Raw genomic sequence first — 123881 nt, 5'->3', positions numbered from 1 at the left:
AATTCATAGGTCATATTAGTATCTAAACATAGACTATCACAGATTTGACCGAATCAAATGATTTCATGGATCATCGACTACTGGTTTTTAGGGCCGGAGTCAGATATTGATCCATTGTTCTTATGGCCTTGTGTTTAGAAGAATAATCGTTCAAAGATTAAGAGTCAAATGTATGGCTTAATTCTATGTTGAATATTGTGATTTAAGCAGCAACAATTTTATCGTTAACTGGAAGATGAGTTGTTTGGTAAAGTAAGATCGGGGTTAATACGATAAGGGGTCAGTTATCTTATATACTGCTTGTCAACATCCAAATGTTGTGTTTTTTTAAGCATTCTTTAGAGCAAAGAAAACAGTGTAAGAACTCATAAAAAGTGGCATATCTTTTTCAGTCTTAAAGAGTCATTTTTCCAGGAAAAACTTCTCGTGTAAATCAAATTCGTTCCAGCCTCCTTTAATGGCTGCCATAACGTGATAGTACAAAGCCGAAGTAATTTAGGATTTAACGACAAAATGGAGGAATTCAAGGCCGTTCAAGTACTCTAACAAATCGATTTGTATTCGTGTTTAATTCGGAGAATAATCGTTGTTCTAGCAGGTGTTCGTATTTAGATCTTCAGGTGGTCTAGTGTGATTTGCTTTGGTTTGTTTATCAATTCAATAAAGAGAAAATGTCTGGCAGAGTCTTATTCTTCTTCACATGAAATCTTTTATTGTATGGATCAAGAATATAACTTTATGAAACTCTTCGACTCTATCGTTGTCGGTCCATGTATACTTAGTGTTCATTCGATACGGCCATCTATTAACCTTCAAACACACTCAGCTGAGGCTAGTTTTAAAAAGAAACAAAGTTCGTTGTTCTTTGTAGAACGGCGCTATATATTATTGTTTGATTAAATTTCTCTCTATACAAGTCAAGGTTACGTATTGTTTCTAAGGAAGATCTCTTTGACCTTGTTATTTCAGTATGAAAATAGTGTCATTACAGACCCAACTCACATTTTCACATCAAGTACTGACTGCTATTTTGGTCTATTGGTTGATTTTTTTGGTGGTTCGTTAAACTTTTGGTAGAAATATCATCGAAAGGAGTGCACATGTGTTTGCTTTCAATCGCGCCGTGTTGCTAGTCGGTTAAGCCCAATGTTCTTGAATATTCTTCTTTTTTTATTTAGTGAAAATTTTCCATTCATAAAAAAATAGGTTCACGTACAGAAAACGAGGAACATCATTTCATTTTCTGTGTCAGCTTTCTCGTTTCTCGTTCTTTGTCGTTTTGTAAGCCTAGATTTCCGGACAAGCGTTCAGACAGAGCGATTGTAAAGGTAAAGATCATTTAGCTGACACTTACCAACACAAAGACATAATTGGAATAAAATAGAATAAAATAGATGAGAATTAATCTGCCGTAAAGACAATACGTCGTTACTTGATGCAACGTGTTGCTGTTCAGAGACACGCAAATCCAAAGCTGTCTCACTGCTTAACTCCACAATCCACTTCTCTGTTTAGCCTTCAAAACATGTTTATTAAACTTTTAAGACACTGGAAATAAAAGAACTGGTGTCAAAGATTCGAAACTGAGTGTGCATAACTGTTTTTCAAGCTGTATCGAAACATCTAGAAGAAAGAACACAAACGACTTGACTCGCAACAAGACGCATGGAAATTCTCATAACGTTCTTTTTGTCGTTTCTAATAAATGAATGTGAGAATTTAGAAATCGATCGGTCGATAATTGTTTCCGTTGCATTGTCATTTGTTCATATTGCATTGTTTTCGAATGGATGTTTAATAACCTTATATCCCAGCAGACTCTCTTTCAATTAGTTTATTAACTTGTGTCCATCAAGTCATTACATTTTAACCGCAAAGGTTCAGAACGATTTTAGTGATTGAGCCCTTTGTCTCGTGTGCTGAGCGGGATTTCTGACTCAGTTGCTAATGCGTTGAGACTGCATTAATAAAAAAAAAAAACGAAAGAGCTGAAAGTACAAAAGAAAATGAAATCAGAGTACTGTTAGAATGGGATGGTATTATGTGGAGTGCTGTTTGAACCCTTGCCTGAGAGAGAGAGTGACTTTTATGATTAGTAGATCAATAAAAGAGATTAGCAGCTGATGTAGCACTTAACTGACTATATTACCTCTTCACAGATCCTTCATTTATCCTCGAACTGAACTTTCTTTCTTAGTTCTCTTCTATTTTTTTATCCTTCATTTCTTTGATTTTTCGCTTCATTCTTTCTTTCCTGTCATTTTACGTTTCTTTCTTTCTCGTTCATTCTCCTTGTGTCGCAGTTTACGATAAGTTTGTTTTAGTTTGTGTAAAGCACGGGCGGCGTAGCGTTAAGAGCGCTCGTCTCTCACCAATGCTCGGTGTCGTATGCGAGTAGAGTTGTTTGTTGGTTCTCTCCTGTGCTTCGAGGGTTTTTCTCCGGGTTCACCGGTTTTCCTCCCTCCACAAAAACTTCTAAAAATCTCAATTGGAATTCAGTAAATGCCACTGTTAAATCCTATTATTATAGTATTCAGAAGTCATTACAACCAGACTAGTACTCTTGACAATACATTTCTTGATGCTACAATATATCTCCCTTCACCTTGCATTTATTTTTTTAGCTATAACCTCATTGATTTGGATTCTCCATTTATATCCAAGTCTACCTTTGTTAACATACCTATTAATTCTTTGTATTTTTCCTTTTTAGCCAAAACCTGTCAATACCGGTCCTCCTCGGCCAAGAGGACGTCCAAGAAAATGGGTAAGTTACCATGGTTACAGATATTGATCGACAGCTGGAACGTTTGAGTGTTTTTAACTCAGTTGTCTTCTCTACACAACCTTCTTGTTGGTATATGTTGCCATCCCGTTCTTCCTCAGTTCTCATCTAAGTAAGTCCCTTACGTGTTTTATTTCAGCCCGTTCCTGATGCCACGACACCAAAGAGAGGCAGAGGCAGACCCAAGAAAGGGGTAAGACTACACATGTTCTCGTACTTTACACTTGCCACACAGTCACAGTCCGTTCGCTGCGCGCACTCGTGAGAGATCTTTTCAACACTCGAAGATAAATTTCGTATCCCCGCGCGCCCATGTAATAACCTCTATATATTTGCGACAGTTTTTTGATTGGTTACCCACAATGATGCAAAGCATTATGGGCCATGGGAAAGAAGAGAATGTGTAGATATATGTACTAAATTGTGATTGGTTAATCCCTACTTGCAATCTTACGCGCCCTTTCATTGGCTGCTTCGCGATACTCCAACCGGGCTGACTGTAGAACCCAGACGAACCTAACCAATAGTTGTTCTCGGATGCACGCAGACTACAAAAATGCGGCAAATTTTGACTAAGAAAATCATCAGTAAATTTGGCGCGAAGCAGAAATGACAAGTCCTCCGTCGTGGGATGAAGAACTGTTAAGGCTGAATTAGACGGTACGATTTTCGCCTACAACCATCGCATGCAACCTGTTCACGTCATACTTACGACATGAGTTGTGTCGTGTCATTCTGTCCTACAACTCACTCAAGTCTGTTGTGTGCGACTACAAAAAAGTTGTAGAGTTTTAAAACGTGTTTTAAAATCCTGCGATAGTCGTAGCGAAATTTGCTCAAAATACCCTACCGTGTGGGAGTCTGTGGGGAAATTTGTGAAAGAGTGTTTTATTCAACTGTAAACACGCCGATTACTTCAAAAAAGATACAAGACACGTAGCGAGTTGTAGGTAAAATGTGGTAGGCGTGTGGATCTGACCTAAGTCATGTCGTAAGTATGACGTGAACAGGTTGCATGCAATGGTTGTAGGCGAAAACCGTACCGTCTAATTCGGGAATTAACATATTTGCGAATTTTGCAATATTCTTTAACAGTACTAATAAAAAAAAGTTCGCAATTTTCTTGATACCGTATTAAATTAATTTAAAATTATATCATATACTAGTAAAAAAAAGTTCGCAATTTTATCAACTTTCATAGTTTGCGAATTCTGATGCTGTATCATATTATATACTAGTAAAAAAAAGTTCGCAATTTTATCAACTTTCATAATTTGCGAATTCTGATGCTGTATCATATCATTTCCCTGCTTTTTGGTGGCGTCTATCCTGTGCTGCACTATGAGATGTATGAGTGTCAAATCTTCAAACAAAGGAAATGTATATCAGTTTGTCATGTCTTAGTTTTAACACCTATATGCAAATTATGATTTTCTGCGGAAATTACTCATTGGTCGCCCGGTGTGGTGGGGGGGTGTACTCCCCTATAACTTGCTATACGGGTATGTACCGCCCCATAGGGTATGGTTTTTCGGCTTTTGTGTCTGGGGTAGGGTATCATTTTTTAACATTTTGTCTGGTTACGATTTGTTCGTTCTTGTCTGGCGAATAGGCTACGCTTTCTGACGACACAAAAACAATAAGCACGTTAGTGAATATTGATTGCAATCCATTGTAAAACCGTATTTTCCGTCTTTTAGTCTGGGATAGGGTGTATAATTCTTAGTTTTAGTCTGGGGTAGGGTATGTAAAATCAAATTTTTAGGTCTGGGATAGGGTCAGGGTTTTGAGGTCCAGGCGGCACACCCCTTCTCAAGTTGGGGTGGTAGTACCCCCCTCCCCCCGGGATTGGTCGTAGCCAATCATAAATATATCTCAAGCATCGGGGTTTTTTTGGACAAATGCTATGCTGTCATATATTAGTATATAATATGATACGGTATCAGAGTTCGCAAATTATGAAAGTTGATAAATTTGCGAAATTTTTTTAGTACTATATGATATAATTTTTGCTAGTCGTAATACGGTATTTTATTTAAAGAAAGTGCAGAACATAACTATGTTTCTAAACTGCAGTGATGCATAATACATGGGAGACGATAATAAATTATTACCAAGATGTATCGCGGCCGATAATAGTTCAGCGATGGGGGAGAGTATTTAAAAATGCAATGTTTATGGTGGTCTGATCGGGGGAGTGATGGGGAAGGGGGTGACAAGAACAAAAACGTTACATGAAAAAGAAGTAATAAACATTAATAAAGATCGCTTAGTTCATTCTAAGTGCATGTGTTTTTTTAAGATTTTCTGATATTCTTTGCATCCATTGACCTACATGTCCCGGTGTCCCGATCGTTTGTTGACCGCGTCATCGACACCTTTATTAGTTGTCTAAATTTAATTAACCGGCGAGACTTCTGACTACCATATATTGTCCGAGACTAAGTCTTTTAAAATACTACCCCGCGAGCAGAAGATGGTTTTCTTCCCCTCAGCAGGACGAGCGGCAGCCTGTCGATTACGAACTTTTTTTACTAGTATATAGTATGATACAGTTCGAAAATTCGCAAATTATGAAAGTTGATAAAATTGCGAACTTTTTTTTTTACTAGTATATAATATGATACAGTTCGAAAATTCGCAAATTATGAAAGTTGATAAAATTGCGAACTTTTTTTTACTAGTATATAATGTAATTTTAAAATAATTTAATACGGTATCAAGAAAATTGCGAACTTTTTTTTATTAGTACTGTTAAAGAATATTGCAAAATTCGCAAATATGTAAGTTCCGGTCTAATTCGGCCTTTAGAAAACCTTTTTGTGCTTGGAAGCGTACGAAAAATCAATCGGTTACTAGAGCACAATAGAGTGGCTCCCTGATTGGTCGAACTACTGTAAAATATGTCTGTTAATTACAAGCCAGCGTGTGATCTAGTAAAAAAGACTGCGCACAGAATTTATCGCTGGCTTCCCCGTGTACTTACATCGTCTTGATGGAGTTTGGTTCTCTTTAGACTCGTACGAACTTGTTAACTTCATATATATAAATAAGCAATAGCTTGGGGCGATCATCCTAGCCCCGCAGGACAGGCAAGAGTCCGGTATCAATCCGATCGAAATGTGAACACGTTAACTGTAATCCACATTCGCCTCGAGCTGTTACTCGTAGAAGTATAACCCTAGAAGCCCAACATCTCTCAACATAAGAACCAGGGGCGGGGTAGCGATAGTCTACTATGTCAGCAGAGTTTGTTAATCCTCTCCCTTGATTCAGGTTTTTCCCCCGGGTTTTCCAGTATTCTTTCCTCCACAAAACTCATGGAACGCGCTAAATCTCATTGTTTCGAGTTTGCCTGACTTGTAGATCATCCCCGAGGTTGTTCCAGGGTGCGATCTGTGATTTAGCTGTGCCCTGACTTGTAGATCAGTACAGAGGTTGTTCCAGGGTGCGATCTGTGATTTAGCTGTGCCCTGACTTGTAGATCAGTACAGAGGTTGTTCCAGGGTGCGATCTGTGATTTAGCTCTGCCCTGACTTGTAGATCAATCCAGAGGTTGTTCCAGGGTGCGATCTGTGATTTAGCTGTGCCCTGACTTGTAGATCAATACAGAGGTGACCCGTGACGCTGACCCGCTAAACCCAAACTTGTATTTTTTCCTCTAGGAGTCGCAAGGCGGAGTAGGATTGCCTACCATGGTAGCTCAATCCGAATCTGAATCGATGATCACCCATGATCCAGTACCACCTGATGAGATGTTCTCCGACTCTGTTGATAGCTTTGACTAAACTGGTCCGACTCTATAGCTTGATCTGTGACGACTTGACGATTGTGAGTACAGCTATTTGATTAAAGTAGAAAGAAATCAGTGACAGAGGAATGGAAATGGATTTCTAGGACATGCAGAAAGATATACAATACGGTCATCTATGAGATGGTGCTAGATAGGAATCAATGCTACATGGTTCAAGACACAAGGACAGAAGTAAAGATAACGAACATATTGTATAATATAACATTTTAACGTTGGTTTTAATGGATTAATACACCGTATAATCGTTTTTATCTATCATTGTGAGTCAACAGTTAATACTGAAGAATAGAGTATAACATGCTAATAAGTATGTATGTATGTATGTGGTGCGTGTTTTTGTGTATATATATGTATATAAGTTACAAATAACTTTTCAGATTATTTTTTAGCTAAGTACAGATGCAACTGTACAAAGTACTTTGTGTTCTACCATTTTCATTGTTGTGTTTATAATGAAGAACTGAAAAACGTATTCAATAGAACTAGAAAAAACGAGACATTTAAAAAAAAAACTTTATTACCTTACTACTGTTTTCATTGCTATTCGCTGATGGAGACAACAGTATCTAAAGTATGTAAAGGTACATGAGAACAATTTGTTTGATTGACATTTACAATTGTAAAAGTCTCTATCATCAACTCTTTTGCATCTCATCTTTAACGATTTTTTTCTGGTTTACTACCGTTCTTAAAAGTCAGTTAACTTTAGGCAACAAGGCGCAGGAATATTACTCACGGCCAAGTGAAACTTGATTTTAATGTTGCTACTTGAAGCGGGAGTCTAATAAGCCAGTTTGAGTTCCAACGACCCGTATCATGACGTCAGAATTCTTTCAAAACAATGGATATGACAGCATTTTAACCCTGTCACGTTCCTTTGCAGTGTGTCCTGACTTTAAAATTTTATGGTTGGCGGTGCAGCAGTGCACTGATCTTTGAAACGATCGCGTATTTCTTTTACTTTTATCAAAATAACAAAACTTCTCTAAGCCTTTTCTACTACAAGTTGTAGCAAGTATATTAACGAGTTTAAAGCTTGAAGAAAACTGCACAATTCGTCTAACATCATCAACTTTTATTCATACTTTTGGTTCTGTAATGGTTTTTCCGTTCATCAATGAAACACTAGTCTCCTTAGCAGCTGATTTTAGTCTTCTTCATTTCGGATAGAATGGACCATGAGGGAATGGATGAGACTAAAAACGTCTGCTATGATCAAAGATACATATATATATCCTTATGCAGATATACTTTAGACCTATAGTCAGGTTTACATGAGGTTTAACCATCTTTTTAATGTTCTGTTAGACATAATGCAACATTATGGGATAGGATTCATCTCAATGGGACATTATGAGAGAGTCTTTATCTCTATGGAACATTATAGGATAGGGTTATATGAGTGGAACATTATGGGATATGGGCTGATGTCATATTGATGTTGCTCCATATGGATTAGGGTTCAGTATTATATGCCATAATGTACCTTCAATCCAGAATAAAGATAGTATATCTAGTTTTGAAAGTCTTCTTACTAAGTGAGATGTTTTCTAGTTTTTTAATAATATTTACTGTAATTTCAGTCAGACTTTGTGGGGGCTTTTCTGTGCCCTAATAACTAAACTAACAGTAAGTTGTATCAGCATGATATATGTTTAATTGCAACAGTTGTAATCAATTACCAAGTTACTGATCGCCTAGATTGTATTTTGTTCCCTAGGGAACATGTGTTGACATTGTAGCCACAATATATTCTTATTCCTATCGGAATAAACTTTATCAGGAAGATTTTATATTTCTTGACTTTTTGTTGAGAAGACTGTCTCTGTGTCCCTTTGCCCAAACACTCAAAGATTTTTCGTTACTTACATCATTACAATCAACAAATCAATGCCCTTGAAAATGGGGGTGCTACGACAAGGGAAATGTTTGACCACTTGATATCCCATTAACCTTACAGTGCTCTTTACGGAGGGAGGGAGGGAGGGGGAAGGTTTACCCCTTCATACATCATTGTTCAAAACTTTAAAACATGCCCAAAGTTTTCAAGGTACTGAAAGGGTGCCCTAATCCCATTTACAAGCCCACATTTTGACCAAATCCCATAGTCACAGCCTATGTTTTGCTCTAATCTCAATCCCATTCCCTTTTTCTGTGAATCCCATTCCCATTGTGTACCAGTGCGTAAAATCCCATTTCCCAGCCCAAACAAGGCAAATTTCCAGCTATTTATTTATCCCTTTGGGACCCTCTTTGAAGACCCTCTTTGTTTGGCATTAAATGAAAGCAAGACTTGCTCCCCAAATACCTTCAAATTTAATGCATAGAATCTCAGAATTTAATCTGAGAATACTTGAAGGGAATTATTGTTGGACATCTTGAAATCAAAGTAAAGGGTAATGCTTGATAGTTTTGCTGCCTACATAAAACGTTGTTCACCATGGCATCCTAAGAAATTGTCCGTTCTGATTGGCTATTGGAGTGGGTAGTTTTTTCAGCCTAAAAAGCTGGGGGGGGGTAAGTTTGAGACTACACTTGTTTACTGTCTTACAGCTATTTTCATAAACATGCAACCTCGGTGCTCTGAGTTGTACACTGAAATTTGTTTTTTCCTGCCGCCAGTCAAAAATATGAAAGGTACCGACTGATTAGGTTTGATTGAAGGCAGTGAAAAACCAAATTTCAGCGTGCAACTCGGAGCACCGAGGTCGCATGTTTATGACAATAGCTGTAATGATCCCAGTTCACATATTCAAGACCTTGGACATGGTTTTTCCCTGTCTGGAACCTCCTGGCTGTATAATATCCCATTCCCCACACCCCTTTTTTTCTTATTTCCATGGTATTTATTTTGCTAAATGATTGTACAATTTATTTGCAAATGACGAAAAAAATTTTATTGTGACATTTAAATAAGGCTTGCACTGTTTTTATCATTTCCACTGGTCCCTCCCACACTCCCTGTTTGTTTTTACATGGGAAACTCCCTGAATTAGAACAAATTAATTATTGTACTACTGCACTCTGTATTGTAGCCATTGTATGATGTCATGTTCTTTGGATACAAATATAGGTTTCTTTACAATTCACTTTTCTTGCCTTTTTCTGAAAAAAGAAAAATATTTATGATAAGAACTTTTGAGTGCTATTTTTTCCTGAAGTTCCACGTCCCATATTATGTCCACATTCAACACATTCAGAGGCATCTTAATCTTTATTTTATTAATGTTTTCACAATTTTCCAGAAGATCAAAAATGGAAATGGCACATGCATCCCCCCCTCCCCCCCCCAATAATTTTTGCTGCCATTTTAAATTTTGCACAATGTTTCCATAAATTTAGTGCAAAAAATGTCCCTCAAAGTGCTGGAAATCACATTTCCAAGAGTTGTGATTTCAAAATTTCGAGGGGGGGCCAATACAAAATATGCTTTACGGTCCCTGCAATATCCAGAATCATGCAAGAGTTTTTCTAGTTAATTCCAGGATACAGCACTATATTTAATCTGTTTCCCAGCTCCTGCAAATACCCTTCCAGACACTGTATACAGAGAAATAGAATACAAACAAAACCTTACCTCCAGCTTTGAAATCTACTGAAGCAGAGTTGATACAATAACGTAAACCAGTAGGTTTAGGGCCATCATCAAATACATGTCCCAGATGAGCACCACACTGAAAATGAATCAATGTATAACTGTTCAATAAACAGGTTTGACAACTTGATGTAACGAGAGCTAATCAAGCCAAATGGGAAGCACATAAAAAGCAGAATTGGAAGGATTGAACAGTTTCCTTTTCCTTGGCTTGTGCTTATGCCTATGACGAGTGACTTTCACTTGCAATTGCACGCATTGCTGCTGCTGATTCTAACTCTGATTCTGTTGAAATTGTGAATAAACATTTTACTGGACAGAAACTATTGAAAATTATTGACTTTGAAGCAATAAATATTTCAAACTTGAAGCCTAACTATGAGAGAGAGAAAATAATGCCCAGGGTATGATGCAACTTGTTGACATGCAATATTGTTGCATTGTAAGAGTGCAGAACAAATGATGCTCATGCATATTACTCCTCTGCACACAACATTTTTGGTGAATAAAATGAAGCAACTCTTTTCACATGAAGAGCTAATATGGGCAACATTCACTTTGCAATTTGCAGAACAGCAATGGACAACCTCTCACCAATGTGACCCCGGTTCAATTCCAGATTACATATCGAATACACAACAGACAGCTTTGTAGGAAAAAAACTTCCTTTTTACGAGGGTAGCAGTTAACAGCCAGCAGCTAACAAACCCATGGCCCTCGTTTGAATTCCATGATCAAATTAGAATTTAGGAATTGATTTTCGTGAAGGTAGGAAAATCAGCAAACCTGGAGAAAAACCCTTGTAAGCTCAGGAGAGAACCAGCAAGGAACTCTACTCACATACGACAACGAGCCTGGCAGGATTTGAACCCGATCGCATTGATGAGAGGCGAGCGCTCACACATTGCTATGCCACCCGTACTTCCCTAAAATACAGCCAATGAGTGATAAACAACTGTCTCTTGTGTGTTTCGTCTTCTGTGTATATTGATATTACTATCAATATTATGTGATCAAAAATTATGAAATATCATCCACAATATTTTTTTTGAGTTGTCTATCACTAGGGCTTTCTGAAAAAAATATCAAAAAAGATATCCACCGTGTTATACTTTTGTTATACTTGTATGTATATTTGAAACGGCCATAATTTTTGCAAATGGCTGTATATATGTATATAATACACACTTCTCAAGTTCCCATTATATTGAGCCAGTACGAGCTCCTGTGAGTGGACAAAAAACATACTTACATGAGCACAAACAACTTCAACTCTATGCATCCCATGTGATGTGTCTACAATCTTTTTAACATTTGCTTCATCTATGACATCATAGAATGATGGCCAACCACTACCAGAATTATATTTGGTTGAGGCATTAAATAGTTCCTTGCTACATACTACACATCGATATATACCAGGTTCTTTCTTGTCATGATATGTACCAGTAAATGCTCTACAAAACAAAGGGAGAACTCCAATATACCCTTCACCTTCGTTATTTTATATTTCTTACGAACAGTTACAAAAGTTTCTTTTCATTTTACCTATTTATCATATATCTGTCTACAACAGTTAAGATTTGATGACTTCATTAACCCACCATCTTTATTGAAGCATATAATCAGGGATGATGCTATCTAGTATGACTTAGTTTAAATACAAATATGATACCTTTCGGTGCCTCTTTCTTGAGTTACATGGTACTGCTCTGGCGTAAGTCGTGATCTTAACTCCTCTTTACTACATTTAGCTGGAAATTCTTCTTTGACTACTAAAAATATTGAAATAAAAAAATCATTTTAACATCTTCATTCACACTGCTGTGGTTTCTAGCCCAAGAAATATTGCTTTGTTGTATCAGTGAAAGTCATGAAATATAGATTTCTTTCTCAACATTAAAACTTTTATTTAGGAATATGTATTGGAACCATTTTACTGTACCAGTTCAGCTAAAGGGAAAAAGTTAGTTGTCAGTCTGTTAAGTTAGCTACAGTTATTAAATAACTTTATGAAAAATAAATATTTATAAAAGAATATAGCTTGGTATATGGGTAGGTTGGTATGAATGGTAGCATGTTATGGCTGTTGAATACAAGACTATCGGGATATAATAACGTTGAATATTAAGCTTCTGTCAGTAAATAACAAATATCCCTCTTGAAAATCCATTCCCTCAGAACGTGGGACTTTTTACCTCGACTTTTTTTGAAGTATGACGGTTTGACATTAGGAGGAAGATCTGGTGGAAAGACTCTCCACATTTTGATGTTTTATCAATGAATAGAGGACTATTACCAAGACCGGTTGTCCTGAATCTTGTACATAAATTCTTAACGACAGATTTACAGTCAGTCACGATATTAAGGTCACGGTCAAATCTTCATTTACTTTTTGTCACTTTTTGTCGTAATAAAGCAAACATCTAATGCCATATATAGGCTGTAAAATAAACATATAATCCCTTGGGCTACCAAACTCGATATTTTAGTGGCTAATTTAGCAAAACTAATTCATGAGATTGTTTGGTGTTCACTTGAGCAGCGCCGACTAAAGATATTTAAATCACACTGTTGGTGGAAATGCCAGTCATCAGTACAAATATGTACGTTAATGAAGCTTATAGTTTGAGGTCATAAGGTACATCAACAATAGAGGTTTATAGTCTTATAGCTTGAGGTCATAAGGCAAATTAACAATAGAGGTTTAGAGTGCACGTAGAGTTGTCTGTAACTACGTATTTCCTGATGAATATTGTTGATTATGCCCTCATCATCACAAGTAGTTCAATATTCAACAAGGAACGGATCTGTTGGTGATTCAGATGGTTAGATTAGAAGAGAGAAGGTCAATCAGTGAGCATAAGTATAGCTAAGGCTTACCTTCACTACCCATGATGTGTTTTATGCCAGTGAAAGGTCCTACAACGCAGCAAATCAAAAACAGCAGTACAATTTTCTGCCTCATAATCATTTAACAACATTACGTAATGCTCCTTCTAGAACCCCCTGACTGTGGGCTCATCTGGTTACCAGGCTTAATCAGGTTAAGGTAGCCCAATATACCATAAAATTTATCTTTACCTTGGATTTTTTTATTTTTTCATTTTTTTAAATCAACGTATGGCATTCATGAGTTATCATGGGACCAACAAAGTCCACTGAGTCGCCGAGTTTTTTGGCTTCCGTCTATCAAAATATACATTCATAGCTAACTAGTTGTGTGGGTCGCGTAATACTTTACTTTGTATAATCATCCAGTGACGTAGGTTTGCGAAGAGGATTGCAAAGTCAGTTTTGGGCTACCTATGGATGGGCTGGTAGTTTGCATAGAACGTGGGTCACGTGTCCTCGAACTTGAGCCCACAGAATAATTTCAAAATCTCCTTCTTGGAGATTTGGTATACTAATAAAGTGATTATTGATTACCAGAGGACCCCACACTTCACTAACCAGTACAGTATAAGATATAGGTAATTAAAAGGCCCTTAGAGGCTTCGAACAACTATTCGTCAACCTTATGTTTAACTATAAAATATTGATGATTCTTGGTCTGTTACAATGGTCAGATACACAGGTCACACAGGGACGATGCGGTCTTATTGGTCAATTCTTTGTCACAAATTTCTTTTTGTTTCACATGGTTCTGAATAGAAGCACGTACTCATGTTATCCTTTTTCATTTTATTTACGCTTTCCCGGCCGTCAAAATAACATCAAAATTATCAATTCTACAAAACGTTAGTGACTCTGTACGGAATCCCGGGAAAATGTGCTGATTAAACTGCCAAGTACAACGTAATGTTTCAAACGAAACACTTTGAGAAACGTTTAGCTTCTCTACGTCTAAACACGACCATGGACTAGAAATAGGCCGAAATTTTGTAGAAGAATGTTATGTAGTTTAATAGTGAGTTGTTGATGTGGACTTCTATCTCACTTCCTCTCCGTGCGTTTTTCGGTGTAGCAGAATAATAGCAATGTCGAACGCTAGACGAAGCATTACGCCTTCACCATCTGTCAACTTCGATCACTTAGCCGCTGTACCTGTTCCTGTCCTTGGAGGAAGTATGTCGTTCATCTGTGTTGAACCAAGAGAAGACGAACAAGAAATACGTAGAAGTAAAGACAAAGGATGGGCCTGGGTTGTTTGTGCGGGGTCGTTCTTGATGATGTTTTTCACATTTGGAACGCATACTTGTTTTGGCTTTTTTCTAAGTGCTTTGCTCGATCATTTTAAGGACAGTAAAGGTGAAACAGGTATATCACGGTACCCTATTTTAACTTATTGTTTACTGTAAAGTAAGAATACTTGCGTATTATTTATTGAGCATAGATCGATCTAGCTTGTCTACAACTAGATTTGTGTTCTTAAAAAACAGTTATTAGTAAATAAACTGAATGGTATATTGCAAATGAATCAGTTCCAAATATGTAATTCTGCTCTGCAAAATTGTTTTGATTTAAATATTTAGCTATAGTGGTTCAGATTTACCTCTAAAACTTAAATAATCTATAAGATGTTCAATAGTTTCAATATAAAATGCAGTGTTTTATTTATTTTCATAGCCGATCTCAATCACGTTATATGCAGGATTCTCACTTGATAAACTACCTATGTCTAGTACAACAAGAGAAGAAAGTATTCTTTTTGTCATGAATATTTGATGACGGACTGTTTGCTTATACTCTCTGTCATCGACCGTTACAGCCAGTCATTTTACGAAAATAACACTAAGAAACGACAAGTTAATTGATGAAGTAGGCTGTCTTGTTTGCTTTCTTGTTATTACGGTACTTTGAAGCGCAAAACTGATGAAACCTCTGCCTTGCGAGGGAGAGCTGAATCTAGTCCTTATTTCTATTGTGGTCTTACGTATGACGTTCCAACAATGCACGATGATTATGTATGAATAACGGTTATTCTTGACCCTGGCATTGAAATACATTCTTTTTTATCCCATTCCAGCGTGGGTTGGCTCCATTAGTATCAATCTTCTATTTCTGTTCAGTCCAATCACCAGTCATATAGCGGGGCGGTATGGTGTACGTGTAGTTACCGTAGCAGGCGGGATTGTCATCAGCTGTGGTCTCTTCATCTCAGCTTTTTCTCCTAATATACTCGTATTGTATCTAACATACGGCCTTCTATTTGGGATTGGTACAAGTCTGTGTGGTACGATGGCTCTCATTGTGACCATGGAATATTTTGACAAACATTTATCTCTCGCTACAGGGATTGTAGCATCAGGTGGCAGTGTGGGGACCTTGTCTCTGGCTCCTTTTATTCAGTATCTATTAGAAAGGTTTGGATGGCAATCAACCTTCAAAATTCTTGGTTCCGTAGGAGTATTATTAGCGGTAGTTGGTCTTGTGTTTAAACCAATAAAAAAGAGAAGCGATGAAGGCGAACCTCTTCGACGTCAAAGTCAAGGCTCGTGTATCTCGAACCGTAAATGTTGCAATTTTAACGTTTTTGACTTTTCTGTGCTCAGAAACAAAGCATTTATTCTTTGGATTATCGCGACGTCTTCCTCCGGGTTGGGGTATTTTATTCCATACTTTTTTGTGGTAAGTTGTTGTTACATTATTTTTTCTTCTTTCTTGTTCTAAGGCTGACATACATCAATACTATAGGCGTAGGCGATGAGCGCACAGAGCACGCTGTCAATGCGTTATCTCCATCAGACCAGTCGTATCGCGTTCAGTTCCATCCTTTTCATTAGTGTCTCAGTTGTGGTGAGATAAGAATTGTTTTCTCCCATTGGTTTCAATATTTACGCCCGTTCAACCTCCATTTTTTCAACCTAAACACGACGGCAGGGCGGCAGGCGACGACGAGGCCACCAAGAATTACAATCACGATTTCAACACTTCTGTTCAGGCCTACAGGCTAGCAGAAGCCGGTTGCGAATGTTCAATTTAAAAATAACTAAGATGCCTTAAATCGTGCCGTCGTAGTACCTCAAGGTCTCTACTTTTTACTTATAACGCTCAACACCTTGAAAAATCAACACCGCAACACTTTTTTTTAACATTTTTATTAATCATTAAACAAATAAATCAATTACAAGTACATAAATTTGCTGGTTTTTTCCCCTTAATTTTAAAATCTGTACTTACAACACTTTTACTTTTTGAGATATTAAACATTATTCACAAGATTCAGAAACAAAATTGACAGCAATAGAAAAAGAAGAAAAAAAATAAAACAGAAAGAGAAAAGAAAAAAATCTTGTCTTTTACCTTATTTCAAGGCCACAATGATCTTTTCCCATTTTCTTAGATGTATTTGTGTCTTATTTTTTGACTTCGCTATCTTGCTCTCTATATTTTCATAATGTTTTAAAATATTTTAAAATAATGACAGTGATGGAATACTACCTTTTTCTCTCGCTTTATACAGTGACATCAAGAGAATATGTTTCATTTTCTCTTGGTGACATCTTTTATATCAAAATTATAAACTTAATTGTGACATCGTCTACTCCTATAATATTATATTGAATTTACTAGAGACAGGTGACTGCACATTGAAATGTTTTAACCAATCTCTGATGGTAAAATAAAAGTTTTTAGATTCAATACACTCCACAAAGAGATGGTCAATTGTTTCCGGTACAAGAGAGCAGAAAGAACAAGAGGAGTAATCAATCAATTTGAAACGGTGCAAATCGCGATTCAAAAATAGGATATTATTTAATATTTTGTACTGAAACATACGTAGATACGTATCCATTGAAGTATTATATATTCTATTATACATATCATTCCAATTTAAGGGTTGATCTTGTACCATTCTTGCGCTTAAATATTTTTGTGTGGAACGAATTTCATTTTAACAATTTCTGTGTAAATTTGATGTGTTTTAAGTTTTGCTTGGTGTACAAATTTGTTGTTGATTTTCAAACAGTCGTTTCGATTTTCATATTTTTCCGAGTCATCTGTACTTTTTATATACATTATATACATTATATACATTATATATATATACATTATATACATTATATATATATACATTATATACATTATATACATTATATACATTATATACATTATATACATTATATACATTATATACATTATATACATTATATACATTATATACATTATATACATTATATACATTATATACATTATATACATTATATACATTATATACATTATATACATTATATACATTATATACATTATATACATTATATACATTATATACACACCAACACTTGATGACTAACGCCAGACATGCATAAAAACCATTCACTGGGCACGACACAATTGCCCTACTGTATTCTTGTATCTTGCAACTCTGAGTCTGTGTTTAAATTTTCATAACCTTTTTTCTTCGAATTCTTCAGATCAAATACTCCGAGGATATAGGTATTCCAAGATCCAAAGGTAGCTGGCTAATCTCGTATCTCGGCATCTCATCGACAATTGGTCGTATACTCTTCGGAAAACTATCTGATATTTGCCGTGTTCGAAACCTGAATATTTATCGTTGTTGTATGCTGCTTATTGGAGTAGCATCAGCACTATGTACCTTAGCCGAGACATACGAAGCATTGATTGCTTATGTAGTGGTTTTAGGACTGCTTGATGGCTCTTACATTGGATTAATGTCTATTGTCACGTTAGACATAGTCAGGTTGAACAACATTATCCCTGCCTGGGGTATATTGTATTTTTGTCAGTCATTTACGTATCTGCTTGGCCCACCGGCCGCTGGTAAGTTTTCTTCTGACAACATGGCCGCCATTTTGTTTGACTGGACAAAAGATTTGGTAGTGGTGTCCTTAATTTATCATGTCAATCAACATGGCGGCCTTGTCTTTTGTCCTTGTGCACGTGACGTCATATCCGTCATGTTGGCTGACTTGTGATCAACGATTTGGCCTTGGTGTTTTTTGGAAAGTCAACCAACATGGCGGCCACTTCTTTGGTCGTTTCATTCCCATGGAAAGCATGCACGCTACCAATTACGCTCTCCTTGTGTTTTGGTTTGCGCAGCCACCAATGCCTTGCCTTATCCTCATCGCCTCTTCATGTGCTCGTTCAGATTCCCCCCCCCCCCCCCCCCCCCACGTTAGTTTGTTTGATCATTATCATCATGTTTTTTTGCCGGAATCTTTTAGTATTCTTACTCGACAAGACATCTTTCGCCTTCTCTCACATTATTCCTCGTTTTATTTCTCAGGAATGATTTGTGATTACATCTCATCCTATAAACCAGTGTTCTACATGGCTTCCTTTTCCATGATCTTTGGAGCCATCGTTTTATTATTTGTTCCATGTTACATACCCGTTAGCACTACCAACTTACAACAGGAGCTAGTGACAAACATTACTATCACCTCCCCTAACGGGACGTGCACGAGAGGTCTGCCTGATATAATCGTTACAGTTTCCCCAAACAGAGAATATCTTGTTGAGGAAAACTTAACATCTCTATGAATAACGAAATATAAGATAATATTTAACAATTATTCGCCGAAGGCGAAGTGAATATCGGGGATTATTTACCTAGACGTGAGTCTTCGAGCGGCGAGGTAAATATTCCCCAATAATCCCTGAGCCTGAGGCAAATAGCTGTTTTAGTATACACAGGTGATTCTTTTAAAAAAAGAAGAAGAAAAAAAGAAGATAAAAGGCATTTTTTCCAGGTAACAGCGACAAAGCGGCTGGCCGCCTATTGGATTTTCGCTCGAGGTGATTATCGTGGGATAGTGTGAGTTTCTTGACCAATCAGCGCGCGAGATTTTCTATAATCACCTGCGTATTTTTACTAAAAGACTATAATCGCTGTATAATAATGAGTAACGCATATGCAAGGACTGTGTCAAGCCGGAATCTATTGCTTGAACTGACCACGAGCATCGTTTAAAATTATATGGAATAAGGGAATCGTGCAAGCATTGGCATTAGTAAGCCAGTACATGTAAAGTAGTAATAAATTATGCGTTCGGTGTGTATATAATGAAGTAGAGAGAATAAGAGAAAAATATCAAATGCCCTTGGCAGGATTCGAACCCACGTCTTCGGTATTCTAGTCCGATGTGTTAACCACTACATTACAAGGACCAACCACGCTGGTAACGCAGCCAGAATAGTACATGTAAACATTTCTTTCAGTGAAAGAAAGCAGCTTTTAATCGGGTAAGGTCCAGTTAATGTATCTCGGTACATGATTGTCCTATTAAAGCTGTTTGTTCTGCCTGGAAAGCCAAGTAAGGTTAGCACGTGCCACCTACCTGCTGGCCCGCATCTCCTGGCCCCAAAAGCATCTGGTGGCCCCTTGACCATAACTCGGGAACGAAGCATGCTATGGTAACGAAACTTGGTAGCATTGATGAGACTTGTGTTGTCAATCTTTAGACCACGTGACATGGCGAGACGTTACGTATCACGTGACTTACGAATCAAACATTTTTGCCGATATTTTCATACTCATTACAATGAATACTATGCTAACAAAACTTGATACGATGGGTGAGACTTGTGTTGTCAGTTATCTGATCACGTGACATGAAGTGACGTCATATTCCACGTGACGTACGAACAAAACATCTGCGATTTCCGCCAATAGTCATTACAATAAGTGCTGTCAGTAACGAGGCTTCTTACTTTCGGTGAGCCTTGTGATGTGAGTGATCTGACCACGTGATATGGCGTGACGTCACAAATCACGTGGGTTAACAACCAAACATTATCGCCGATTTTTGCCAGTAGTTTGGTGACTATGCGGGCCAGTAAATGTAGGTGGCAGGTGCTAACCCCTTCTCCCAAAAGCTGCGAAATTTGTTCGACATTTCTTTTTTTTTTTTAATCTGCGATTCTCTACTTTGACATAACCAATGATGCAACTCTGTTTTTTGGGGGTAACTGGTCAAAAATTGTCAGCATATCAAACGTTATTTTCATTTAGATGCTCCTTATATATGGTTTTACTGTTAAAATACATTTAGATATTAAAAAGGTCTTTTTTTCCAACAATGTTCGATCAGTCATTAGCATAACAAGGGCGGTTTTTTCCGCTGGTTACCCCCAAAGCCGCAAACTATTATGGGTAGTTAACTGAGAAGATCTCATTGGGGTTTTCTAGTCCTGTTATGGAATGACGTATACAAGTTGAGATAGAAATCGTTGGTCCTGCAGTGCTACACGACGACATGGTTTTCTTTGACTGATTTTTGCCTGATAATCTCATAATTTTACGATATCCAAGCTCAATAGCTAGAATCATTCATGATTGGGCAACGCTATGAAGACAACGCTACTCTCGCAGAGCCACTTAATATGGGCTGTCACGCAATACTCTTCTTATATCATTGATGCTTTTTGGAGAGAAAAAGCAGATTGCATGACACTCAACACGCGTAGCAAGCTACTTGGTTAGTGTTGAATAGAATAAAAAGATCATTAATTGATCATTGTGTTTTATGTTGGTAACTGGGCATGGCCCAAGTTAAGTACCACGCAGGGATATGATCACTAGGGTTATATGAGCTGGTCCATCAGCTGCGCTGTCTGTACACAAAAATGAGAGCCTATTTGGGGAAAAGAAAAAGTGAATGAGTAAAGACCGGGCACGAAGGACATGAAGCGCTTAGAAAAGTCCGCCGTGGAAAACAGGGGCGCTTAATATTTAAACCAATCCATCCGGTTGGAAATTCGTTTGCCGATGGTAAGAAAAGAGCGGAAAACTTTGAATTCTGATGGTACACTTTTCTACCGGAAGAATCGGAAAGAGCGGGAAAAGTGGATTACCTCAACCAGAAGACGACCGGAAGACCGAGTTTCCCGGAACTTTCCGATTGGAATGAAATACCATTTGCTTTCAAACCGGAATTTCCAGTTTTTCTGGGTAAATGGGAAATGGTAAGCATTCCGCCAGTGCCCAGTCTCTCGCGTCCTCCCCCACCTCTCTCCAGGATACCTCAAAGCCACACACACACACACACACCAAGAAAATAATTGCCAAAAAAAGAAGAAAAAAACATTTTATTCCTCATTGTTCGTTTCTTCTTACTACAATTTAATTTTATATTAAACAAGCGGTTTTGAAATTCCTTGCGTTACCGAGTGTACACTGGTCATTATTAACAGCAATGCTGAAGGTCAGCGTTACACCTCGACACATTAAAAAGAACAGGCAGAAGTAATTAGAAAAACAACCAGGAAAAACACCAAAAAACTAGACAAAATGCTTCATTCTGACACTGATGATGATACAGACGACGATCTAGATAATGAAGAGGATAGCGAGTTGATCAGATTCAACAGTAAAGAAGACCAAAGATCAATAAGCTCGACTCCTCGAGGATCCTTGATATCAGGACTCAATACTAATATCTCCACAAGCCCTTCTCCGTCTCTAACGTCAATACCTTCTGAAATATTAGAAACCCCAGAGGTAGAGGAAAGAAAAGAAATACTACAGCTCTATGTGTTTGTTTTACGTTGTATTTCTTTTCCATTTAATGCCAAACAGCCAACAGACATGGCGAGAAGACAAGCTAAAGTTAGTAAAATACAACTACAGACCATCAAGGAACGTTTCAGTGCTTTCTTAGCGGGAAATACTAAAATAGCTTCAGACGAGGCCTTTCTTAACGCTGTTCGTGCTTATTTTGATATCTTCATTTGCAGTGAAAGAGTTCTTAAGCTAGTTTTAAGTGGTGGCTGTTCATCTAATGATTTTCGCGAAGTGTTTAAGAGTATAATCGAGAAAAGAGTTCGATCATTGCCTGAGATGCATGGAATTAGTAAAGAGACTGTATTGAGTGCTTGGATGGCTAAGTTTGATGCTATTTATCGTGGAGAAGATGATCCTAAGAAGGGGACTTCAAGGATTGCTGCATCTGCTGCCTCAGAGCTTATTTTATCCAAAGAACAACTTTACGAGATGTTTCAAACTATTTTAGAAGTCAAAAAATACCAACATCAAATCTTATACAACGCTTGTCAGGTACGTAAAAAATAGAAAAAAATATTTGTCTTCAAAAAGTATCGCTTTGATACGCTTTATTCATTCAGTTTTGTTTTTATGGGTATTTAAATCCGTGATCCTGTAGATATTTCGTTTCATGCATGATTTAATCGATAAACTAGTTATGTTTTGATCATGATCAATAAGTTCCTAAACGCGCGCTTCACAAAAAAACTATATTTACTGCCATCTATCTAAAAATATTATAGATATTTTATTGACTTAATCTAATCAATAAAGAGTAATCTTGTGGTTTTTCGACAGTCCCTAACTAATGTGTATGCAAATTTTAGTGCTCCATCTGGGAGCACTCCATTTAAGTTCCGCCTTCGTAATTTTTCATTTTTATTTTGCATGGGTGCATCGATTTTATGACCCATGTTTCTTTCTATTTGTATTGAAAACTAACTAACTGGTAAATATAAAATTTTGACTTATTATTCATTTACACTAGAGTATAAAAATATTAAAAAATAAATAAAAAGAATGAGAGAAAAAAGTTGAAAAAAAGAAAAGTCTGTTCTCTCTGCATTCTGCTCTTGGCCATCCAAATGATAAAAAAAACATTCATTTTGCTATTGTTATTGAATAGATGCATTAAATCATTTCACACTGCAAAAATTACTTGGAAAAAACATTAAATATGAATATGCAAATGTATAATTTTGATTGATTTTCCCTACTAGCTTGATAATGCTGACGAGCAAGCAGCTTGTATTAGAAGAGAATTGCAAGACAAAATGAAAAACATTGGAGAATCAAGAAAGGTTTGTAAATAATTGTAATATTTGTGGTTGAGATGTTTGAGGAGTATAATGACAAATTTAGGTCCAAATTTATTGTTCTACTGTTTTTCTAAGTAAGGTGATGATGGCATTGACATAAAAGTATATATAGGTAACTTACTGACAAGGAGGTCCGGAAAGTAAAAAACTGTGTCAGAGGCCTTGAATATATGAACCAAGGTTGTAGGCCTAAGTCCATTCTCAATGCTGCAGGCACAGCTGATTTATTTTCCCCAATTCTAGAATCACAGGATATACCAGATCACAATCAGATATAGAAAATAACACCCACTCCAACAGCCAATCAGGATTCATGATTTTCAGATATCTTATGGGGAAAAAAACATTTTATTTCATTTTATATATATGTACTGGTTATAAGATTTAAAATATCATGTTTTGTATCCCTTTAGCGCCTGCCACCATTTCTTCACAAGGACATGGAGAGGCTGTTTGTTGAGGAACAACAATCTGATATCAGCAAGCTTATGTTGTCATTAGAAAGTTTACCAGTTGCCAAGGGTACCTCTGATGCTAAATACTCCTTGTACAAGCTGAAGAAGTAAGTATGACAGACAAAGAATGATCAGGTTGTCAAATATTTAAATCTGTCTTCCAGTTGCTTGGAAAAAGGACTGTTGTCCATTAGGTTGTGGGTTCAAGCCCAGCCCAACCAACATTTAGGGGCTTATAATATCTGAGTAAAGGTGCTGCCTTTGACATGGCTTGGATGAACATGTCAAATAGTGGTTCTCTCTTTTTCAGAGAGGTTTAACATATAGGGAGCCAAAAGTTTATCAATGCTAAGTTGCAGCTGTCACAAGTCACCATCTCTAAATAGAATTAAATATTATTAATATTGTTATAATTGTTGTTATTATCATTGTCTCCTGCTATGGCAGATTTTGTGCATAACTGAGCTTTGAATTAACTATACACCCCTTGCATTGATTTCCTAGATGAAACGTTCTGGGGGACAAAACAATAGGCCATCTTTTCTTATGCAAAAAAATCCATTGTTTTATCCCCCAGCAGAATGATTCCTCTCGGGACTCAGTGCAAGGGGTCCATTGACTTGCAAATTGTTGACTAATTAAGTTAGGGGTACTGTGTATAGATCATTTTTACAACGTGTTTCGATTGGTATCATGAGATGAATATTAGTTCAATGTGTTTTGTTACAGTAGACTTCCAAACGCCATCTCTCTTCTTGATGTTCCTGAAGACACAGATCCGTCACCATCCAAAGTTGATGTGGTCTTGTCATTTACAATTGAGGTAAGTATTGATTGACACATTTCATTCATTGTACGCAGCATTCCACATGCATGTGAAAAATGCAAAATGCTAACAACATTAACCTTGTACTTTAAGGTCATTATTGCTGAGGCAAGAGGACTTAAGCCATTACCAGCGAAAAGAATAGTATATTGTACAATGGAGGTATATTGATTATTATACACTACACAATTAGTACAGTATTAGAGAAATATATAAAAAGTCCTTTTGCAAGTCTAGCACTTAATATATAGCCAGTGACTATCAAACCTGAGGCCCTTGTTCCATGATGAATTGGAATTTAGAAGATGATTTTTGTAAAGAGAGGAAAACTGGAGAACCTGTAGAAAACCCTCAAAGCACAGGAGAAAGATGAGCTCTCTCACCACTATACCACTTGTGCTTCCCATTAAGACATCATCTGAGAAAGACATGAGTAACTAAGTGAGTCTAATTTATTGATAGTACTGTTGTTTGTTTTTGAGGTTGAAGGAGGAGAAAAGCTACAGACAGGAGAAGCAGAGGCTGGCAAACCTGTGTATGTTCAGCTAAAGACCTTTTTTCATTGTTTACACTCAAAATAATTGATAAGTTGGTCTTAGTAAGAATATTACCATCAGACACTTTTAGTCCTACGGGTTGATTTGCTAGTTAATTAGCTGCTTGTTGACTACACATTTGCAGACATAATCAACAGACCTCTGTGATAATTCCTATTTTGGGTTAAAGCAAAAGAATTTCCTTTCTTGAGGATTGAAATATTTTTGATGTTAATATTTTTGATTGTCGTGACCACAAGGTAAGGATATAGTGCAATATATTAAGATGTTTTGTTCTCTCCCTTACCATGGTTTTTCCCCTTCAAATGTTTTGCTTTTCCTTCACAAAAGTCAACGTGTGAGTTGAGAGATGTATTGAAATATCAAATGTTGTGGTAATGAATCATTGCATATAGTTTTCCCCAATTTGACATAATGCTTTAAAAACCCTTTGATACTTAGAACTGTTTTTTTTATGGAAGTCTAGTCAGTAAAGGCACTATGCTTCAACAGCAATGCTTTCCTGTGTATTTCAGGTGGGATACTCAAGGAGACTTTACAACATGTCATCCAAGGCCTGTCATCAAAATCAAGCTATATGCAAAAAGCTCTGGGGTACTTGCACTGGATGATAAAGAACTTGGAAGGGTTGGTATCTCTTTAACACTTCACTATACTACACTCCTCAAAAATGTCCCCTTAAAAATATACTTCTAACAGATTTGGTATGAGTGGCATCAACACAGTAAACAGTTAATGAACATGCTTGTACTATTGCCATCATGGTACTCACACCAGCTCATCACTAGTGATAGTTGATGACAATATTGTTGCAGTCAATCAATCAATTACAATATTTGCATGCTAGGATGGCTTATTGTGTTCGTTATTTTTTACTTGATAGCTTACAATCAAACCAATTCCTGGTGGATCAGACGCATTTGAGTGGCATAACCTGGTCACACACAAGGGCTGGAATGGACCTAAACTGGAACTCAAAATTGCTGTGAAGATGGACAAACCATTGAATCTGAAGAAGGCAGGGTTGGTATCAAACTCTCTTCTTCTATTTTCTTATTCATTTTATTTCATCAAGCATCAAACAGGTGTTTGTGTCATTGATAAACTTTAGTATATCGTTTAAAGGGCATGAAAATAACTTTTAAACCTGCTAGCAAAACTCTGCTAGTAACTTTTGTTCACAATAGCAAAAATTTCAAAGTCACTAGTGATCGATCATCGCAAATAAGAAATGTTACTTGATGTAGGTCCTAAACTTTTCAGTCCTTCAGTTTCTGGACTGTGATCAGTCTAGTTAAGAATTTTCTTTCTCACTAAATACAAAATTTCACTCATATTTAAGGAGTTTGAGAGTATTAATTTTCATGCCTAATTGGTTTAATTTGTCATATTCTTTTCATGATTTTTCTAGTTATTTGTTTGTCCATGGAAAATCAGTTTGGAAGAAATGGAAAAGAAGATTTGTCATCTTGGTTCAGGTTTGTATCAATAGACAAATATATTCTGCTTTTCAATTGTTTGGTACTAGTACTGTAGTTATTATTTAAACTGTTAACTACCCATGTCTCCCTTACTTTAAACTCAGTTGAGTTGGATATGGAGGTAACAGGGACAATAATGTCACTTCAAACTCACTCTTCAATCCCACCGCATCCAAGACAAGGGGAAAAACAACTTGGCTGAGTCTGGAGGGAAAAGAGGGAGTCTCTTAACAGTCTTTGTGGTCTTATGTGAACAGACTTAATCACATTGAGTGATTTTCCATTTCTGACCACTTGTCATTCCCTCGAATATATAATTTATCCCAGAAGATTTCCCATTTTGATGTATATCTTCTTGAGTATTAAGGGCCAACAAGAGAAAGGGAACGACACTTGGTCTGAATTGGGAAAACAGACTTAATTTAGTCCATATTCTTTCTGCCATTTTCATAAACTTGTGAACTCAGTAGCAGCGAGCTGCACACTGAAATTCGTTTTTTTTTTTTTTTGCTGCCATCAATCAAAGCTAATCAGTTGGTACATTTCATATTTTTGAAAAGAATTTCATAGTACAGCTAGCAGCTACTGAGTTCACATGTTTATGAATATGGCAGTAATGTATTAACAGGTGTTTGTGTTCTAACTTCAGGTGAGTCAGTACACATTTGCATTGTGTAGTTATGTGGAGAAGAAATCAGAACCAACTGACATGATGCAGCTTGACAGCTACACTGTGGATTACTCTGACAAACCATTAGGTATGTAAGGGTTTCGTTTTTGTGTTCTGCAGTATTTGACATCTACATTCTACTCTATCTTGAAAATCTGATTGTCAGCAAAATGATATGATGGTAAGGTGCCGTTAAGTGGTTGGCAAACCATTTACTGACAACTTACCATGCCATAGATAGAGTAGAATGTAGATGACAAAACAGCCCTTTCTCTAACATAAACCCAATCTGTGAGCTAGCCATGTATTGCATGAAAAAATAATATGCATTCCAAAGTACAAAGGCAGATCAAGAGGGTGGACAGGATAAGGTAAAATCTAAAAGGGTGCTATAAGATGCCTTTGTAGGTAACAGTCACCCCACTTGAAATCATTCTAGATCCACCATTGAAGTATTATGTTTTTGTGGTTTAGAAGTGCGATTGAACTACTAGTCAATGTCTTCTAGAGATTGTTTTATTGATTTGAATTCAGATGATGAGTACAAGGGAGCAAGGTTTTATTTTGAGGCAGTCAAGGAAGGTGATCAAATAGTGTTTGGAACAGAAGAAGAACTAGAAAGAACAATGTGGGTTAACAAGCTTTACATGGCAACAGGACAGTCACACAAACCTGTAGCTCCAAATCTATCTATGGTAGCAACCGCAAAGGAAAATAAAACTAACACACTGTCCAAGTTACAAGGAGGTATGACATGTGTACATAACAAGTTCATTGGCAATAGTGTGCTTATTGACAATTAAAAAGTATACATGGATTGGAACATGAGAGATGTATTATGAGAAGTATAAAGCCTGGCAGAGTGCTTCTCAGCACTTCTAAATTGATCCAAGATATATTTCTTTAGGTGTATACTTAATTTGGGCTCAATCATGCCTAGACTGTCTACAGTGACAAACAGTGCAGTCATTTACTAATTCTCTTGGTAACCTGTCTGCTTGTGTTGAATGTGGCTTTGTTTTTTGGGAAGCACAAGTGGCGTAGCGGTGAGAGTGCTTGCCTCACCCAAGGCGACCCATGTTTCATTCCTGGATGGGAGAAGAGTTGCTTGTTGGTTCTCTCCTGTGCATTTAGGGTTGTTCTCCGGGTCTTCGGTTTTCCTCCCTCCTCACCCTTTAAATTCCAATTGGAATCTAATGGAAAAAGAACCATTGTTTGGAACCACTGTCAATTGCCATTTTATGTTTTCAGCTACTGATCATGCTAAGAAGCATGGTCTGGAAGATTTGATCCAAGCCACACCCAGTTGTTTTGATCATCACTACTTGTTTGAAATACTACAGAGAAAAACACTGGAGCATCGTTTGAATGATTCTTACTCTTGTCTGGTAGGTTCTTGTATAAATATTATATGTGTTATGCAATATCTGTTCTAGAAAATCATGCACCTTTTGGTATCTTACTCTCCCTTCTACCTCTCCCCCTCCCCCTCCCTCTACCTCCCCCTCCATGGATGGTTTTCACCAGGTCAAGTGTTTGTTCTTTGTGAATACCATGCTCATTATGCTGTTATTGACATTATCTTGTTACTCTCCCTGTCTCCCACAGGGATGGTTTTCACCAGGACAGGTCTTTGTCCTTGATGAGTACTGTGCTCGTTATGGTGTGCGTGGGTGTCATCGTCATCTCTGTTACCTGAGTGACCTACTGGACAGGGCAGAGTCTGGTATCATGATTGATCCTACACTACTTCATTACAGCTTTGCCTTCTGTGCTTCTCATGTCCATGGAAACAGGTATATACTATCTGTTTTGTGAATCATACAACATCTCTTACACCATATTGTATCATAATTCTAGAATGGCTTCTACAAATTTTACTTACATAAAATAAAGATAAAGATATCTACTTTGTTTATAAAGTTTGACACTTGAATGTAATTCAACTGATATGTGACTCGAATCAGGACAGACTAATGCTCTAACCATGGCCAACTGAGCTAACCGGAGGGGGTGGGGAGGTGGACAGTGACCATTACTTGCGTTTTGATTGCTTCAAAATAAATGTCATTTAAGTTTCATCAAGTATAGTGCATTTACCAATCACATTCTAGTCCAGAATAATGGGGACTTCGATAAGAAAAGGTTTCTCTTCTTGGAACAGTCTGATATATTCGTTTTAATTCAAGTATTTTTTACTCATTGCAGACCAGATGGTGTTGGTACAATCACAATTGAAGAAAAGAACAAGTTTGAAGAAGTAAAGGACAGATTATGGAACCTTTTGGCCAATCAGATAGTACACTTCCGGTACGGTCAGATGCAGATAACAACACATATGATCCAACAACTTGTAGAATTTAGGTTTTGATTGACTGTGTGTTTTACTATTTGTACTGTTAGATATTGTTTTCCATTTGGTCGTCCAGAAGGAGCACTCAAAGCTACTCTATCCTTGTTTGAACGGGTAGGTATTTTTATCTAAGTATTAAACATTCAAACAACCAACAAATACAAAAGGTTTTGTTTGGATTGCAAATGAGGCGTGCGTGTGGACTCTGGACTTATCAACAGACTCGTTTGTATAGTTTTATCTATGGGATGTACCAATAAACTAATATAATCATAATAACATAATCTGCCATAAATCTGTTTTGATCTCAGGTGATGATGAAAGATATTTCTACTCCAGTCCCTGCTGATGAGTTCAGAAATGAAATTCGAAAATGCCTGCAGCAGGCTGCACTGGTCAACTACACTCGCGTGTCTGCTTATGCTAACATTGAAGGTAAAAAGACACCTATTTGCCTTGCTTAGATACTACCAGGTAAGTCACGTGATCTTTTGGACAGCTCTAAATGGTCACATGACATCATTTGCTTGCCCTGATCATGAAGACCTTCCAGAGCGGGAATCTAATGTCATGTGACTATTTAGAGCTCTTCAAAAGGTCACGTGACTTAAGTGACATACAAAACGTGCACGTTCATTGTTTAGGCAATACTAAAATAGTCAGTGTTTTCGGGAGTAACTTGATGTAATCGCAACCATTTAACGAGATATATGTCTTGAAAGTATTGCTCACGTGTATAGAGCTTGTCTACAGGGACAGATACGATGGTCTAGTTTAAGCACATGCATTTACGTCTCTGTTAGTTCGTTTGATTTATACAGTGTTGTTAGTACCCAAGCTAGACCAGAATGCACCTTATGGGTTAAACTGAAAGTTTTTACCCAGGCGAACCAGTAGAATCAAAGGGAACTGTGAATCTTAGTGAATATATTTATGTATTATGTAGAGGGAAGTACCGAGGAAAACACTCCAGAGAAGAGACTGGATGACATTGTTCGTCTGGCTGAACTTTGTATTGATTTACTTCAACAAAACGAAGAGCATCATGCTGAGGTGAATTATATGGGGAAGGTTTTGCTGCATGTTGTTTACGAAGCTTGACATGAATGTACTATATTTATATGTAGATAACGTCAGCACATGAGAAATTATACCAAAAACTTGTGCAGAAAATTCCATATTGTTGTTATTTTCTGCTGATAGTATTTACATCGTCCATAATGCATCTTGGTTTGCAACATGTATGACACGCAACAGAACCTCACCACCTTTTTTTTGGAATAGATCTATTCAGTAGTAAAGTAGGGTATTCACAGGAAAAATGGTCAGTTTGGATATCATCATAGTCAATGATAATCATCATCAGTAACATCATTCAACATCATACATCTTCATCATCAGTATTTCGTGTACATTACTCATTATTATTATACAACAGCTTCATCATCATCATTATCATCATCATCAAGCATCACTGGTAATCGATATCCATTACTATCACTATCATCGAATGCTATATGACAGTCAAATGGCGCAGCCCACAGTATCGTCAGTCACTGTGCGAAGTCGTTAAACACAGTTATAGGGCACGAAATAGCTACCTATCCAATCAAAATGCTTAAACACAGTTATAGGGCACGAACTAGCTACCTATCCAATCAAAATGCCTAAACACAGTTATTGGGCACGAAATAGCTACCTAACCAATGAAAATGCTTAAACACAATTCCGTCACGTTCACGGAATTTTTTCTCATAAGAAATCTGTAATAACAGGTTGATGTAGGTTGTTAAGAGCACTCTGTTACAGCACTGTAAAGATGAGGATAAGGACCTTAATGAGTTCAGTCTTATTTTTGTGATTAGGCGTTTGCATTGGTCAATGATCTGATGATAGAACATCAAGAAATCTTCTGGTCTCTGTTTTCTGTTGATATGGATGATGCTTTAGCAGTTCAAGCCCCTGATACCTGGGATAGCTTTCAGTTATTCCAGCTTCTCAACCAGTATCTCAGCAGTGATCGTAAGTTCTTATATCATTTTCCCTTTCTTGTTTTCATCCTTCCATTTTTCATATTGTTTCATCATTTGTTTGACTAAGTATTGTTTGACTAAGTTTTGTTTTTCAGACTTTTTTCCCATCCTTTTTGACTTTCCTTTTAACTATTTGTTTCTCTATATATTTTATTGCTGTAGCTTCATTATGTCGTAACAAGTTCCACACTCATCTTCGTGACACATTCGCACCCCTCGTCATTCGATACATTGATCTTATGGAATCATCCATAGCACAATCTCTGCACAAGGACTTTGAAAAGGAGAACTGGATGGCCGTAGGGTGAGTAGTCTGTTACCACAGCACGTGTCAAACTACAAGAGGGCTTTAGTTGTATCGACCTCTTGGTTGGGTTTTGTGTAGGGAGAAGAAAATAGAGTGAAAAAACTGGAATCGAGAGAGAGAGAGAGAGAGAGATCTAACAAACTCTACTCACATGTGATACCGAGTCCAGGAACCGAACCTGAGACCTTTGCTTCACCCTAGAGAATGCCAAACTAAGCGTTAAGTACTAGTATTTGTCTTTCTAAGTAAATCGTTTTCCGGCTCTGACAAACTCACTCAGTTGGTATTATCATTTTAGTAAAGGCTGTAATTCATCAGAAGAACTGTTCTGGAAGCTAGGTGCACTACAACAGTTTGTTACCGACCTGAACTGGCCTGATGAGGTGATGGAAGCACATCTTGTCAAACGACTGAAACTCATGTCAGCTGATATGGTGGTGTCTTGTGTTAAAAGGTAAGGTAAGGATGTGGTTGAAGATTTACCGAGCAATAGGATAAAATGTTTGATGATATGAAAGATAAAGGCTTTTTGACTTATTAATTATTATATTTGAACAGAACGAAAAAACAGCTAGAAAAATGGATGAACAACGCGCGATTTAACATGAACTACGTCATTCCAGACTTCGTTTGCGTCATGTTAAACGTCATCAGTCAATCCAAGGAAGAGGTATGACGTCATTGATATAGATTACGTAGCAGTATTGTGCATCAGGTTACTTGCCACTCATCCCGTGAGTGAGAATTTTCAAGGGAATGACATGTGATCTGGGAAGACATTACACTCAATGTAAATTAGTTTGTCGGGCTTGGATGCAAGGAAGGCTACACGATCATCTCACCATTACCCGCTTAAATCCGCCTGATAGATTCTCACTTCCCTGCTAGCAGAGCATATTTTCCTTTTGTTTTGGTTGAGAGAGAAAAATAGACTGCCGATGTAGGACGTTATTTCTGTCGCGCATGCGTGGCGTAACTTAGCAACGCTGCCATGATTTTGACAGCCGCCCTCGTCAAACGATGTTTGGCGCCACGGTGTGTTACATTTGATCATGCGCACTACATGTAATCGGCTAAAAACCGGTTTTAAAACTGGTTTTGTTCGTCCACGATTGTGGACGGCGGTGTATCAAAGGAAACGCTCTCCATCGGCGGAGTCTCCTTCCTCCCCGCCTGAAAGAAGGGAGAGAAAGAGAAGAGAGACTCTGCTAGCAGGGAAGATTCTAACATGCATAATGAAAAATATGTATACTTGAATCAAGATCAAAATGCACCATTTTCTTGACTTACAAAGAGTCCAAGTTGTTACCTCTGCTTAGTATTAACACTAATCTCATCTCTTGTGTGGTTCGTTCTTTTCTCCAGTCGCACACTTTGTGTATTCAAGAAGAAACAGAGAGTGAACAAGTACGTATCATAGTAGTTCTCAGCCTAAACACCTTAAATTGTCATATCCGGGTCGATAAGGCTTTTAGTTATTCCAGGTAACCAATACTCTTATTTACCTCAACAAATCATTACTCTCTCCTCTCCCCTTGCAAAAAGACTGCCCATGACACACTCATGACACACCCACGACACGCCCTTTCCACACCAATGACACACCCACGACACGCCCTTGACAACCCCATGACACACCCTTGACACACTCTTGACACACCCTTGACACACCCATGACACACCCTTGACAGAAATTGATAGAAATTAACAACTGAAGGTCTTTATGATCAATGGAATTTTTACTTGTTTTATAGCGTCGTTATCATTCAGATGTGTCATCGTTCCTAAAGGAAACACAACGGGAAATAGCAGAAGAGATTGCTAACAAGGTACGACTAGAATAACACAGGGATCCCACCTGCACATGTGTACTGACTTTGATTTGTCTGTATTAGCTCAACTCTGTGTTGGAATCATTGTTAACCAAGTTGGCAAGATATGATCAGGATTCCATACTGTCTTCTGTCTTTGCACTTAAGGTATATATATTAGTTAATCAGTGTTTACTACCGCTTATCGACACGGCAGAAAAACGGTTTTTGGCCTTTCGTCATAAGGACAGCTTTATTTAAGCTCAATATTTTGTAAACACGTTGAGCCAAAAGAACAAAATATCAGCGACCAAAATTTATTGAATGCGTATTTGAGATATAAAGCCGTGTACTTTGGGAGAGGTGATATTTTGATCAGCAGAAAAACTGACAATTTCGTGAATACTAATAAGTAGCCTTTGACAAAATTCCGTCACAAGTTTCGAGCAGCAGTGACACAAATGAAACGCTTAAAAATTTGGAGTATTAAACTCAGTTAAATAAAAAAATCGTGAAAGTAGCGGGCTTGTCGTTTTTCCTGCCCTGTCCCGCCTATCTATCTTCATTACATTTGCAATTCTGAGGGTGTTTAGCAACCCAATCGATAAGTATGAATTAGAATTTAGAAGCCAGAGGACTCATTGGAGAAAAACTCAAAACATAAGAGAGACCACAGCGGTTAGAGGCAGTACATTGGCAGCGGTATGACACACCCATATAGTGGCTGTGGGAGAGACTACCTTGCCTGAACTCGATAAAGATCAACAGGATGAATACTGATTGGAACTGACTTGTTTTGTTTGTAGAACCCTGGTTCTGAGCTACACGAAGCCTTTATCAAGTTTTTAAAGTCAAACCTGAAACAGTTAATGGAACAATTACACGAAGTTCAACTGAGAAAGTACATTGTCAAGGTATGTTTTTAGAGCAGCGTATGACTGTGTAAAGCTCGATGGTGTCGTATGTTGGTTTTGCGCGACCGTGATGTTTTCTAGAATTTTGATTGGTGGCATTTTTCTTGAGCAATATGATTGGTCTAGCAGTGCTGTGATCTTGGCGTGACTGTGTTCGCTCCGTTCCGTGTATTTGATTGGATAGAGAGTAAATTTTCACGCAATGTGATTGGTCTGGCATGTCTTGTGAGCAGCAGGTAGGGGGACTCGCGATCGATGCCAAAGATATACGGGTTTAACTCGCGGATTTACGAAGACGGGTACAGCAGATTTACCGCAAACGGAGGTTAAAATATCTTATAAATATACGATGCACGAATGTAAGAAGTTCGTTAACGACTTTTGCATAATTTGTCTAAGACCTAAAGTTATCGTACCTAAGCCAGAACCCTTTTGGTGTTGTGGTAAAAAAATGCAAATAGAAGATGACACGTCAGCACAGTGTTACGAGTGTGGTAAGAATATTCGTAATGCCGTACCAAATGCTACCAAAGAGCAATATTACGCCAATGGAGGTCGTAAGAAAACGCCATATAAGAGATTAAAATACTTCAGGGACTGGATGAGTCATATCCAAGGTTTACATCCGATATATTTAAGCGACGAAGTAAAGAAGAAAATCATAGACCATTTAGAAGAGCCAACCCCGCAAAGTCTACGGAAAACGCTGAAAAAATTAAAACTAGGGAAATATTACAAAGCTATTCCCTATCTTTTGTCTGAAATTACCGGTAAGTCTATTCCCGAGGTTTCTGATATGACAAAAGCCGAGTGGATGTTTTGTCGGCTGGATAAGGATATTCCTTATTACCCTGACGTAATCTACGAAATATTTTACGAAATTGACCCCAACCACCCCCTGTTAGGATGGATTCCGAGAAGATAGTGAATCTTATGCCATAAGATGAGCGAATAGCATAAATCTTATGCCATAAGATTACGCGTAATTTCCAGACTGACGTTCAATATGTAAATAGAATCCTGTCACGCTTTTTTCAAAGCAGATGTTTACTGAGCAAGCTTTCTTTGAAGCTCTTCTTTCGCTTCTTGGTAAATCTTTTTGCGAGATTCCTCGGAAAGATCTTTTACGACTGTTTTTTTATTCCTTATGTCCGTCTTTAATTTCTCGTATTTGTCTTCTTCGGCCAGAATAAGCGAGAATTCTACGTCGTCTATCTTTCTGTCACGCAAAGCCTTTGAGACAAGATCGGTAATAGTATTTACTTTAGCCCTAGATAGAGCTATTGTCGTGTCATGCTTGGATATTTTCGTGGATAGCTTTTTCATAATGCCCGTAGCAACAGCCAAAATGATACCACAAGCTGCCCCAACGCCGGCCAAAGGAACTCCAACGATTATTCCCGGCCCAGTAAGCGAAGTAGCAACGCCAGAGCCCGTTAACACAACAGATATGGATCCTGAAGTTATCGCAATCTTATGTAGCGTACTCCGGGCTCTAACGTACTTTTTTCTAACTTTTTCATAGTGTTTTGCCTGCCCTTCCAAGTAAGCCAGGATTAAGTTCGCTTTATTCAGACGAAAGTTTTCGGCGTTTAGTTCATTAGGTGTAGTATAGGGAACATCTGGGTACAACTGAGGTGCTGATGGTATAACATCCATTATATATACTAATGTACGACGCTTTTGGGAATGATATTGAGGAGCAGCCACATCACGACAACCGGGATTACTGGAATTGGAGAGCATTTAGGAAGATGTTTCCGCATGCAGACCCTAGTAAGTTCGAAAGGAGACCCGATGGGATTTACTATAACGGCTCTAGGATGTACAGCAACGAGGATTTGAAACCTACGCTGGTCGATCAGATAGACAATCAACTGAAGAATTCTGGTTATATCGAACATAAGCCCGTGCAAGGTTGGTCAAAGGAATTATTGCTTGGTACCGGTACTTATCCGATACCCGCGGTTTCATTTGATAAACATCCAAGTTTGGATTTGACATTGAACATGCGGATCTCTAACAACCATTCCTTTTCGTTAAAGGTGCGAGATATCTTCAAAGACGTACCCATTAATCATACCACCGCTAAGGAATCTCATGAATGGTTAAGTGGTCCTAACATGCGTTATTGGCCGCAGCAACTAAACTTTGCGGTTTGGTGTGCCACCAGCGGCTGCGGTGTAAGTGCGAAGTTGATGAAGAATTCGATATTTATGTTTCACTTCCACTTTACCGTCCGAAGAATACTGCATGAGATGGGTGTTATTGCGCTGCCGGGAGATGCCGCGTTTTATCCAAGAGACAATAAATACAACGTTCCTGCTTACGACCGACTTTGTAAGGAGTTTGGTGTTGTAGGGAAGGATTTTAGATGCACTGTCGGTGCTAACAATGGCTTGGGGCATATTTGGGCTTATTGGGGGATTGGTGGGCACGAGCTAAGCAACAGGGAAGTTCATGCATTGAATCTACGATGGAACACTGGGTATCATAAGGAAACTCACGACAGTAGCACCTTCTTTGAACCAAATGCCAAAACCACTAAGGAAGTCAGAGACGGACCTCTGTTCAAAGACGAGGGCGGTAAGTATGCAGGGGCTAACCCGCTGATTATCAAGATTACCAACGACGAGCAAACGAAGCAATACTTTAATTTCATACCCCCAGAAGGTAAAGGACTAACCAAAGCCGGCCTTGCCCGTTTGAACCGCAGCATAGAAGCTTACGTGTATTCCATCCTTGGAGCTCAGGTAAACACCCGATCGAGTATAGTGGGGAATACCGGCGCCGCAGAAGAGACGCGAGCCGAAGCCTTGATCTTATTCGAATGTTCGATCTTGGAGGGCGACATTAGCAAGGGCGTACAGCGTTACCAACTAGCTATACAAAATTCTAAGGCAAGGTTGGACTATGCAGTAGCCCCGGGTTGTTGGTTAATGCCTAGTAATTTATCTATAAATACTGGTTCTGTAGTAGGATACAACAACAAACTTCAACGAGCTACTAAGGATATGAAGTTTGGGGTGAATGACGTGAACTCTGATACTACCAAGGGTATTCCTCACTTCGTAGAGGAGCCAAAAAAGTCACACGAAGCGAAGCTACCCGTAGTTAAGAAACCATCAAAGAAGGCCCTGCCTGCGATACCTGAGGAATATGACCATAACTTACTAAAAGCCGGCTTAGTAGCTGCAAGCATTGCTCTGAGTTATTATATATGGCGATGAACAACCCCTACGTAGCTGGAGTAGATTGTGTTTATACGACTTACACAGGCGAGAAAAAATACACCCAGAGCTCTTGGGTTGATGTCACGGGCATGTCCGTGAATTTGAATTACTCAGGAAAGAAATTGATCCTTTGTAGTATTTGCATTGGTACGAGCAGCCATGCCAACGTGGGCTTTAGGTTCCTGGATGAGAATGGCGTACTGCAGCCTATGAGAAATAAGACAAACAACAGGGAGCCTGCGCATTTCTCCGTAGAGCCCAACCCAGCCAGCGCCGAAAATCTATCGGTTTGGACTTTCCACATGGTCGCCGATTGCCATGGGAAGGTAAAGCTGCAAATGCGCGTAGATGACACCGGGAGCGTTTGCATAAATAGTATAGAAAATCAGAGAGATACGGTTTATAATCACAAGACCATTAGCACTCTTACGGTAATGAGTCTATAAATATATGAATCCACACGCAAAGGAAGATTGGTTTCTTCATTATTTGGAGGAGAAGGACTACTTAGAACAGCATTGGCTTGACACCGGGCTGTGGGTAAAGGTTGGGGGCCTGGGATTAATAATATGTACCATTAGCATTTCGACGGGGTATTCGTGTAATGTCGGGTTTAGGATCGTTGATGAGAATGACCATCCATTACTACCCTACAGAAAAAAAGATAATAATAGGAACCCAGCCCATTTCTCGTCGGAGCCCCCTCCAAGAAGCGGAGAAGACTTAACGCCGGTAACTTTTCACATGATAGCCAATTGCCAATATGCGAAGTTACAAGTTCTCCCGAACGACGTTGCCTACCTTCGGATAAATGCCGCCCCGTCAAGAGATTCCCCAACGGATGCCACTTGGAATCACAAGCCCATTAGCACCATGACTGCCCTACCGCTAGTTCCGCATTATCAAGGCGGTGCGAATACTATCTTTACTTATCCCCAGTCGAGGACGCCTCGGGCGCCCGACGACGATAAGCCGCCAGTAATACACAAGGATAAGATCAACCCTGAATCTTCTTCAGGAGTACCACCCCAATAGCTACGACTAATATCCAAATGTTATTCCCCACGAACTTTAACAGTTCGCCGCCGGCCCTAAGTGCCAAGGAAACGACCGAACCCAGCAGCCCAGGAAGACCGGCTGCCATCTTTTTTCCCAAGTCCGTCAGCCCATTACCTAATTTCTTCACGCCCGCGCCCGTAGCCTTAAGCGCGTTAAGGATTACCCCTACTACGCTCGAAATAGCGACCGCGAATGCCAGCGGAACGCCATACTTCAAAAGGGCTCTTTTTACCTTTTCCTTGGTGGTAAGCCCCAACTCCCTTTCCAGGTTTTCCTTTTGTGCCTGTAATTCCGCAACTCTCTCCTGAAGGGTTTCTACTTCCCTTTGGGCTGCCTCCCTTTCTTCTTCGGGGCGCGCCTGGTCGTTAATTACTTCCTGCTTTTCGGATATGTTTTTTTCCAGGTCTTCGATGGCCTGAGTTCTTTGCTGGATTTGCTCTTCTTTAATGTTGATTTCAGCAACTAACTGCCGCCGCTCCACCAAAGAACCCTCTATGGCGGTTTGTAAGTCCTTAACTTCCCCCTTGCTCACATCCAGGTCTTGCAGGGCGAGCTCGAAGGCCTTTTGGGCTTGGTTCCTATCGCGCAGGGCTTTGTCTGTTTGTTCTCTAAGTTCTATCATTCTTTGGTTTTTGTCGTCAAGTTCTCTTTTTTGAGCATCAAGGAGTAGTCGGTTTTGTCTCATGTAATCTGCCTCCCTTTCCTCCATTGTCTCCTTTAGTTCTTCAACTTCCCTTATCGCCTCGGGGCCTTTTTGTTGCCGCTGCATTAGGGTCTTGAACTTTTCAAAGGCTTCGCTGGTGTTTTCATCGTTTTCTCTTAGTCTTTCCACCAAATTAGGTCTTCCTAATGCGTCTTTGATTTCTTTTGGGAGATTACTGGTGAGCCTGCCGGAGTCTCTCCTTTGGTAGAGATTAGACCACTTATCCCTTCCTTGATACTGGATTTGAATTTGCCCCTTATCTCCGGTTTGGAAATTAAGGCGGGCCAAGTCCACATTTGGAAATTTCTCCCTTACGTCGTCTAAAAGCCCCCTTAGCATTTCAGTTCTTAGGTCCGTGGAATCCAAGTTTTGCAATTCCAAGTACTCCGGAATAGATCTCCCTGGGTTCCTCGATTGCCACTTGTCCTTTAAGGAACGCCAGGCCTCGCGGGCCCTACTTCCGAACCTATTTCGAAGCCTATCCCAAATATACTCGCGGGACACGTCGTCATTTGGGATTAACGTATCGTATTCTTCATCGTTAATGTCGACTTGGCCTTCTTCGGTAAGGGGGTCAAAATCCGTTCCTTCTACTTCCATTATATATGATAAGCTCAAAGTTAAACCCAAACGTATTACCTAAGCAGGTTGGCGGACTGAAAGCAGAACGCACCTTTCACCGGGTTACATTCACACCTTCTAGCGCAAAGCCAGGAGAAACCTTGTACGTAGGCGTGCCCCGCCTAACGGATAACCTAGTCTTAGTTCCTGGTACCTTGGCTTTAAGGTTCGACCTAGCGGTACAGTCAAGCCCCACAGATGAAAGGATTATCGTTAACAACGTGGGTCGCAACATCGTTTCTAAGATGCGCGTAAAGTTCGCCGGGGAATCCTTGCTGGACTTAAATAGGTACGATCTGTATACCACCTATAAGGATCTATGGTTGACAGCCTTTGACCGCGCGCAAAGGATAGAACAAGGAATTGGTAGTGTTATCCTGCGTAAGGTCCGCACACCTACGAAAACGCAACCTACTGACGGCAGCGGAGAAACCGCAGTGGCAGACGCAAAGCGAATAAAGACCGCCTATGGTAGCAAGTATGTCATACCATTAGACTTTGAAGTAATCACGAATCACGGTGTCTATTACCCAAGACAGCTTGCCGAACTGCAGTTTGAAGTAACTTTAGCAGATGCTAATAACATCATTGGTGGGCTAAGCACTGCACTTACCACAACAACCCCATACTCTATTACCAACTTAGAGCTACAGTACGAAACGGTGTACAGCGAAGAGCTGGCCCGTAGCGCTGGCATGGAGTACAGCTCTGGCAAGGCATTCCTTTACGACCACGTAGTGATGTATAAGACGTTTAGCTTCTTGGATAAGACGGATGAGGTTATCAACCAAAGCATTAACCTCCCCCGAAGAAGTCTCACGGGGTTAATGCTGGTGTTTGCCAAACCCTATGAGGCTGGTAAGCGCAACTCCGAAGACTTTCACAACCCCAACATTACTAACGTCGGCGTGAATATCAACGGAGTCCCAAACAAGGTTTACTCCCAGGGAATAAAGCCTGCAGACGTTTACAGGGAGGCAATGCGCAAGTTTGGCGACCAAATTAGCCCTGAGGAATTCTTTAAGGATAAGTATGCGTTATGGATTGACATGCGCACCATTAACGACGAAGACCTACATGGTCAAGGCCTCCGTCTAGTAAATACGCAGGATGGCATAACATTGGAGATCAAACGCACCAAAAACGCCAGTGCGGCCGACGGCGATAGGATAAACTGCTACGTTTTCGTGGTGTCGGACGCGCAACTGAGCGTAGAAATGAATCAGCTAAAGAGCGTTGCCTATTAATGACTTCGTTGCCTCAGCCATTCTAAAAATAAAATATTCCTTACGTATAATATGCTTCGCGTATTCGAAAACAACGAAACCAAACTGCAAGTCGTGCAAGGCGATAAACTTTATTTCAAAGCAAAGGAAGTGGCGCTGGCATTGGGTTACGCAGACCCAAAAGATGCGATTAAGGTGCATGTTCGTGATAAATACAAGGTAAGGCTTAGCGAACTCAAGGTGGAGGTGAATCGCCTCCCCTTTACTACGCAACCAAATGCCGTGTTTATCTCCGAATCTGGGTTGTATCAATTGATATTCAGTTCAAAGTTACCCAAAGCGCTGAAATTCCAGGATTGGGTCTTGGAGGACGTACTTCCTACGCTTAGAAAAACCGGTAAGTACGAAATAGAGCGACGGTTTGACACACCCAACAAATTAATCTTTAAGATAGAAAATGAGTTCGACCTGCATAAGAAGGTTGTCGATTACATACGCCGCTTTTACCCTCAAATGCTCATAACGCCAGGCTTAGGCGAACTACAGGATTCTGACAGCAAACGCATAAAATGCTGGCAGAAAGGCTACCAACGCGGTCAACCTGACCTAATGATCCTGAATGCCCACAAAAAGTACCGCGGCTTCTGCATTGAGTTGAAAACCCCTAAAGGTAATGGTATACTTTCCGACAGTCAACGTGAACTTTTAGAAAGGTACGAAGAAAATGGTTATAAGACGTTAATCAGCAACGACTATGACGAGTTATGCCGCGCCGTTAGCGACTATGCGCGCGGCATCCGCATTCCTTGTCCGTGGTGTCGCAAGCGCTTCAAGACCACGGAAACGAGGGCAACACATTTAAGAATATTTCATAGATATAATGAGGCTGAATCTGATACATTGGCGTGACCTGATAGAAGGCGCAGCATACGAAATAAAAAATTACGTCGTCTTCGAAGACATCGACCGTTTACGGTTAGTCCTCAAAGACTTAGAAGGCAAGGAATATTCCCTTTGGGCGCCGGATTGCGTGCGGTACGTAATTCAGGGCGAGGAATTCACCCACTTACGCAGCTATGGTAAGGTAAATGGCCGATGGAAGTTTGACATTGAAAGAAGAGTCACTCCATCTCCTCTTTGTAGTTAAGCGCCCGCTGCGCTTTAGGATCCGCGGAGCACCAATGCCCCACAAAGGATCCTTCGGAGAATACCCTGTCGCAATGAAGGCAGGTGTATTTTTTACGCGGCTTACGAGGGGTAATGCAGTCGGCAGGTAGTTCGCAAGTAATACAGTCCATATATTGAAAGGGTAATTAGAATGCCTCCCAGAAAGGCAGCTGCGTAGGCTAGCATATATCCTACAACCTTCCTTAAAAGGGGTTCCTATTTTTCTTGTTGTTTTGTTAAATGTTGATGATCCCTAACAAACAACAAGAAAAATAAGATTAGGATTTGAGACTCTTTGCACAAACCCTGCTTTAACTATTAAAGGCCCCAAGAAATGCTATTGCGTATCGTCTCAGAATGTTAACAATAAGGTTAAATCTTTGTTAAGACACCCCGGAAACTATTTCAAAGAGTGTCTCAGAATGTTGACAATAAGGTTAAATCTTTGTTAAGACACCCATAAGCTATTCAAAAAAGTGTCTCAGAATGTTAACAATAAGGTTAAATCTTTGTTAAGACACTCCGGAAACTATTTCAAAGAGTGTCTCAGAATGTTGACGTTTAGGTTAAATCTTTGTTAAGGCAGTTGAAGATATGTTCCTCTTCTCTAACACAACCACAACGATCGCACTCCTGCCTCCAATACTCCCTTTTAGTCCACGGAACGCCTTCGGCGCGTTCAAAAGAGGGGAAAGTACGGACTATCTTCTTATGGTAATCTATGCGATTCCTTAAGTAATCCTCTTTATGCGGGCAGCGACACATCAAATCCGCACATTGGTAGCAATCCACGCCTTCCAAGTCGTAAGCGCGGGAGAGAAATCGATAATTCACTTCATGCGTTCTCCGGTGCGTCTGTAAACGTTGACGACTACTAAGTATCTTATTACAGAAACTACACTGTCTGGTTCGATTACAGACGCCCCTTTTCAGATGCTGCTGCATTTCAAAGGGGTTGTGGAATTCCTTATTACAGTCCTTACAAAGCCCACAAATGCGTTTATCCTGATGTCGTTGCATCTTTTGAACGGTGCTGAATTCCTTACCGCAATCCTTACAAGCCTTACTAATTGGCTTCTTCGTGCAAACTCCATGCCGAACATGGTATTGCAGTCTTTGTTTGGTGCTGAACACCTTCTTACACAACAAACAGTCCATATATACTTAACAGTATCTTAGCCTCCATTTAACATCCTTTAACAAAGATTTAACCTTATTGTCAACATTCTGAGGCATTTTTTGGAATAGTTTCCACATATACTTAACAAAGATTTAACCTTATTGTCAACATTCTGAGGCATTTTTTGGAATAGCTTATGGGCGACTTAACAAAGATTTAACCTTATTGTCAACATTCTAAGACACCTTTTAAATAGTTTCCAGGCATCCTTAACAAAGATTTAACCTAAACGTCAACATTCTACAGGGGATATCGCATGAAGTCCTTAACGGACTCCTTAGCCCACGTTGCCATCGTCAAGAGCGCACCAAACCGTTCTGCACGCTTCAGACCGCACATTTCATCGTACAACTCCTGCACGCGCTCTTTTAACCGGTCTATCTCCTCCCTTTGCATTTCTATGGTGTCTCTTTTATCTTTTGCGTCGGCGACAATTCTTTGCACTGCTTCCACTGGCTCCATATATATCAGGGAACAAGTTCCCTTCGAAAGAAGGGATATAATGAACCCAGATCACATGCCTTGTAACGCTCTGATAGTAGGACCCACCGGCTGCGGAAAGACCCAATTCGTCGTGGAGCAGCTATTAGGACCCTTTAGATACCGCTTCGACTACATAGTGCTATTATGCCCCACCTACGTGAATAACCGCACCTGGGAAGGCATAGGAGTGAAAGATGACGACTTCTTTGTGGACATACTGGATCCTAACGAGTTATCCAGCCATCTTAAGTTCTGGCATAAGCAATTCCCTAAAGATACGCAAACCTTGCTCATACTGGATGACATTGCCTGCGGGGACGACGTAAAAAGACGCACCTCCGAATTAGTGAAGCTCGCCTTTAGCGGCAGACACGACAATATCAGCGTTTGGTTGCTCTCGCAGCAGCTTACCAGCGTCTCCAAGCCTTTTAGGGAAAACATAGGCTCTCTCGTAGTATTTTATACTCCAAGTAAGTCTGACCTGGAAACCATCTTAAGCGACTACGGCGGTGAGATAAGCAAGGAACAGTTACACGAATACATGCGGCACCTAAAGACGCACCAACATTCCAAGATGATCTTCTCTTTGAGGTTTCCGTATTCCATAAAGATCTGCGATCTTTAAAGTCTTTGATTCCTAATGTATATGGACATTGAGCAGCTCTTAGATGAAGTCCCCACGCAGTTAGACGAAAGTAACCTTAAGGAACAACTTAACATCCTTGTGTCATCTGGGAAGTGCAAAGAAATGATAGGCAAGGAACTTACCCATGAGCAGGTTAATAAGTTGTCAGAAGAGGAAGTTAAGAAGTTCCATAAGAGGTACGAGGCCGCCCTTGCAAGTAAGACCACGGACGCCGTAGCAGACTCAGCCATTAAGCTGGCCACCAAGCTTCTCGGACTTGCGCTGCCCATAGACGACGTGGAGCAACTACGGAAGGACATTAGTGATGACTATGTCATCGCCCAAGAACTTAAGATAACCTGCGGGTGGTTGTCTTTGAAGTGCGGTAAGTTAATGGCAGTCGCCTCTGCGGCACTTCACGTAGCTCAGCATGTCGACTTGAAGGAGGTACTAGGTTCCTTCGGAACATCTTGGAAGGACTTCAAGAAGGACAGAGAAGTCGAAAAGGTCTTCCAGGCGGCACTTGCTGAGGTACCTGATCAAGTCGCCTCAAGTACTTAGTCAAGTCGTTGTCAAGTCACCTCAAGTACTTAGTCAAGTCGTTGTCAAGTCGCCTCAAGTACTTAGTCAAGTCGTTGTCAAGTCATTGCCAAGTCATTGTCAAGTCGTCATCAAGTTACTTGTCAAGTCCTTCAAGTCCCTTAATATAAGATGAGTGGCACCGAAGAACAACCACCCGTAGAAGATACCAAGATTACCAAGGCTAAATCTCCAGGCAGAGTCGCTGCCGGAAAGAAGCTCGCGGAGATGAACAGGAAGAACAAAGCCAAAAAAGAGGAAAAGGTGGAGGAAAAAGAAGAGGAATCCTTTATTAATCCTGGGTACGTCATCGGCGCGTTAGGAGTCGCTATAGCAGCAGGCAGCCTCTACTTACAATGGCGGGCAGCAAAGCCAAAAGTAAAGTTGGAGCCAGCGCATTACACGCCTACGGAGCCGCCCGTTAGAAAAAGTAAGATCCCTGAAATGGAGTAATAACCTTCTCGCTTTGTAATATAATGTCAACCGCGTTATTGAAAACTGTTGAAGAAGCAGCTATTATTACTTCCATCGTTGCGGGTATTGGTTGGGTAGGTAAGAAAGTGCTCAAAGAAGACTTTACTGAAGACCCAAGCAAGAGCTTCGCTAATTTTGCTAAGATGACCGCTGCCGTAGGCGGGGCTATCATGGTAAAGGATTACCTACGGAAGGAAAAGTACCTGCCGACGACGTAAGCTTTGCTTGCGTCTAATATATAATGGCTAGTTTAATCGCAGGCGGAGTTATTGCAGCTTTAGCATTCACTGGAGCTAATTATGGTGGTCAGTATTTGGATAGATTAGTCAGAGGCGACAAAAGCGGAGATTTAGCCGCCGAAAGGAAGAGGCATGATTTAGCGCTGGAGAAATATCAGCGAGACGTTGCAGCTTGGAATGAAAAAAGACAAGCTTACAGGGATTGGTTGGACAAGAATTACCAAGACAAAATGCAGGCGGATAAGAACTTCGAAAATACAGACTACGCCTTTAAGCTCTATGCGCAAGCACACCCCGCGGCATTGACGGGGTTAAGAAAGCCTCAGTTTAAGAATTACTACCAGCCTTCTAAGAAACAAAAAGATAGTGAGTTGGTATTCGTGGGAGCTGCAGGGCTGGCGGGAGGCGTAGCTTTGGCGTATTTAGTCTAAGTCAGCAAGCGTAGCTTACTTCTAGAAGGGGACTTGTCCCCTGTAATATATGATCGTCTTTTTGGAAAGCGATAAAAATAACTTTACCACTTATCTGAATCCCCCCATCAAAGCCCATAAGGTTCGGCTGGTTAGTTGTTCTTTGTACAATTCTTGGTATAATCTAGTCAATGGTATGGTCACCGTGCATAAGGGGTCTAACAATTACCAAGGCGTAATGCTGCCCGATGGACATTACACGCCAATCACCCTTGCTAAGGAATTAGCAAAACACGGTTATACTCTCACCACGGGATTGCCGCACGAAATGACCTTCAAACATAATCTTCCTAACAATTTCTCGGTAACCCTAGGAAAAACTGATGCATTAGGATCTTTACTAGGTGTCTCAGGCAAGGAAATTACCAACACAGCCATACCTGTGAAATGGAAAGTCGCATCCTCTTACGAAGTCTATTGCGACTTGGTTCATAGTTACAACAATGGAGAAAAGTCTTCTCTTATGTCCAAGTTTCTGCCCAAAGGTAATCCATTTGACCCAGTAGAATACACTCCCATTTCTTTAAGCTATGACTTGTCTAATTTGGTAGAAAGCATAAACATCACCATCAAAGTGGACGAAAAGACGGTGGATTTTAACGGACGCAAGATCAATCTCGTCCTGGAATTCATATAATGGGTCGCGTAGAGGACAAACTCAAGAGGATTTACTATGGGCCTGAAGGCTATTGGAAAGGAGCGTCGGCCATCAAGAAACTCGCGACCGCGGCCAGGGTATCAGACGAAACGGCTAAGAACTGGCTAAGAAAACAAACCCTCTGGCAGGTTTATCTTCCCGTGCCCAAGTACATTCCCAGGCCCAGCTTCACCGTAAATGCCCCCAACGAAGTTCATCAGGCGGATTTGCTTTTCTTACCGCACGACAAGGTGAGAAGAAAGACCTATAGGTACGCTTTGACCGTAGTTGATATCGCAAGCAGATACAAGGACGCCGAACCCATAACCAGCAAGGATTCTGGGGAAGTCGCAGAAGCCCTAGGTAGGATTTATAAGCGCGTCTTGAAATGGCCTAAGCTGCTGCAAGTGGATGCGGGGACAGAGTTCATGGGCGTGGTTACTAAGACCCTGAAAGACCACGACACTAAGATTAGGAGAGCCGAAGCTGAGTACCACAGGGGTCAGAGCATTGTCGAAAGATTTAATAAGACCCTGGCCGAGCGTCTCTTTGGGTACCAGTATTGGAAAGAGCTGGAAGATCCCTCCAAACGCAACAGGGAATGGACTCAGAGGCTCCCCCAGGTCGTCGCGGCTTTGAACAACGAGGCGGCCAGGGCTACGGGGATAAAACCCAAGGATGCCATAAAAAAGAAACACGTGGAACACAAGTCCTACGTCAGAAGTTCGAGGGCGGTCGGACTGAAGGAAAAAAAGCTACCCCGCGACATAGTGGTCAGATACCTCTATCAGTCGGGGGAACTCGAAGGTGGCAGTAAGAGAGCCACGGATCCTAACTGGTCCCTGGAAACGTATGAGATTTCGAAGTCCGTCACCAAGGAAGGGCAGCCCGTGTTGTATTACCTAGATGGCCCAAGTCGTGGATTTGTCATGGAAGAGCTGCTCATAGTCCCCAAAGACTCAGAGTAGCGCTGCTCCACGCGCCCGATTGCACTCTAGGCATGTCAGTCTTACGTTGCCTCTACAATGGCCGCGTTTATTATTTATGCGATCCACGGAGAACTGCTGATCGTCATTTGGGTCAAACCTCCATAGTAGAGGTATGTTACATTTGGCACACCTTGCCCCTTTCTTATAGACGTCGTCCGCGCATAGGTCAAACTTTATCCCCGCATAGCGGGGATCTTTGCTCTTTTCTTCGTCGTGGCGCTTGTAGCGAAGGAGTTTCTTGGCAATGTTCTCCTTTGCTATGTCTTCTGGGGTGCGGTCGTAACGCAGTTGCGGCCCCCAGGCTCTTTTTAACTGTTTGGCATATTCTACGCGGCTTACGGCGGTGTAGATAAGGTTGCTCCAACACAGCCGCTGGTCTATGATCCACAGCGTTTCTTTTATGGTAAGCCCCTGCGCACTATGGACTGTCATGCAGTAACCTAAGCGCCAATCTGGGTGGGAGGTAATTTTTTCCACCTTTTCTATGGGTACCCAGGCTTTATCATGTGTTACAGCATTTTGTAGTTGGATGTCGGTACCAGGTACCCAGACATCTCTTTTTTGCATTCGGGTATCGTGGGGTTTGTAAGAAACAGGTACGGGATGTGTAGGGAAGCGCTCTCGGTGTATATTTAGCAAGTCTTTCTGTATGCGAGACTGTGATGCGCGTTTGCTGCTTAGCACCAGATCCTTTGGATGCCATGTGTATAGAAAGTCTTCGTATTTCTTCGCTCGTACCCTCTTGCGTAGTATCTTGTTTTGTTCCGCGTCACTAAGGCCCCGAAGTTCTGCTTTCAGGTTTCTTATTTGATCCTTACTGCGGTAGTCGGTGTTAATTTCTTCGGAGTGGTCTACCATTTCTTTTAACCATTTATGGGGCATCTCTCCGGTTATTGGAGGAGGCTGGCAAGGATCTCCGGCGAATATCACTTGACACTTTCCACGGAGGAATTCTACAAATTCCTGCAGGATTTCTAAAGGAACGGTGCAAATCTCATCCCAAAGTATCACCGGGGGTATGTCGTGGATGGCTTCTGGTACCCACTTTTGACCATTCCAGCGGAAGAAGCTGTGGTAGGTCTGCGCGTCGTAACCCATCTCCGTTAATTCTCTTTCCAGACGGTGCGTTGGCGTTAACACCTTTATCTTTGGAAAGAGTTCCAAGACCCTGGTAGTTTTACCACTGCCTCCCGTTCCGTAAAGGTAAGAGAAGCGTTGGTAAGAGATTGGGTCCGCAACCGACGGTAGAGGCTCCCCGGTTAGTTCCACGCTACCGTAAAGATGTTCTCCGTGATATTCTACACGGCCTCTCCATGCTTTTATCTCCTCATCTTTGACGCGCCATTGACCACTTTCTGCAAGTTCATCGGCAGTGTAGAACTCCTGCATCTTCTCTAACACTTCTGGCTTTACATACAAGGAATCCGTGGCTACGCGTGGGATGTCCTCTTTGTCAAACCGTAGCAGCATTGCTAAGAGATTGATGTGCGCATATGCTAGCATGCTGGCACGCAGATGGTAATACTGTGGTCGATGGTCTTGGTAATAACACAGCGCATTCCATTTCTGTTCTTTTTGACCTTCTATGAAGTAGTCCCATTTCTCTACGGATACCATTGTTCCTTGGTCATGTGCACGTTTTATGAGGAAGCTTAGCTCACCGGCGTCTGTTATTAAGCGTCGCTGCATGTGTTTTTCGCCTTCTTTTGCGCCCTGTGTGAATTTACCTATGACCACACGCGCTGTGGGGTTGTGCTCTGGAAGCCATTGTGTAAAGGCGCTATGGCAGAGTATGGCTTCATGCGCTGTGTATTTTAAAAGCTTGCGCTCTTCGAGGAACTTCAGTAGGGGTATGGGTATCCATTCTTTCTCCTGCAGGTGCTTCCCATACCACGCGTAAATTATGGGATGTAAGTCTTTTGCTAACTCCCAGGTGGTCAGTCTGATGAACCCCGTTGCTGGTGCGTCGTAGTAACCCGGTAGTGACACCCTAAAGAATTGGGAGTCTGGATGTCCGTAACGGTCATAATACTCCTTACAATCCCCAAGGCCTTTGAAACTGGCGGGGTAACAGTGTTTCATATCCAACGACACGTACTCGTCTTCGTTGTACTCCATATTCCAAAGACCGCCGTGACCGTGTTCTACGCAAGCTTTGGAGATATCTTTGAACTCTTTTGGGGTAGGTTTCCAGCCGTTCCTTTTCTTCGCGGCTAAGAAGTCCAAGCTGCGGGAGCTGAGCACTTCGTCTGAAAAGTCCTCACCAAGGGTTTCGCAGGCGCTTTTAATGCGTTGATGTTCCACTTCTGGTCGGTATAAAGTACCATCTTGCGTCATGAATTGACATCCTTCTGAATCCATTAACCAAATAGAATTCTCATGAACTAATTCTGTCAATGGGGAATTCTTATAGACCTTTGTCTCCTTCTTTCTTGGGAACCTCAACTCCCTCCACGCGTGCGCGTTGTGTTGGTAAATGACTATGGGAGCACCTTTGCCTTCGTATTTATGCGTTCCTGGGTAAATAAAGCCGTCGGTGATATCTTTCACATGGATTCGCCTTCCTAACGTGGTTTCCAACTTCTTGATGTTTTCGATGGTTCCTCCAGTTTTACGAGTAGAATGCTCCCATTTCCTGATGGCTTCTCTTCTTTTTGGCGTAAGCTTACCACCCCGAGAGGAATCCTCGAAAAACTCCCTAACCAGCTTCCCAACGCAGTTACCAGGATGTCGCATTGGTTTAAGCTTCTTAACGTCCGGCTTCTTAATTTCGTATGCACCGTAGATGACCACGGTAACCGGGTAAGCGACCTCGTAGAAGAGCATGTCTATTCCCTCAAGTGCTCCCGGTCGTGTGTGCTTATTCAAAACGAACAGGTTCTGCTTACCAGACGCTCTGATAGGATTACGACCCTTTTCTATTATCCACTCACCGTCTAAGTACTTTACGAATGTCAACTCCAAACGGTAGTCACCGGCCGGCATTCTGTTGATTATCTTTTCAGCCATTTTGTGATTCATAGTTTTGTCTGTCTTTCCCTCCATAAATGTAGCGAAGACAAAGTCAGCGTCTGAGTTATCCATCACCTGATTTCCGAGCCTGCGCACAGTTTTGTTTTGAATGTCGTTGATGGTGGCCATGTATATCTAAGGAATATTTTAACCTCCGTTTGCGGTAAATCTGCTGTACCCGTCTTCGTAAATCCGCGAGTTAAACCCGTATATCTTTGGCATCGATCGCGAGTCCCCCTACCTGCTGCTCTTGTGAATCAACCAATATGACGACAGTATGTCGCAACTATAGTCAGTATGGTAGAAGTTGGTATGGTAACAGTTGCCATAGTAACGTTTCTTATTATCCCGTGACTCTAAAGACTTTGACTTTGGACCAACGATAATGTTACTGAACACTACTCTGATCTTTCTCAGTACCTTATTGTCGTTATTTTTCTAGCTATGGTACACACCCATGGTCACTATGATATGTGAATGGTTATCACATCGCATGAGTGTCTCAATACATCAGTATCAACTACAGACTCTTCTTCCTATTGCTGAGGTAAGATCTAAGGGATCTTATAGGGGAGGGGAGGGGGTGGGGATTTACTACATGACTGACAGACAGACAGACAGACTTTTTTATTCGGTATCGCGTATAATAAAATACATTGACATTTTATCCGAATAAACATTAACGTATGAAAGATATAATTGATGACTGCTTTACTACATGACTGACAGACAGACAGACAGACAGACAGACTTTTTTACTCGGTAGCGTGTATAATAAAATACATTGACATTTTACCCGAATAAACATTAACGTATGAAAGATATAATTGATGACTGCTGATAACCCGCAGACCTCCACCCCCCTCCCCCCTCGTGTCATAATATTCGTTGGCAGACTTCTTAACCACATCAAACTACTTTAACAATTTTCTACCAATATTTTAATCATGTCTGTCGTTTATCTGTTTCTACAGAATTTACCGGTTGTATTCCAGATATGTAATCTGTTTGGTGTTCCTACTAAACGTCTTCAGTGTGCTGTTTATGGAACACTCTTGTCTCGACTTCACGTAGAAGAGGCGATGCTGAAGGGTGAACAAGTACACTGTATCGATTACACAGGACCCAAGCATTCTGAGGATTATAGTGATTCTAGTAGTGAGGATGAGTTGTGATACTGACAGGTCTTTCCTTTTCCTTGGATCTTGCAATAATTATTCTCCTTATTTTATACTTCCAACTTCGCACACGAAACATGGATGTCTACGACTTGGATGTTAGTAAAGGACAGATTTCTTAGCGAAAACCAGTTTACATGACTTGTTAAACGGATTCCGTACCTTTTCAATTCTTAAAATAATTAATATAAATGCGCTTCTAAATCAGAGGAAGAGCCGGGGGGGGGGGGGGGGGGGGATGAAGACCCCTGCAATAGACTAAGTCAGATGGGCGCCCCATCGATCACAGAATAAATGCAATCTTCTAAACATGGAAATAAAATGTTCAATATATTAGACATATTCACTTTTATAGTCGCGTTGGCGTCTTAAGGTGTCGTCCTTTTTTACTTTCTCTCATCCTAATGAGGAAACCATCTTAGAGGTGACGGCTCGCTTAGATTAAAGTACGTACTCTAAGACCGCTTGTCACATCCACTAAAATATTCTAGATCTACTTTAATCTAGAAAGAAATACTAAAGTAATCTCGTACGTGACAAGGGCTTCTACATTTTGTACATACTGCTATCATTGCGATCAAATCAGTACTGAATAAATTGCATCTGGATATTATAGAATGCTTAAGATTTACAAGACAAGAGGCGTGGAAGGAAATGAGACGACCAAGAGATGAAAATCTCAATGAATATGGTATTCTTTCTCACTTCGAAATAAAACCACCTCGTTAGCAGCTATAGATTACGTAAGTTATTCATTGAACTTTTATCCTTCAAAATAACATGGACTATACTCAAGGAAATGGACTTTAAAAAACAATAAAAATATTAAAAGCTAAAGAAGTATAGAACTCGAGCGGTTTCTTTTCCTAAATGATTTTTTTTTTTTTTTTTTTTTTTTTTTTGACTAACATTATTTTTAGAAATATTAAGAAAAACGAGAGAAAAATTTGAAGAAAAACTGCTTGTGGCCTCATTTGAACAATGGAATCGAGCTACATGCAAAAGTATGGTGAATTAGTTAAGGGACGAATGGATGGAAATTACTTAAGAGTTTTACCGGGATACTTATGACGTCAAACTCTAGTACGCTTTTTTCGATCAGTCGATTGTTCTATTATTTTGAAATAGATTCAAAGATACCAAAATTGAAAAATATGGAGATGTTCCAGTGAAAGTGCGTTCGCGTTTCGAATTACGATTTCTTGCAGATCGAATATGAGTAGCATTGGTTGTAATTTAGAGTTTTGTTGGATTCACTTCTGTTTCAATCATTGCGCGAACGACCATGTTTAAAACACTAAACTTTACGTAGATTGCTTGCTTAGTCGGTTTTCAGTTTTCAGTATAGGTTATGCAGGGTATTTGCTCTTGGACAGACGTTTTTCAAAGACGCCAGTGATAAATGAAAAAACTTTACCAAAGGCGAATATTCCAAATTGATTCTTGTTGCTATGGTGACTTGGCCTAGTCCACCCACGTAGCCTGCTAAACAATAAAGTATAATGGCAGAAAATAACTATTTTGGGAGAAATTTAAAAATCAAGCTATTCCACCACATTAGCCTGTTCATAGAACTTGATAAACGAATAAATTGTACCCCCAACTACATTGGTTTCCGCTCGTGCTATTAGCTGCTCTTGTTCACGTTGCATTATGCGAATGAGACACAAAACAACACATTTTCTCATCGATTCAATTTATTTCCGTTCTTGCTATTAGTTGGATTTCATTCACTTTCCTAATCTTTCCAGTTGTAGCCGAGCGACCGAAGACAGAACACCCAACGAACAGCCTGTACGGCGCGCTTGAAAACAAACGTTTCTAAAAATGCCATATCTATATAACTCTACTATACGAACAACTTCTCTTTCTGTGGTCCAAGCACACCATAATCAAAATCCTACCTTGGAAGCCTTTGCTATTCTGGTGGCAGTCTTGTTCGCTCTTTTGATCGGCGTTTGTGCTTTCTATCTAACCTGCTGTGGAAATTCTGAACATGATCGTAAACTGTACGCTATCAACCATCCAGAGGAGACACGACAAGCGATAGAAGATATTGGGCTCATGTGAACAAGTCAGTCATTCAGTCAGTAAGTACATTAGTAACATACCTACTTAAGCCAGCGATTTGAGGTTTGCTTGAAAACTCATTTATTAATTTATTAACAAGTAGGCGTTTGTGTGTTAAAACGCCAGATTATCTCAAAAAATTACTTATTAATCCACACCACATTACTTTACGGTATCCATATCTTCTGCGTTCGGTTAACGAGTATTTTCGTTCTGTTTTACATAACCGAATACGGGTGTTAATGTCAGCGCAACGGTTCGCTTCAGTCTTCCATCTCCTTAAGTGCTTTCTCCGCGGGTCTTGAGTCCCCTGGTGTTAATTTAAAAATATAAGTTGAGTTTTGTTCGACCTCACCCCTAAGATGAGGACTGAATGTGAAATGGGGCAGTTGTTATCCTGGCATTGCTAGCGCACGAGACCACACAAGAGAATATCGTACTGTCTCTCAAATCAGCCTGACAGCTGCACTCAAGTGTGTTGAGCCCTTGATCTCACGAAAAGATTTTATTTCTCATTGCCAAAACTCATCGAATTCTGATGAAAACTAATTGGATCGATGGATCTCGGGCTGATTTTGAGCCTTAATATATAATCATTGAATTGAGTTAAGAATGATCACGTGACCAATTTAAATGTATTAAGGGATTTCGTTATTCCTCTTTTGAGAAATATGGTGGCGAGTTTGAATGCATGGGACAAATTAATACCCTTAAATAGACGTCTTTACTTCAAGGCCTTAAAAATTGTCCTTTGGAAAACTTGGTTATCACTTATTGTTAAGGAGATATTTTGTCCAATAGGTCACGTGAGCATTTTAGAGTTCAGGTTTTTTCAAACGTGAAGTTATTTGTCATCCACTACTAATCGACTTTCCGTTTTGTTTTGTTTACAAAGCATATTTTTACAAGGGATTAATAAACATGTATTTTTACAATGGCCGAGATCAGTAGTGTATTAATTCTTGGGGTGCAACCAGCACATGACTCAAAATCCCATGAGATGTAAATAACAATACGACAGCCGCCATGTTGTTTAATACAACAAGAGAAGTTAATGAGAAATGCTTTGTTAACGTCAACCAACATTGCCGGTATGACCTAACATGCACTCCAGTTTATATGTAATGGCCTGCATGATTGTCGACCAAACAAACACCCATAAAATTTGATTGTAATGCGCATTTGAAAAAGCATGTTGATATTTGCGCAATATAAACAAGTGTAGTTTTATTAATATGTGTTTATCTTGTGTTTCTACAGTGTAACCAAGTATTGTAAATGTGAGAGCTAACAGATGACACCGCAGAGGCTTTAACCAGAACTGCGCATGTGTTGTCCATATATACTTCATCTGCATACAGACCAATCTGGCCAGAGCTCTCGTTATTTCTTACTACGCATGCTCCACAAAATAAGGGTTCTGGGTACGAGATTGTGGCAAAAAAAAAAAAAAAAAAAAAAAAAGATGCTGTAGAATATAGATAGAAGACTAGATAAAGCTGTTAAATGTGACACATTTCCGGTTTTGCAAAATTAAAAACGAAAACCCACTGTGAAAGTAATGGCGTAAAAATTGATTAAAAAAATTTATCGTCGCCTCCAACAAACAGAATTTCAACAATAAATCCCGCCGAATCCTAATATAATCAATTGACGTCACACTTAACAGGACGAAAGTAGTTGCATGTTTTGTGTACATGATTTTACAAAATAAACGTTAAACAAATATAATAAATAATAGTTTGGTTAGCAGTAGTGGTCTAGGACACCAATCAAGGCTAGCGCTGTGTAAGCAAAAACAAAAAACAAAAAACAAAAAAAAAAAACACGACCGATATTGTCATCTTCTATAGAAATAATCATCCAATAGATAATAATAATAATACCGTAAAACGTTAACAAACAAATTATTACAAATTAGTGAAAAGTTTTGAGGTCTACTGAGCTTACAACCCATTTCTCACAAAGGTTCACGGATATATGGTTGGCACTCTAGCCTGATTTTTTCATTTTTTAAAAGCTGATTGAAATATTTTTCTAGTCCACTCCTCCTACCCCCGTCATTTCCTTCCATCCTTTTCCCCTTTCTGTAACTCCCTTCTCTCCCCTTTTCTTTAACTACCTAAGATAATTTTCAGCCCGTAGCTAGGATTTTTGTTGGGGGGTGCTAATTTACAAAAAGTGGACCAACCATATACTTTATTTTTAAAAAGTCCCATAGGACGCATAGGTATAGATAAATTATTAAAGTAAAATTGATTTTTTTACTTAGTTTTACTTGAAAATATCATACCAGCCAAAATCTCACTTGCTTAAAAAGCGGACCTTTAGCTCGCGTGGGGGGGCGAACACACCCCCTGCACCCCCCCTAGCTACGGGCCTGATTTTCTTCAAAAATTCGGATTTGGGTTTGGAACCTCGGAGTTATTTGTCTTTTACACTACCCTTGCTAATTTTTTTTTTGTGCGTTTCGCTTACTAGCTGTTCTTCGAAGATTGATAAAAAATGATAAACAAATCATTAGACCGTGGATCGTTAAGGGACATCATACATGTACGACCATTAGGGAATGAGAGAGTTATTATATATTGGAAATATTAGTGTATAGTATATAGATAAAATTCCATAGGTATTGGAGTTGTCTGTCTGTCTGTCCGTCCCGTTCCGAACCAACCAATCAAGTGTGTCGGTCTTCACGTGGTATCGGGATCCCTGCTGTTCTTCTCGTGGTGTGCAGTAGTTTTTTGCAGGTCTTCATCATCATCTTCAACTTTTCTCCAAGTTTCTCTCTACTTTTCAACTCTAAGAATGACTGAATATCATCGCCCCGACCAAAAGAAGGTCCAGGCATTGAAAGACATAGCTAATAAGCTGAGAATTAACAGCATTAAGTCTACAAATGCAGCTAATTCTGGGTGAGTGGAGTGGTTTAACTCTGGTTGTCGTTTGTGGTGAACGTGTGTCTTGTTTGCCTATCGTTTTTTACTGTTTTTCTTTATTCTTCAGCCATCCAACATCATGTGCTTCTATGGCTGAGATCATGTCAGTGCTGTTTTTCAATACCATGAAGTATAAAGGTGAGAATACTGGTAGTAATCGATCTATCTGAACACCTTGCTGAAGTCACACTTTAATAAGCTTTACTGTCAAAATGGCTGGACTATTTGCAGTCAAAAGATCATTTAATAGAGCTATGACAAATTTTCGAGTGCATTTGAGCCACAATTTTAGATAAACTAGATTGTATCAATGAAGTTTTTTTGGAGTTCTTAAAGACATCATATCAGCAGATTTTGTGGCACAAATAAGTTAAAGTTCATTAAAACGAACTAACGAGCGAAGCGAATGACTTATATTTATCCAGGAAGATTGGACCCAACCAGGGCAAGCTGGCCAAAATTATTGCAAAATCACTGTAGATTTTGCCTTTCGTGAACGAGTTCACAGTCTTCTAGCATTTAACAGTGACAAAGCATTTTTTTGGAATTTCATTATTTCTGCCCAGTTAAGCATGTCTAATATTTGTACATTCTCGTACATAGACATAACAATTATTAAATATTGAATATTTACAAGAACAATACAAATGCTTTTTGATCAATAGTAATGCCTTTTTACATTTACTTTTTAACTATTTGCCCCTCATTAGTATGAAGTTTGCCAATACTATTTATTAGTCATTAATTTATGAAAATAACTTATCGATTTAAAGTATATCAATACTCAAGTGTTAACTATAATGCATAACTAATTATTGTAATATTATAACAGAATGAAGTGCTTTGCTCCTTAGTTGAATTTATTTGATTTATTATTTTGTAGTAGGATGATACAGGGCTTTCATAAAGGGTTGGGGATCAAGGAATATTCCAGTAACTGAGCAAATTCTTCAGTTTAAATTACCATTGATAGTTTAGTAATTAGTAGAATGTTCAGTTGGACCCCAGGACCCTCGGGCAGTTCATGATCTTCACCTGTCATTTTGAAACTTAATGAAAACCCTGCTCATACATTTAGCAGTTTGAACATCTAGTTCCTAATGTTTCCAGGGTAATCACTATGATAAGATGTGACAATGGTTGCATTTGATTGGCTGATTGGTTGGTTCCAAGAAAATGTCCAACTTTTTGATAAATAAAATAATTATTAGTTATTATTAATGGTAGTGGTATATAATTCCTTATTTTCAGCTACTGACCCTGCTGATCCATCAAATGACAGATTTGTGCTTTCTAAGGTGAGAAGACTGTACAATTTTGTGATTATACTTCAGGTGCCTGGAACAAGAATCGAAGAGTTTGTGATATTCACCGTTATATATTGTTGTTGTTTTAAGGGTCATGCTGCTCCTGTTCTGTATGCTGCCTGGGCTGAAGCTGGTCTTTTCCCTGAAGAACGTCTGATGACATTGAGAAAGATTGACTCAGAACTTGAAGGACACCCTGTCCCTGTAAGTGTGTGCTGTGATGTAGTAGCAGGGGTGGGGAGGGGGGCAAGGGGGATGCACCATACAGGATTTTTGTTTTAAGAAGGGATGCAGCCTTTGCTTACAAATTTAAATGCCAATAATGCAGTAGATACCACCCCTCCCCTAGGCAGAGCTTGATGTGATTGGATACAGTCTACTTTTTTTATCATACCTGATATATATGCCTTGTTTAGACTCAACCCAGGCCAGAATACACAACAGATTTTTACTTACGTTTTTATAATGTGTGCCTAAATTGTTTATTAAAAACCAATGCTCTGAGATCAAGCCCTTTAAATTATTGGTAATATGGTTGTGATCAGTATTTATAACCAGTTCTAAGATATTTCTGTGTATGTTTACGAAAGGAGAGACAATCATTTGTGGATGTTGCTACTGGGTCTCTTGGCCAGGGGCTGAGCTGTGCCTGTGGGATGGCCTACACTGCAAAACATTTTGATAAGTCCAGGTACAGTTCAATTCCATCTAGCCTTTTCTAATTTTCTCCTTTACTTCTTGGTTACCTTGAATATGCTCATTTGTATAAGAACTCTTTTCCTTGTCTTGTTATCAGCTATCGTGTGTTCTGTGTATTGGGTGATGGTGAAAGTGCTGAAGGATCTGTTTGGGAAGCCATGCATTTTGCCAGCTACTACAAGCTTGACAATTTGGTTGCTGTTTTTGATGTGAACCGTCTTGGACAGAGTCAGCCCACCTCTCTGGAACATGACATGGAAACATACAGGAAAAGAGCCGAGGCATTTGGGTAGGTCTGGCTTTTAAACTATCATTTGCTTGTCAAGTCACATCTTTACTAGTGCATCTACTCAAGCATTGTTGGTATAAAAAGCAAAATAAATAACAGTAATGATGAAAAGGTAAATTATACACCGTGAAAAGATGAAAAAACTTACTGACGTTTCGGACGCTAGTCCTTCGTCGGAGTAAAAGAGTAAAAGAGCTCTTTTACTCCGACGAAGGACTAGCGTCCGAAACGTCAGTAAGTTTTTTCATCTTTTCACGGTGTATAATTTACCTTTTCATCATTACTGTTTCATTAGAAACACCGACGCAGCTCACACTAGTTTTTAGCTAGTTATATCTTTTTAAAATAAATAACACTCAAGGGAATGACAGGAATGAAGGAAGGAAAGTTTTCTTGTGTCTACCTCTACAATTTCTTTGTTCTTCAAGTCCTTGTTTTTTTAGCCAGTGCCTAACAAACCTGTGGCCCCTGTTTCACAAGGGAATTGGAAATTAAGAGTATTGAATTTTGTGGAGGGAGGAAAACCAAAGTACCCAGAGAAAAACCCTTGAAGATTTCTGTGCTACGGAACAGGTGCTGGATAACATTATTAATTGTTTCTGTCATGTTATTCTCAGTTGGAATACAATAGTTGCAGATGGACATGACATTGAAGCTTTGTGCCGTGCATTTTATGAAGCAGAGATCTCAAAGGATCGCCCTACATGTATCCTAGCCAAGACTTACAAAGGAAGAGGATTCCCAGGTCAGTAAGAGATGGATGCTCTACTCTGGGGCACTTTTTTGTAGAGAAAGGCAAGTCAATCCCAAGTTTTATCAATAATGTATATATATCTTTGTACAACAGATGTTGAGGACAAGGAGAACTTCCATGGCAAACCTCTTGGCAGCAAGGGTGTTGAAATTATTGCTCACCTTGAAAAACAAATAAACAGCTTTAAACATGACTTGAGGCCTGGCGCTGTTGAAGCTACTGTCCCAGAGATCAAAGATGAACCAGTAAAACTATCACAGCCACCCAACTATAAGATTGGAGACAAGGTAAAGAAAAAATTGTCTATATGTTGAATTCAACTTAGAATGTTTTGTGTATGCAGGGCTTAAAATAATGGCTGGATATCAGACAATGTCTGGCCAGATCTGGGAATTGTCTGGTCAAATCTTTGTTTGCCAGTAACGTTGAGCCAGAAATGAAATAAACCAATTTGGCCTGTGATAACAGCCAGCAATGATTGGCCATTATTTTAAGCCCTGTGTATGGTATTATAGCAGTATTTAATATTAAACAAACTTGAAGTACGAACTTGGTCATTGCAAACTGATTTTATTTTTGCTGTCAATCAAAAACAATTATTTGTTACCGTTTAAATTTTTAATATCTTTGGCTGGGAGGAGGCACCTACAGCAACTACCAAACAAGTGCACATAATAAATGATTTATTATCCTGGAAATACATAATAAAGAAAATAGTGCAAGTTAAATTAGAGATATATGCTCAAAGGGATAAGTTTTTTTTTATATACTTACCTATCTGTTAATTATTGTTTTTCTTCTTAGGTTGCAACTCGTAATGCTTATGGAACTGGACTGGCTAAAATTGGTGAGACATGTGACCGTGTGGTGGCCCTAGACTGTGATGTTAAGAACTCCACCTTTTCTCAGACCTTCAAGAAAGCATTCCCAGACCGCTTTATTGAATTGTTTTATTGCTGAGCAGAACATGGTTGGTGTTGGTGTGGGCTGTGCTACACGTGGTCGAACTATTCCATTTGTTAGTACCTTTGCTTGCTTCTTGTCACGTGGCTATGATCAGATTCGTATGGCTGGCATCTCCCATTCCTCTGTCAACTTCTGTGGCTCTCATGTGGGCTGTTCAATCGGTAAGTTCCCAAAAGCACTTTATGAATCTTCCAAGATTTGCTTCTGGTACGATTAAGGACTTGCATTAATTTTAATTTTGAACATTTAAATTTAATACTCAGGATGTATATTTTTCTACATAAAATTTTTTGATGTACAGGAGAGGATGGTGCTTTGCAGATGGCTCTAGAAGACTTGTCTATGTTCCGTAGTATTCCTCACTGTGTAGTGTTCTACCCATCTGAGGATGTTTATATATAATCATAATATTTTTTGATGTACAGGAGAGGATGGTGCTTCACAGATGGCTCTAGAAGACTTGTCTATGTTCCGTAGTATTCCTCACTGTGTAGTGTTCTACCCATCTGAGGATGTTTATATATAATCATAATATTTTTTGATGTACAGGAGAGGATGGTGCTTCACAGATGGCTCTAGAAGACTTGTCTATGTTCCGTAGTATTCCTCACTGTGTAGTGTTCTACCCATCTGATGCTGTTGCCTGTGAAAGATCTGTTGAGTTAGCAGCCAATTATAAATACATGACATTTATTCGCTCATCTAGACCTGCTACTCATGTTATTTATAATAATGACGAGACGTTTGAGATTGGCAAGGCTAAGGTATGTACTTGAGAGTAACAATTGTGCACACTTAAAAGATTAACCTGATAATTGAAGATTTAAAAGCTGCTGTGTAAGGGATAAGTGCTGCATACTTCTAAATATTTCCACCAGTTCCATTTTATTGAATCTGAACAGTGCTTGAATGTATCTACTTGTACTGTAGGTGGTGCATCAAAATGAGAAGGACAAGGTTCTTGTTGTTGGAGGAGGTGTGACTTTACAGGAAGCACTGAGTGCTGCAGAACAGCTGGCTAAAGAGAACATCCATATCAGGGTGATGGATCTGTTCACTGTCAAACCTATTGATAAGGAAGGGTTGATTGAGCATGGCAGAGCTGTAGGTGGTAGAATTGTTACTGTTGAGGACCATTACTATGAAGGTTAGTGTTGGAATAATGGACAAGTAGTACAGTATGACTATAAAATAAATGTAATGTTGAGAAATCCATGTAGCAGAAATGATATCATAACATGTCAGATATGGAAGGTTAGAGGGTTTGCTGTGGCAAAGCATTCGACTATTTTCTGTTCATTTCTTTCTTTCCTTTTACTACATTTATTGTAGCCTCCTATGCAGACGTTCTTTGGGTCTGTCACACAATGAGAACATCTGTGTAGGAGGCTTCATTTATTAGAGTCTAATGCATTTACCACCTCTGGGTGGATAGCGTACTATGCCTAACAGGTTTTTCAACCCATTGATAAGGCGGGCAATAGATTGAGTTAGAATTTAGAAGTTGTTTTTTTTTTGTGGAGGGAGGAAAAACAGTAGAACCCGGAGAAAAAACCCTTGAAGCACAGGAGAGAACTCTACTCATAAACAACACCTAGCCCAGCAGGACTAAAACCTGACTGCTTGTTTTGATTGATAACGCCATGTAAATAGTTCAATATGCCATGTGCTGCATGAACTTTACCAAATGAATTTGTTTTCTTCAGGTGGTATTGGAGAAGCCGTTTGTTCTGCTGTAGCTGAATTAGGTGAATTCAAAGTGCATCGTATGGCTGTACCTCGTGTGCCTCAAAGTGGACCTTCTACAGCCCTCCTGGAAATGTATGGCATCTCTGCCAGTAGCATTGTGAAGAAAGTCAAAGCGATTCTGGCTTAGACCACCACTTATGTATGGACTGATCAATGTTGTACTAAGATACTTAAGACAGGGGTAATAGACCACACCCATAAAGGGTCACTAAGACAAAGGAAACCATCTATATTCACTTGTAGCTTGCTTAAACTCAGATTTTCATGTAGGCATTCTATCTATCAGTTGTGATTATCTTATCTAATATAGACCAAAAACAAGACATTGACACATGAAGTAAAACTCAAACGGCAGTAATAGTATTGGTGATTATGTTTTTTTTGGGTTGGTTTTGGGTAGTAATGTTGTAGGCACAGTAGTTGTGTAATTATACCCCTCTAAGGGCTCGAAAAACGAGAGAAAAATGACTTGTTAAATATACAGATAAATTGTACAACTTTCTGTTTAATAAGAAGTCCAATGCCCTCTGTGTAGTGAAAAACTTGTGCAGGAGAAATCGATTTGGGGCAAAGCCAAATTTTTCCTCTTTCTTTGGCCCATCGCACTATTGAGTAAGAAGCATAAGGGTACTCTATAGAGTGATAGCAAGGATGATAAATAAGAGTAAGTGGATCGAACAACAGTTTATTTATGAAAATGTGCAATGACATAAATATTTACAAAAGTTCTAACAATAGGATGAAAAGCTGCTTCAAGTGGGATTTCTTTTCTCTTTACTTCTTTTTTTTCTTGCCACTTTTCTTTCCCTTTTTCCCTTTCTTTCCTTTCTTGTCCCCATCGTCATCACCAGCTGCTGCTTTGGCTCGTTTCTTCCCCAGAGGAGTCTTGCCGTACCAAGTCTAAATACACACATTAACAAGATGGTCATGATCTAACATGGATTACATAAAAAGCAAGACCCGCCCTTCCACCTTAAAAAAAGGAGACAGCCGAACTAACCTTGAAAGCTTCTTCTTCTTCCTTGTAAATAGGGTCTATCCTGGCCAGGGGGGACACGAATTCAGCAGCTACCAGAGGGCGCTTGGACAGCTACAAACAGACACACAAAAGTATAGGACTTCTATTTAGTATTACACTTTGATTTGGAAACAGCTAATAGCATGGGTTGTACCTGTTGTATTCTCCTGTCAGTCAATACTTGTTGTAATGCTTGTACCATGTGACCTGGTGTATATCCATCTGTTATTTTAGCCAGTGAGCTGAGATCCATGGAATCACTAATGCGACCAGCATACCTAGAGATGAGGGTTCTCCACAGGACTGTCGAATAATGGCATACTTTAGTTACGTACACAACGTATATATAATAATCGCGCGTGATATGATAAATGATTTTAACTGATGTTTCCTATGCCCCTTGTAACTCCTAGGCTTCCTACTAATTAATATTTGTAGTGATGGGCAACCTTTACAGATTAAACATTTAGAGTTAGGCACAACACGATCAGTAGCGGATCCAGGAATTCGAGCAAAAGGGAGTTGGCTAGCCACCTCCTTCATCATCTGTTTCTGACGATATATACTATATATATAGTATACACCGTTACGGACTATTTGTATTGCTGTATGAGCTGCGCTAGCAGAAGGGCGTACCAACCCTGCCTGGTAATGGTAGGTACTTACGATATCTGGATCCGTAATCGGGTCTAGGGACAAGAATGATCTTTTGGAAGGCAGAACAGAATGGCTTCACTTCAGCATGTAAACAATGTTAAGGAACAAAATGCAAGAAAATTATTTTTGTCAATACTTCAAAGAAGGTAAATAAGAGCAGCATTAATCGTTGAGTAAGGAGAGTATTAAAGGATATCAAAAGGTTGTCGAGATGTGCCTATAATCATCACGCGATCTTCTGGTTTCAGAGTCTTGAGGATCTTGGGCAAGTCTTTCTTAAGACGTTTTGGGTCAGTCTAAATAGGATGTTATCAGAAATGTCATTAATACAAGTGATAATCCACACCTCTATAAACGAGCAGTGTCATGCCCTTACTTTGTCTGTCTTGGGTACTTTCTTGACGAATGTTCTTTCTGCATCTCCAATGTAGACAACAGATGGCTGAAGCTGACGGGCGACCTACAAATGTAAAACAAAGTTGATATAAATATGATCGAGCTACCTCCTTCTAGCGCGGGTTTTTTTCTGACCGCAATACGTACATGTATTCGGGATGGATTGATCCAAAAGTATGGTGCGGTATCCAAGGTGATTTGGAAAAAACTCATTTACGTGTACGCGTTCAACTGGTATTTCGAGCAGATAGCAAGTTCAATCTGTAAAAGTGTTCTTATATTACTGTTACCGTATCACCCGTACTGAATGGATTAAATTATTACCATATATCCGTGGAAAAACTTTGTAACAAGTTCAATACACCTCAGTAGACAGTAGATAGACCTACAAAACTTTGCACTAATTTGTACAATTTTGTTAGTTAACTTTTTCACTGATATATGGTATGCACTCTAAGATTTCTATTAAGTCTAAGTTCAGTAGACCTCAGTAGACCGTTGACCTACAAAACTTTGTACTAATTTGTGCAATTACGTTAGTTAACTTTTTCATGGATATATGGTATGCACTCTAACTGGCTATACCAAAATAATGGGGAGTAACATTAGAGGTCGTAACAAGTAAGTTTTGTGTATTAGTACCGCGTATGCTTGTCAAGAAGCCGCCCTGTGCCTTGACGGGGTTAATGTTTACCTTGAAGACCATGTGCAGCAACATAGCAAGACCAGCTTTACCAGGGTATTTTCCAGCAATATTAGCGGCAGTTAAATCAAACATGTTGGCTCCTGTCTCTGTACAGATACAGTGGATCAGCATCTTTTTGCCCACACCACGAGGACCAGCGATAAGCATTGACTTGAAGTGTGGGGATTTCTCATGGACAGCTTGTGATCCTGCGGCAAGGAAAAAATAATAATTACAGATTTATTCTATCTAACAACAACAAGCTCAATGCCTTACAACGTGTAGCCTTTGATCACCGGAAAGATTTATCAAACAAGGCGCGGCCTTCAGAGTTACTTCACGGGCCGCAAAAAAGTCGACTTGTCTCTGATAGGAGGGTCACTCTACCTTCCTTCATGAAACCACTGGTTCTAAGACCACGACATGTCGTTCACGCATTTATCATGTGTGCATCTTGCAGTGGCGGATGCAGGGGAGGGGTGCACACCCCTCCCTGGTTCGACTTAACCAATACAAAATAATGTTTTTTCCCTTTGATTCTAAGGGGTGCACCCCTCCCTGGGTTAACTATGTGTGCTGCACCCCTCCTTCCTGAACAAATTCCTGGATCCGCCCCTGCCTTGGCCTTATTTGAGCTAAAAAGACGACCTGATATCAAAACAACTTACCAAGAGGTAAGATAGTAAACTCGGTTATGACACGACGAACATCTGACAGTGATGGCATGGGTTCTATGTTGGCTTGTCGTAGTGTAGTACCCAGGAAACTGTACTCTCCTGTGAAGTCACGTAGATGAACCTTGGGTGGTCGTACGAGAATACCTTCAGTAACTAGCTCTTCGTATAACGACTCGATCGTCCTGTCAAACAACCCACCAATGTTAGTTCGACACTTAAAACACCAAAGGTACTGAAGTGTATTGAACGTTGCCAAGAAAATTGGCTACAGCAAACAAAGTAATAGTACTAAAGGGAATGACAGTTGGTCTGCAGTGGGAAACATTACGGTCAAATAAAAGTATTGAATAATAAAAGTAATATAAATACTAATTTACCTGTCAGATGTCAGATCCTTTTCCTTCTTTTTCTTTTTTCCTTTCTTCCCACTCTTTTTCCCGCTCTTTTTCTTTTTCTGTGAATATTAAAGAATCTATGCTGTAAGAAGCGTTTCAACGAGGTCGATAATCACTTGGATGTGGATGTGATATAGCTTACCTTCTTGCCACTTTTCTTGCCACTTTTCTTGCCTTTCTTCCCTTTTTTCCCTCCCTTGTCTCTATCTACAGCCTATTAGCAACGAAACGGTCAAGTTATCAACAGGTGAATAACATTATAGCACGTTCAAAGACAATTCTAGTTTACCATTTTTAGGTTTTTTAGTTCTTGTTTCATCAGTTCATCTACTTGCTGTCTGATTTCAGTTTCAACTTCGATCCTTCATTAATGGTGGAAACAAAAAAATATGATACATTTAATAGTGAAAAAAATATGAACATTAGTCAAAACAAATATGAACATTAATGATTTAGTAATATAATAAAATAATAATAACTTGATCATAGCAAAAAAATATTACAGCTCGAGACTTATCTAGTTGTGTACGAGTCGAATAACGTACGATCATACAACTAACCAGGGGCGTAGGCGAGGTCTCGATTATAGGAGGGCAATGAACTATTTTCCCGCCAAATCCACAGGAATCCCGCATGAATTAATTAAATTTTGGCGCCGAGAGCAAACAGTTTTGAGTGAACACGTGGCCCCCTTCCTACGCTTGTACAACTAGCCACAACTAGACTTAAAATTGAACCAATCATTCAGGCTGGATGGTCGACACAGTCATCTTCTATACACCACGTCACTCACCTCTTGGCTTCTTTCACGAGCTCTGCATCAAACCTCTGTTCAAAATTTCCCACTTCATCACGGAATTGCCACACGTCTGCGAAAAGGAAGAAAGGTTAGAATATAATAAGCCTACATAAGGTCAATAGGATAAGATAGTTATCTGTACACTAGACAAACCTTTGTATGTCGTTGCTGCTTCGTTTATTGTTGGCACAAAATTAGACACGGCCATCTTGACACCCTCCTCCTCTTCCTGAGGAATAATATGATGATTTACAATTGATTATAGAAAAAATGAATGAATGAACAGTACATGAACGAACGAACAATGGATGGATGGATGGATGGATGGATGGATGGATGGATGGATGGATGGATGGATGGGTGGGTGAGTGCGTGGGTGGATGGATGGGTGGGTGGATGGGTGGATGGATGTGTGGGTGGGTGGGTGGGTGGATGGATGGATGGATGGATGGATGGAAGGGTGGGTGGGTGGGTGGGTGGGTGAGTGGATGGATGGATGGGTGGGTGGTTGGGTAGGTGGATGAGTGGGTGGGTGGATGGATGGGTGTGTGGGTGGATGGATGGATGGATGGATGGGTGGATGGATGGGTGGATGGATGGGTGGATGGATGGATGGATCAAACACAACAACCAACTTACCTTATCTCCTCCTCCTTTGCCTTTCTTGCCTTTTCCCTTCTTGTCCTTTTTATCTTTCTTATCTTTTTTATCCTTTTTCTTCTTTCCCTTTTTCCCTTTCTTTCCGCCTTCCTCTTCCTTGACACCAAAAAACCATATCAACAACAGTTAGAATTGTTTTTAAACATGGACAATTTCCTGAATTGAAAACAGAACAGGTACTCACCTTCTGAGCTTCTTCTTTCTCCATCTGTCGATAAACAAACCCAACAAAAAGATTAGATCTCAACACAAATATTAGGTAAATACAATAGATACATACTTTCATGAATATACTCACCTCTAGGGGGTCTTTTTCTTTAAAGATTGCAGCTGAGCCTCCTTCATCTTCGTCAGGGTAATCAGGGAACTTGCCAGTTTTGTCCCTAAGAAATATAATCATTGTTCAATATTAACTGGTATGGTAGGTGTGGGATCAAAACTAGTGGTCAATCAACCAAGATACTTGGATACACTTATGGCCGATACAGTGGACATACCTGCATTCTATGAACCATTGTCGTATCTGGTCTTGCATGTTTTCTTTCATGTCTGGGCCTTCAATCTCTCTGATCTTTTCCTTGATGGACACCAGACCCTGAAGATAATCATAAGATGTATAATATAAGATGCAGGTGTAGGTATGTTGCACATTATTTTACAGCCAGGTTTTATGTTAACAAGACAGTGTTACCTGTTGATATTCTCGTTCATGTTCTTCTTGTATTACTCTTCTGTGTTCCTACAACGACAAACCAGACATTGTCAGCGTGAATGTATTAAAGTACATCCTGAAATTAATACATCTATATATTTAGCAATTATTCGCCGAAGGCAAAGTGAATATCGGGGAATATTTACCAAGACGCGAGTCTTCGAGCGGCGAGGTAAATATTCTCCATATTCACTGAGCCTGAGGCGAATAATTGTTTTAGCATATACCAACTTGTGTACAAAGTAACTTATTTTCATATACGATAATTCAATAAAAACAAACAGAAACTTTTAGTTTGCGTGACAAATTCACGCAAAACTTTTAGCAAAACTTTTAGCAAAACGTTTAGGCCATACTTGGTTGTTTTTTTAGTATTGATAGGAATGGCATTTACTTTCATTTTATTCAATTTCCTCATCGGAAATTGTAGCAAAACAATTGCCGGCAGATGCCATTTTGTTGCCGACTCAATATTCCGAGATTCAGAGGTGAATATCGTACAATATTCACCTCCAATTAACCAATGAGCGCGCGCGTTCTTAGGAAGTACCCAAGTTGGTATATGCTAATAATGTGTAGTTTCAGAAATTATCCGTTCCAGGGGGATATTTTTTCAAGTCTGCATTATTTTGTTGAGCCTGTCCTGTCGGTAGTAAAAATACAATGTACCTCAGTTTTCTCTGCTTTATGTTTCATTGTATTCTTCCACTCCTTTGCTGCTGGGGATGCCTATAGATACAGTATAATTGAGTAATACATCTTTTATCTTTACTGGTCTGGGGATAAATTGATGTGATCATTATACAAAGATATTACCATTCCAACAAAGATGAGCTCCTCTTCTCTCATCTGCCTTGTTTTCTTTCTCTGGGAGAATCCCTTCCATATCTACATGTAAGTAATAGATAGACAGATGAACCACAGTCAGTCAGACAGACAGTACATGGAATATTGCAGGTGAAAGAGAAACAGAACTTGTAGCACTTAAATAGGGTTAGGACATAACATGGAGGGAGTGGGTGGGGTGGGGCTGAGCCCACTGAACCCTGAACCTGTTCCAGAGTAAAATCGCTGAAAATCATACCCTGTTCTGGTATTGCGAAAATGGATATCCTGTACGCTTGTAATTGTTGTAAGTAATGAATATGCATAACATACTTTTTGTATTTTAGTAGCAGCAATATCTGGGTCCATCGTTGGTGCACCTCGTAACTGGGCTTGTCTCTCTCTTTCTTCTTGTTGTCTTATCAGTCAAACAAATAGAATGTTTATTCATAATATATGCCATATATATATAACAAAATTGGTGTGTAGAACTTAAAAAAAAAGTAAAGCTAAATTTTACTTCAAAAACGTGGGGAGTGGTTTTACAATTATTTTCCCGAGCCAGCACTTATGTATACAGTGCTCAAAGGTGCACCCTATATCCCCTCACTCTATCAGTCATCTTTATTACAAGTATTTAAAGCTGTAACTACACAGAACAAAGAGAAGCTGAATTAACAGACATGGAGATCCTGAGTATGACAGAAAAAGAACATTTGATAGTATTATTTACATACCTTATTTCTCTCATGAATTTTGCTCTTAGTCTACCTTGCCGCGCTCTTTCATGAACCTACAAACAATTAACAATGATTACTACCTGGTATAACTGCTGCTTTAAGTAGTCAATATTAATCCAGTACCATTATCACTTGATTCAGACAATATCAACAATATGCACTATTAGGGAAATAATGGGCCTATTTTGAGCCACGTCAAAATATTTAATTCTACCCAGACCGAAGGGTTCGTCATTTCCGATCTTAAGTATAGTCGGTTTGTATAGGGTTACATTCAACCTCGTGTGTAGCCTCAGTTGTATATCTTAGCCTTCGGTGCGGACATATTTTCCCACCCTCCCTCCCTTATGGAGGCTTGAGAAGTTTATAACCAGGCCTTAATTTTCGTCTGTTGGATTAAACTTCTCATTGTGCCAAACAAAGGAGTGTTGTGTCATTGTTTCATATTAGTTTTGTTTATTGGGGTTCTATGAGTAGAATTATTAAGAGTAGGTCTCTGTAAGACTCAAGCAAAGTGGGAAATGAAATTTTTTGACCACCCTTGAAATTTGGTGTGTGAGTAGGCCTTTATATGGGATTCACAAAAACAACAACAATTTGGTCACCAAATGTATTGTTGCCATGGAAACGGCAAGTGTTTTATGAGACCTTAATTTCCAATTTTTGGAATAAATTAAACCCACTCGAAGGTAAAATTCAATGCTGTGTTTCTCATACATGTTAAACTTAATTTCCTTAAAACTTTCATCAATTATAAAGTACCTTTTCTAGTTTAGGAAAATACCAATTATTGTTAGTTTGTTATTTTGTACATGAAATATTCGTGCCTTCAAGTAACCGATGTATCAACTGTTTTAGCAACAAGATAAAATGGTCAAAATGTTTTTTGGTCGTTCTCCAAAAGTATTGCATTTCTAATATAGAGGCTTGGTGGGAAATTTTCTGAAACATTGAAGTTACCAAATCGTGCAAAATCTCTGCGGGTACAATCATCTTTAGTCCTTGGATAGTCAAATTATAAGGCCTAAAATTCAAAATGTCCTAAATTCAACCATATCAAAGCTTCGAAAATTAGCACCAAAAAGATGCCAATAAGCTAAACAAGCATTAGAGGTTGAAGGGTAATACCTAAATAACAAAATTCTAGCAAAAATAATAATGTTCTAGTCTGCAAACACGGTAAAAAAAATTTTTATCCAAAGTAAACAATGGGCTATTTGCAATTTCCGTCATTTTCAACCTACCTTTATCGTTTCATTGTGACTTTTGTGGCGCTCAACTTTCCAAATTTTCACAAGGAAATGTTTCTTGGAGACTCAATAAGCATTTAGCAAACTAACCTGGGTCATAAAGAGCTAAAATCCAAGCAATAATTAAGTGGTTCTATAAAGGATTACAACAGAATACACAAGTCATCGAATTCCCGTTCGAAGCAATACAGCATTTATAGTTTCTTCGAGCTTCAAAATTCCTGTATTTCGTGACAATATTACCTGTAAGCTGTTATTTAACATGAATGCTGAACTTTTGAAGGCTACAAAGTAAAAAAATATGCTTATTTTGAGAATATTTGAAAGAAAGAATTATTGATCTAAAGTTGTTGTTCTCATTTTCAACCGCTGACCGGAAGTTTGGAAAAATGAATGAGACAGATTTTGTGGTGACCAGACATCTTCAAACATTCCGATTTATTACTATGCCGCGCAGGTAATTATAATTACAGGTATTTCATGTTCAGCTATTTGTTAATGACTTCAATTTGTGTTATGCCATTTATCGACCTTATACTTTAAAAATGTAGGAGACTTGGAACCAAGCATCAACACTGAACTCACTAATATACATCAGTGGTTGTTAGCAAATAAGCTAAGCTTGAATGTAGCGAAAACGGAATTTATGATTATTGGGTCCCGCCAAAAGTTCACAGCGCAATGCGATTCCACTATTAATATTGCGATTAATGGAGCTAGCGTTAAACAAGTTGATCACACCAAATCTTTGGGTGTCACTATCGATAAAAACCTTAATTGGTCAGAACATGTTAACAACATTTCGAAGAAAATCTCTTCAAGTATAGGGGCTCTAAAACGTGTTCGCCCATTTATTTCGACCGATAGTGCCATCCAAATCTACGAAGCCTTAATTCTACCCAAACTGGACTATTGTAGTGCAGTTTGGGATGGATTAAGTGATAAACTATGTGTTCAACTACAAAAGCGTCAAAATCGAGCGGCTAGAGTTATCACAAGATCTAACTATGACATAAGATCTAGCCATCTCCTTGACCAATTAAACTGGGATACACTTGCAGTTCGTCGTAAAAAACAAAAAGCCCTACTAATGTTTAAGACGATGCAGGAACGTACACCAGTTTACTTACAAAACCTTTTCTCCGACTACCATACTAAATACAACCTTCGAAATCATGATAAAAAACTGTCAATACCTAAGCCACACACTGAATATCTAAAACGATCATTCAGCTATAGTGGGGCAAAATTGTGGAATGACCTACCGTTAAGTATAAAAGAGGTCAAGTCAGTACGAAAATTTAAAACGGAAATTGATAGTTTGTACAGTAAGAAAAGTTGTAACTAAGGGCTCCACGGCAAACATGTAAAACAGTAACTAGCTTTTTAATCGTAAATCTTTACTTTTAAATATTTTTAGGCAATCGACTGATGTTTTTACCGTGGCAAAATAAAGAAGCTTCCTACAATAATTAAAGGGGGACCAGCACGAAAATCATCCAAATTTTAATTCTGCTGAAACCTTTACTGGAATAACCCTTACAGGTCTAATAATGACTGGTTAAAGTTTTTTTCTGATAATTGGGTGGGAAGTATTATATTTTACCAATTTTTATAGGAGTCTGTGACGTCATACACTCAACACTAAACATTGCTCCATACATTTCTTTGTATTTTGTAATCAAAATTTCCGCTAGTTTTATACTCAGTCTAACCACAAGTTCGAAAGTTAAGTTTTCAGCGGACCTTTGTGTTTAATAGAAAAAGAGTAAAACACGAAATTATTTACAAAGAAATGTATGGAGCGATGTTTGGTGTTGAGTGTATGACGTCACAGACACCTATAAAATTCATAAAAATATAATACTTCCCATTGGAATATAAAAAATAATAATTTAACTAGTGATTATTAAGCCGTTAAAGATTATTCGATTGAAGTTTTAGTCAAATTAAATTTCGGAGGATTTTCATGTTAGTCCCCCTTTAAAGTTAATAATGTAGTTTCAAATTTCTATTTTGACAAGTTTATGTGAAAATAGAGTTGTAGGAACGGAGTTTTTAGTAGCGGAACAGAGGGGTATATCTTGTGATAAAGTATTTTAAAAATACAACGAAGCAAAAACAACGTTATTCGAAGCATGCATGCCGACTACCTTGACGATCTTTCACTTCTGTTTTCACTGCGCTCTTGTCAAGAATTTATTCTTCGCATGCTGGTATATAATTGCCGTGCAAGTCAGGGGCGGATCCAGGATTTTTTCTATTGGGGGAGACACCATCCAGGATTTTCGTTTTAGGAGGGGGTGCACCCTTTGCTTACAAACTCAAACCCCAATAATGCAGTAGATAACAGCTCATCTAGGGATCTAGGGGGAAGGGGAACAAAATCCCCATGCACCCCTCCCCTAGATCTGCCGTTGCAAGTTAACCCCGCAACAGGATTTTTTGACAATCATATCACTAGAAGATTTTAATAAATTTTTATATGCAACCACCATCGTGATAAGCTTGGCATTTACTGGAGAGGATGTCTCTCGAATTGTCAGGTCCAATCAGAGAAAATCATCAGTTTCCAAACTTCCGGTCAGCGAATTGTACACATATAAGATTGAATGTTGTAATATGTGAGTTAAAATGGGCCATATTTGGCTGAACATGAAATACCTGTAATTATAATTACCTGCGCGGCAGAGTAATAAATCGGAATGTTTGAAGATGTCTGGTCACCACAAAATCTGTCTCATTCATTTTTCCAAATTTCCGGTCAGCGGTTGAAAATGAGAACAACAACTTTAGATCAATAATTCTTTCTTTCAAATATTCTCAAAATAAGCATATTTTTTTACTTTGTAGCCTTCAAAAGTTCAGCATTCATGTTAAATAACAGCTTACAGGTAATATTGTCACGAAATACAGGAATTTTGAAGCTCGAAGAAACTATAAATGCTGTATTGCTTCGAACGGGAATTCGATGACTTGTGTATTCTGTTGTAATCCTTTATAGAACCACTTAATTATTGCTTGGATTTTAGCTCTTTATGACCCAGGTTAGTTTGCTAAATAATTATTGAGTCTCCGAGAAACATTTCCTTGTGAAAATTTGGAAAGTTGAGCGCCACAAAAGTCACAATGAAACGATAAAGGTAGGTTGAAAATGACGGAAATTGCAAATAGCCCATTGTTTACTTTGGATAAAAATTTTTTTTACCGTGTTTGCAGACTAGAACATTATTATTTTTGCTAGAATTTTGTTATTTAGGTATTACCCTTCAACCTCTAATGCTTGTTTAGCTTATTGGCATCTTTTTGGTGCTAATTTTCGAAGCTTTGATATGGTTGAATTTAGGACATTTTGAATTTTAGGCCTTATAATTTGACTATCCAAGGACTAAAGATGATTGTACCCGCAGAGATTTTGCACGATTTGGTAACTTCAATGTTTCAGAAAATTTCCCACCAAGCCTCTATATTAGAAATGCAATACTTTTGGAGAACGACCAAAAAACATTTTGACCATTTTATCTTGTTGCTAAAACAGTTGATACATCGGTTACTTGAAGGCACGAATATTTCATGTACAAAATAACAAACTAACAATAATTGGTATTTTCCTAAACTAGAAAAGGTACTTTATAATTGATGAAAGTTTTAAGGAAATTAAGTTTAACATGTATGAGAAACACAGCATTGAATTTTACCTTCGAGTGGGTTTAATTTATTCCAAAAATTGGAAATTAAGGTCTCATAAAACACTTGCCGTTTCCATGGCAACAATACATTTGGTGACCAAATTGTTGTTGTTTTTGTGAATCCCATATAAAGGCCTACTCACACACCAAATTTCAAGGGTGGTCAAAAAATTTCATTTCCCACTTTGCTTGAGTCTTACAGAGACCTACTCTTAATGTTCACTCTTGACTCAGGTTTTATTACCTGAATGATTCTGATAGCATCATCAACTGTCATTTGTACTTCTTCTTTTACCTGGTAATGAAAAATAAATATCTTTATTTAAGTGTCTAGTCATTCTAGATCTTTTGCACTAATTGGGGACACTTTTCCATCACACGCACTATCACTACATTCAATGTTCTATGGACACAACGCTCAACTAACATGTTGATTTTGAACCCTTAGAAAACCCTCGTAGCATAGGAAAGAACAACACATCAAATAATCTCAATTCACATATGGCGTGCACAGGGCTCGAACAGAAAGTTTGGCCACCGAGAAATATTGTATTTAAACACATGAAAAAATTTGACAATGTTATGATATTAATCTGATTACTCTTAATCACTTCAGGTGCCTTCATGCAGTAAGTCAAATATTCTACTTCAGGTTTAGATTTTAAAAGGAAATCAAAAGTGCAGTAGCGGTTAAAAGTGCACCTGTCTCTCACTTCTAGTGTGTGTGTGTGCTTGGGGGGGGAGTGGGGTCTGTGGTTTGATTTCCGTACTCACCATCACTTGTGAGTAGAGTTTGTTAGTCTTTCCCTTGATTCAAGGGTTTTTTTCTCCAGATTAACCCCTAGTCCCTAAATCTGAACTCGATAACTGTGGGTTTCTGGTGCCCTGGTATAGGTCTGATCAGCCAAGAGGTTTTTCAAGGTATCAATAAAGTTTGAAGGAGGTTTCATATTTACAATACTTACAGCATGTGTCTCTTGGGGACCCAACTTTGCTAAGATACCACCAAGAAGCTTCTCTCTTTCTTGAAACTCTTTGGAGTTTTCATAAATAAAGTACTTGGGGATGGGAATTTCAATATCATCCTGTAAAAATCACATGCAGCAAAACTATTATCAATGACTCTGAGCAATCATGAACTTCAAATCCTTTGATGATGTAAATTAATACTGTATAATGATCTGTGAGTTAGCCATGCACTGACTTTGGTCAGTTCAGAGGTTGTTCCAAGGTATCTACAGTCTCTGTGCACACATAGCAGCAACCTGCTAAATTCCTTCCCAACACAAATGCTTTAAAAGGCAGCTATAGCTATTATATTAGATGATATAATCTTAGATTTGTAGTATCATATTGTTCTCTACTTACAGGAGTCAATTTGAGATCTGATAAAACATCATCGAAATAGTGGAATTCTGAGAACTCTAACTGGACCATTTCATTCTTCATTTCTAAAACCCTGTCATTCAAAATAATTTAATTATTGATAAAGTAGATAGTAAGGAGGGCTGGTATGAATCAATGTGTGGCATGTTAAAAATCAGTTCTCAACCTGCTACCCCCCCCCCCCCCCCCCCCCCCCCCACACACACACACATATTTGTTATGTTAACCTTCCAACTTTTGCTGACCTCTCCCTCTCTACTCTACACCCTACTACACAACCCCCATAATCTTGCTATTTGTTAACTAGTGTGTGAATATACCCTTCTCAAAAGTATCCCGCATGTGAGCGGAGCAATTTTAGAATACCCCGCAAATGATATGCAGTTGTCGGAGTTCTTTGAAGAACTATGCATACAACAATAGAAGTCATGGTCATTAAGTATGTGCATATGATTTGTGAGGTATTCTAAAAGTATACAGTATATTTAGTATTTGATTGACTAGTTAATTACCTTCCCATAATTCCATCCAAAAGATGTCTGAGAACTCTTCTCTTCTGAGGGTGAACGACCTTTTAGACAAAAAAATAACATTCATCACAAGTACGAAGTTACTAGACAGATGAAAAATTTCTTTGTTCATCTTTATAGGACAATAAGTGAATTTGGTGCTGTACCTGATCATAACATTCTTCAATCCTTCTAAAAATTTGGATATATTTTATATACATGACAGCAAACATTTGAAAAGCTGCAATACGATCCTAAAAACAGAGGGGAAAAGTAGCAATAAGTAAACTGTTATACCTTGCACTTTGAGCTAAGCGTTACCACTCAGATTAAGGTTATATTTGAACAGTTATTACCTTTTCTGGCTTGACCGGCTCTGCTGGTAGCTCGATTTCCAAAAGATCTAAGATTCCTCCTTGTGTTTCCCCCCATTGCTTGTTGTAAAGGCTGTCAGTAGAAAGGTTAATGATGTTATGAAAAAAATATCTACAGAAAGTTGAACCAGATTTTGAGTTCAATTTAATGGAGAGTTCTTGGTTTCCTTTGCTTAAAAAAATAACACGCAGAAACGAACTTTGACAGCAATTATTTCTCGTATTATTATTGAATTGCCAAAATTTTAAATACAAATCATTTAAAGAAGAAGAAAATAAGTACGTTTAGTAAGCTTATAAATTCAACTTTGAGTTCAACATGACAAACGTTTTCTAGAAAATACCAGTGTATATCCCTCAAATGTATTTACACTTACGTGTGAGACATTGCTATTTATCTTTCTCCTGTTTAGTGGTTTAGAAATACAGTCTTATGAAGCCTTTATTGTAGTATTTTTCCCTTGTTTTCAGCCTTGTTATGTTTGGACTTGAGTCGCCATTTTGAGTTCTGCTTATATTAGGTTACCATGACAACAAGGGAAGGGTCAACCGCTGGTCAGAAGTACAGATTTAACCTCATTTAACGAAGCCAAATGAATTTTTTTTCAACAAATTTGTATAGGAAATCGCACGATTTCGAGTACAATTTGGAGATTAATAGACACGAGTAATGTTTTGAACGTTCTTATAATTGCACGAGCCTTTAGGCGAGTGCAATTAAAGAACTTTCAAAACATTACGAGTGTCTATTAATTCCAAATTGTACGAGAAGATCGTGTGATTTTTTGTTTATAGTTCACTCAACAAAATTTCAGTAAAAAATTCGAAGCGACGCCGTTCATCTTCGTCTACTTGGCGGCCGATTTTCAGTCCATCGTGCAACTGAAATGCATAAAAAAGATTAGTTCTTACGGCTTTAAAATTTTATTTATGTTTTTTAAGTACAAAATGATAGAAAATAATTGATTTGACATTGTTTTGACCTTGTTGCCATAGCGACTTAATTCGGTACTCCTACGGAGTACAATTAACGCTATAATTGTACTCCTCTCGACCAATCAGAGTCGAGTAATTTTGTCGAGTTTACTATAAATTGGGTAATAGAGGGGCCGTTTACATGGAGAAAACTTGTCCCTGGTAGAAGGGATGCCCTTTCCCCCGAGCTACCCTGGGCGAACTAACTTTTCCCTTTTTTCTTTGTAAATTCATCTCGACCGTTTACATGAGATATTTTACTTTGTCTCGGCTAGAAGCCGGGTCACCTTACTGATAGGGTTAAGGTGCTGGCACACGGTGCATTATAAAATAACTGTTATGAATGTCGCGTTCTGATTGGCTTAGAGCGCGTGCTTTATGAGAGCACATTGCACGCGCGCGCACTTTCCGTTGCGTCATTCCTATCCATTATTGTAATAAGCCTTTTCATAGTTTAAGAATGGATTCCACTGCGCATGCGATTTTATCCCGAATTTCTCACCTTCTTTTGTCTAAACCTTCTTTTGTTCTTAATTAAACAAAAGAAAGTGAGAAATTCGGGATAAAATCGCATGCGCAGTGGAATCGATTCTTAAACTATGAAAAGGCTTATTTGTATTTCATAAAAGAAATAAAAAACTTGCTTGCTGTGCTGTGTGCTGTTATAAAGCACTTGGGGATTGGCAGAACACTCGAGAAGTGTCCAGAAGCACTCCGCTACGCGTCGTGCTTCTCCTAACACTTCTCTCGTGTTCTGCCAACCCCCGCGTGCTTTATGACTGCACACAGCACGCGCGCGCGTTTTCTATTTCTTCAACATTGCACGCAACATTGCAAGCAACAAATTTGAATCGGGGCCACACACATTGCAACAAAATCACGCAACATCGCTTGTGTCAGCCTGCTATGTTAAGATATTTGGTCAGCAGTTATAAATTTTGTGCAAGCTGATTTGGTGGAAATTTCAAAATGTTGCAGGTAATGTTGCAGCCATGGTCACATGATGAAATTTGTTGCGCGCAATGTTGTAAGAGGAGAGCGCGATTTGTTGCATGTAACGCTGCGTGCGACAAGTTTGGGGAAGACACACGCTGCAACATTCCTGTTACGTGCAATGTTGCATGCAATGTTGCACCGTGTATCAGCACCTTTACTATCTTTGTGAAAGAGGGTGACTCTGGTACCCGGGACAATGTTTCCCCATGTAACTCGCCTAACGGTGACAACTTTTCGTTTGAGCATGCGTATCTCCACTGAAACCGATAGTTGTCTCGGGACAACTTCTTTCCATATAAACGCTTGATATAGTTGGCTCGAGGAGTAGAAAGGTGTCCCTGCTACCAGGGACAAGTTTTCTTCATGTATAAAACGGACCCTAAGACACATGCATACGCATTTAGAAAAATAAATGTGAAAGACTACTCAGTAGGGCCGGAGAGCGCAACGGAACTCTAAGTCCCATGCTAGGCACACACATTTAGAAAAATAAAAGTGAAAGACTACCCAATAGGGCCGGAGAACGCCAAGAGGACTCTAAGTCCCATGCTAGGCACTTCCTTGAGGAATAATAATAATAATGATGGAAAGAACTTTTGCTTATTTACAAAAAATCTTTTTGTCAGGTTTTGTTTACATATTTAAAGCTTCTAAGAATATGAGAATTATTAGAATTATAACTATAAATTCAGCGGTGAAGTGAGTGAGTGAATATAGTCTTGAGAAGACTGTCGTTGGTGACTGACGTTTCGACAACCTGAGCGGAAGTCATCTCCAGAGTCCAGTCAGAAAAATTATGAATAATTATAGATTATAAATAGTTTTAAGCAAACAACGACACTCTTGATATTTGGCGGTTTTAAACCAAACATGTTTTGGCAGGTTCGACTGCCATCATCCAGTGAAGTACCCTGCGAGAAGAGTCTCCTTTTAACTCCTCCACGGGCGTAGAGGAGTTAAAAGGAGACTCTGCTCGCAGGGTACCAGTGAAGGTAAAGTAAAGTGAGATCACCACAATTAATATATATAGTCAGAGAACAATAGGTGAACAATAGGTTCTTCTAGATACACGTTAAAAATCAAGGAAGCATTACATCACGTTAACCTCAAATTAGTTCATTAGTCTATCGGGCTATAAATATTGTAATCTTACTTTACTTACCATCACTGACGATGGCGGTCGAACCTGCCAAAACATGTTTGGTTTCAAACTGCCAAATATCAAGAGTGTCGTTGTTTGCTTAAAACTGTTTTATTTCACTTGTTGTTGCTGCTTAGACCTTTTGGAAATTAATCATAATTATAAATTTAATTGTAGGACTTTTTTGAAAACCACTTTAGGCATAGAGTAGGGCAAACATAAATAAGAAATACCAGAGATTATCTTGATTACAAAAATACCAAAAGTTTGATAGACAAGGGAAAAATGATTAACCAGATGGCCTCACGACGCCATTTTTTTTTTTTTTCTGGCAGGGATCAAGTAAAAATTGAAATATGTAGATCAGTATACTTGCTAAGGAGTGAAGGTATCGCTTACCAACCACACACTGCAGTCATACAGATATATTTTAGCGTTTCAACTATTATTCTTTTGGTAAAATCAAAAATACGAATAATCCCTGAGCCTTATTATGAAGAGGACGAAATAAAATTACATTTTTGGATAAATGCCTATGTACATATAAATGTCGTATTGCCAATCCATGGAGAAAGCACAAAGTCACGTAGCCTCGCCATATTCTCTTCTCGTATGATTGATGATTTACACGACAGGATACTGAAAATGATAAGACTCTTAGCAATGTTTTTCTTGTCCTTAAGGATATTTACCTACTAACGAGCTCAAATTAGAAGCCTTTTAGTTTATCAATCAGTACTTCATAATCATTTGAACTACAGTTAGTTCATCTACATGTTTGTCCAAGAAATGAGCTATTTTAGTCTCCTCAGCAGCCGTTGCCGAGGAGACTAGAGTTCTTTTGGCTCTAAATTTATACGAATACCAACAGTCGAATCAGTCAAAAGAATAATAAGATGCGTTATCAAGTTTTGCCTTGAGATGTTAATTGTTCAGTCATTCAATGCTAAAGAACACAGTTCGGAATGTGAAGTACTTTAATTTCTTGGTTATTTTGAGGGTCATCACTGTCGGGGCCAAACCTTCCTCCCTCCCCTCCCTTACTCGATCCATACCCTCCCACCTATCCTACGGCACCAGTTCAAGTATACTTGTACATGTAAGCCTTAATCCAAATGTTTTGACTTTATACTTGGTCAAGGAGTTGAATGGTTATGATACTGCTTGATTTGAGTGGTTCATTTTGAATCGAGAGAAATTTTTTTGTACGACTCTGACGTCATTGCAGTCATTATTTGATACAAAAAGTAACCATAGTTACGAAGTAACTTTTTATTTTTGTTAATAAATCAAAAGAAACAAACGTCATTGTTGTTCTGATCAAGAATGTAGAAACTGTATACATTAAGAGTATAGCAAATGAGAGTTACATTTATGACGTCAGAATCGTGTATTTCAAGTATAAATCCATTCTCTTTAGGATAAAAACACTATAAGACTCAAGAACCGAGTAGAGTCTACGTAGAGGGGACAGAGACCGTTTGCTTAATTAAAATTCAGTAATCAGGTCACGATTTGGTGTCACAGCCAAGGACAAGACGAATGTACACGTTTTTTTTAAATAAAAAGGAAAGAAAAGAGAGAAAATCCCAAAGCAATCCATATTAAATGTCAAATATCACTGAGCCCTCCAAGTCAGTGTTGCTGGGTTAATCTATTTTTCAATTTACTACTAAAAGGCTTTTTCAGTCACTACGCGTGTGATAGCAAGACTTTAAGCCTCACCGACAAAAATACAAGATTATTAAGTGTCTCGTTCAAATATTTCACTTGAATAGGTAGGCGACGGCACCTTTTTCTGCTCGAGATCTTTTGATAACGATTCAAGTAAGTGTACACACAAAAAAAATACCCACAATAAACTTTTCTCTCTATCTCGCTTCCTCGATGTCAGTTTTCGACTAATTGTGTACGTAGTCTATTTTTATATTCATTTTATTTGTTTTCCAGACAGGAATTATATATCGCCACAAGACAAAAAGCACTCAGAGTTAGTATTTGAACATTTGGCGAATAAAAACTATAATGTAGTACAACGAGGCTTACAAAATTCGAGATTAATTTTATGGCTCTGAAAAATAAACTTCATGCATGTTATATGAAAGTACGAATGAAGAAAAAACGATAGTTTTAACGACCTGGATTATAGGATTAAATAATTATAAGGATTTACAGTACTAACAACTGAACTGACGTCTTTAGTTCCTTCAAACCACTTTGGTTCCCGCCTCACGTATTCCTGTTTACAAAGAGCAACGGCAAACAGCATGGCTTTCAAAACAATTTTCCTTTTTAATGTTCTTAATATCCTATACATATTTTTTCTTCTTGTAACGAGTATAAACCGGCGAAAAGGAAGAGAAATTCGATGATTAATCCCTCATATTTAATATCCTACTAATTTTTCAAAGAACCCCGCAGCCAGTTTAAGGATTACATATCTCTCCCGTGTTCTCATTAAACCAACATCTACATTAAGGTCTTATTCTAATGCTAACCCTTACCAGATGGCCATACACCCTGTCTTTCACGTGGCGAATCAGTGGTCAGTTTTCCTTCCTATCAGTATAACATTTTGTGACAAGAACAGTTTTACAAAATGATTCGCTTGTCATTTCACTATATTATTCTAACAAAGTTTATTTTATTGCTGCTTTGTTTAAGGAAAAATAATATACGAGTTATTCTGTTTTTTATTTGGCTTGACATTTACTTTCCTTTCAGCTGCTAACGCAGTATTTACGACATACAAGCAATCATGGGCGTAGTCGGGGGGGGGGGGATTGGGCTCCCCCTTTGTTTCAACAAAATGGCGGCTTTTTAAAATTTATACGGTAAGTAGTTTTCATTTTTTTCATAAATTTTGTAAAAATAATATTATTTTTTGAAAAAATTATTTATTATTTTTTTGTTTGGGGCTGAAACAAAATGGCTTTTTTAAATTTGGGCCTCCCTCTTCGCCGGAAAATCCATGCTACGTCCCTGCAAGCAATACCCAGTTCCTTAACAAGCTACAGCCCATCGACATTACCAACAAAATCATTGATTTAGCAATTACCAAGGTTAGCAATTTCATGAAGTCAGAATAGAACTCTAAGTGTCTTACCCTTCCTTACATTGACAACCAAGTCGGATCTGAGAACTAAGATAACTGATCATTCAATTTCGGAGAGATTAAGCTAGTTCATGGTCGTTATGGTTTTGCGCGCGGCTAAACGGAGGTGGTGTAGATCTGGAATTCGATCTATTGGTATTTATTTTTGATAGGATTCGCACAGGCCGGCAATCCAGAAATGCAGTTCTCTTTCGCTGTCTGCATTCAGAGTTATTAGTGATCTGTTTTCTTTGTTAATCTACTTGATTGTATTAAGTAAGCTGATAGAATCACTCGAAACACGAGTCGAGCTAGGATCCGCTTTGTAATCTATGGTTTTTCTAACCGTCCAACCACAGATCAGCTTGCACTGACGCCCACTCTTCCTCGACTCTCCGTAAACTCATACGTTAGCAGCAAATGTCAGTAGAGTTATTATGTTTGACTCGGAACATGACACTTTTTACTGACGCTTTTACGCCACAAAAAATACCACAAATAGATCAAGGAAGGAGTACTTCTAGCCATTAGAGTCTCGCTCGCAGTCACCGGTAGACCTGTTAAACCCTTCGTGTTGGCAATTGTGAAAAGTCTTTGAAGTAATGACGAGAGATCCGTCTAGAAAGCGAGACCTGTTTTGAAGATCAGTTACTCTGATACACAGATTATTTGTGACACCATGGCTTCAAGTCCAAACTCGAGTGAGGTCTCCGTACCGACAAAAACGGTCAATTCAATGGCTATTACCCAGATTGAAGTGGTTCTTCTCTCATCTTTGAACGTGCTAAGCACTTTAATTGGTACTTTTGGTAACATTTTAGTGTTTCTTGTCGTTGCTAAGTGTCGCTATCTCGGATGGCAGAAGACTGAATATTTCATCTGCAGCTTGGCTGGCTCTGATCTTTTGGTTTGTTTGGTCGCACAACCGATGTACATAACTCACTTAAATGAAGCTCTTTCCACGAGAATCAATACCTTGCGTACAACTGTAACATGGATAGCGACTTTAGCGTCCGTAAGCAGTCTCCTGACCATATCTATTGACCGCTTCCTTGCTCTTCTCTTTCTTCGCCGGTACCGGACTATGATGAAAACAAGAACTGCGCTCATCCTCGTCATGGTAACATGGCTATTTTCTGTCGCTATTGGAATATCGGCTTCTTCATTTCATCGTACACTGCGCTTTGTGGCGCAGTATTTCGTAATCGCAGTCTTAATAGCCGTGCCGATATTTTATGTTGGAATATTCCTCATTGTTCGTATTCAGTGCTCAGAGATGAAGAAACGTTTCCCGTCTCTATCTCGCACTCTACGCACATTCACCCGTGAAAAGACCATCGCAAAGTTGATAGCAATAGTGATTGGAGTGTTTTACATTTGTTACACTCCTCTTATTGTGCTGCCCTTTTTCTTTGGTTCTCGGAGTTCGAGGTTTATAGCCTTGAGGGTGTTTCCATGGGTCAATACCCTGGCTCTATGCAACAGCTGCGTCAATCCATACATCTACTACTGGAGAAGCTGGAGATTCCGTTATGCTATCCAGAATATGCATCTTGGAAAAACCATGTTCAGAATCAAGTCAAAAAGGATAGATCGAGAGGTTGTAAACGCGGTTTGACAGTTTTGACGTTCAAAAAAACCATACAAACTTAACTTTATTGAAAGTGTATGAAACGGGATATTACTCGCTAATTATGTGTCAAGGATGCGACAAGCCAGGGAAATGACTGCAAGTCAAAAAAAAAGGACTACTTCAAATTCGGTTTCTTTGAAATTCCACCAATGTTTAGCCTTTAAATATATTGCCTCAAAAAACGATTCACCAACTGGAACGACTGTAAATTAACAAAACTAAGATATGGCGTTTGAATCAATTTTTTTTGGAACGTTAACCTCTCGCTGAAACATTATGATGCAAAGTATTGTTATGCACTTCAATCTTAAAACGTGTCAAGGGGGTTAGACGGTGTTAAATACCTCCCCCATGCTGGGTACGTGACAATCTGCAAGACTTAAACGGTAAAAGAAAGAAAATAACTATTGTCAGATCGACTCTAATTTTTTTTTTTTGCAAGCAGTTCTATTGAGAGAACAGCAATAGCTTGAAATGACGGAAAAAGATAGTGAAAAAGTTCTCGCGGAGTTCGAGTTCGAGTTCTGCTGGGTTCGGTGTCGTACCGTATGTGAGTAGGTAGAGTTGTTTGTTGGTTCTCTCCTGTGCTTCGAGGGTTTTTCTCCGGGTTCTCCGGTTTTCCTCCCTCCATAAAAATCAACTTCTAAATTCTAATTCGATCTTTGGGTTTTCACTTAGTTTGGAGCCTAGCTCTGTTGTGATTGTCCCACGCTGTGATACGACAGCGAAAGCTTTGTAGATCTTGAACTTTACTTCGTCTAGTTAAGACAGGTTGATAGGAATCAATTTGAATTATCGTCTATGACAGAACTTCATCCCTAATGTACTTTTGGTAAACATCAAGTCATTACAATTTAATTTTAAGAAAAAATAATAAAAAAATAAATCATTCTCGGCGTATATGAACTACCGTTTGATGGCACATTTCCCCGCTTAAATGGGCTGACAGCTAGCACGATTGATGCTGAATTCAAAGCTTAACTCGATACTCCGAATGTCTATAGATTTGAATCTCGTTTGCAGGCTAAAAAGGCCGAATTGGCGCAATCTTGACAGATTGAAGAATACGAGATTTGCAAGACGTTTGCTGCGACTGTTGTGTTGCAGCATGTCACCACTTATTGACTTGGACATCACTCAATTAATCTGTTCAAATTCTTGATTTTCATATATCGCAAAATGGAATCAAATGTATAGCAAACACTGAGAGCAGTCTACATCAGTATTTAGATATATGACGACATAATGGGAGCATGAAACGCAAGGCAAGAATTGAACTGCTGCACTCACACTCCGTCAAAAATGAACTAAAAGTATTTATGAACAAGTTTACACACTTCTTAAAATCGAAGTCAGGATGTTAAGTGATAATTTACAAAATGTTAACTAATTAAAGGTGGCCGACTACTTTTCAACATTCGATTTGATCCTGCGATGTGCGCGCGCTCAAAACCCGATGAATAATTTTCACGATTTTATTGAAGAACCATGAACGTTTTGAGGGATCGGACTCTATATTTTTTGTTCTTTTCCGGAATAACAGGTAATATCCCATTATTTTTCAAAGTTTAAGACAATTCTGTTTATCAGAACAATGTAAAAAATCGTTGTTTGTTTTGTGCTCAATTTTTACGATAACTTGCACACCGTAGAACCTGAACAAAAAAAAGATTTTCCATTGTCTACAATAGTTTATTTAAACAACTTTTATCAGTATTTTATAAATATAGTGTAAGTTACGTGTTCGGAGAAAATTACTCATGTTTCTTCCTTAGTTTCGGTTTTATGATTTTTTTTGTACAGAGCTTGATTTTCGCTATTTTCCTTCCGAAATTGTACAAACGAATGCATTCCGGAGTGACTATCTCAAAAAAAAAAAAAAAAAAAAAAAAAAAAAAAAAAGCTCGGGACACCCTAATTTTCTTTGCATTTTTGGAATCAGCATTAAATTTCAGGTTAAGAAAGTTTCAATTTTCATTTTTCTGTTTATTATTTACCAAAGTAGTCAGCCACCTTAAGTTGAGATTGTCTCCACTAATTTATAAAACAAAAATTAGATTTCAAGGTCGAGGCGACTGTCAAAGATAAGCAAACGTACGTGACGCCCAAAAGACGAAGTGAAAAACAAGTGAAGTGAAGATAAGAACAAGTTGTTATCACAGTTTTGGCTGGAACCTTGACTGTAGAAACACAACAAATCGTTCCCTTTGATCGCCCAGCTATTCAGGGGATCAAGCCACCTTTGACTTCAATCTCGTTACTTTGAGAATGAAATCGAGGAATATAATTAGTCCCTTGGAGATAAGCTAAGAACCATGATCGATCAAAGTAGGAAAAGAATGCTTTGTTTTGTAGCTCCTTGAAAAGTTTATCAGATATCGAAGGGATAGAAAGATTTGACTACAGCTGTCCAAGTTTATTTTTAACGGCACCATCTTTATTAATATAAAAACTCCTTCATTTTAAGTCATTATTTTTCTTCTTAGGAATTGCGTGGTGTTGGGATATTGAGATTAAGAATATAGAATAACAGAACCAGACAGAGTATAATCAAAATATTAAAAAAAAAAGAGTGGTCAATATCCATTTGCTAGCGCCCCACGCCTTTAGCGAACCCAAAAACAACTTTTCTTTTGTTATTTCTTTATCATCCGTAGATTTCCGGATCGTTTCCAATAAGAAAACTACAAAACCTTTCTTTTTTCATGTGTGCGCAATGCTAAAATAACTCCCTACAAAAGTCATTTCCGAATGCGTTGGCCCGAAGCTCTTTAAGAAACACAATTGAGCCGTCTACCAAGTCTGGATCGAGTCAAAGAAAAAAACGTTGTAAAGAAAGCTTTGCTACTTATTCTCGTATCAGTATTCATTAATAGTATCTCTAGAGTGTTCTAAACCAATTTAAACCAGCAGCGTGCTGTTATTAAACCATTTCAATACCCTCGTTTGTCATCAAGGTTGAAAGCACGTCTAGTATTGGCAGAATAGTGAACTAAAACACTTCCTTTGGATTTAACATTAGCCAGCTTAAACGAAGCAAAATTTACTTCAGTTCTACTAACGCACTCTGCGTTTTAGCGTCTCTGGAAAATCATCCTTCAATAAATCAATTCTCTCATTAAAGGAAAGCCGGTTTCAACGGAGCAAAAATTACTTTATACTGCAAGCGATACATTGATACCTGATGTATGTACAAGATACATCGATAGCATCACCACACAGCCTTTCCTGTTTTCCTTTGCTTTATGTTTTCGTAAATTTACAGCCGAGAATAACGGCAACATACCGGATTTGAGTTTCTGATAACTATCTAAATAGGGAAACATAATATTCTATCGAAAAGAAAACATGCAGTAGACAAGATTGTTTAGTTTTAGGTTTTATTCCTGCTTATTTACTTACTAATAAAAATAAAAAACAAAATATTGACCATTATGAATTCATAAAACATCCTATTTTGATTATCAAAGAACAATTCGCACCACGCAATTCTAAAGTGCTCCAAGTCTTTTTACATTCAATACCTTAATTACCATTTTCTATTTGTTTCATTTTCTTTTACCGCGGTAGTTTAGTTATAAAACCAAAAAATCAAACAAGCGCCGAACAAGCGATGGTCTAGAGTACGTGAAGCGACTTCCTTGATGAGTCTCGTTTGCAGACAAGCATTAAAATCATAAGTGTTCCGCTAAGTTTACTTCATATTATAAAAACACTCTTGAAAATACGACGGTAAGCTAAAAAATAAATTGCCTTGAGCAGTAAATGAATGAATCACTTTTGAAATGTTTGAATATGTCTTGCCACGGATTTGTCTTGCCGATTATTTGTTGTGCGTCGTTTTATTCAGCGGTACTGTGTGCAGTAAGCAGGCGCTGTCTTGTGTATTCCCATATAAGGAGCGCTCCACTGACGTGTACATTAAGAGAACGAATAATACCGACCTGTGGGATCTCCACACATTCATCCAGCAACTGAATCAAATCAGCCGGGATGCCTTCCTTTTCGTTGCCTAGCAACAATAAAGCATCATGAGGGAACTGGTACAGGGTCAGAGGCTGGCTATTGGCCGTTTGTTCTACACCAATCAGCGTGTAGCCTTGATGCCGCATGTCTCGTAGGTATCCTTTAAGCTCCGCTAGTCGAACCTGTTCGATGTCAATCCACTTGGCTGAACTGACACTTAAGGTCTGAAACAAAATGAAAAAAAAAACATATTACCACTTGTTATCCCTTTAGTGTCATTTCTTTATTTACCGGCAGCGCTCGACAAAATCTATAACTAATCAAATTAACAAAGAATCCTATTCCATGGAGTTTTGACATGGGACAACGCTGTGCCACTATTAAAAGACATCTTGAACAGCGTCTACTGTTGTTACGGGTGATCACCATACAACACTAACCTTAAAATTATGGTCTTTCATGATGTCTGTGCTCCCTAGCACCAGTTTCCTCACGCCAAAGATCTCCGAGGTTCGACACAGTCCTCCTAGGTTCGGTGCCTTGTCAATCAACGAGGCTACGACTACGAGGTTGCCCCCAGATGACTTTTGTAAAGCAAGCATCCTCTGCTGCTGTAGGTCGGCCATCATTACCTCTTCCGGGGGGACGATCTTCCACGCGATCATTTTCTTTTGAACATTCAAGACAGCGTTGTCAGATTCTTGACCAGCCGGCTTAATCTCGGTTTCAACCACTTTCAAACTCGGTTTTCTTTCCTCGCGAATTCTTCGTTCTAAATGAACACCAAACTTCTCTTTATTGTCATATGGCATGGTTTGAAAGTTAGCGAGCCTGCGGTCTTTATTGTACAGTGGTATTCTTTGTAAGCTACTCCATATGCTGTCCACGAAAGGTGATTGTTGAAACTCGTCGGGTTCGACCCAAACAGTCTTCCCAAGTACAGATCGCTGAAAATCTTTGGGTTCCACCCACTCTTCTTGTGTGATCCCTGAATGCTTTGGAATAGTGTAGAAGATAGTCTCCATAGACAAATCTCGTATAGGGTGGAAGTCAAAAACGAAGTAGGATTCAAGAAGTCGAATCTTCTCCGCCAGGGTGTCGTTAGCCGCCTTGATAAGTGCCAAGCAAGGCTCTATAATGGGGTTTTCTTTTAACACCCACAGCAGGTTCTCGGATACGCAGCAATACCACATCTTCTGGACAGCCACTTGTGCAATCACGCGTACATTACGATGACTGGCTGTCACCCAGGGGAATGTTGCATTTATTGCAGAGTTGAAAACGAGATCTCGTTTTCCTTGATCAGTGGGTACACAATGAACAGCATACAGCATTGCTATGGTAACCAGTAATGCCGTCCTGCCGACTTTTTTATCTTGGTGATAGAGCAGTTCATCCCAGAGTAGTGTTGTCAGGTATGGATTCCTTATAATACAAAAAAGAAAAAAAACTATCAGGCTTAAACGCTTTATTCAATTTAAAAAAACATATTTAGATACAACACACTAACATAAAGCCAGTATAGACATGCCGTTCTTACTGCGATTCCCAGTCACATGCGACCAACTGAGACCAAAATCACAAACGAAAAATTGAGTTGGCGGACGTCAATCAAAAGGGTTTCTTAAACATGTCTAAAGGATTCCGACTCCGAATTTCATGCAAACGTTTAACTGCAAACTATCAGTATTGACTTATCCTATCTTGAAGAAACTCAAATCATAGTCATAGCTGAGCAAAAGCTTTGCAATCAAGCGTTCGGTGATTCGGAGCCGGAATCCTGTGACATTTTAAAGAAAATATATCCAGAGCGAGAAATTCACATTGACAAGAAGCATGAGATAAGGACGATTTTTGCACGTTTGCACGTGTTCACGTGAGTATTCACATCAGTCCTGGTGTAGAAACCAATAGAAACGATAGAAACCCTTTTGATTGACGTCCACCTAAACTCAATTTTTCATTTGTGATGAAGGTCTAGTTGGTCGCGTGTGACTGGGAATCGCAGTAATTAAAAATCTTCATGTTGTTGGGAAATCAAGGTAGGTTTATTGTAAGAGCACTCGCCTCTAGCGTCTGGGGTCTTGGGTCTAGACTTGGCATTACAGGTGAGTAGAGTTGTTCGGGTCTCTCCCTTTATTCGAGGGCTACCCGATTCCCTTCCCCCTCACGATCTGTAAGTTATCCCGGGCTTCCCCTGGCTTAGATCAGCCTAGAGGAAGGTTGCGGAATCATTTATGGACCCAAAAGTAATAATTTTATTCAAGGCATTTCGTGATTTATATTAGTGTGACTATTTTAACCGGGGCCACCCAGACAATGAGAGCCAATCAAATTGTAGATGAATTCGAAAACAATGCCAAGCCAATGTCTAGCCAATCAGAAACCTAGAATAAGCGAGAATGGTGATTTGTCCCTAATGTTACTTGCATATAGCCATGGATGATGGTTCCTCTTATCTTCCATGACACAACTAGATAGCCAAACTAGATAGTCATCGTCATTTTCTAGCGTGACAAAAAGTTATGTTGAAAAGCTTTTTTTCCCTGCTGGTTTCCGATTGGCTCCACTACCCAAAGTTGAAATGTATTGTTTTCATTCTACAATTTGATTCGTTCTCGCTATCTAGCTTGCCCCGGTTATAGTAGTCACACTGTAACATACCCCGTCAAGATGTTGAGTGCAATCCACTGCTGAAAGTTCTGCACTGACACCTGGTTTTGATCCTGCATTGATGTGAAAACATTCTCAAGAATCTCTCTCGCAAAGTAGCCTTCAGTATCGCGTTTCATAGCCAGCGGCAAAAGTACCAGGATTGTTTGCCATGCGCGGTGTTTCTTGCGGTGATACAGAGAGTTGATGTAAATAGTAGTCTGTGTAGTGTTTATTTCTTGATCCCACACGATGAGACTACGAATAATACTCTTGAATAGGTCTTGGTTGTAAGTGTTGGTAGAGTCTAAGGCTAACAAGACATTGATCATGGTAACACGGACTTGACTGTCATCGCGCATGTCCAATGACTGTGCACTTAAAGAGGATTGGCTACCAAGGTGACGAAGGTAGGATTCAACGTGAGATTCAATCCTATTTGCTTTACCGACCATTGGACCAAACAGCAACATCTGAATGACGATGTCTAGGTGAACCTGTAGACTCTTATGGCACTCTGCCTTTAATTCACTGACCCAAACACTACTTAGCTGCAGGATGACAGCGTGCATCACACCTGGACGGCTTTCTCCTTCATTCAAAAGCGTCTCTAAGTACCATTTGATCTTTTTAGTCAGTGGATGATCTTTTGGGAGCATGAGCAGTACAGGACTAAAAAATACATTCAAGAATACTGGCAAATCTTCCCAAAATGTCGTGTTGCTCCACATGTCTCTTAAGGTTTTCCAGACTACATCGAGTGATCGGCTACAAGAATCCACATCTGTCTGAAGAAGGTTAGGGATCAGAAGGCCAATGGTCTTGATGATTGGCAGAACGTTAGAAGTAATATCTAAAGCATCTATTGCAGCTCCTAAGACATCTTTGATTGGACTTGTAATGACAACAGTTTCACTTGTTTCTGCCTTGTGATCTACATTGTGTTGTAAGAAGAAGGCAGATATTGTCCACAGTGCGCTCATTAATTCTGACACAACGTTTCCCCATGATGAACTGCCTTTTGCAGCATTATTTGCTTTGCTGTCTTCATTCTTTACGCTTTTAACCATTTCTAGCTTCTTGAATTCCATGTTCAACTGGAATGATGGAATAGCATATAATATTTGTTCCGAAGCAGAGGCTGAAAGGTCTTCTTTACATTTTGGTATTATTTCACAATACCAGGCAACAAATAAGACTGATTGCTGAAAATGTACCAATTCTTTGAGTTCATAATTTTGACTTGCTTGGAAACGCTGTATTGTCTTTGCATTGATTTCAACAACATTTTCAACGAACTTGTAAAACTCTGCTCGACTTGATTTCAACGAGCTGTTCGCAGCAAAATCTGAATCTGCAAAAAAGCAATGCAAAGAGTTGCACAAATCAAGGTACGTCTTTCCTGAAGACAATTCATCGTCAGAAGTCGTTAGTTTTCTTTGCATAAGATTAAGGATGTCAGACAACGATTTTTTTAATGATTGACTCAATAAAATGATCGCGTGATTATGAGAACTTGTGTAGTCATCGGCAGAGAAATTCAAAACTCGTAGTATCGTACTCAAGAGTTTTGTGGCTTTTGATAGTTTTGTCTCTGACATATACAGTCGCGTACTTGCGTCATGAAAAATCTGTGTCATGTTGTTCAGGAGAGAAATGAAAGATGAGCTGTGATAATCTTGTCGACACTTGTTTTTATGAAGAGTATCAACTGCAGCAATGATAAGGCGACCAAGGGCTTCAGTATCATTATTTATGGAATCATCAAGCACGTCTGAATTATTCAGAAAACTTTCAACTTTTTTTCCAAGAAAATGAAAAACTCCTTCGCAAAGATGGTTTCCATTTGATGAATTTCCCTTGTTGTGGACATTTTGCTTCTGTGACTCTATTTTCCATAGCCACTCACACAGACCATTCCACAACCAACTCCCTCTTGTAAGACACTCTTCTAAGTTTCCTGTTGCCAAGAAGTGGAAGATAACATCCCAGTCAAGAAGATTGGGGTCTGTAAGGTTGGCAGCTGATGAAAGAATGAATTCCTTTGTTGGAATTCTCATCTGTGTAGGATGCGTTCTTAGCTGGACCAGGATATTCCTCATCTTCTGTAAGGCATCTGAACCCAACACACAAGTGTTGTCAATGCATGACAAGGATTGGCAAATGAAAACCATTGGTACAGAAGTAAACTTCTGATTCTTTATAGCAGTCAGTAGATTAGTAAGAAAGTCTACATGTTGTTCTTTAGGAAGAGATGATAAACAACTATCGTAAAAGGAAACAAGTGCTGTCCCAATTGGTGATGCTTTACCAGTTTCATCATCTGGTCCATAAATAGCATATTCATTAAGCATAGCTTGGAAATGACCTAACAGAAAGGACCAGTTGGTTGGTACAAGTAGAGGGCTTCTAGCCAGGTCCATGGTTAAGATCTCCATCACAGCCCATTTACGAATATATCTGCTTGGGTGTAAAGAAGCCTTGATGACAACAGTTGTTAACCAAGTTATGTGTAGTGCTAGAGAACCTTGAAGACAAAATATAAATTTCTTATAAATTTGTTTTGTAAAGCATTTAAATTTGTTAAGTAATGAAGTAAAGAGAGTAAGATAATGTTGGCAACATACCATCTTGCTTTTTCTCGGTGGCAGTGATAATCTTAGAGATCCTTGGAAGAACTGGTTTAATAACATGAACCTAAACAGAATAGGGTAATGTTCTTTGTCAGTAAACTGATATTATAAGTCTCTTTACCTTGGGCATATTAATGTTTCCCATTTCAGACATATATGTTATTTACTGGCCAGGAGGTCTGGATATAACGGCTTTGGTCCATATATTTAAGACCTCGGGCACAGTTCTTCCCTATCCGGGCCGACTACAGGACGGTAAATAACTTATTCATTTTTTTCCCGTATTATTTTTACTTGTTTTTGTAATCTTTTTGTTTTGTTGTTTAGCGGCAAAGGATACCAGACCACGAGCGCGGGTAGATACAGACAAAATACCGCCCGCTCAAACAGCCAATGAGAATGCACAACTTTTCAGGATACCGGACTGGAAAAAAATAACACGTTATTCCCTTGCGAATAAGATACCTCATTTGTGTTGTATCCATATTTATGTGTCTTGTCATGTGAAGCCGTTAAACAAGAAATGATGAAAAACCATTATACCCAAGGTAAAAGCAGTAAGCAGTATTCTCTGCACAAACAAGCAAAGATCAGTAAGGAGAACAGTACTTGAAATTGACTTGTCATACACACACTTTAACCCTTCAAAATGGATTTCTTCAATGATTTTGGTTTTACTACGGATTTCATCGAAGTGTGGCACGCATTAAAAAAGTCGTCTGCGAATTTGCCTATGAGACGCTGTGACTCCGCCCACTTGGAGGTGTGACTTTGTCTGCATTCCTTTCTCGCGAAATGCACAATGAACATAAACGAACTTGGTTGTGTTTACAGTAGGGGAAAGAGCATAAGTAGTGATTTGAGATCTCTCGTTATATATGATATTGTTGAAAGTGGTGGGGATATCATAACAGGATTTTCTCCTGGAAAATTTGCAGAAATTACTCGAAAACTTCCCCCGCTTCCATACTCAACTTTGAACTCATACCTTCTACTCGCCGCCATAATTTTGAATTGAACGTTGCACGGGAATAGCCGAGAAAGGAATGCAGACAAAATCACACCTCCAAGTGGGAGGAGTCACAAGCGTCTCGTAGGCAAATTCGCTGACGAATTTTTTAATGCATGCCACACTTCAATGAAATCAGTAGTATGGCATACAGTATGAAGGTTTTACTCTAAAAGGCTTTCACTCACAGTGTTAGCTCTATCACTGTCTTTCAAACTTAGCAGGATATTTTTTCTTCACCTTTAGATTGTTAGAGACTCAGGTAACTGTTCCCACCCAGATATCCCAGTCTACCTCGCCCCCACCCTCCACCCCTCCAAGGGTCTTGTTCTTACTTGTGTTTCATTAAGTGTTTCCATCAACAGCACGAATTCTTCCCATATTTCCATCAAATACTTTCTCTGTTGTGTATTCCAGTAGAATATAACAGCACCACAGTCACCTTTAACCTCCATGTTGAGTTTCTGCTTGTCAACAAGATCCAGGGCCCTTTTTAGTAGGTACATAGATCTCTTGCTGGATAATGGGTCTTGAATATAGAGCCCTTCCTGTAGAAGTTCCCAGAACCTTGAGTCCCATAGTATATGATTGCTACTGCTGCTATCAGTAATGAAAAAGTCGGCCAGACTACACATAATAGAATAACAGGACTTGATAACGCCATCGCCATTATGCTTGTCAACAGACATCTCTTTTATCATTCTCCAAACAATCTACAAAACAGCATTTAAGCAAATGTTATATTTTTGCCATATGATATGATATGATACATGTACTTGCAGCTCTTTTGAGACCCTTGTGTTCAGTTGTAAAAGACCCTGAAGTCAACTTTCACTACCTTCTCTATTCTATGCTTATTTTAAAAAACTTATTTTTTTACAACCACCACTCCCCATGCGGGGCTCTTCCATGAGGTTCCCTCCACACGCACAACCACTACATTCTATATTTACAACATACAACACTCAACTCACATGTTGCTTTTTACGGAGGGAGGAAATCAGAGTTTCTGGAGAAAACCATTGTGGCAAGGGAGAGAACAACACAACAAACAAACTCAACTCACATATGATCAAGTCTGAGCCATGTCTTGAACCCAGACCACAGTGGTGAGAGGCGAGCGGTAACAGCTATACATGTAATAGCAGGTTACTTCAAACACTCAAAATACTCCCAATAATGAATATTGAGACTTGTGGTATGCTTGTCTTTGTCATCCCCACCCCCCCCCCCCCCACCACCACCACCAATGCCAAATTTGCATATAAATCTGAATGTATTCAAAAGGTGTAGCTCTCAAACCCTGTTGGTTCGTAGTTACTTACACGTATCCTTTCTTGTCCCTCGGCTGTATCAAGAGATAAAAATAGAGGAAGAACAGAACTAGTAATCTTCATGCACATCAGCTCATCAGAATCATTAAATACAGCCAACAACTTTTCAAACATTTCTTTTCTCAGATCTTCACTGACAACATGCTTGACATCATCCTTCATCAAGTAGCTGATAAAATCAACACATACCACCACAGGAAGCCCAGTTTGGGTGGTTATTTCTTTGGAGTGATTTGAAAGGCCTTCTAAACATAGACTAGCAACTTCTTGGACTAGATTTCTCGGACCAAATGCACAACAGAGTGCTGTGATTTCGTATACAATGTGTATTTCGTGCCTGTTTTCGTGTGAATCTCCAAATCGAACTACTGGAAGGCATAATTCTCGGGTAACACGACACACCAAATCATCCAATAGTTTGTCTTGTTCTTTCAATGTTATGACAACCGATTTCAAAGACAAGTAAAATTCACTGTCACGATTTGATTCTGGTGTCGCCAAATATCGAGATAATAGTTCTAAAAGTTGATCAGGGCTCAAATGCTCTAAAAAATGTCGTAAGACACCAGCCATGTTGCCGGCCACGTGGATATCGTGGATATAGGGTTCTTCTGTTTGATTCCGATAAAGACTGGACACTAGAGAGCAGTCTCTCTCTAGCACCAACTAGTAACGCCTGTTGATATTTGCTGCCCAAGTGAAACAACATGGCGGAAGTGTATAATTGGTCGTGAATTTTTAACTCTTTAATCTATCGCTTCATAGTTCTAGCGTTTTGCATTTGGTTAAATACAAGTTCTGCTTTAGAATGAAGTGATTTTTGGTTAACACGTTGTCGCACGGGATGTCTAGTCCGAAGTCCAGGTCCTTCAAGGGGCGGGAAGGTTCACCAGGGAATGTGGTGTCCTTCAACTATGAGCTGTTTGAGCTGGCTCACATGTTAAGGGTTCGTCCAAGAACTAATGTACAGCTACCAGAACAATCTATCACTAGATGTGAGTAATGCAAATATAATATCGCTGTATTTTCAGGAAAGGATAAACAAAACTTTACTCTCTTTTAAACTCTTGAAAACATTTTTTCCAGCTGTGACAATTGAAATTTGTATTTATTTTGTTCTCATTAGTGAATACTTCCAATCAGCCATTCATTCAAGTATCTGTTTGGTATGAGGATGAGTATGGGTGTCTAATGGTATTGTTATGCAGTAATGGTAAGATTTTATCCATTAATAACATCTGTAGTTCAGTTTGATTTATTTGCTGAAGGCACAACTGAGCTTATGTTGTAGAGATATTCTCTATTATCTCTTTATAAGCTAGTAAAATGTTTAACATAAAGTAAATGTAAACATTTTTGGAGCATAGCTCCTTTTTAAGACGCGATAAGTTGAGTGACCATTAATTAGCGGTAAGCTATGCCACTTTTGCTTTTGTTATGTTAAGGATGATGAAGTACTGACAATAAACTTCATGTTGCAATCCACAGGCTGTCTTCTTGTATGGAGTGTTTGTGCAGATGATGTACCCATTACCAAGCAAATACCTTGGTTTCAGGTATTGTTTGTTGTCATTTGAACTCGCAGTTTATTTTGATTAATGTTCCCCAAAATTTAGGGGAAATGTGTTAATATCAAGGATGATTATTTGTACTTAGAATCCAAAAAGAGCCATAAAAGCAATGTCATTAGACCTGAGTGGCTGTTGGCTTGTGTGTGTGTGTATGGATACAAACCTATACATTGTTCCGGTAATCACTTCTGTCCCTGTCGAAGGCAGAGTGTCACCAAAAAGCTGTCCATGGAAACTGGATGATATCACTCAAGTTGAATTTAATGGCAGAAGAAGTAAGACATAGTAGCTTCTGCAATCATTGATTTATTGATTCATCCATCTATTACATCCGTCATTCATTACATTATCTTTCCATCCATCCATCAATCCCATCTGTACATCTGTCCATTCATTCATTTATTCATCCATTCATCCATCCATCCATTCATTCATTCATTCATTCCATCTGTACATCTGTCCATTCATTCATCCATCCATCCATCCATCCATTCATTCATTCATTCATTCATTCATTCCATCTGTACATCTGTCCATTCATTCATCAATCCATCCATCCATCCATCCATCCATCCATCCATCCATCCATCCATCCATCCATCCATCCATCCATCCATCCATCTATCTATCTATCCATTTATCCATATATTCATCCATTCATTCATTTTTATCAAATGTTGGATATCTAGGTCAGCCTTGTAGCGTTATCTGGTGGCACACAGAGGACAACTTCCAGATGTGTATTGTTGGAACAGAGGTAAGTAATAATCTTGTATGATATAAGAGATAATCTTCATACAGACTGATGCTGATTGAACCTCTACTTGTAGCTTGGTGAAGTGATGTTTGTGGATCTGTGTAAAGGTATCGCCATGCTATCTGTGGATCTGAAGGAGAGTATCTCAACGCTGGAGTTATTACAAGATAAACAGCATCAAGTTACCTCAGTTATGGTAAATACTGCATGTTTAAATTATTTCTATTTCTAACAAACCTTGCTCCATGATTGAATTGGAATTTATATGTTACATCACCTTGTACCCTAGATAGGAACAGCATCAGGGGAGACCTGGCAGTTAGTACTTGAAAGTAAGTCATTACCACAGCGGCACCGATCAATTGATCAGATGAGCAGTCCCTCTGTGGCTTCTGGTTTGGGGTATGAGATGGTCGGCATGATGGGGATTCCTCTGGAGAGTTTCCAGGCTGTGACTGAATGGCAAGATAGACTCAAACCAATGCCAGTCAAGGTATGCAATATGACACTATTCTTTAACCTTAAGAACATTAGAGAATCATGATGATTTATGACAAATTCACAAACTTATTCCAACATCATTTTTGATTCCTTTGAGAGGAAATGAAGTAAACATATAAGCATTAGCTCTTATTGATAAGAGTTAACCTTTAAATTTACTGACATATCTTTTTAATCTTAAAATAAAGAATTTTTTCACTTTGCATGTTGTACAGTCATGTATATACATGTTAATGCTAATCTTTATTCATATCTTCAGTCTCCAATGGGAGAGGTACAGTTTTCTGTTCAACATGCCAGGAACCAAGTGTTTATTGGAGCACATAACCAGCGCACAGATATATTACAGGTAAGTTAATACAGTGCATTTCTGTACACCTTTTGTAATTATGACATAAGAGAATTGTGTTTAAAAATGAATAACCATTGAGAGAAAAACACATTCAACCTTCTTAGACTCTCTGACTGCCATGAACCCTAAAAAGTGGCAAAAGGAGTACATGTGTGGTTGAAAACGTTGTTTTACTTTTATATTTATTATCATGATTATTGTAATATGGAAATAGAGAGTAATGGTCTAGCCTCACTTGCCACTTTACTTCTGATATCAGGCTTAGATACACAGCTCTAGATGCATGGTTGATTTAAAAACAAATTTTCTTTTCACTTTTCTCACTACAGGTGTATGATACAGATGTAGAACACCTTCCCATGTTCATCTATCAACTTCCTTCTGGAACATCACAATTCATTCTTACTGATCGTCTTGTGTTTTGTGTTGTACATGATAACCAGGGGAAGGTAAATCGGCTCTAAAACCATGTGTGGTGGAGTTATATTATGAGATGAATTCAATAATATCAATTTAAAGTAAAGGGAGAATTTTTCTTTCTTCACGAGCATTGACTTCTGAATTTAGTATTGCATTCTGTGATTCTTGTTAAAAAATATTGTTTTCAGTTGATGAGTATAAACATAGTTAATAGATCAGAGGGGAATCATTCTATGGTATAAACTGTACAAATGACCTCTAGTTATGTCTTTAATTTCTTCTTTGTAGACATCACTTAGTATTATTTCCAGTCAGCTTGCAGAAACATCACAATCTGTTCCACGTTCACCACATGTAAGTAATGGTACAGTATATCATTGAGTAATACAATCTGTTTTCTTAAGGACTTTAATAATTGACGCACTACATTCTTCATGAATATATAGTCATTTAATAGCTTGTAGTAAGAAAATAATTTTCAAGCTGGTAAGGTAGAATAAAAGGCAATTTTTATTGGTTTGATTTGAAAAGTAGTTTGAAGTATTGTTATTTTAACCAGAACAATATTGTCATTATTTTCTCAGAGAGCAGAGTCCAGTATAATCCAAACCTTCGTCTTGCCAAAGGATGAACAAGTTGTTGGTTTGTTTAAGCAAACAAAAACCATGGAAGGACTGAGACAAGCTTCTGATGTGATGGAAGAAGATGTAGATAGTTTTCTACCTACCAGGGTGTATAATGTTGATGGGTGTATTCTAGTTACTACAAGTGCCGTCTATGAATGTAGACCAAGGTAGGCTGGCAGATATAACCTACCAGGGTGTATAATGTTGATGGGTGTATTCTAGTTACTACAAGTGCCGTCTATGAATGTAGACCAAGGTAGGCTAGCAGATGTGCCTACCAAGGTGTATAATATTGATGGGTGTATTCTAGTTACTACAAGTGCCATCTATGAGTGTAGACCAAGGTGCTGAGGTGGAGTGCAGAGATAAAAGATTGTAAAGTGTGGTGGAATTTGTATTTAAATTCAGATCTTTCTCACAGTGTGTCCCCTGAGAAGCTGTTCCTCGACTTAGCCATTAACAACACAGACAATACAGCAGCAGACATGTTGGCAATAACCACAGGATTAGATGTAAACATGTTGTATCAGGTAATTATTATGATGATAAAGTATGTGTTAGTTATTAATAGTAATAACCCCAGACTGATTAACTAGATGTCAATATGTTTTATGCACAGATGGCTGCAGAAGAAGCTCTCAATCAATCCAAGTATGAGCATGCTATGAAACTCTACCAGCTTTCCAAGGTTAGTGAAAATCTTTGCAGTCTGCCCAACTGCCTAAGCCATAAGATGCCTGTCTGTTATTCTACACACTGCTGATAGTGGGCCAACATGTATGACCAATGGAAAATTCATAGCCTGGTCTTCTTTGCTTTCTTTAGTGTCCCTTCAGTAAAAGAGTTGCACAGTTTGCAAAACACAAGAGGATTGGAGACATTTTAACATATTTGCGGCAGGTAATTAAATCACGAACATGGCCAGTATGTATAGGAAATCGCACGATCTCGAGTACAATTTATCTGGTAATTGTACATATAGTACAAGGTATTTTATTATGAAATATGTAATTGGATTGTATCACTTCTTTGAATTGATCAACTTTTGATATAGATTAAATAATATAGTTGTTGGTGTTAATGATAACAAGGTTATATTTTAATGAATTTTAGGCTCTCAGTAAACACAGTGATTTTCACACAGCAGAACGTAAACAGCTCTCTAACCTTGCACTCAACTGCTTTGTACAGCAGGTAGGTGGTATTGGTTGTACCGTATCAAGTCATGTTGATAGAGACATTCCAAGGTTTGTTCTTGTTATCTACCTGTAGGTGTTACAGTTTAGTGGTGATACTAACAAACACCAAGAATTGAGAGAAGCATTCAGGTAGGTGGATTAGAATAAGAATGTTTGGTGATGTTATGGTTAGTTACCATATTGTTGCCTTGGTTACCATATTGTTGCCTTGAGTACCATATTGTTGTCTTGGTAACTGTATTGTTGGCATTGTTATTGTGTTATTTTGGCAGTACTAGTGGTATTGATTGCCATGGCTACCATGTTGCTTTGAAAGTGGTATTGTTGCCTTGGTTACCATATCTTGTTTTGGCAGTGGCATTGATTGCCATGATTACCATATCTTGTTTTGGCAGTGGTATCGATTGCCATGGTTACCATGTTGTTTTGAGAGTGATATTGTTGCCTTGGTTACCATATATTGTTTTGGCAGTGGTATTGATTGTCATGGTTACCATGTTGTTTTGACAGTGGTATTGATTGCCATGGTTACCATGTTGTTTTGACAGTGATATCGTTGCCTTGGTTACCATATCTTGTTTTGGCAGTGGTATTGATTGCCATGGTTACCATGTTGTTTTGACAGTGATATTGTTGCCTTGGTTACCATGTGTTGTTTTGACATTGCTATTGTTGCTGTCTGTTTTCCAGTAATTTGTTTATTTGTGATTTCAGTCAGTTTCTCAATGACAATTTTGACTATGATGAGTATTGTGCATTGAAGCTGCTTGCTTCACATGGTCTGAAAGAACATGTCTTTGATGTGGCAAAGGTAAGATACTAACGACAGTGACTTTTGGACAGGATTTGACAAGCTGGATGAGAAATGTAAGTGTTAATGATGTCTGAGACAATTAAACTTTGCAAAATTAAACTTACATTGCTTGTCTATCTTGTTCAAATGTAAGATATTCAGTTATGCCTGACTGCACACAATACCTGACTATACTCAATCAGTAATACTAACCATACTTACTGTATATTATTTGTATAATTATCATACCAGGCACGTGGTTTGATGATTGAAGCACTTGAAGTTCTTTATCAAACGGGTCAAGTACACCTGTCAACAGACCTGCTCAACAAGCTAGCAGCTCGTGGTTTCACTGATGTGGTCAGCAGAAGCTGTAATGGTAATATACTGACTCTGCCATCATTCACTTTTGCGTCATGTACTCGTACTGTAGGTTTTGATTCTGTCCTGCATTTTTTAGGATCATTTTTGTACAGTATGGACCCTAAAGATGCTATCAATTTTCTTCTGACAAAGGTAAGGCCTGTGCGGGTTTTTGTGTCTTCTGCCAAATTTCTTGAGAAATTTGGAAGGTTTCTAACTAAGTGGTTTTTGTTCTCTCTACTTTCAGCCTGAGACGATCTTGTCCCATTTAACCTTCCTATTACATCACTTGATAGCCTTGGATGAGGAGAGTCTGGTGCATATTGCACATGTTCTGGATCCTTCCCGACCTTCCTTTCGGTCGCTTCTTACAAAACTGAAGACTCTTCCCAAATCCCGGTAACTAAGCAAATTAAAAGTAGATTGGATTCAGATTATTGTATGTCATATTATATACAAAACCCTAGATTAAACCTAAAAAATTTACATGTGACCTCAATTTGTGGAATCAAACCAAACATCCCCTACTTCTACACCACCATTGATTTCTAATGGTCTTACTTCCAGCTAATTGTGCTTTTTCGTTAATAAATGTAGGTCTGTTTCTGAGAGTTCTATTACATCACTCATTTCGCTGGAAAGTACTGTCAGTCTGACCATGGTGGGTATAAGAGTTAGATATAAATGTGAATTGGTATGGTACAAGGCATTGTCACAGCACAGAATTGATGATTAACAAGATCCTTTGAATCAATAGTACTAGTGTGCTGAAGGCCACAGCTCAGCCACTGAGAATGTACGACATGGTACTTTCATGGTCATGGCACGTGACATCCTACAATAGTTTTCAGAGTCGTAAGAAATTGCACTGTGGCATCAATAACTATTATTATCTTCATAATCAATGTCATTACTAGAACATGATCATACTTTAGTCTATGTTGTTATGATACAACCATTCTTGACTGATAATCATTTGTGGCTGTTTCAGGATGAACACAGGTTTCCACATGTTTCAGATCTTCTTCATCTTTTCCTCTGTACCTTGCTTGTCTTGAACTACAAAAGAGAGCAAGAACAAGATCCATGTACCAGGTTAGTTTTACTTAGTACAGATGGAGGTAACAACACCCTAGGAATGCTTGGACAAATAACTCTTAGGACTTTGCTTGATATTATGATCTTAGAGCAAAAAGTGTTGGGAGATACCCTTTTGGACTCAATTGTGCCATTTTTTTCATTCACAGGATCATGAATATTCAGTACGTTTGTGGTCATCCAAATTCCTCCAACAAAATGAACATCAGAAAAAGAGTAAGACACTAAAAATATCGTATGAATGGTTATACCCTGGAATGTTGCCTTGGTGTTCTCCTTTGGGTTGAAGATCATAAAAACAGTTTTCCTTCAGTCTTCTGCTCATATTCCACTAATCTGTTTGATTCCAGAACGGCACCATAGACATGCTGTGCCAGCAAGTCAAGTTATCTTGTGGTCAGCAGCATACTGCTGTAATCAGTGCATCAGGTGACGTGTACACATGGGGCAAGTCACACAAGGGCAGGTCAGTAAGGTTCATCGTGATTGGACCATCATCGGCTGAGCATTGAGATATGTTATTGAGATAACAAGATTTTTTTCTGAAAACACAAGGTGTTGTTTGTTCCTGTTTTAGGCTTGGACATGGTGACCTGATTGAAGAAGAAGGCAAATCTATTCCATTCAGAGTAGAAATACTTCACATGCACAGGTCAGTGTTATTATGATCATCTTCAACACAACATAATAGCACCTGTTATCATAGTTGAGCTTGCAACCCCAACAAATCAACTGTATTGTGATTAGTGTAGCGTCAAAATGAGACTATCAGGTCAAGCTTTAAACATCAAATGAATACTTCAAGGTTAGCGTGGCTCCATCAGTAATGTTGCTATTCTTCTCACAATTATTACCACCATCGTCACTATCGTCTTCACTATCGTCATTGACATCATCATCATTACCACCATCATCACCAATGCCATCATCATTGTCTAGGTTTAGAGCTCATGATTACATCATTAACTTCACCACCATCACCAACTATCAACCTTCATCATGATTCATAATGAAAAAGTATTTGTCACCCCCCCCCCCCCCTCCCCCCATCCCCTCATCCAGGGAAATGAGGTGTAATGGTCTGTATGATGTTATGATTCAGGATCAAAGTTTTATCTGTGGCCTGTGGAATTGAACATACCGTGGCACTGTGCAGAGATGGGGTGAGTATTAATGGGATTTGATTGATAACACTATGCCGGGATGATAATGGTGTGTTCTGATTGGGCAGCTGGTGGGGTATGATAGATGTTATTAACTCTGTACCATGATAATCAACACCATTTATATGATGGACCAACTTGTCATTTTTTGTTCAAAAACTTGTACATTTTTTCCAAAGTGATTTCACTAGACACGATTCAGGTACAAAGCATTTTGATAACACACACATGTGGTCTTGTAGAACTGAGAATTGATTTGTACATGTTGCTCATAGGTGTATGCCTGGGGTTCATCAGAATATGGACAGGTCAGTACTTACAATTTATTATTTGATGATTTATTTGTTGATTTATCATGCACATTGTTTTGCTTTTGTTATCATTATGTGGTAATATTATATCATTAACTGTTATTATGATATCATGTGCATTACCATTCAGTCTTAATATAACATAATATATTTCTGTCAGACAAGCTTTTGTTGTCGTTGTTGCATGGTAATGTTATATCATTACCCTTATTAAGATATCATGGTGAACCCCGGCGTATTTTTCATTACCATTCTGTCTTTATATAATATATATGGTTGCCAGACAAGAAAAACTACAAATTTTATCGATACCCTGGGTTCCTTTGGGCTGATCGAAGTCAGGACATGGCTAACTCACAGATAAAATTGAGATAGTTGATAACTATCAACTATAAGATAAATGGGAACTAGGGAGGGAAACCAGAGAACCTTGAACAAAACCCTCAAATCAAGGAAGAGTCACCTAACAAAATCTATTTAATCCCAAAAGAGGTGAGAGGTGAGTGCATTACCACTACTCCACCCTTGATTCCCAATGGTGAGCTGCATAACTATCAAGCTTTTTCATTTTCTATGTGTTTACCTACGAGTTAGGACAAGGTGATACCAGACAGCACACTCGACCAGTGTTCATAACAGAGCTGTCAGACAAGAGTTGTATTGCCATCACCTGTGGTCATTACCATTCCCTTGCATTATCTGCGGACCAGAGAGTTTGGGCCTGGGGATGGGGTGTTCATGGTCAGTTAGGAATGGGAACCATTGAGGATGTCTGGTTACCTAGTCATGTGACCTCCCTTGATCATCTACAAGTGACCCAGATGGCTGCTGGGTATTCTCACACAGCTGTTTTGACATCAGAGGTATGTTTTCACTGGTATATGAGTTCCTAGTTGATGCCTGACTAAAGGTTTACTTCCAGCAGGTATACACCATCCCTGTGAAATGCTCGACACTAGTATACCAGTGGTCTCTTTTTTACCATTTTTGTCCCAGTTTTCCCATTTGTTTCCCATTTATCCCATTGCTCTCACTTGTCCCAGCTAGCTATTATAACAGCGCTTCTCAATTATATGCGTGAAATTGTACAATTTGCCATCGTGACGAAGGTAGTAGGTAGTCCACTAACTTATACTTTGACCCAACCTCAATAATAATATGATTGTTTGCATTTTCTTAATTAGGGGCATGCATACACATTTGGAGGAGGTATGTTATTAATAAAGACATCACTCTTAAAATAGTAGAAATCCCAGGGGTATGGTTTTCAGCGATTTTACTCTGGAACAGGGTATATAAAATCGTGCTCACTCTGGGACAGGGTATATAAAATCACGCTCACTCTGGGACAGGGTACATAAAATCGCGCTCACTCTGGGACAGGGCATATGAAATCATGCTCTCTCCTGTCTGGAACAGGGTATCCATTTTCGCAATACCGGAACAGGTTATGATTTTCAGCGATCTTGCTCTGGAACAGGGTATGAATTTCAGCGATTTTACTCTGGAACAGGGTCAGGGTTCAGTGGGCTCAGCAGCACATCCCTACCCTAAACGGGCAAGAGTACCCCCCTGGGGTAGAAATCATTAAGCTGTGCATGTTGAAGGGAGGGACATGCCTCTTCTTTTCTACCTCCACCATATGCCAAATGGGAACTGCATTCATTTACTTTGATTTTTGAAGAGGGAGGAAATTAATAAGATAACCAGGAGAAAGCCCTTGATATACCCTCAAGAGAACCAAAAAGGAACTGTTGTAGTCACTGGTGCTGATAAAAGGCTTGAGTCAATACCAGATAGCATGGATAAAAGGCTAGCTTGAGTGGATACCCCACCAACCCATGATTCTCTTAGTCATTCAGTATTAGGTATCAATCAAAAGATTAACATTAAAACATGTATGTTGTCTCAGGTCTTTATGGGCAACTGGGTTTAGGAACCAACAAAAAGCAAACTTTACCAAGAAAAGTAGAAGCCCTACAAGATGAAGAGATCTGCCTCATCTGCTGTGGGTCATTTGAAACAGTGAGTCCCGTCAAAAAAAACATACAGGTTGTGGTGTAAGGAGAGACCTCACACTAGAAATTTTACTTTCTTTTTACAGATTGCTGTAACTTCAAACCAGAAAGTCTTTAACTGGGGAAGGAGTCCACACTTTTTCCGACTACATACCGTAAGTGTGTTTCACTGTCATTTTCTGTTATTACCATTTACTCTTTCATTCTCCACGCAGTTCATCTTCTTGGTAGGTTTTCACTAGTTGCTTAGTTTTTCCAGTGCAGCTTATACACACAAAAAAAGATTTTACCATTGCTGTGTAGCACTATTTAATGACAGCCTCTTGTATCTTTTACTATTAGAAACCTGAATTCCGTGCCAAAAGGTTAAGCAGCCAGGGATCTTCACAGTCTGGTTCGCTGTCACACAGATTCTCTCCTATGGAAATGGATTGTTCTTTTATCTCTCGTATCAAAGAGGTAAGCATATGACATTCTATTTTGAACATCATTTAGTGAGATGCAAACACCATTTGGCCTGTGCTGCAGCAAAGGTCACACCATTTGACAAGAGCATTACAGTGTGACGTGCCTATATGGTGGCCACCTTTTTATTTTTTCTACGAATGCCATTAAATCCTTTCCTCCCAAGTGTTTCCATCAATTAAAAAATTTCTTACGAAAGTATCCAGTATTAGCCAGCAAAAGGAATGAAATTGGTTATCACTTAGGCAAATATTTGTGGTCATGCTGAGTGATTTCACGTGCAAATGCACAAATTCTTTCTGTCTGATTGGCTAACTAGTAAAAAATAAGTTGGGTGGCTACAGTTAGGTGCACCTTACACTCCAGCCTGTTGTCATAACTGAGCCAATAAGAAGGAAGATGGCAGGGCTCAAGAATGGTTTAACTATTGAAGTAACTACCTTTTTCCTCTATTCCTTAGATCTATTGTGGTAACCTTCATTACTTGGTAGTAACAGAAGCAGGGCAGGTCTATACATGGGGTTATAATGACCATGGACAACTGGGTCATGGCAAAAAGATGGATAATCAGGTAACAAATGCCACTCTCTGAAGTCATGCACCGTATATAGTGTACACAGGCAACAATTATCAAGAAGCATGTTGTACATCAATGCCAATCCCTACCAATGGTGCAAGTGCTACATTGCATACTCTATTTTATATAGTTTTGGCAGTTGTACTTTCTTCCATGGTGGAGGCAAGGGACAACCAAAAGAAAAGTGATGAGGTTGTCAACATTTGTCCTTTATATATTACTTATTAACTAGGTATGTCCTTATTCCTTTCCAGCCTGTACCAAAGGTTGTTCCAGGACTTAAAGACAAGCACATAGTTAATGCCAGTGTTGGTGCAGAGTTCTCTGTTGTTATGGATACTAATGGTCAAGTGTTTGTATGGGGAAGGGCTGACTCAGGACAGGTAATCTTTTATCAGCAGCGCTAGCTGTAGAATTAGATATACTCAAAGTCAGTCCGAGGCCAATCTTAGGGAACTACTGGTCTTTTTCCAGTAGTGTATGTTTCTTGTTCTCTGTTAAGGATAGAGTCATAGAGTGAAGCATTTGATAGATTCATTGCAGCTACTCTCTGCATTGAATGAATAAATGATTTTATTCATTTAACATTATAAGCCAATGTCACAATACGCGTGATTTTCAAAACGGTACTGCTAATATAACAATATTAAAATATTACATATTACATTATTTTACACTCTACAAAATGTACTAAAAACATCTAGACTAGTTTACAAACTCCAACTGGTAGATAAACATAAATGTCTCAAACAAATAATAGACATTAAATTTGAATCAAATGTTAAATATGTTGGAGATCAATTTTTAAGTCCTCCACTGGTTATGATTGTGAAGCGCATTGAGACCATATATTATTATTATTATTATTATTATTATTATTATTATTTCACAGCTTGGCTTAGATTCAAGTCTTATTGGGTCAGCAAAGGAAGTCTCTTCTCCTGCAGTATTGTCTAGTTTACCACTTCTTACTAACACAGATCAGCCTTCTTTACCAGAGGTATATTTGTGAAGCATGCAAATACCTACAAATTAAATGCCATCCAAATAGAGCCTAGAGATACCAGGAAATCAGTATTATCTTAAGTTGTCCATTGTAGTCTATTTTAACACTTCTTACGAACATGGTTCAGTGTCCTTTACAGCATTGGTAAAGTGCAGACCATGTGAATACCCTTTGAATGTTGTTCAAATAGACCCCAGTGCCTCCAGAAAATACTAATATCTTGTTGGATTAGTTGTTTGTTACTTAATATAAATCATGGGGGAGAATGATGAAGGGCTTAAGTTCCCACAGGGGTGGCGGAACTGGGGGGGCTGGGGGGGCACATGCCCCCCCCCAAAATATTGGTTCTTAGTCATTGTTTTACGCCGCATGCGTCTGCAATCAAACAAAACATTATCATTATCACATAGCGTTAAATATAATCTTCAGTGACCCCCCAGAATATTTTTGCAGTGCCCCCCCAAAGATTTTTGCAGTGCCCCCGCAAAGATTTTTAGCTTCCACCGCCCCTGTCCCAAGGGAACAAACAGGACTATTAGCACTTAAATATAAATCACTATTCTTTACCAGAGGTATATGTCCCTGAGGACACTAGGTGTGATCATTATTGGCTACAATTACCTGATATCAATACTCATGAATGATTTTGAAGTTCCTTTGTTTTTTTTATTGTTTTTTTTAAAAAGTCAAATCCTTCAGAATACAGCCTTGATTTGGATTGGAAGCTTCCAGACCTTTCTCTTATTGGTAACAGAGGTGTTATATATGGAAGGGAATCACTGACATTAGCTCTACATGCTCTCTACCCTCACTACTCAGCTACTGTAATGTTGAGGTGTGTAATTTTGTTTTTAATATACACTTTCAATTCTGTGCAAGTCCATTGGTCAGGAATACATTCTAAAGTAATATATGTTTCCTATGTTTAAGGCATTGCCTGGATATCAATGACTATCTGAGCACATCTGTGATCTACAACAACAAGAACCACTGGTCTGAGGTATTGCTAGTTATTTTTGATAACATCATTATCAGTTTTTCATGATAACTATTAGTTTGCTAGTTGTCATACTTTTTTGAAGACACTTTGAACTGCTTTTAATCAGAACTTTTAATGATTCCTGGACTATTCCCCTCCTTTTTGACAAGGACATCTTAAACCTGCCTTATTACCAGTTCCTTATTACCCTGCATTCTTTTTCAAGGCTCTTGGCTTGAGGTTGAAATTTTTAGCCGGCTGCAAAAAATCAGCAGAGGAGAAGCTGGATAAGGGTACCTTCTTGGACCATGCTATTAATGTCATCAACTACAGCTTGAGGTACATATATGACTCCTAATGTATCAAGGATAGATCTTGCATTGTGAGGTACCCATGTGCATTTTGAATTAGACATGTTTATCTGAACATCCACCACTTATTCTATTATCTCATTATTTTATTTTCATTTCTGTTTAGTCTCATTAAAGATAAAGATATGACTGATGATAGAAGCAATATTCAACTACAGCACATCTTGATGGAGGTATTAGCTGATCATTGAATATATCCAGTGTTGTTGGCTCAAGAGGAGAGGCCAGGAATGTATAGGATAAGAGAGTCTGTAGCAGTCCTGCCTCTTCCTTCTTCCCTATTCCTCAAGCCTAAAGAACTAGAGAACCAAGCTATGAGGCCACATCAGACATTTTGTGTTAAAAACTAACTTGGACTAAAAACTACCAGTAGAGTGCATACCATATATCCGTGAAAAAGCAAAAAAAAAAAAAAAGTGAAAAAAAAAAAAAAGTGAAAAAAAAAAATTGAAAAAATTAGTTCAAAGTTTTGTAGGTCTACTGAACTTACTAATTTGCGCAATTTCTTACAAAACTTTTCACAGATAGATGGTATACACTCTAAGTTGGACTGAATGTAACTCATTAATGCCATTCAGCTAATACAGCAGCCACAGAAATAAATAGTTTATCATTAAAATGTATATTTTTCTAATACAATAGAAAATCAAGTTACCCTTTGCCTTGTTATAGATACTTAATTTCTGGAAAGAACACTGCCTTCCTCAAGATGCTTTGGAAAGTATTCTCAATGAGCACCTGACTAGAATGGCTTACCCTCTAAGTATTCTAGTCATAAGGTACGAATGCTAATGCCAAGATTATTTATTACTACTTAAAGATTAAGAACCCAGCTGATCCAAAACTATATAATCACAGTATACTACGGAGGCTGGGCATATAATGAAAAATTGCCACAAGAATAGAAAGGAAATACTTGGAAGTTGATTTAAACTACCTTGATTAGCTTGGTTAGACCTGGCAGGGGCTGCACAGCACCCTAAAAAGTGTGTGTGTGTGTGTGGGGGGGATTGTGGGGACTAAGATTGGAAAATATATGAGACTAGAATGGAAAATTGGGGGCTGAGATTGGAAAATATGAGACTAGCCACTGCCTGGACCTTCAAGTCAAACATTTGTAATACTCATACAAAAAGAAACCTTTAAGGGCAGATGAAATACATGGGAAAATCTATTCAAGAGCTGTCTGTGTGTATGTCGCTGTCATGCTGGGCTGGATTGGTGCCTCATTATGTATTTATAAGATTGATTATTGATACTTTATTTTTCTAGGGATGCAGCTGCTACATCTCAAGGGAATTCCACCTCAACTCCAGCAACAAGCAGCAACCTTTCAAAACTACAGTTCAGTACAAAATTCTTGAATACAGTCCTGGAACTAGTTGCTGACCAAATTCACTCAGGTGAAGAAGGAACTGAGTACGAGGAAGATTTAACTCAGATGCTCACGACTCAGGGGTATATTGTAAATGACAATGCTTACTTAACCGTTGGACAGCTTAAGGAAAGTCAAATGTCAAAGAATCAGCTAATCCAGGGAATCATGGACAACTTGAAAAAGGACTTAGATAAATGTTCTTTTATTTCATTGTCCATGACAACAGCTGCAACAATTGCTGCTGCAGCTGTCTCACAACAAAGAGAATGGAAGAATGAAAATCCCACTAAACCAAGCAGTTTATCTACTCCAGATGTGCTTGTCTTCACATGTAATCATCAATTTCCAAGGGTTTACTTTATGGACAACATACTTCCTGAATTTCAGCAAAGAATGTCAGAACTACTTGTACCACTTGTGAATACAACAAAAACGCTCGTTACCCATTACAAGAAATCAGAAAAACAGCTCATTTCTGCATGCCCAGTGTGTGTCTATAACTCTCTGAGAGCTGAACAGCTGGAAAAGGCAACAGATGCCAATGCAGTCATTGGAGAAGGATTCAAAGCAAAACCATGGGATATATAAAATATAAATTGAATTATTGAAATTGAAGATGCTTTAGAGGATGTTTTTCATACGTTGGAAAAGTTATCCATCCTGTGAAAACATCTTCAATTGCATGAATACCTCACACAAAAAGCCTCAAATGTTCTATAAACTGAAATTATGTTTTTTTCTAAGAAATTCGTATTCTTTGACACTTTGAAAGAATAAGTGTCATAAAATAAAAATATATCATTGATAAAGAAAAAGGAATATACAATAACACAGAATATAAAGATTTTTAGATGTTTTAATGCATTTTATTATTACAAAATGTTACAAGACATGCTGTAATCAAACCAGACATGCTAACGATAAATCAGTATGAAAAAGAATACTTTATAATAAAATCATTATTCTCATTATTAGAATGGCTAACCATACCAGTCAGGGAAATATTTTGTACCCATATTGAAAGCAGGATTTTTTGGTAAAATAACTTAAAAGTATTCATTTATTTCATTTCTATCGCTATTATCAGCAAGTGTAGAAACCACCGTCATGTTTACGAGAGTACCCTCCATTGGTTGCTGCACTGTGATGGCTTTCTGCAATCACATGAATTCAAATTTGTTTTGATTAGGGAACAGGTCATAAAGTTGTATTTGTGTAAAGTGAAAGAAAGAGATAAGAATTGTATGACAGAATATTTGATTCATAACATAGAGTATTATTGTCAATTGATTAATCTTACCTATGGCACCATTAGTACTGTTATTGCTTTCCTTCTTGACTGCTGTGCTTCTCATTAATGGCAGTTTGTAAATATCAATGGGTGGTTCAGGTGATGGGGGACGGTTCTTCAGCACTCTCCTGAAGAGCGAAAATACAATTAACCTTTCTTTGTGGATTTTTCTCTGGTTTCTCTACCCTTTGCAAAAATCAACTTCTATCTACATAATTTATATAATTAAATCCATTATTTCTCAACAATTTTAATGGGGCAATTCAGATCAATTAAGCTTCATACATTAATTAACTGCATGCTCTCTATCTCTATCCACCTTACCCATGTTGGAGTCCTAAAGTTTCTGGTTGAGTAAGCGTCTCTGCTTTTGACTTCAGGAACTCATGATGGTTATCATATCTCGATTTGATGACAAAATCCAGGCTGTCCTGAGGAGCCTAAAGACAAGATAAGACGCTCTATTAAAACCTGTTTTGTGTGCTAATACAACTGCACTGTTACATTCGTGTTAAATTACCTGTGGATCATAGTGAAACACTTCCCGACGTGAACTACTTAGTGTAGCCGTTTTATAGAGACGATCCCATTGTTGTCCGTTATCTTTCATAGTTTCCTTTCCCTTTTGAACCTAATACAGTAGAGTAAAAATGATTAATTAAGCTTAAATGAAATTGGGGTAATTTTGTTTTGTGATCACAAAGAAGCCAAAGTATTGTTGGGGAATTCTGAGGGACGCGCAAACAGCTGATGGCCAAAATTTGGTAAAACGATTATTTGCGTATATAAGCGAATGAAAATAAAAGAATAATACAATTATCTGTCGTCCTTACGAAGATATTCAAGTTAAATCAGTCTGTACTGATAGTGAAACATTTTCATTGGAATCGGAGATCACACTGCGGCTTCACTCTGTTCCTCGAGATCAAAGAATATCATCCTTTTAAGCAAGAAAATATCCTTACGAACCTGTTTAGGTTGGTTACCAGCAAAGTCCGTATCATTCTGAAGCCTTGGGAAAGGATAGGGATCTCTTGGCATGATGATTTGATAATTTGAAGACGTAGAAAATATTTCTTATTCTTTCACAAAGAAATCCAGACTAAACTAAACACAACAAAACACCGCATGTGATCAAACTAGCTTGTTACTATAGCAACTGTTCAATAAATCCAACATGCTTTGCGCGCCTACTGTTTCCCTTAATCAAAACTAATTAAAGACGAGGAAAGACGGTATATTTTATTTTAAAAAAATGTTATCTTAATAATTCTAAAGAAATGTTTGGAGCAAGTTAGTAAATTAGTTCACATTTAGATAAGTTACTTAAAAAAACTTGTTTGCATCTCTAAAATTTCTATCTCTTGATAGCTAATATCACATTCAATTTGATTTTTCTTTTCCATTGAATTCTTATCCCTATCTAACATATGATTCTTCATTCATTTATTTTTCTATTTATTTATTAGTTTATCAGAGGTGAATAGCGATATTACCCATGATTCCAAGGTATTACCCATGATGCCTAGGGATACGTTTATCTAGCACGTCTTCTTGATGTCATGGCTGAAGTTTTCGAACACGTGTAGAATATACATGGCTTATCAACTGCTTTTTCCTTCCTTTTTCTAACTAAATATTATCATATTCTTGAGTGTTTTGCTGTGGCGAATATGGGGGTGCAAGCCTTGCAGGATTACGTTGAGTCTCATTGTCCGAAAGGATGCAAATCGGTGGAAATGAAGGAGTTCTTGAAGGATCGAAAGAACGAGGGTCTTGAAGCAGTTGTTGTTCTAGATGCCCTTAGCTGCGTACGCTATTTGTATGGATATAATTCAGACTGGGTTTGTGGAGGACAATGGAGCGAAATGCTCAAAAACGTTGAGAATTTTGTTCGGTCATTTCGCCAGCAAGATATCCAGTTGGTAGTATTTTTTGGTGGTGAAGGTGATTCTGTTCGCCTATTAGACTGGATCAAGATACAAGAACAACACAGAAACACGGTGCACAAAGTTCTCAATCATGTCGTGCGCCAAGCTAATTTTCCACCTAAAAGACTCTTCTTCCTCCCTCCCGCTGCCAAAATGTGTCTTCAGATGGCATTTCGTAGTTGCGGTTCTACTGTTTGTTGTTCTTTTTTTGATTTACATCAAGAACTCGTATCCTACAGTATCGAAGGAAAATGCGCTGGTATAATAGGCCATAATGCCGCTTATCTTGTTCTCAACCCGCCAGCCTACCTCTCGGCAGAACAAATTACCGTCACGAAGAAGAATATTTTGGTAAAACATATTGATTTAGAAGTTGCATACAAAGAGATTGGTTTAAAGCCGTCACGTATAGGTCTGTTTGCAAGTCTACTCGGGTCTCCATTCATTCCTGAGGAGACATTATCGTCGTTTCATTGGTCACTTGTTGGATCAGTCAATCCTTCAAGCAACAATCAGGTAAACAATCTTAATGTTTTGATCTCCAAATCTTTATTATGTAGTAATTGTTATATAACTGATTCAAGATGTCGATTAGTAATTTATTACAAGAACGATACGACATCACGATTTAAAATTATTGGATACAAAGCAAATATAGAATAAATATCCACGGAAATTGTTATTAAATGTTATTTCTACTAATGGTATTGATCACTAGAAGATATTTTGAATTCAACTTGAATAATTTTTTAAAATCTTTCTTAATAATAACTGTCATTGTCTTTTTGTTTCTGATCATCCAACCATTACTAGTCAGGCTTTTGTTTTCTAGTTGGGTCAAACCATTTGATTTTTTGATGAAGGGAATATCAATAAAGATAAAGAAATTTCCTTTTTTTATTTTAGTTTTAATTTGTATAGCTATGAAATAACTGTGATCCATGTTCTAGGTATTTATATACATTAGGTGTGAATTTTTCCCCATCAATGTAGATAGGAATTGAAAGTGGTGGAAGTGCAGATCTAAGATATTAAAGAAAGTGGGTTGAGAAAGAAGTTCCTACCAAATGTACAGGAACTTCATCAGTATAAACCATTGAGAGGTTTTTACTATGACCCCATAATGGAGCAATATAGAATGGAAAATATTGTTTTTTTTGAGTAATTGGAAAACTAAGTTTGAAGAAGCCTACTTAACTCTCTTTCCCCACCTCGCCCCACTCTACTATCTACTTACCTAGTATTCATGTCACAAGGACCAAGCACAGGTGATATAGTAGTGACAACAAAATTGTTTTCTTTTCCCTCTTCAAAAATCAAACTAAATTCTAATTGAATCATGAAACAAGAACCAGGGGGTATAGCCAGGATTTTCCAGGGGGAGCCAAAATTCAAAATTCAACCATTTTGTTAAGCCGAACCCCCCCAAAAAGAAGCTGGCATTGTGTTTTATGCTTAAATTTTGCTTAAAACTTAGCAAAGCAAATAAAAATTAACATTTAATTTTTAAAAAACCCACCGTTTTGTTGCCATAAACGGGAGGCGATGGCCCCCTCAACCCCTGTCTATGCCCTTGAGAACACAGGTTTGTTAGTCACTGGCTGTTAGGTACAAACCTTATAGACAATCACTATTTAAGAGTACAATCTTTCTGAGTGGAGTAGAAAGCCATGTCAGCACAATCAAAACTGATACTTATCTCTGTTGTATTTTTTCCTCCAGACAAATGGTCAATCTGTGTTACCGCCAAATAATGTGGTCATTAGAAAAATGATAGATTATGTCAACCAAATAAAAGATATCCATAACTATGGATTAATAGTCAGCCAGGTCTTCAAACATAAGAATGTTGATTTAGAGCTAATGCAAGAGAAGCTTGAGCAATCAGTAAAGTACTATAACAGCAATAAAGATGACAAAGGTATTCATTCATTCTTTCTTTCTTTCTTACATAGATTATTATTATAATAATTCTATATCAATATTTGGATAATTCTTTTAAACTTGTGTGTGTTTTTAGAAGAAGCAGAGGATAAGACAGAAAGTAAAGGAGAGAATGAGCACCAGTACAAGAAACGCTGGCAACACTGGCAACAGCATAACTTCAATGCACAGACTGTTGTGCCGACACACATTAAGGTGAGGCTAAATGAATAAGACAGTCATAAGTAAAGGTGCCAGTGATACAATATGTTGTATTTTTATAGTGGGTTAACAATTGGTTTTCAGTTAAGCCCTCTTTTGCTAATGCAAACTAACCCTATGTTCAATATTGTATGCATGGAATTTTCGATCCACGTTTTACTCACATATACCTAGTAAATATATAATCCTCTTTTCTGACTATTTCTTTCTGCTTGGCTTTTACCCCAGGAGACTAATGGACAAGAAGTAGAATCTAATGATATTGATCAGTTACAAGAACAATTAGGCCAGTTACATGTGGTGGAAAACAATGGAATCTATGACGATGAATCAAGTGCTGTTGTTACACCTAAAAGTCCAGTATCAGCATCTATTGTACCTGGTCCGAAAGCTGTCTCCCCCTCGGCACTAGCAATGATATCACCACCTTTATCGTTCCCAACACCCCCACCTTCTTTGGATGGGTCACCATTGCCCGGAAACTTTGCTGACAATCAAACACTACCTGTCAATGAAACTGTGCCTGTCAATCAAACACCAGCTGTCAATCAAACTGCACCTGTCATCCAAGCACAATCTGTCTGTCAAATACCACCTGTCAATCAAACTGCACCTGTCAATCAAACTGCCCCAAATATGACACCAGGTAAGATTTTATTGGCAACAGTTTTTGGCAATTTGCTTGTTTGATAACCACTTCATTTTAACCCTAAACCCTTACTAGTGTACTCAATAAATTTAAAATAGATGTGTAGCACACCAAACCAAACATTTTTGGACCCTGAAACACCTTTGGAAAATCTGTATCAGGCACAGTTAACTCACTAATAAATTAGAATTTAGTGTGTTTGGATGTGCAGAGAATGGAAGAGTGTACAACCCAGATTAAAACTATCAGAGAGTCAATAAGATAGCAGTATGAAACATTGTAACCAATTGTTAAATTTGATTGTTGATTTCTTTAGGCAAGCATTAACGAGCATTATCAACATGTTTGTTTCAGTGTCTGACCATATAGCACCACTAAAAGGAATAATTAAAACTATTACACCACAAGTTCTGGATGTTGTTAGACAACGCCACCAATCTGGTCAAATGAATGAATGTGTCTATCAAATCTTAACAAGAGCAGAGCTGACCGTAAATGCTGCACTTGAAGATGAACACAACACAGATAACCAACCAACACCCTTGTTATATCGGCCAATAAGACAACATGTTTATGGAATACTGTTTGACAAAAAGGCTTATGACATGAAGTATGGCACACATGATCCTCCTCCTGTCGTCAAGGAATGGTGTGTCTACAGAGGGAAGAAGCTTAAGGAGCCAGACTTAGTAGAGGCTGTTAGCATGAAATGGAGTATTCCTGAGCTTAATCAGCTGTGGTTTGGTGCAGAAGCTACCGATAATCTAAACCGCATGAAAGCATTTTTGACATGTATGATGAGTGATACTCCGAATATGACCAAGACTACAATGGTGCCTCAGAGACTCGTTATTATGTGCTGTGTTCTGAGGTGAGTATTTGTTAAAGAGTTACTACTTCTATAAATCAGCTATGTTCATAGTCATCACTGGAATTCAAGTACGACACAAGTACTTAGTAATCTGAATCAAAACTAAACAAAGCCTTTCAGTGGCCTCAAAATAAGTTTTTGTTTTCATTGAAGCCTGGAATTTTTTCATAGTGATTTTATTTGAAGAGTGGAAGAAAAGTAGGATTCTAATACAGCTTTCTTTGGTTGAGGGGTTCAAAGATGCGGTTTATTTCGTCCCCTAAAGCAGTCGCACAAGCAGTCCCACCTTGCACAGCAATGCCAACACAACCAAATTTTTTCTCAACTCGGAATGGCTAATATGTAATGGAAATTACATTTTACTTAAATTATTGGGTTTACTATCCCAGTCCAAATAGATGTTACTTAGCTTTAATGATTTTGCTAAATGGTAAATATCTGTCAACAGATATCTTTTGCAGCAAGGCAAGGCAGGTCAGCCCATTCTCTTGACACATGAAGTTGATGCATTTCTAGCAGCTGCACTTTCTCCTCACATTAGTACAGAATTCAATCCTTCTAACCTCAGCCAACTCAAGCTAATGCAGGTAGAGCTAAGAGGAGTTCAGTTAGCAACAATGTTCATGAGAGGAATAGAGGCTGCATATCTTGCTAATGATGCTTGTGGGTGTCCTGTCCCATGGGAATTTGTGTGTCCGTGGAACTACTTTGACGGCAAATTGTTTATGAGCAAGTACTTGCAGGCTGCTAACGATGTTACTCCCTTAGAACTCTGTGATGGCAAGGTAAGATAGTTCTTGTGATTATAATACAGGGATTTTTATGATTTGCTACTCACTCAGCCCAAGCCATCTGGGTTTTTGGCTTCCATCAATCAAAAAAATTACTATCTTAGATCATTGCAAATTGCATGTACTACCAAAACATGTAGAGTGTGGATTTGACTCGTCAAAAAGCACTTGTACGTTTTACTTCACATTCGTAATGTCTCGTACACACATTCCTGAGCCTGGGGTGGTTAATTAGCTTTGAACTTTGAGTCTGCGGTCAGTAACCATCAAATTTGAATCTTAACGTCAAAGTTAAATTGTCGCTCTGTGCTCAGGAATGTATGCATGGGGCTTTAGGAATGTAGAGTAAAGCAAGTGCTTTTTAACGAGTCAAATCCACACTCTACCTGTTTTGGTATTAATTTATTCATAAGCATATGATTTTGCTTTATCATACGATGATTGTATTCCTTTGTTTGTAATTTATCTGACATATTTATTAGTTGAACAGCCTTTTCCTTGCTCTGTTCAGTAGTCCAAATGAAAAGAAGCAGTATAAGTCAGGAACAATCAATGTAGTCTTCTACGAAGTCTTAATGTCACATTTAATATCACATGTTGGCATAATTCAACATAATACAATGTTCATTCATTGCAGAATGCCAGATTAGAAAAGCTTCAAAGGATGCATTGGTGTATAATGGAAGGGATTGCCCCAGAACTGCTCGGCATCCGGCTTCCTACCATGGGTGGATTTCATGGGCCAGGAATGCATGCAGGCTCACCAATGCAATTTCTTGGGTTTCCACCCAATATTCCTGGTATGCCACCAGTACAGTCTAACTTTATACCTGCTGGTATGAGGATGCCGCAACAGGTTCCATTAGCAGAACGCCCACGTACTAGAGGTATGAGCAGCAAGCGTGCTGTATCAGGTCTGGGTGGTACTCTTGAAGTAGCTGGTGTTCCAGTCGCAAATTGGGGCGGTAACAGGGCAGGGCGTGACTACAGTGAGCATAACCGAATAGTTGCAGGGGGACCTGCCAGTGTGGAACTTCCCTCTAGAGGGCGTGGTCGTGGTGGCCGTGGTGCACGAAGAGGAGGTCATTGGCAAAACACAAGAAATGTGACATGGGCTGTAGAGGTTGACAAGGATTATGATCGACGTATTGAATACAAAGAACCTCAGAATGCAAGATCAACAAACTTACATCATCAAATTCAAGATCAACCTTTCCATGTAGGCTTTGGAGATAACGAGAGTATGTTGCACCAAGTGCAGGGTTACCATGGTAACTTGCCTACTACGATACCTGACCCTTCAGCACATCATCCTATATTCACTGCACCTCTCGACAAACCACCAATGAATATGCACATGGCTATGAATCCTCACCCTCAGCCAATCATCCCAACAAGTGATAAAGTTCCACAAAATCAGGTACATATCTTATCTAAACCTTCAGACAAGCTATCTGGGCAAGGACGAGGTAGAGGTATAGCTGCCTCATTAGGTAATAATGTTGGAGGCATACAACAAGGCCAAGTGATGCCAAAGGGTCGTGGATATCTACTAGAAAACCCTATACAGCAAACCCCAGCAACTTGAATTCTTTTCAAAGAAAAAGACTTTGAAATCCAGACAATGATTCATTTTGATTTTCTGCTTTATGCTTTAATTGTACTTTTCAACCTATCAAGTTTGTCCTAAAATAAACTTTTTTTCTCTTCTCTTAAAAATTTCTTTGCACAAGTCACTGATAAATAATACAGTACTAAGAAGCATATTACATTTGGTGTTCTAGATACAGGGTTAGGTTTTTGTCAATGATCAAGTACAAAGATATAGAATAGCTGTTTAAATGAAGGTTCATAATGTGAAGTAATTCAAACTTCGTTCTTAGTGCGGTAACACTATTGTCATACAAACAACATCATTAACTAAAACAACATTTGATTATAAATAACCCAGTTATGGGTAATAACAGAAACCACTTACAGACAGCATTGGTGTAGCGATTGCCTGTGGCTGTTGCATAAAGTTCTGGTTTGAACAGTAATGTTTTTTGGTAAACGATGAGTGAAGGTGCTGTAAAATGGGTGACAAAGCTGTGAAATTTTGATTGCAACATTGTAGTGTTAAACGTATAGACTAAGTATTATTTCTTATAATTGTACATTTTGCCTTTGTTGTGTGAGGGTTTTTTCTTGTCTTTACAACAAAGAATTGTTAGCACTGAATGGTATTATAAATAAGTAGAATGATCTTCCCAGACTGAGAAATAGTTAGTATAGGTTAGTAGATCTTATTTGAGTAATATACGCTGACTACAAGAAACTGTTTCACAGTTTCAGGAAAATCACTCTCACAAAGTCATACAACATTGTTGCAAAAGTCGCACAACTATGTTTCCAGTATTACAAACCCTTCAGTTGATACAAGTTGGTATCTATAATTGCTAAATTTTGAATGGCTCTAAAGGCAAGACATGCATCAACTTAAACATTCGGGTCTCAAATCATTAAGGATGGTAAAAGGTTATCGATCAAAATATTTTCTAATCACAATCTGTTCTGGACCTTTATTTGATAAGTACCAAAAATATTTCAGTTGTGGAATTAGACTACCTTTAGATCGTTGCACAATATTATTGTTTGTTAATAAAGATAGAGGTATCATTTAATAAACCATTAATAATAATAAAGAAACATCTTTTTCATATTTTAGTAGTTTTATTTGTTTGCCTGTTTTAAGTGTAAAACCACTCTCAATCCCAGAGCCCTGTCATTCTTATTGCATATGCTCAATGAAATGCTGAAGACTCTACACTATGGTGTGTAATATGCATGCTCTTGTTTGGAATCAAAGCTAGAGTGTGTGCTTCCTTAAACAATGATCGTATATTTGATGTGAAGCACCGGTGGCGTGCGCTGCTAATGCGCCGCCTCTTACCAATGCGCCCCGAGTTCGATGTCGTATGTGAGTAGAGTTATTTGTTGGTTCTCTCCTGTGCTTTGAGGGTTTTTCTCCAGTTTTCCTCCTCAAAA

The 123881-nt window shown here is 38.7% G+C and overlaps 10 protein-coding genes across 14 annotated transcripts; 6 read left to right on the top strand and 4 right to left on the bottom strand.

Annotated features, from left to right (window-relative positions):
• Nucleotides 1-9469: 9469 nt before the first annotated feature.
• On the bottom strand, nucleotides 9470-13207 carry LOC116305470 (uncharacterized). 2 transcript variants are annotated; one of them, XM_031715384.2, is made up of 5 exons: nucleotides 13078-13207; nucleotides 11870-11969; nucleotides 11447-11651; nucleotides 10177-10273; nucleotides 9470-9704 (listed from the first exon to the last, which is right to left on the bottom strand). In XM_031715384.2, exons 1-5 carry the CDS (start codon nucleotides 13166-13168, stop codon nucleotides 9679-9681), a joined length of 519 nt encoding a protein of 172 aa, XP_031571244.2. In that variant the 5' UTR covers nucleotides 13169-13207; the 3' UTR covers nucleotides 9470-9678. The 2 variants fall into 2 exon arrangements, with proteins under 2 accessions (XP_031571244.2, XP_031571245.2); XM_031715385.2 differs by lacking the exon at nucleotides 13078-13207 and adding an exon at nucleotides 12393-12765.
• A 632-nt stretch (nucleotides 13208-13839) lies between these two features.
• Nucleotides 13840-20622, top strand: LOC116305441 (monocarboxylate transporter 12). Its single transcript, XM_031715341.2, has 4 exons — nucleotides 13840-14454; nucleotides 15164-15765; nucleotides 17553-17922; nucleotides 18392-20622. The coding sequence occupies exons 1-4, from the start codon at nucleotides 14175-14177 to the stop codon at nucleotides 18646-18648; spliced, it is 1509 nt and encodes a 502-aa protein (XP_031571201.2). The 5' UTR covers nucleotides 13840-14174; the 3' UTR covers nucleotides 18649-20622.
• Nucleotides 20623-21190: 568 nt separating this feature from the next.
• LOC116305440 (calcium-dependent secretion activator 1) lies at nucleotides 21191-52378 on the top strand. Of its 3 annotated transcripts, none has more exons than XM_031715339.2 (27): nucleotides 21195-22162; nucleotides 22870-22950; nucleotides 23382-23530; nucleotides 24156-24246; nucleotides 24343-24411; nucleotides 24732-24784; nucleotides 25322-25433; nucleotides 25690-25829; nucleotides 26218-26284; nucleotides 26937-27045; nucleotides 27492-27704; nucleotides 28209-28345; nucleotides 28566-28753; nucleotides 29166-29267; nucleotides 29361-29424; nucleotides 29622-29745; nucleotides 30257-30363; nucleotides 31176-31332; nucleotides 31506-31647; nucleotides 31949-32104; nucleotides 32209-32320; nucleotides 33016-33057; nucleotides 33405-33479; nucleotides 33546-33629; nucleotides 34268-34375; nucleotides 51515-51619; nucleotides 52047-52378. In XM_031715339.2, the coding sequence occupies exons 1-27, from the start codon at nucleotides 21398-21400 to the stop codon at nucleotides 52245-52247; spliced, it is 3753 nt and encodes a 1250-aa protein (XP_031571199.2). In that variant the 5' UTR covers nucleotides 21195-21397; the 3' UTR covers nucleotides 52248-52378. The 3 variants fall into 3 exon arrangements, with proteins under 3 accessions (XP_031571200.2, XP_031571199.2, XP_031571198.2); XM_031715338.2 differs by having other exon boundaries at nucleotides 21196-22162; nucleotides 24153-24246; XM_031715340.2 differs by lacking the exons at nucleotides 33016-33057; nucleotides 33405-33479; nucleotides 33546-33629; ... (1 more) ...; nucleotides 51515-51619; nucleotides 52047-52378 and having other exon boundaries at nucleotides 21191-22162; nucleotides 24153-24246; nucleotides 31949-32109.
• Nucleotides 52379-57030: 4652 nt separating this feature from the next.
• On the top strand, nucleotides 57031-63386 carry LOC116305455 (transketolase). The gene is given in 13 exon segments (XM_031715357.2): nucleotides 57031-57235; nucleotides 57327-57397; nucleotides 58511-58557; nucleotides 58657-58770; nucleotides 59157-59257; nucleotides 59363-59554; nucleotides 60172-60299; nucleotides 60402-60595; nucleotides 61113-61253; nucleotides 61255-61435; nucleotides 61824-62038; nucleotides 62205-62421; nucleotides 62981-63386. Coding segments are annotated over 13 exon segments (1878 nt in total). The 5' UTR covers nucleotides 57031-57128; the 3' UTR covers nucleotides 63151-63386.
• A 306-nt stretch (nucleotides 63387-63692) lies between these two features.
• Nucleotides 63693-78334, bottom strand: LOC116305454 (dynein regulatory complex subunit 11). Its single transcript, XM_031715356.2, has 29 exons — nucleotides 78173-78334; nucleotides 77778-77868; nucleotides 77589-77675; nucleotides 77425-77483; nucleotides 76895-76985; nucleotides 76492-76611; nucleotides 75771-75821; nucleotides 70585-70640; nucleotides 70181-70265; nucleotides 69839-69910; nucleotides 69692-69751; nucleotides 69002-69049; nucleotides 68808-68905; nucleotides 68609-68693; nucleotides 68495-68518; nucleotides 68290-68406; nucleotides 67804-67879; nucleotides 67645-67720; nucleotides 67141-67213; nucleotides 66994-67065; nucleotides 66834-66910; nucleotides 66448-66638; nucleotides 65789-65988; nucleotides 65075-65158; nucleotides 64895-64994; nucleotides 64708-64785; nucleotides 64196-64344; nucleotides 64024-64113; nucleotides 63693-63923 (listed from the first exon to the last, which is right to left on the bottom strand). The coding sequence occupies exons 1-29, from the start codon at nucleotides 78181-78183 to the stop codon at nucleotides 63798-63800; spliced, it is 2547 nt and encodes an 848-aa protein (XP_031571216.2). The 5' UTR covers nucleotides 78184-78334; the 3' UTR covers nucleotides 63693-63797.
• A 5804-nt stretch (nucleotides 78335-84138) lies between these two features.
• LOC116305471 (melanocortin receptor 4-like) lies at nucleotides 84139-86071 on the top strand. Its single transcript, XM_031715386.2, has one exon. The coding sequence runs from the start codon at nucleotides 84681-84683 to the stop codon at nucleotides 85617-85619; it is 939 nt and encodes a 312-aa protein (XP_031571246.1). The 5' UTR covers nucleotides 84139-84680; the 3' UTR covers nucleotides 85620-86071.
• A 2954-nt stretch (nucleotides 86072-89025) lies between these two features.
• LOC116305432 (tRNA (guanosine(18)-2'-O)-methyltransferase TARBP1) lies at nucleotides 89026-97805 on the bottom strand. Its single transcript, XM_031715326.2, has 6 exons — nucleotides 97220-97805; nucleotides 96230-96607; nucleotides 94880-94949; nucleotides 92265-94779; nucleotides 90041-91025; nucleotides 89026-89824 (listed from the first exon to the last, which is right to left on the bottom strand). The coding sequence occupies exons 1-6, from the start codon at nucleotides 97799-97801 to the stop codon at nucleotides 89477-89479; spliced, it is 4878 nt and encodes a 1625-aa protein (XP_031571186.1). The 5' UTR covers nucleotides 97802-97805; the 3' UTR covers nucleotides 89026-89476.
• Nucleotides 97806-97900: 95 nt separating this feature from the next.
• LOC116305433 (uncharacterized) lies at nucleotides 97901-114470 on the top strand. Its single transcript, XM_089032377.1, has 41 exons — nucleotides 97901-98223; nucleotides 98355-98441; nucleotides 98717-98784; nucleotides 98885-99074; nucleotides 99489-99556; nucleotides 99630-99752; nucleotides 99846-100049; nucleotides 100317-100406; nucleotides 100739-100858; nucleotides 101118-101183; nucleotides 101414-101622; nucleotides 101877-101985; nucleotides 102075-102143; nucleotides 102281-102355; nucleotides 102569-102649; nucleotides 102728-102783; nucleotides 103369-103465; nucleotides 103700-103826; nucleotides 103908-103963; nucleotides 104058-104209; nucleotides 104408-104471; nucleotides 104802-104905; nucleotides 105058-105124; nucleotides 105259-105374; nucleotides 105486-105560; nucleotides 106011-106071; nucleotides 106347-106379; nucleotides 106973-107245; nucleotides 107567-107591; nucleotides 108295-108407; nucleotides 108487-108555; nucleotides 108743-108859; nucleotides 109326-109436; nucleotides 109697-109825; nucleotides 110335-110442; nucleotides 111135-111283; nucleotides 111379-111448; nucleotides 111654-111766; nucleotides 111905-111971; nucleotides 112471-112577; nucleotides 113071-114470. The coding sequence occupies exons 1-41, from the start codon at nucleotides 98073-98075 to the stop codon at nucleotides 113762-113764; spliced, it is 4863 nt and encodes a 1620-aa protein (XP_088888503.1). The 5' UTR covers nucleotides 97901-98072; the 3' UTR covers nucleotides 113765-114470.
• On the bottom strand, nucleotides 114190-115587 carry LOC116305434 (protein CFAP276). Its single transcript, XM_031715328.2, has 5 exons — nucleotides 115437-115587; nucleotides 114988-115098; nucleotides 114792-114907; nucleotides 114477-114595; nucleotides 114190-114330 (listed from the first exon to the last, which is right to left on the bottom strand). Exons 1-5 carry the CDS (start codon nucleotides 115506-115508, stop codon nucleotides 114260-114262), a joined length of 489 nt encoding a protein of 162 aa, XP_031571188.1. The 5' UTR covers nucleotides 115509-115587; the 3' UTR covers nucleotides 114190-114259.
• Nucleotides 115588-115986: 399 nt separating this feature from the next.
• LOC116305459 (constitutive coactivator of PPAR-gamma-like protein 1 homolog) lies at nucleotides 115987-123555 on the top strand. Of its 2 annotated transcripts, XR_004198173.2 has the most exons (8): nucleotides 115987-116914; nucleotides 118121-118319; nucleotides 118419-118537; nucleotides 118772-119189; nucleotides 119547-120063; nucleotides 120512-120848; nucleotides 121492-123089; nucleotides 123120-123555. XR_004198173.2 is itself a non-coding variant. In XM_031715363.2 (7 exons), exons 1-7 carry the CDS (start codon nucleotides 116141-116143, stop codon nucleotides 122440-122442), a joined length of 3315 nt encoding a protein of 1104 aa, XP_031571223.2. In that variant the 5' UTR covers nucleotides 115987-116140; the 3' UTR covers nucleotides 122443-123555. The 2 variants fall into 2 exon arrangements, 1 of the variants encoding a protein (XP_031571223.2); XM_031715363.2 differs by having other exon boundaries at nucleotides 121492-123555.
• The last annotated feature ends 326 nt before the right edge of the window (nucleotides 123556-123881 follow it).

Source organism: Actinia tenebrosa, unplaced genomic scaffold (genome assembly GCF_029948245.1).
Source record: "Actinia tenebrosa isolate PJP-AT-01 unplaced genomic scaffold, QUT_ActTen_1.0 PGA_scaffold1__47_contigs__length_23844297, whole genome shotgun sequence".
Lineage (NCBI taxonomy): Eukaryota > Metazoa > Cnidaria > Anthozoa > Actiniaria > Actiniidae > Actinia > Actinia tenebrosa.
The sequence above is the reverse complement of the archived record's forward strand: the minus strand, read 5'-3'. Positions and strand labels throughout refer to the sequence as shown.

Bases quoted from the DNA above. Each gene is read 5' to 3' on its own strand.
- LOC116305471 (XM_031715386.2), top strand. From the start codon at position 84,681: ATGGCTTCAAGTCCAAACTCGAGTGAGGTCTCCGTACCGACAAAAACG.
- LOC116305470 (XM_031715384.2), bottom strand. From the start codon at position 13,168: ATGATTATGAGGCAGAAAATTGTACTGCTGTTTTTGATTTGCTGCGTT. The intron at 10,274-11,446 runs GTAAGTATGTTT...ATTCATTTTCAG, and splicing joins TTGAAGTTGTTTGTGCTCAT to TGTGGTGCTCATCTGGGACA. The intron at 9,705-10,176 runs GTAAGGTTTTGT...TTCTTTTTTCAG, and splicing joins AGTAGATTTCAAAGCTGGAG to AAAAAGGCAAGAAAAGTGAA.
- LOC116305459 (XM_031715363.2), top strand. From the start codon at position 116,141: ATGGGGGTGCAAGCCTTGCAGGATTACGTTGAGTCTCATTGTCCGAAA. The intron at 118,320-118,418 runs GTATTCATTCAT...GTGTGTTTTTAG, and splicing joins CAGCAATAAAGATGACAAAG to AAGAAGCAGAGGATAAGACA. The intron at 120,064-120,511 runs GTGAGTATTTGT...ATCTGTCAACAG, and splicing joins ATTATGTGCTGTGTTCTGAG to ATATCTTTTGCAGCAAGGCA.
- LOC116305440 (XM_031715338.2), top strand. From the start codon at position 21,398: ATGCTTCATTCTGACACTGATGATGATACAGACGACGATCTAGATAAT. The intron at 30,364-31,175 runs GTGAATTATATG...TTTTGTGATTAG, and splicing joins ACGAAGAGCATCATGCTGAG to GCGTTTGCATTGGTCAATGA. The intron at 34,376-51,514 runs GTATGTTTTTAG...TTATTTTTCTAG, and splicing joins TGAGAAAGTACATTGTCAAG to CTATGGTACACACCCATGGT.
- LOC116305432 (XM_031715326.2), bottom strand. From the start codon at position 97,801: ATGGCTGGTGTCTTACGACATTTTTTAGAGCATTTGAGCCCTGATCAA. The intron at 94,780-94,879 runs GTATGTTGCCAA...TTTGTCTTCAAG, and splicing joins CACCGAGAAAAAGCAAGATG to GTTCTCTAGCACTACACATA. The intron at 89,825-90,040 runs GTTAGTGTTGTA...ATTTTGTTTCAG, and splicing joins TGAAAGACCATAATTTTAAG to ACCTTAAGTGTCAGTTCAGC.
- LOC116305434 (XM_031715328.2), bottom strand. From the start codon at position 115,508: ATGCCAAGAGATCCCTATCCTTTCCCAAGGCTTCAGAATGATACGGAC. The intron at 114,908-114,987 runs GTAATTTAACAC...TCTTGTCTTTAG, and splicing joins TGTTTCACTATGATCCACAG to GCTCCTCAGGACAGCCTGGA. The intron at 114,596-114,791 runs GTAAGGTGGATA...TTCGCTCTTCAG, and splicing joins ACTTTAGGACTCCAACATGG to GAGAGTGCTGAAGAACCGTC.
- LOC116305454 (XM_031715356.2), bottom strand. The intron at 68,906-69,001 runs GTAACACTGTCT...GATTATCTTCAG, and splicing joins ATGAACGAGAATATCAACAG to GGTCTGGTGTCCATCAAGGA. The intron at 65,989-66,447 runs GTAAGTTGTTTT...TCCTTGCCGCAG, and splicing joins GTTTACTATCTTACCTCTTG to GATCACAAGCTGTCCATGAG.
- LOC116305441 (XM_031715341.2), top strand. From the start codon at position 14,175: ATGTCGAACGCTAGACGAAGCATTACGCCTTCACCATCTGTCAACTTC. The intron at 14,455-15,163 runs GTATATCACGGT...ATCCCATTCCAG, and splicing joins GGACAGTAAAGGTGAAACAG to CGTGGGTTGGCTCCATTAGT. The intron at 15,766-17,552 runs GTAAGTTGTTGT...CGAATTCTTCAG, and splicing joins TTATTCCATACTTTTTTGTG to ATCAAATACTCCGAGGATAT.
- LOC116305433 (XM_089032377.1), top strand. From the start codon at position 98,073: ATGTCTAGTCCGAAGTCCAGGTCCTTCAAGGGGCGGGAAGGTTCACCA. The intron at 98,442-98,716 runs GTAAGATTTTAT...TGCAATCCACAG, and splicing joins GGTATTGTTATGCAGTAATG to GCTGTCTTCTTGTATGGAGT. The intron at 100,407-100,738 runs GTAAGTTAATAC...TTCTCACTACAG, and splicing joins AGCGCACAGATATATTACAG to GTGTATGATACAGATGTAGA.